A 144,179-nucleotide genomic window follows, 5' to 3' on the forward strand; every position below is an offset into this window, starting at 1 on the left:
CATATAGACTGGGCAAACCAAATTGGCAAAAGTAGTTTGGAGGATGAGTTCAAAGAATGCACTTGAGACAGTTTTCTAGAACAATATCTCGAGGAACCAACCAGGGAACAGGTTATTTTGGATCTAGTATTGTGTAATGAAACAGAGTTAATTAGTAATCTTATGGTAAAGGATCCTCTGGGAAAGAGTGACCATAATATAATAGAATTTCATTTTGAGTTTGAGAGAGATGTAGTTAAGTCCAAAACTAGGGTCTTAAATTTAAACAAAGCCAATTAGGTAGGTATGAGGGGTGAGTTGCCTAAGGTAGGTTGGGAAATTAAATTAAAAGATATGACAGTAGATAGGCACTGGTGAACATTTAAAGAAATAATTCATAATTCTGAATGAATATATATTCCCTTGAGGAACAAAAACTCCACAGGAAAAGTAATCCAACCGTGGCTAACTGGAGAAGTTAAGGATAGTATTAGATTAGAAGGAGATGCTTACAATGTTGCCAAAAGGAGTAATAAGTCTGTGGATTGGGAGGGTTTTAGAAATCAGCAAAGGATGACCAAGAAATTGATAAAAAGGAAGAAAATTGAATATGAGAGTAAACTAGCAAGAAATATAAAAACAGATTGCAAGAGCTTCTACAGGTATGTAAAAAGGAAGGGATTAGAGAAAGTAAACGTGGGTCCCTTAAAGGCAGAGACAGGAGAAATTACAATGGGGAATAAGGAAATGGCAGAGACGTTAAACAAATATTTTGTATCTGTCTTCACAGTAGAAGACACAAAAAACTGTGGGGAACAAAGAGTCCAATGAGAGTGAGGAACTGAATGTAATTAAGATTAGTAAAGTAAAAGTACTGGAGAAATTAATACCTATGTACATACGAACATACGAATTAAGAGCAGGAGTAGGCCATTTGATAAGATCATGACTGATCTGATTGTGACCTCAACCCTACTTTCCCATCTACCTACTATAACCTTTGACTCCCTTGTTAATCAGGAATCTATCTAACTCAGCCTTAAAAATATTCAATGTCCCTGCCTCCACCACTCTCTGGGGAAGGGAGTTCCACAGACTCACGACCCTCTGAGAGAAAAAAATTCTCCTCATATCCGTCTTAAATGGGAGACCCCTCATTTTTAAACTGTGGCACCTAGTTCTAGTCTCTCCCACAAGGGGAAACATCCCCTCAGGATCTTATATGTTTCAATAAGATCACTTCTTATTCTTCTATACTCCAGTGTATACAGGCCCAACTTGTCCAACCTTTCCTCAGAAGATAACCCCCTCATCCCAGGAATCAGTCGAGTGAACCTTCTCTGAACCGCCTCCAAAGCAATTATGTCCTTTCTTAAATAAGGAGACCAAAACTGCACACAATATTCTAGATGTGGTCTCACCAATGCCCTGTACAACTGAAGCAAAACATCTTTACTTTTATATTCCATTCCCCTTACAATAAATGACTACATTCCATTTGCCTTCCTAATCGCTTGCTGTACCTGCATACTAACTTTTTGTGATTCATGTACTAGGACACCCAGAGATCCCTCCGTACCTCAGAGTTCTGCAATCTCTCGCCATTTAAACAATATATTGCTTTTCTGTTCCTCCTGCCAAAGTGGACAAGTTCACAATTTCCCACATTATACTCCATCTACCAAATTTTTGCCCACTCACTTAACGTTTCTATATCCCTTTGCAGACTCCATGGGCGCTAAATCGGGCCGTGTAGCGCCCGTTGTTTCGGCGCGACACGGCCTCTTCGACATCCAAGATGGCGTCTTGGATGCGCGCGCACGTTTCCAGCGTGACGTGCGCCAGACGCCATTTTGATATAGGAGTTAGTGCAGGCGCAGATAACGAACGCTGGAATCATGTAAAGTAGGGAGAAAATGGCTTCAATCAGTGTACAACGCTGATTTAAAGTGATAGACACCATTTTTGGACTTAACGCTCAACTCAAAGCATAGTCTTAACCCCGACCATCTAAACGTGTCTTAGAGTGCCTGGAGGACCCCACCCCCACCCCGCACCAGTGCCATTTGAAGGGACCATGCAGGATTTACAGGTTAGTGGCTGGATTATTGCTTCTGGCTGCCGAAACATTTGTAACTGTTTTTGGAGGTCTGCTACACTTGAATACTAGGACATTGGGACATAGCCTAACATTTAGAGCCAGGACGTGCAGGAGTGAAGTTAGGAAATGCTTCTACACGCAAAGGGTGGGAGATGTTTGGAACGGTCTTCTGCAAACGGCAGTTGATGCTAGCTCAATTGAGAATTCTAAATCTGAGATTGATAGATTTCTGTGAAGCAAGGGTATTAGGGGATATGGGGCTAAGGCGGGTATATGGAGATAGGTCACAGGTCCACCCTGATCTGATCGAATGGTGGAACAGGCTCGAGGGGCAAAATGCCACCGCCATTCGCTGCCTCCTGATATGTGCCAGCTTCTCCTGCAAGAAAGCTGGATGTGTGTCTGGGTGATGTGCCTATCATGGTTGAATATCTGCCTGCACTGCCCGAGGGGGTGGTGGAGACAGATTCAATCATGGCCTTCAAAAGGGAACTGGATAAGTACTTGAAAGGAAAAAAATTGCAGGGCTATGGGGAAAGGGAGGGGGAGTGGGACTAGCTGGATTGCTCTTGCATAGAGCCGGCGCTATGGGGCTCCATGGGTTAAATGGCCACCTTCCGTGCTGTAACCTTTTCTTTCTATAAACCGTCAGTTAGAAAGGCATGGTGTTATCAGGGACAGTCAGCATGGATTTGTTAAGGGAAGGTCATGTCTGACTAACTTGATTGAATTTTTTGAGCTGGTAACAAGGAGAATGGATGAGGGTAGTGCATTTGATGTAGTCTACATGGATTTTAGCAAGGCTTTTGACAAGGTCCCACATGGCAGACTGGTCAAAAAAGTACAAGCCCATGGGATCCAAGGGAAAGTGGCAAGTTGGATCCAAAATTGGCTCAGTGGTAGGAGGCAAAGGGTATTTTTGTGACTGGAAGGATGTTTCCATTGGGGTTCTGCTGGGCTCAGTACTAGGTCCCTTGCTTTTTGTGGTATATATTAATGATTTGGACTTAAATGTAGGGGGTATGATTAAGAAGTCATTTAAAAGTACCTGGGGATGTGCATCTGAAGTGCCGTAACCTATATGGCTATGGACCAAGTGCTGGAAAGTGGGATTAGGCTGGGTGGCTCGTTTTCGGCCGGCGCGGACACGATGGGCCGAATGGCCTCCTTCTGTGCCGTAAATTTTCTGATTCTATGATTTTTGTAGTGCCTTTCATGACCTCCGGACTTTCCAAAGCACTTTACAGCCAATAAAGTACTTTTGAAAAGTAGTCATTGTTGTAATGTAGGAAGCGCCTCATACATCCTCAGGACATCAAAAAGTATTTTACAGCCAATGAATTATTTAGGAATGTACGGGACTGGGAAAGGCCATTGCAGTCTATCTCACCAGTCCCAGTATCCAAGAAATATCACATCCTATGATATCTGTCATACTCCTAACAAATTTTTCTCCAGGTCTCCTGAACTCTCCTGAACTTGCTGATAGAGACAGCAGGAGCTGATTGTCTTAGTAACCCATTCTATACATTCACCACCTTCTGCTAAACTATCCTTTCCCAGCACCCCTCTAAGTTTGAGACTATGCCCTCTTCTAAAATCTTTGTCTCTTTTATCTTTGTCTTTTAATTCAATATTTCTTACCCTCTATTTATTTTGCTTTCTGTACCTGATTTGACATTGAAGTTACTATTCCTGGTTCTGACTCTGTGTAGCTTATTCAATCCGATTGGTTAAGGGGATAGACAGTTGCTTGCCCCGTTCATACAGGTCCCAGATGCCCGGGAGAGGGCAATGCGTTGCATTGAGAGCCCCACGAGAGGAACTGTGCAAAAGCCCATAGGCAAGTGTCAGTCTACCGAATACCGTTCCTTCGTCGCTCAAAGCAGGCCCACGCCCACCCCCTCCCCCACCTGCAGGCCACTCGGCGTCGGGGCTAGCCAGAATTGGTCAGTCCCCATCCAGCAAGCTCTATCAGGATGTCTAATTGGCTTCCGCAGCAACCCAGCTCAATGCAAATCCAGCCGAAGACCCGATTTCGCTCAGGTCTCAGGCCAGCATCTTTGGGAACATGTTGGGATTGCGTCTCCCTTTTCACGCCGGCATGAGGTTAACTGACATGAGTTGAATTTCTTTCCCAGAGAAGTCCAGCTAGGGAAGGGGAGATTCAGAGATGGACCATGTAAAGGTAAGGGAGAGGTAGAAAAGTGAAGGAAAATTAATAAAATTCTCTAGATCATGGAGGTGCTAACTCGAGGGCAGCAGCTTGCTCTCAGGCAACAGCAACAACAAAAAAAATCAACATGCACCCTGGACAACTCTCATCTATCGCTTAGTGGTCAGTCATGAAGCAGCTTTGGCAGAGAATTAGAAGCACGTCCTCGCCGCTTTTTAACTTTTGTATTTGCTTTTGTTTACAAAAAAATACCGCATGCCTCGAGAATTATCCTGTTTCTCCAGCAGCAATACGAGTCCGTCAAATGCTGCTGGTCACTGAAAGTTTCATTCCTAAATGCTGCCCACTTGTTTTTCAGCACAAACTCCACAAGTAAAAGTTTCGAGATGTATTGGAAACTGTTGGATCGAGTGTTCATCCAGGACATTAGCACCCCACTAAAAAGAAAAAAAATCACTGTAAAAAAAAAAATCTGTAAAATATGCATGTTTCGAACGTTGTGAAGGAATCGCCTCCCTCACGGTAATAAGACACCGGCGGCTGAGGCGCCAATATTTTAATTACACGACCGATCTGCGGCTCACGTGCTTCCAGCTTCTTGTCTCTATCTGATGACGTGTGGAGAAGCGACACATTTGAACGCCATGACACTTTACAACGGTAGAAAGACTCCAGGCGCTGTGTGGAAATGAGGGACACTCCGTTATCAAACTGCGAGAGGCAGTTCATCCTACAGGCCATCGCCGAGAGACAGGTGCGGATCGAGCGCGAGCTCCAGGTGTTCATATTCCGTTCATGGAACCCGGCCCGGGCTGTGCCGCGGTGCCGCGGGCTCCATATGCTCTTTGCGCCAATAATGAAGGCGATGGTGATGCCCGTCGAAACCTACTTTATAGAACTACAGAGGTACCGCCAAATATATTTTTAGAAAACATGAAGTTCGAGCGCAGGGTCGCTAAATGAAAATAATAGAATGACTTGTGTTTGGTCCCCATCGTCGTCATCCTTAGTTGTAAATAGCAAGCTGCCGGTGCGCTGGCGATTAGGTTTTTTGGGTCTCTTGTAACGCTGTACAGTAACTGTTTGTTTTTGTTGCCCCAGTTCGGCAACACCTGCCAGGAGAAAGTTTCTCTCCTACAAGTTTGATTTTAAATAGTTACGAGTGCAGGTGGCAGCATTGTGAACTCCAGGTGAGTTTAAAAAGTTCCATGGGATCCTCTGAGAACTTTTTAAGGTGGGTTTAACAGCATTGAAATTGCACTCCATGTGGTGTCAAATTAAGGAAGTGCGAGAATACCGATCACGAGATAATTAGGGAAAAGGAAAGGCTCATTTCAATTCATCCATCCAGAAATACAGTCCCTCTATTTGAACATCTAATTGTTTCTTCAATGATTCCACGATTTTCTTCATCAGTACTCTAACTGGAAGTCCATTCCATATTTTGATCTTACTAACCATGCCTCCTAAATTTTCATCCAAATCATTAATATAAATAACAAATAACAGCGGACCCAGCACCGATCCCTGAGGCACACCGCTGGTCACGGGCCTCCAGTTTGAAAAACAACCCTCTACAACCACCCTCTGTCTTCTGTCGTCAATCCAATTTTGTATCCAATTGGCTACCTCACCTTGGATCCCGTGAGATTTAACCTTATGTAACAACCTACCATGTGGTACCTTGTCAAAGGCTTTGCTAAAGTCAATGTAGACCACGTCTACTGCACAGCCCTCATCTATCTTCTTGGTTACCCCTTTAAAAAACTCAATCAAATTCGTGAGATGTGATTTTCCACTCACAAAACCATGCTGACTGTTCCTAATCAGTCCCTGCCTCTCCAAATGCCTGTAGATCCTGTCTCTCAGAATACCTTCTAACAACTTACCCACTACAGATGTCAGGCTCACCGGTCTGTAGTTCCCAGGCTTTTCCCTGCCGCCCTTCTTAAACAAAGGCACAACATTTGCTACCCTCCAATCTTCAGGCACCTCACCTGTAGCTGTCGATGATTCAAATATCTCTGCTAGGGGACCCGCAATTTCCTCCCTAACCTCCCATAACGTCCTGGGATACATTTCATCAGGTCCTGGAGATTTATCTACCTTGATGCGCGTTAAGACTTCCAGCACCTCCCTCTCTGTAATATGTACACTCCTCAAGACATCACTATTTATTTCCCCAAGTTCCCTAACATCCATGCCTTTCTCAACCGTAAATACCGATGTGAAATATTCATTTAGGATCTCTCCCATCTCTTGTGGTTCTGCACATGGATGACCTTGTTGATCCTTAAGAAGCCCTACTCTCTCCCTAGTTACTCTTTTGCCCTTTATGTATTTGTAGAAGCTCTTTGGATTCTTCTTTGTCTTATCTGCCAAAGCAATCTCATGTCCCCTTTTTGCCCTCCTGATTTCTCTCTTAACTCTACTCCGGCAATCTCTATACTCTTCAAGGGATCCACTTGATCCCAGCTGCCTATGCATGTCATATGCCTCCTTTTTGACTAGGGCCATAATCTCCCGAGTCATCCAAGGTTCCCTACTTCTACCAGCCTTGCCCTTCACTTTATAAGGAATGTGCTTACCCTGAACCCTGGTTAACACACTCTTGAAAGCCTCCCACTTACCAGACGTCCCTTTGCCTGCCAACAGACTCTCCCAATCAACTTCTGAAAGTTCCTGTCTAATACCATCAAAATTGGCCTTTCCCCAATTTAGAATTTTAACTTTTGGGCCAGACCTATCATTCTCCATAGCTATCTTAAAACTAATGGAATTATGATCACTGGTCCCAAAGTGATCCCTCACTAACACTTCTGTCACCTGCCCTTCCTTATTTCCCAAGAGGAGGTCAAGTTTTGCCCCCTCTCTAGTCGGGCCATCCACATACTGAATGAGAAATTCCTCTTGAATACACTCAACAAATTTCTCTCCATCCAAGCCCCTAATGCTATGGCTGTCCCAGTCAATGTTGGGAAAGTTAAAGTCCCCTACTATTGCCACCCTATTTTTCTTGCAGCTGTCTGTAATCTCCTTACATATTTGCTCCTCAATTTCCCGTTGACTATTTGGGGGTCTGTAGTACAATCCTATCAAAGTGATCTCTCCCTTCTTATTTTTCAGTTCTACCCATATAGACTCAGTGGGCGAACCCTCGGATATATCCCCTCTCACTACTGCCGTGATGTTCTCCCTAATCAAGAACGCAACTCCCCCTCCTCTCTTACCTCCTGCTTTATCTTTCCTATAGCATCTGTACCCTGGAACACTGAGCTGCCAGTCCTGCCCCTCCCTTAGCCATGTTTCAGTAATAGCTATAACATCCCAGTCCCATGTACCCATCCATGCCGAGTTCATCTGCCTTGCCCATCAGACTTCTTGCATTGAAATAAATGCAGTTTAATCTAGACTTCCCTTGGTCTTTGCCCTGCTTTCTCAGACCATCTGTCCGGTCATGTTTTGTACACTCTCCCTTACTGCCTTCTGTTTCTGTCACCACTTTACTTCCCACTGACTTTCTGCATCGGTTCCCATCCCCCTGCCACATTAGTTTAAACCCTCCCCAACAGCACTAGCAAACACTCCCCCTAGGACATTGGTTCCAGTCCTGCCCAGATGCAGACCGTCCAATTTGTACTGGTCCCACCTCCCCCAGAACCGGTTCCAATGGCCCAGGAATTTGAATCCCTCCCTCTTGCACCATCTCTCAAGTCACGTATTCATCCTAGCTATCCTGTCATTCCTACTCTGACTAGCCTGTGGCACTGGTAGCAATCCTGAGATTACTACCTTTTGAGGTCCTACTTTTTAGTTTAACTCCTAACTCCCTAAATTCAGCTTGTAGGACCTCATCCCGTTTTTTACCTATATCGTTGGTACCTATATGCACCACGACAACTGGCTGTTCACCCTCCCCCTCCAGAATGTCCTGCAGCCGCTCCGAGACATCCCTGACCCTTGCACCAGGGAGGCAACATACCATCCTGGAGTCTCGGTTGCGTCCGCAGAAACGCCTGTCTGTTCCCCTTACAATCGAGTCCCCTATCACTATAGCTCTGCCACTCTTTTTCCTGCCCTCCTGTGCATCAGAGCCAGCCACGGTGCCATGAACCTGGCCGCTGTCACCTTCCCCTGGTGAGCCATCTCCCCCAACAGTATCCAAAACGGTATACCTGTTTGAGAGGGGGATGGCCACCGGGGACCCCTGCACTACCTGCCTGCACCTCTTACTCTGCCTGGTGGTCATCCATTCACTTCCTGCCTGTACACCCTTTACCTGCGGTGTGACCAACTTGCTAAACGTGCTATCCACGAGTTTCTCTGCATCGCGGATGCTCCACAGTGAATCCACCTGCAGCTCCAGCTCCGAGATACGATTGGTCAGTAGCTGCAGGTGGACACACTTCCTGCACACATGGTCGGCAGGGACACTGGTCGTGTCTATGACTTCCCACATCTTGCAGGAGGGGCATATCACGGGTGCGAGGTCTGCTGCCATGACTTGCCTTAGCTTAGTTACCCCTTTTAAATTACGTTGAAATTAAAAAATGTTAACTATACTAGGGACCTAGGTTCACTAAAAAAAACACTACCTGCTATAAAACCTGCAGACCTTCCCTTTCTTATTACTTTACTTACAGTAAAATGGTAGAAATACTCACCTGAACCTACTCACCAATCAGCTGCCTCCCCTGTGCCGCGTCACTTTCTGACTGGTGACGTCACCCCGAACTCTGCCGCTGGTCTCAGAGTGAGCCTCACCTTTTATACCTCCGATCCGATCCCGCTCTGGTCTCGGTGATTCTCCGCTCTCGGGCCTCGCCTTTTATACCTCCGATCCCGCTCCGGTCTCTGGTCTCGGTGATTCTCCGCTCTCGGGCCTCGCCTTTTATACCTCCGATCCGATCCCGCTCCGGTCTCGGTGATTCTCCCGCTCTCGGGCCTCGCCTTTTATACCTCCGATCCGATCCCGCTCTGGTCTCGGTGATTCTCCCGCTCTCGGGCCTCGCCTTTTATACCTCCGATCCGATCCCACTCCGGTCTCTGGTCTCGGTGATTCTCTCGCTCTCGGGCCTCGCCTTTTATACCTCCGATCTGATCCCGCTCCGGTCTCTGGTCATCCTAAACTGCTTTATAGCCAGTGGAAGTACTTTTTGAAGTGTAGTCACTGTTGTAATTTAGGGAAATCCAGTAGTCAATCCCCACATCATTCAGCGAGGTCACACAAACAACAATGAAGTAAATGACCAGATAATTTGTTTTAGTGATGTTGGTTGAAGGATAAATGTTGGACTGGACTTGGGGAGAACTCCCCTGCACTTCTTTGAATATTGCCATCTGAAAGACAGCACCTCTGACAGTGCAGCGCTCCCTTAGTACTGTATTGAAGTAGTTCAACATTCAGTTGGCTTTGTTGATTGCTGCTCTGCATTGGTTGGACATGTTCAGTGGCAACTCTACTAAGACCCTTGAGTCTCTTTCAACTTTCTCTTTCAACTTTTTCCTTCAATGCCATTTATGGAGTATGCGTGTCTCCTATTTTTCCTTGTGTGGGTCAGCATTGAGTTTCAGCTATAATTGTTCTATCCACATACATATTCTGTCCAACTCATTCTGTAATTTCTGAGCTCTCTTCCCTCGATTCCGCTGGTTTGGTATCATCTGCAAATTTGACCACTTTGTATTGAGTTCCTGAATCCAGGTCATTGATGTAAATTAGATACAGTAGTGGTCCCAATACTGAGCCATGGGGACAACCCAGTCAGTGTTCCCCCACTCCAGTATGACTCCTCTAATTCATCAGTATCTGTTGTTTTCTACTTTTCAGCCATTTCTCACAAATTTCCAAAATTTACTCTGAATCCCCAAATCATTCAGCTTAACTAGTAGCCTTTCATGTGGAACTTTGTCAGATGATTTTTTGGAAGTCTAGATATATCACACCATAGCGTTTTCCACAGTTCATGTGAGTTATCACTTCCTCAAAAGTCTAGGAGATTTGACAGGCAACGTCTTCCTGTTCTGCAGCTATGTTGACTGTTCTTTAAAGAAAGAAGCAAAGAACGTGCATCTATTTAATGTCCTCAGGATGCCCCAGGCTTCACAGCCCATTACTTAATTTTACAGTGTAGTCACTGCTGTTTTATAAGTAAGTATGGCGTCCAATTTATGCACAGCAATGCACCACAAACAGCAATGAGATGAAAGACTGGCTAATTTGTTTTCTGATGGTGTTGGTTGAGGGATGAATGTTAGCCAGGAAATTGGTAGAACTACCCTGCTCTTCAAATTGTGCTATGAGACCTTTTACGTCCACTTGAACAAGCAGCTATGGGCTCTAGTTTAAATACACATCTGAAAGTCAGTATCTCTGATGATGCAAAACTACGTCAGTACTGAAGTATCAGTCTAGATTTTGTGTTCAAGTTTCTGGAGTGGGGCTTGAACCCACAACCTTTTGATACAGGGGCAAAAGTGCTACCACCTGAGTCAAGCTAATACTTTACTAGGTTATCATTGTATTGGTAAACATGAAATTTACTCCTGTTCAATTCCATTATTTTACATGATCATAGTAACACTGTGTCGTAGTAGGTATAGCACAGGAGGAGGCCATTGTGCCCGTGCCGGCTCTTTGAAAGAGCTATCCAATTAGTCCCATAGCCATGTAAATATTTTCCCTTCAAGTATTTGTCGAATTCCCTTTTGAAAGTCACTATTGAATCTGCTTCCACCGCCCTTTCAGGCAGTGCATTCCAGACCATTACAACTCGCTGCATAAAAAAAGTTTCCTCATGTCACTCTGGCTCTTTTGACGATCACGTTAAATCTGTGTCCTCTGGTTACTGAAGCTTCTGCCTCTGGAAACGGTTTCTCATTTATTCTGTCCAACCCATTGATGATTTTGAACACCTATCAAATCTTCTCTGTTCTAAGGAGAACAACCCCAGCTTCTCCAGTCTCTCCACATGACTGAAGTCCCTCATCCTTGGCACCATTCCAGTAAATCTCTTCTGCACCCCCTCTAAAGCCTTTGATATTGGAGTATGGCCTGATTTATCGCCCCTTTTGAAAATGGGCACCATGTTGGTACTTCCAAGGTATCCAGTGACTCCGTCGTAATGATTGTAAATGACTCTCAAATTTCGTCCCTAGTCACTCTGTCTCTCACGCTGTTTCCCTTTCAGGTCTGGCCAGGCCCCCAAATCACAATTTAGACCACTACTTTCGCGTTGTTGTGAAGCAGAAACTGCTTTACAACAATACTAAAGTTGTATTTATACTGCAAAATGTACAGTTTTGCTGTAAATATACAGTGGATGTCTTTCTCCCTAAAACTCTGAAATGATTAGATCAAACAAATTTAATGTGTAATGCATTGAAAGAATGTGCCAAAGCACTTCACTGCCAATGAAGTCTTTTTGAAGTGTAATCACTTACGATGTAGGAAAATACAGCAGCCAATTTGTACACAGCAAATTGCCACAAACCAAGAGATATGACAAGAATAATCTGTTGTAGTGATGTCGGTTCAGGGATAAATGTTGTGCAAAACTCCCCAGCAGTTCTTCTAAGTAGTACCATGGGATCTTTTACGTCTACCTGAGAGGGCAGATGGAACCTTGATTTAACTTTAATAGAAAGATGGCACCTCTGACAATGCAGCACTTCCTCATTATTGCACTGAAGTGTTAGCTAGATTTTGTACATGAATCTCTGAAAGTGGGGAGGGGTGTCTTAAATGTATGACTTTCTGACTCCGAGGCATGAATGCTGCCATTGAGCAAAGGCTGCATTCTACCAGCTATTCGACTGAGATAAATAGACTAGGAGAATTAGAAGAAGATAGTAGTATTCGCAAGCAGATCATTACGGTATTTTTATATTAAAAGTATAATGTTGGATAGGTACCTCTCAACTTTACCATAATTGCTAATTAAAATAGAAGACTATACTTTTTGTTTCTTTTCTGAAATTATTTTGAAAAGCGAGCAATGGGGTGAGGGGAGGAATTCTATTTTTCTGTTCAAGGAAAATATAAATACTTTGTCAAATCCAAAAGTATCATGAATATGGATGGAATTTTGTTATGGAACTGCCATAAACTAAAGCCAATTTGTTTTAAATGTGACTGATACCCGATATTTTTAATCAAACAGCGTCTTGATGGAAGACAGACATACGATTATAGAAATATCAAGATAACATTTGGAACTGAATATGGCTGTTGTATTGTGGAACTGGGTAAAACAAGGTAAGTAAATCAAATTGCCAGCACAGTTGTAGTTCATCACTTCACACAGTCTGAAAATCTGCTCTCTTGTGGCATTTGTTCTTTAATGCATGAAACCTGACATTTTAGTTGGGGAAGAATGCAGTATGTTTGCACACCAGTGTTGCAGTGGTGTGGCAATAGGTGACCAAGATTTGATTTTCTTTTGTCGCCCATCCTCCCTCACCAGCTCGCTGTGCTACACTGGGGAGGCACCGAGTTACTGAGGCCAATCACCTCCTGGAAAAAGGGGAGGGGAGGGGAAAGGGTACTGTTGCAAGCTTACTATCAGCTAAAAGTATTACCAATGGAGGCCTTGGCCAAGTCAGCCATCTGTCTTATTGTCACAGGACATACGTGGCTGGGGAGACTAGAGGATTTGGGGGGGGGGGTGGTGTTTAGAAAAAATGTCTTGCAGTGCATAAATATGCAAACTGTGCTGTGCTGGACTTGCACACTTCCCCAATTTTGGAAAACGGTACATGGATACTGAAAATGTGACACCCACAATTGCACTAGCTTTTAAAGTACCAAGTGGATGATCCATCTCTGCCTCCTACCGATATCCCCACCATCACAGAGGCCAATTCGATTCACTCCACGTGATATCAAGAATCGATTTGAGTGCACTGGATACAACAAAGGCTATGGGCCCCGACAACATCCCGGCTGTAGTGCTGAAGACTTGTGCTCCAGAACTAGCCGTGCCTCTAGCCAAGCTTTCCCAGTACAGCTACAACACTGGCATCTACCCGACAATGTGGAAAATTGCCCAGGTGAGTCCTCACCACAAAAAGCAGGACAAATCCAATCTGGCCAATTACCGCCCCATCAGTCTACTCTCAATCATCAGCAAAGTGATGAAAGTTGTCATCGACAGTGCTATCAAGCGGCACTTACTCACCAATAACCTGCTCACCGATGCTCAGTTTGGGTTCCGTCAGGACCACTCGGCTCCAGACTTTATTACAACCACGGTCCAAACATGGACAAAAAAGCTGAATTCCAGAGGTGAGGTGAGAGTGACTGCCCTTGACATCAAGGCAGCATTTGACCAAGTGTGGCACCACGGAGCCCTACTAAAATTGAAGTCAATGGGAATCAGGGAAAACTTTCCAGTGGCTGGAGTCATACCGAGCACAAAGGAAGATGGTAGTGGTTGTTGGAGGCCAATCATCTCAGCCCAGGACATTGCTGCAGGAGTTCCTCAGGGCAGTGTCCTAGACCCAACCGTCTTCAGCTGCTTCATCAATGACCTTCCCTCCATCATGAGGTCAGAAATGGGGATGTTCGCTGATGATTGCACAGCGTTCAGTTCCATTCGCAACCCGTCAATGAGGCAAGACCTGGACTACATCTAGGATTAGGCTGATAAATGGCAAGTAACATTTGCGCCAGACAAGTGCCAGGCAATGACCATCTCCAACAAGAGAGAATCCAACCACCTCCCCTTGACATTCAACGGCATTACCATTGCCAAATCCCCCACCATCAACATCCTGGGGGTCACCGTTGACCAGAAACTTAACTGGACCAGCCACATAAATACTGTGGCTACAAGAGCAGGTCAGAGGCTGGGCATTCTGCGGCGAGTGACTCACCTTTCTCCCCAAAGCCTTTCCACCATATCCAAGGCACAAGTTAGGAGTGTGATGGAATACTCTCCACTTGCCTGGATGAGTGCAGCTCCAACAACACTCAAGAAGCTCGATACCATCCAGGACAAAGCAGCCCGCTTGATTGGCACCCCATCCACCACCCTAAACATTCAGTCCCTTCACCACCGGCGCACTGTGGCTGCAGTGTGTACCATCCACAGGATGCACAGCAGCAACTCGCCAAGGCTTCTTTGACAGCACCTCCCAAACCCACGACCTCTACCACCTAGAAGGACAAGGGCAGCCGGCACATGGGAACACCACCACCTGCATGTTCCCCTCCAATGCACGCATTATCCCGATTTGGAAATATATTGCCGTTCCTTCATCGTCTCTGGGTCAAAATCCTGGAACTCCCTACCTAACAGCACAGTGGGAGAACCTTCGCCATACGGACTGCAGCGGTTCAAGGCAGCGGCTCACCACCACCTTCTCAAGGGCAATTAGGGATGGGCAATAAATGCCAGCCTTGCCAGCGCCACCAACATCCCATGAACAAATAATAAAAAAATAAAAAGCTACAGGATTTTGCCATCTCCACCAATTGAAATTCCTGCCTGAAAAATGAATAGTGTAAATTAACTTTTTAAGACTCAAAGCCAAATTGAAGAAAGCTTGTGAAATCCAAATGTTTTAATGGTGCATTTTTACAAGTTTAAGAAGCAATGGTTAGATTTTAATGCACAGTTTAAAAATACATCAGTACCACAGTGCTGTTGGTTTATATTTTGAAAAGTGCTGATGTTTTTTAATTGATTCAGCTGGCAATCATTGCCTTCCAAATATAATGTTACGAGTACTATTTACTCCCACATGCAGCACAGCCTCAATGTAACACCTTTTTCCACTTCTGTCTTTATTTTGTCTTGGGTTAGAAATTTTACTGAAGTCTGGTAAAATCTGACTCTGAATTTGGTGCAGTAACAAGAAATTGATCTTGAAATTTTGTGCACACAGTTAAAGGCACATATCTTCTACAAATTCCCTGAAACTTCATCTGCAGTATATCACCTCCAGCACTCTTGTTTTTCTACACTTAACTTCTCTGTTAAATGTCTGTTACTGAACAAAACATACCATTTTTCTAATTTTGATCCTAAACACGCTCTCATCTAATGGATATGGCTCTATTACAGTGTGCCATTGTCCATCCATTGGTATAATCCACACGTACAGGACACAATTCCTAATATCTTAGAGCAGTTATTGCCAGATGGCGGCCATTCGGCCCATCGAGTCCATGCCGGCTCTTTATAAGAGCAATCCAGTTAATCCCATTCCCTCTTTTTTTTTTTCCCTTCAAGTATTTAACCAATTCCTTTTTGAAAGCACGATTGAATCTGCTTCCACCACCCTTTCAGGCAGCGAATTCCGGATCATAACTACATACTGCATAAAAAAGTTTTTCCTCAGATCGTCTTTGGTTCTTTTGCCATTCACCTTAAATGTGTGTCCCCTGGTTCTCAACCCTTCTGCCAATGGGAACAGTTTCTCTTTATTTACTTTATCTAAACCCATCATGATTTTGAACGCTTCTATCAAATCTCCTCTTAACCCTCTCTGCTCTAAGGAGAACAACCCCAGCTTCTCTAATTTACCCACATAACTGAAGTCCCTCATCCCTGGAACCATTCTAGTAAATCTTTTCTGCACCCCCTCTAAGGCCTTCACATCCTTCATAAAGTGCAGTGCCCAGAATTGGACACAATACTCCCAACTGTGGCCGAACCAGTGTTTTATAAAGGTTCAACATAACTTCCTTGCTTTTGCACTCTATGCCTCTATTTATAAAGCCCAGGATCCCGTATGCTTTTTTAACCGCTTTCTCAACCTGACCTGCCACCTTCAACGATTTGTGCACATATACCCTCAGGTGTCTCTGTTCCTGCGTCCCCTTTAGAATTGTACTATTTAGCTTTTATTGCCTCTCCTAATTCTTCCTGCCAAAATGTATCACTTCGCACTTCTCTGCGTTAAATTGCATCTGCCATGTGTCCACCCATTCCACCAATAAGAACATAAGAAATAGGAGCAGGAGTAGGCCAGTCGGCCCCTCAAGCCTGCTCCGCCATTCAATAAGATCGTGGCTGATCTGATCCTAACCTCAAATCGAAATTCATGTCCAATTTCCTGCCCGCTCCCCGTAACCCCTAATTCCCTTTACTTCTAGGAAACTGTCTATTTCTGTTTTAAATTTATTTAATGATGTAGCTTCCACAGCTTCCTGGGGCAGCAAATTCCACAGACCCACCACCCTCTGAGTGAAGAAGTTTCTCCTCATCTCAGTTTTGAAAGAGCAGCCCCTTATTCTAAGATTATGCCCCCTAGTTCTAGTTTCACCCATCCTTGGGAACATCCTTACCGCATCCCTCCGATCAAGCCCCTTCACAATCTTATATGTTTCAATAAGATCGCCTCTCATTCTTCTGAACTCCAATGAGTAGAGACCCAATCTACTCAACCTCTCCTCATATGTCCACCCCCTCATCCCCGGGATTAACCGAGTGAACCTTCTTTGTACTGCCTCGAGAGCAAGTATGTCTTTTCTTAAGTATGGACACCAAAACTGTATGCAGTATTCCAGGTGCGGTCTCACCAATACCCTATATAACTGCAGCAATACCTCCCTGTTTTTATATTCTATCCCCCTAGCAATAAAAGCCAACATTCCGTTGGCCTTCTTGATCACCTGCTGCACCTGCATACTAACTTTTTGATTTTCTTGCACTAGGACCCCCAGATCCCTTTATACTGCAGTACTTTCCAGTTTCTCAACATTGAGATAATAACTTGCTCTCCGATTTTTCCTGCCAAAGTGCATAACCTCACATTTTCCAATATTGTATTGCATCTGCCAAATCTCCGCCCACTCACCCAGCCTGTCTATATCCCCTTGTAGGTTTTTTATGTCCTCCTTGAAGTCTATTACTGTCCTCCTCACTGTTTACTACACTTCCACGTTTTGTGTCACCTGCGAATTTTGAAATTGTGCCCTGTACACCCATGTCCAAGTCATTAATAAAAAAAGCAGTGGTCCTAGTACCGACTTCTGGGGAACATCACTGTATACCTTTCTCCATTCCTAAAAACAACCGTTCACCACTACTCTCTGTTCCTGTCACTTAGCCAATTCCGTATCCATGCTGCCACTGCCCCTTTTATTCCATGGGCTTCAATTTTGCTGACATGCCTACTATGTGGCACTATATCAAACACCTTTTGAAAGTCCATATACACATCAACCGCATTGCCCTCATCAACCCCCTCAAAAAAAAACTCAATCAAGTTGGTTAAACACGATTTGCCTTTAACAAATCCATGCTGGCTTTCCTTTATTAATCCGCACTTGTCCAAGTGACTATTAATTTTGTCGCGGATTATCGTCTTTTAAAGCTCCCCCACCACCGAGGTTAAACTGACCGGCCTGCAGTAGCCAGGTTTATCCTTATACCCTTTTTTGAACAAGGGTGTAAAGTTTGCAGTCCTCTGTCACCACAGCCATATCTAAGGAGGATTGGAAGATTATGGCCAGCACCTCTGCAATTTCTACCCTTGCTTCCCTCAGCAACCTAGGATGCATCCAACCCGGATTGGGTGACTTATCTACTTTAAGTACAACCAGCCTTTCTAATACCTCCTCTATCAATTTTTAGCCTATCCAGCATCTCAACTACCTCTTTTACTGTGACTTTGGCAGCATCTTCTTCCTTGGGAAAGACCGATGCGAAGTACTCACTTAGTATCAACCATGCCCTCTGCCTGCATGTGTAGATCTCCTATTTTGGGCCCTAATTGGCCCCAACCCTCCTTACTACCCGTTTACTATTTATATGTCTATAGAAGACTTTTGGATTCCCTTTCATGTTAGCTGTTATTCTATTCTCATACTCTCTCTCTGCCCCATTTTTCATTTTTCATTTTTCACTTCTCTGTATCTTCTATTTTCATCCTGGTTCTTACTTGTATTATCAGCCTGACATCTGTCATACGCCCTCTTTTTCTGCTTCAACTTACCCGCTATCTCTTTCGTCTTCCAGGGAACTCTGGCTATGGTTGCCCTACCTTTCCCCCTCGTGGGAATGTACCTAGACTGCACCCAAACCATCTCCTCTTTAAAGGCTGCCCATTACAGTTTGCCTGCCAACCTTTCATTCCAATTTGCCTGGGCCAGATCTGCTCTCAACCCACTGAAATTGGCCCTCCTCCCCACTTCTCTTATAGTCCATATTCCATATTTTTCACCTCACAGTAATGTATTTGGCTTCCAGAAGATGTTTTATAACTCTTTTTGGAAGACTTGAAGACCAGAGATTAAACACAAATAAATTTATTTGAGCATCTTTCCAGTAGGGTTTTTATAGTGCCGAATTGCTTTAAAAGTTAGTTCTGTCCTGTTTACAATGCAAGGTGGTATTAACAATAGACTCCGAGGCAGGAAAAAAAAAATCATTTGCCCACCTGAGTGGCAGTTGTCTCCCCACTCCCCTCAGAGCGGTTTCATCATCAGGAACCTGTAGGGTACTTTCCCCAATAGGAAATGTTTGAGAAGGGAGGGGGTAAATTAACTTTAATATTTTTCTTCCCCCAAAACACCAGAATTAATTTTTGCCTTTCTTCGATTTTAATTTCGACTAGTTGTTGTGTACGGTGAGTCGAAGGATAGAGGCTGTCATTACATGTCTGTGATACCTGGTGAGGTCCTCCATGTTGCTCCTGCTGACTATTATCTCCAGTCTGCAGCTCTTGTGCCACCACTCCCCTTGATGTTCTTGCATTGTGCTGTTGAAGGCAAGCGTTACCGTAAGGCCACTACATGGCATGTTGACTGCTGTTAACATGTAATGCTTTGTAATATGACCCGTGGCGGGGGGGGGGGGGGGGGGTGTCGAGGAGCAAACATTTTTGAAAACAGCTTTAAGAATTGATGGAAGTTCTGATTGAAAGTACTCGCATGAAATTATTAAAATATAGGGACTGGAGAGCAGCCTGAATGGGGCCCAGGAATCCCAAAATATAAAATCGCAGCTTGCAAGAACAGACCGCAGCACAACAGAAGCTGAGCAGAGAATGAAAGACCAAAGTGTGAACCTGAAAGGGGTAAAATCCAAAAAAAAATGAAAACTTTACAAAATGGTAAGTGCTTGCTTGGAGGATGCAACAGCTTGTCAAAATTATTAAGTGCTCCACTGCAGGATCACTCACCTCTGTCTCCTTCCTGCTCAAGGTGTCAGCAGCAGTGGCTCAAAGTGCCAGCTCTTCCTGAGCACTTGCATCAAGTTACATCGAAACTACAGCAGAAACCGGCCATTCAGCCCAACTGGTCTATGCCCGCGATTATGCTGCATATGAGCCTCCTCCCTCCCTACTTCATCTAACCCTATCAGCATACCCCCTTCTATTTCTTTTTCCCTCATGTGCTTATCTAGTTTCCCCTTAAATGCATCTATGCTATTTGCCTCAACTACTCCTTGTGATAGTGTGTTCCCCATTCTTACCACTCTTTGGATAAAGAGGTTTCTCCTTAATTGCCTATTGGATTTATTAGTTGCTATTTTGTATTTATGACCTCTTGTTTTGGACTCCCCCCACAAGTGGAAATATTTTCTCTTGGTCTACTTTATCAAATCCTTTCATTATCTGAAAGTCCTCAATCAGGTCACCCATCAGTTTTTTTTTCTGGAGAGAAGAGCTCGAGCCTGTTCTGCCTTTCCTGATAAGTATATCCTCTTCTGGTATCATCATTGTGAATCTTTTTTGCACCCTCTCCAATGCATCTGTATCCTTTCTATAATATGGAGACCAGAGCTAAGCATAGTACTCCAAGTGTGGTCTAACCAAAGTTCTATACAAGTTTAACATAACTTCTCTGCTTTTCAATTCTGTCCCTCTAGAAATGAACCCCAGTGCTTGATTTGCCTTTTATGTTCTTAATAACCTGCGCCACTACTTTTGGTGATTTTTGTATCAGTATCCCTAGATCCCTTAGCACCTCTATCCCATTTAGACTTATCCAAGTAGTATGTGACCTCCTTATTCTTCCTACCAAAATGCACTACCCCACACTAATCTATATTGAAATTCATTTGCCAATTACACAGCCATTCTGCAAGTTTGTTAATGTCCTCTTGCATTGACACATTCTTCCTTTTGTATTGGCTACACCCCCCAATTTGGTGTCGTCTGCAAATTTTGAAATTGTACTTCCGATTTCCATGTTGTAAACTTCTATGATTCCCGAATCCAAATCGTTTATGTAAATTGTGAACAACAGTGGTCCCAGCAACAATCCATGTGGAACACCACTTCCCACTTTTTGCCAGTCTGAGTGCATACCCTTAACCCCTACTCTGTTTTCTGTTTTGTAGCCAACTTGCCAGGGGTCCCCTGACTTCACATGCTCTGACCTTAGTTATGAGTCTACAACGCGGTACCTTTATCGAAGGCCTTTTGAAAATCCAAATATATTACATCTACTGCATTACCCTTGTCTACTCTTTCTGTTACTTCAATACGGTTGGTCAAGCATGACTTTCCCTTCTGAAATCTGTGCTGACTATTATATTTTCGATCTCTGGATGTTTTTCTATTGCATCTTTTGAGTAAAGATTCCATTATCTTTCCTACCACCGATGTTAAGATAACTGGTCTATAAGTCCCTGGACTCGTTCTATCTCCCTTTTTAAATATAGAAATAACATTAGCTGCCTGCCAGTCCTCTGGCACTATTCCCTTTTCTAATGAATTTTTGTATGTAATAGTGCCTCTGCCATCTCCTCCCTAACTTCTTTTAATATTTGCGGATACAATCCATCCGGACCAGGGATTTTATCCTCTTTAGGTTCAATTATCTCTCCCCTTTCTATCAAATGTTTTTATACCTTTTTTGATCTCTTCTTCTAATGTAATTCCCAACCTTGATAGTCTCTCTGATAAATACTGAAGCAAATTAACTATTCACCCATTATTTCTGCCATTTCACTGTCGTTACCTGTGAGTTTATCTTGTGCCTCCCTTAGTGGCCCTATCCCTATTCTGATTTTTCTTTTATTTGTGTGTCTGTAGAATACGTTACTCTTTCTTTTTATAGTCCTTGATAATTTAATCTCGTAGCTCCTCTTTTCTTAATTGTCTTTTTGACTTCTTTCCTAACCTCTTCATATTCCCTTTCATCGCGCTCTCTTTTACTGTAAATGTACTTGTGTCTTTTTCTTTAGTTTCAATTTTCCCTTATCTCTTTATTCATCCATGGTGTTTCGTTATTGGCTAGTTTGTTCTTACTTTTTAGAGGAATATATTTCTCATGAAGTCTTGATCACAGTTTTAAATATTTCCCATTGCTGTTCTCTCTGCCTGTCAAAGTTTTTTTCCAATTTTCCTTCCCTAGTTCCATTCTCATCCCCTCAAAATTAGCTTTTTTCTAATCTATTACTTTGGTCTTTGTCTTACTTATGTCTTTCTCAGTCATTGTTTTAAACCTTATTATATTATGATTGCTATTGCCTAGATGTTCCCCTATGCTTATTTCTCTATCTGCTCTGGTTCATTACCCATTACTCGATCCAGCAGTGATTCTTCTCTTGTTGGGCTTCTCACATACTGCGTAAGAAAGGAGCCCTGTACACGCTGTAAAAACTCCATTCCCGTTTCCTCTTTTCCCCACCTCTTCTTGCCAGATTATTTGGGGGTGGTTGAAGTCTTCCATGATTATTATTTGATGCGTTTTACTCATTTCATAGATTTGCCTACATATTTCATCCTCCACTTCCCTTCCACTATTGGGTAGTCCGTATTAACGTGATCGATCCCTTCTCTCTTGTCTCAATCCATATAGATTCTGTTTCTATCTTAGTTACTAATGTCTCCTTTTTCTATTGCCATTATGTTGTCTCTAATTAGTAAAGTTACCCCACCCCCCTTTCCTTCCCTATCCTTTCTAAATACGTTACATCCTACAATATTTAACTGACAGCCCTGTCCCATATATAGCCAAGTTTCTGTTATCCCTATCACATCTGTCTCCTCACTATTAATTATTGCCCCCAGTTCCCCCGTTTTGTTTTGGATGCTGTGCACATTGGTGTACAGGCAATTTTGATTTGTTTTTACTGATTGTTCCCCTCCCTTTTCTTTTTAACAGTCATTTTGTACTTGTGTTCGATAACTGTAATTGTTCACTGACCATTTGTTACCTTAGATTGATTGGTCTAACCTTTACTCTCTTCCTAATTTTTCTTCAGACATATGTTATCTTTGCCAGATCACTCCCCTCATCTTACTTGTTTGAAGTCCTAGTGACAGCCCTATTTACCTTTCTGCTAGGTCACTGGTCCCGTTCCGGTTCAGGTGGAGCCTGTCCCAACGGTACAGATCCTTCTTATCCCAGTACTGGTGCCAGTGTCCCATGAATTGGAACCCCTCCTTCCCACACCAGTCTTTCAGCCACGCATTCTCCTTCCTGATCTCCCTATCCCTATGCCAATTAGCACATGGCTTGGGTAGTAATCCCGAGATAATCCAATAATCCCTGAGGCAAATGGTATGTTGGTCTTTATTGCAAGGGGGTTGGAGTACAAACATAAGGAAGTCTTGCTGCAATTGTACAGGGCTTTGATGAGACCACACCTGGATTACTGTGTACAGTTATGGTCTCCTTACCTAAGGAAGGATATACTTGCCTTAGAAGCGGTGCAACGAAGGTGCACTAGATTGATTCATGGGATGATGATGTCTTCTGAGGAGAGATTGAGTAGAATGGGCCTATACTCTCTGGAGTTTTTTGTATGTGAGGTGAACTCATTGAAACATATAAGATTCTGAGAGGCCTTGGCAGGGTAGATGCTGAGAGGATATTTCCCCTGGCTGGAGAGTCTAGAACTAGGGGGCATCGTCTCAGGGTAAGGGGTCGGCCATTTAGGACTGAGATGAGAAGTTTTATCACTGAGGGTTGTGAATCTTTGGAATTCTTTACCCCAGAGGGCTATGGATACTCAATCGTTGAGTGTATTCAAGATTGAGATTGATAGATTTTTGAACGCTAAGGGAATCCAAGAATATGGAGTTGAGGCAGAAGATCAACCATGATCTTATTGAATGGTGGAGCAGGCTCATGGGGCCGTATGGCCTACTCCTGCTCTTATTTCTTGTGTGAGGTCCTGCTTTTTAATTTAGTTCCTAGCTTCTGAAATTCTCTTAGCAGAACCTCCTCTTTTCTTCCCTATGTCATTGGCCCCAACACGGACCATGGCAACTGGATCTTCCCCCTTCCTTTCCAAGTTCCTCTCCAGTCGCTTCAAGATATTCTTTATCCTTGCACCAGGTAGGCAACACGCCCTTCTTCGTCGTCGCTGGGTCAAAATCCTGGAACTCTCTACCTAACAGCACTGTGGGAGAACCTTCACCACACGGACTGCAGTGGTTCAGCCCACATCCCATAAACGAATTTAAAAAAAACCTCCTGGTCGCAACTGCAGAGGATGCTATCTATTCCCCTAATTATCGAATCCCCTATGACTACAGCACTTGTATGCGGTTCTTTGCTGGGATGCCAAGTGCCACCAGGTCTGCTTCAGCCGTACGATTTCCACACAGAAAGCTAATGTCTTGTGGCAGTCGATGAAAAATAAAGTGAAAATCCTTGGTGCTGCACAGATGAGGAGGGAAACCGCTCCCAAGAATGAAACTGTAGTGCCTGTCCAAAGCGGGCCGGTGGTTGAGAGGCAGCATTGGATTTAGGGAAGTGGAGGTGAAGAGGCAGACTGGGGCCGCAGATGGAGCAACTGACCAGAATGGTGGTGTTGCTGCCATCAACTTGTGGGAAAAGAAATGTTTTTTGAAGCAGGAAGGGCAGTGAAAAAGAGGCATGGCAGCAAAGAGCGGGCTAATGGTGAAATAAAACTTATCATTGGACAAAGGTGGGACAGGAGTGCTACAAAAAAACATTATTTTTGCCAGGACACCAGGAAAACTCCCTGCTCCTCTCTGAATGTTGCCGAGATCTTTTACGTCCACCTGAGCAGGTAGACATGGCCTTGGTTTAACGTTTAATTTAAAAGACGGCATATCTGACAATACAGTACTGTACTTCAGTATGATTGATATTGCTTATTATTATTATTTTCTGGAGTCAAAGTAAAAGATGCCTAATTTGTCTTCAAATGTCATTTCAGGGTCCTTGCACAAGTGTCATGTGAACTTGCTACTCCGAAACTTAGTCGACCTACAGAAGGCATCATCTTCTTCAACTTGGAGCTCTCTCCAATGGCTTCTCCTGCGTTTGAACCTGGCAGGTTAGTCTGGCATGTAAACAACTGTGGAAGATTACAATTGTAAATAACTTTCCAGCAACCATTGAGTTTTTCCTTTTTGACACCAGAAGTGCTTTTTATATTTTTGAATACGGGAGAGGCTTTTGACACCTGATACACTAAAATTATTTTCTTTGTTCTTTTCTTCTCATTTTAACACATAATGTGATCCATTGTGTTACTGAAAATATTTGAATTGATGTATTAGCTGAAAGTGGGCATTCAGTTTTTATAAGCACACTCTCTTGTCCCAATCTTGGTGGTAATTGTCTTGGAGGTTGAAATATTTAGGTACGCAGCCACATGGCAGTTTCAAAACTGGTTATTTCAAGAGCTGAATGCTCCAATGTTTTATACAGTCTTGCTTAAGTTTATGGTATGTTAATTTGAATAGTGTGGCTCTCATTTACATGTTCCAGTTAAGGGTAACACAAAATGTGTACTTACTTTGTTTTTGAAAATGTCGACATCTTGCTGAGGCATGGTTTCATGGACACTTGCTGCTCTCTGGCACCTAGCCCAGGTTGCTATAATCATTTATGAGCCTTGACTGTGTGAGTCAGAGAGCTAAAGTCTACTGCTGTTAATTCAGATTATCTGATTCACTTTTTAGCACTAAATTCCTACTTTGCTGTGTTATTTATATTGTTTAATTTAAATTATTGGATAATTCAATTTTTTTTTTGTGCAAGAAACAACTTTACTCCATTTAACTATCGGGATCATCGTAGCCGAACAGGATCCTGCCTTGATCCAACGTCTTCACATCCCCCTTCAAAATCATTCCTAATTCAGAGAGATTTTCTTGTTGTAAATGTGGTTGTGAATCTTCATCAGACAAGGCTTTTTCCTGCATAACTGTCAGAAACTATAATCTTTATAGGAAGTGAATTAGTGATTATAATAATGGATGTAACTTTCTGCTGGGAAGACTGATTTATTGTGACAGCCGTTTCCCTATAGTAGGCTTGCATTTGAGCAAATCCTTGAAATGATCTCAGATCTAACTGTAGAAATGCAATGAAAGATCCAACGCCCTTTCGTTAAGTGAGTTTTGTTTTGCTTTGGGTAACACAATTAATAATCCAGTGCATTGATCTTGAGAGTTGATCAATGAACGTCTCCATATATTGAGAGTGGTAAAGGGAAATGTGGGCCCATTAAAGACAGATGTTGGCAAGAGTATAGTGCAAAATAAGGAAATTATAGACTTGTTATGAGTACTTTATATCTGCTTTCACAATGGACGAAGAGGACAAAATACCGGTACAAGGGAACCTTAAAAATAAGTCAAGGGGCGGAACTATAATGGAGTTTGATAGACAGGACCTGATGGGTTCCACCCCAGGATATTAAAAGAAATGGATAAGGAAATTGCAGATGCAATGTCATAATTTTCCAAAGCTCTCTAGGTTCAGGAATTGTGCCTTTTGGATTGGAAAATTGCAAATGTCACTCCAAACAGTAATGGAGATGTAGGGGAGGGCATTAAACAGGAAATTAGAGATGCATGCAAGAAGGGTACAACTATAATCATGGGTGATTTTAATCCACATATAGATTGGTCAAACCAAATTAGCAATAATACTGTGGGGGAGGAATTCCTGGAGTGTGTTTGTGATGGTTTTCTAGACCAATATGTTGAGGAACCAATCAGAGAACAGATGATCCTAGATGGGTATTATGCAATGAGAAAGGATTAATTAACAATCTTGTTGTGCGGGGTTCCTTAGGGAAGAGCGACCATAACATGATAGAATTCCTCATTTAAGATGGAGAGTGAAGTAGTTGAATCTAAATAAAGGAAATTACGAAAGTATGAGGTGCGAATTGGCTGATAGATTGGGGAACTTTACTAAAAGGGATGACGGTGGATAGGCAATGGCTAATATTTAAAGAACGTGTGCAGGAATTGCAACAATTATTCATTCCTGATTTGGATGAGAATTTAGGAGGCATGGTTAGTAAGTTTGCAGATGACACCAAGATTGGTGGCATTGTGGACAGTGAAGAACGTTATCTAGGATTGCAACGGGATCTTGATAAATTGGGCCAGTGGGCCGATGAATGGCAGATGGAGTTTAATTTAGATAAATGTGAGGTGATGCATTTTGGTAGATCGAATCGGGCCAGGACCTACTCCGTTAATGGTAGGGCGTTGGGGAGAGTTATAGAACAAAGAGATCAAGGAGTACAGGTTCATAGCTCCTTGAAAGTGGAGTCACAGGTGGATAGGGTGGTGAAGAAGGCATTCAGCATGCTTGGTTTCATTGGTCAGAACATTGAATACAGGAGTTGGGATGACTTGTTGAAGTTGTACAAGACATTAGTAAGGCCACACTTGGAATACTGTGTACAGTTCTGGTCACCCTATTATAGAAAGGATATTATTAAACTAGAAAGAGTGCAGAAAAGATTTACTAGGATGCTACCGTGACTTGATGGTTTGACTTATAGGGAGAGGTTGGATAGGCTGAGACTTTTTTCCCTGGAGAGTAGGAGGTTTCGGGGTGATCTTATAGAAGTCTATATAATAATAAGGTAGATAGTCAAAATCTTTTCCCAAAGGTAGGGGAGTCTATAACGAGGGGGCATAGATTTAAGGTGAGAGGGGAGAGATACAAAAGGGTCCAGAGGGGCAATTTTTTCACTCAAAGGGTGGTGAGTGTCTGGAACGAGCTGCCAGAGGCAGTAGTAGAGGCGAGTACAATTTTGTCTTTTATAAAGCATTTGGACAGTTACATGGGTAAGATGGGTATAGAGGCATATGGGCCAAGTGCAGGCAATTGGGACTAGCTTAGTGGTATAAACTGGGCGACATGGACATGTTGGGCCGAAGGGCCTGTTTCCATGTTGTAAACTTCTATGATTCTATCTGGCGCAAAAATAAAACAGGAAAGGTGGCTCAACCGTGGCTTACAAAAGAAATTAGGGATAGTATTCGATCCAAAGAGGAGACATATAAAATTGCCAGAAAAAGCGACAAGCCTGAGGATTGGGAGCAGTTCAGAATTCAGCAAAGGAGGACAAAGAGATTGATTAAGAGGGGAAAAGTAGAGTATGAGAGTAAACTAGCAGGAAACATAAAAACTGACTGTGAAAGCTTCTATAAATATGTCAAGAGAAAAAGATTAGTGAAGACAAATGTAGGTCCCTTACAGTCAGAAATGGGGGAAATTCTAATGGGGAACAAAGAAATGGCAGAACAATTAAACACATACTTTGGTTCTGTCGTCACAAAGGACACAAATAACCTGCCAGAAATGTTAGGGAACCAAGGTTCTAGTGAGAGGGAGGAACTGAAGGAAACCAGTATAAGTAAAATTTAAAAAAAATAGTACTAGGGAAATTAATGGGGCTAAAGGCTGACAAATCCCCAGGGCCTGATAATCTACATCCCAGAGTACTAAAGGAAATGGCCCTGGGATGTAGATTATCAGGCCCTAGGGGATGCATTGGTGGTCATCTTCCAAAATTCTATATACTCTGGAACAGTTCCTCCGGATTGGAGGGTGGCAAATGTAACCCCACTATTTTTAAAAAAGGAGGGAAAGGAAAAAACAGGGAATTACAGACCAGTTAGCCTAACATCAGTAGTGGGCAAAATGCTAGAGTCTATTATAAAAGATGTGATAACAGAACACTTGGAAGGCATTAACGGGATTGGACAAAGTCAGCATGGGTTTATGCTTGGGAAATCATGCTTAACAAATCTACTGGAGTTTTTTGAGGATGTAACTAGTAGAATAGATAGGGGAGATCCAGTGGATGTGGTGCATTTGGATTTTCAGAAGGCTTTTGATGTAGTCCCACACAAGAGGTTAGTGTGCAAAATTAAAGCACATGGGATTGGGGGGAATATACTGGCATGAATTGAGAATTGGTAGGAATAAACGGGTCTTTTTCCAGGTGGCAGACGGTGACTAGTGGGGTACCGCAGGGATCAGTGCTTGGGCCCCAGCTATTCACAATATATATCAATGATTTGGATGAGGGAACGGAATGTAACATTTCCAAGTTTGCAGACGCCACAAAGCTGGGGTGGAATGTGAGCTGTGAGGAGGATGCAAAGAGGCTGCAATGTGATTTAGACAAGTTGGGTGAGTGGGCAAGAACATGGCAGATGCAGTATAACATGGATAAATGTGATGTTATCCACTTTGTTGTAAAAACAGAAAGGCAGATTATTATCTGAATGGTGATAGATTGGGAAAAGGGGAGGTGCAACGGGACCTGGGCATCCTTGTACACCAGTTGCTGGAAGCGAGCATTCAGGTGCAGCAAGCAGTTAGGAAGGTGATTGGTATGTTGGCCTTCATTGCAAGAGGATTTGAGTATAGGAGCAGGGCCTTGGTGAGACCACATCTGGAGTATTGTGTGCAGTTTTGGTCTCCTTATCTGAGGAAGGATGTCCTTGCCATGGAGGGAGTGCAACGAAAGTTTACCAGACTGATTCCTGGGATGGCAGGACTGACGTATGAGGAGAGATTGGGTCGATTAGGCCTAGAGTTTAGAAGAATGAGAGGTGATCTCATCGAAACATATATAAAATTCTAAAAGGACTCGACAGACTAGATGCAGGGGGTTGTTCCTGATGCCTGGGGAGTCCATAATCAGGGGTCACAGTCTCAGGATACGGGGTATGCCATTTAGAACCGAGATGACGAGAAATTTCTTCGCTGAGGGTGGTGAACCTGTGGAATTCTCTACCACAGAAGGCAGTGGAGGCCAAGTCATTAGATGTATTCAAGAAGGAGATAGATCTATTTCTTAATGCTAAAGGGATCAAGGCATATGGGGAAAAAGCAGGAACAGGGTACTGAGTTAGACTATCAGCCATGATCATTTTGAATGGCGGAGCAGACCCGAATGGCCTACTCTTACTCCTATTTTCGATGCTTCTATTATTGAAGAAAGAAAAGAGGCAGAAACTAAGTAACTACAGACCCATCAGTTTAACAGTTAACTTACCATCCATCTTTTTTCTTGTCCCACAAATGTAAGCATGTGCACGCAGCTTTTGTGAGGAAAACACTTCATTCCTTCTGGTGCCGATCTGAGATATCTCTGTAAAGATGTAGTGTGTTGGAAAGTGACAAGCAGTGTGCCACCCCTCAAATTTTCTCATCTCTCCTAAAGATGGCTATTGATACTGGAGTGCAGTTCTGTGGCGGTTGACAGCTTCTGGTACCTCACCCAAGTGCCCATGTATAAGCCTTTACAGTATTACAACCAAACCTGCACCAGTCTTCACCTGGCATCCAGCAGAGGTCATTAGTTAATGATGAGAAGCAAGTCTGGTTTAAAGGGAGAATTGGCAAAAAAATATTTGAAATTGTTTTATTTTTTGCAAGTGCTTCACTCATTTAAATTGGCACAAGAGAACGTGGGCCTCGGTTTTAAAAATAAGTTAGACTTAAACTGGTAAGAGAGTTCGAGACATTGTCAAAATTTTTATCAATGTTCATTTATATTTAATAGTTTACTCTGCATGGAAATGCATTGCGATGTGTAAACCCTGATTTTTTTTTAAGCTATGTATATCTAGAATGAATTGCTTGAACTGTTGTAGAAGAATCAGAATTGAAAATATGGAACTTTTTAATCTATGAAGACAGTTTACAGTTAAGGAGAAGATTAATTATGCATATTGTTAATGTCTGATTATTTTTGAAAGTGTACATGCAAAACTAGATAGATGTAAAATCATGGAAAAGCTGCATTGCAAGTAAACAATTGACAAGATTTTAAAGACACCGGGGGTGAATTTGGTCTCCCGTGATCGTGAATTGGCAGCCCGTTTTACACCTCGCACAAATTTCTTTTCCATTGTTGTCCGTTTTGCGCTACTATCGAAGACCAATTTCGCCCCCACTAACCATTTGCTTCTCCAGTTGTATTATTTCTCAGTTGCCCTTGTTAGAATTTGTATCATCTTTATTAAAGCACTGCCTTGCCCCTGCTGTATGAATGTGTAATGACAGCTATCTGTAGTTTTCTTTTTTCGGAAATTTATTTTGCAATAATAGTGTCTAAATTTTCTGATTTCCAGGCAATCCGAGTTATTAGTTAAACTGAACCGGCTGTTGGAGAGGTGTCTGAGGAATTCCAAGTGCATAGACACCGAATCCCTGTGTGTTGTAGCAGGTGCAAAGGTGAGAAGAAATTATCATGACGGATAGGATCAGGAGCTGAGAACTTCTATCTCAAGTATCTCCCTTCTGACTGCTATCTCTGGTGAACCAGACTGCAGTTCACTAGCCAGTGAGTGGGGATTTGTGCCCTAGGCTTGAGTACAGTTAACCACACCAATAAATAGATTTGTTTAAATAAATAATTAATTGTTTATTTAGCATCAGATTTCTCCACATACATAAACCTCACTGAAGGTGGCTTAGTTTGGCAAAAAGGCAGGCATATAACAGAGCAGTTTACGTACACACAGCAATATAGCTTAAAAAAATATATAAACTCACCCACAGTCAATCTATATTGTCTGCCAAGCAGGCAGCTACAGATCATCGGCGTCTAAGGATTCAATCCCGCTAAGGGTTCATGTCCCCATAGGTTTGGTTTATAGTCCCTTCTAATTTGCAGCTAAGTCTTCTCCTCCTGCAATACTACTTCATTATTATATTCGCCCCCTCTTTTGTAAGTAAGCTGTCATTTTTTTCTTCCCCTTCCATAGCACCTGTTTCCTTCTAAGTTTAAACCCCCTTGAGCCTAGAACAGTCTGTTCCCATCCAGAGAAAATGGCCCATTAAGCAGGAAGGGGCCCCATTCTTTTGCAACAATGTTGCAACAGTAGGCAGCACTCTGGAAGAAGGGGAGGGGGGGGGGTCAAGTGACCTGAAGTACCCTAATCAAGATACAAACCTATCTTGTGATCTTGAGTAACATGCCCATGTTTATACACTTAGACCTAGTGTAAGCAGCCATATATGGTATAACTGACTGCTTAAATAACAGCCAAGAAAAAAGCATTTGGAAAGAGGAAACTGGGATTGCACTCATCCACAACATTATGTTCCAGATGTGTACCTAGATCATCCAAACATCAGTAATCAGCTAATAATAAGTAAAAAGCATTAAAATCAATGCTGAACCAAGGAGCCATACAGACTACTCCTGATAATTCATTCATTTTTGTGATTCAAATTTTGAGTTATCCAGTAACTTGAATGAAGCAAAGTAGAAATTTAGTGCTAAAAATTGAATTATTGGATCATTTGACTGCAATGCTCTTTTCCAGAGGCTTCTCTGTACTTCCAAATGGCAAGATGCAACATTCAGATATGGATCTTGACCTTAAGCTGCCACATGGCTTCTTGCAAAGGTTTGCAGCTTATGTTCATTGTACAAGACTGTCAGTATCAGGGAAATAGTAGAATATTTGCACTCAGCAAGATCACTGCGGATTCCAAACCCATTTAAACATGAAGCTATACCTCAAAATAGATCATTTATAGGTTCAAATGAGTCACTATCACTTTTAGCATGTGACGCTCCTGAGGTTTGGTTATGTAGTATAAACTAAAATTGCAACAAACACCAATTGACCATATTAAAATCATTTTTTAAATTCTTCAGATTGAAATCACCATGACTTTTCCTTTAAACTTTTGTATCAGCTCAGTGATGGTAGTCTTGCCTCTGAGTCAAAAGAGTGTGGGTTCAAGCCCCACTCCAGGACTTCAGCTGCCACTTTAGACAAGTACCAAGGAAGTGCTGCTTTGTTCCAAAGTCCTTTCTGCCTGTTCAGATGGATGTTGAAGATCTCATGGCATTATTTGAAAAACAGAAAGTTCTCTTAATGGCCTGGCCAGTATACCTCCCTGAACCAACAGCAGCAAAAACAGATTAACTGGTCGTTCATTCATTTACTGTTTGTAGGACCTTGTCGCCACATTTGCCTACATATCCACAGTGACTACACTTCAAAAGTAACTCATTGGGTGTTAAACGCTTTGGGATATGATAGACACTATATAAATGCAAGTTTGTTCTTTTTTTAATTAGCAGAATCCTTCTGTTTTTCTCTTTGGGCCGTGGCTAAGAGGATGGGCAGAGAACATGACCCAAGTGTTACTGCAATCCAGCTGCCGGAAGGTGTGAGAGCGGCTTGGGGTGACTTTCCATTTGATTCACTCCCTCCTGCCCTGGGGAAGCAGGGGGTCTCCATGCCGAGGTAGCTAGAATCAACAACATGGTGCTCTCACCCCTCCCAACATATTGCTCCATCTACATTTTTTATCTTGTAGCAGCCTGTTGTATATCAGTGACCTCTCAGCTGTACTGTCTATGGAGTGCCGTGATCCTTACCACCGCAACATCAATAACGAAGCAACTTTCCAGTTTCTTGTCACCATAGCTGCATTTATCCAAAACAATATCCACACCAGTTGAGAAACCAAACAAGATTCCAGGGTTTGTGTACTAATGATCCTGCTGAAATATTATGAAACTCAATGTTTAATATTTCTGCTAAAACAAAAAATTAAATCACATTTCATATATATTAAGGTAATAAACTGAATGTTACAGGTGTACCTGTTTAATAAGTTGACTATAATTGACTTTCAGCAGTCATCCTGCATTTGAAAAAATACAATGCAGCCTTAGAATTAGGGTCCTGGTGCTTAAATAGTGCAGAACAATTGCACTTTTTTGCGAACAAGCAAGTTTACTCACTTTTATATTCACATCTGTGGAGGTTTAAATATGATTTAATTGACATTAGGGTTCATACTGTTCCAATGTTATATTGTAGGTATGAAACAGCTGAACAGTTTTGAGTATTTTGAGACCGTGTTGCTGATCAGTATAGCAGGAGCAGTCTTGCATGACATATTTGAGGAGGCAGCAATAACTCGAGTCCACCCCCTACTCACCCACATCATTGGACAGGAGCAATGCACTCAAAGTGGTGAGAGAAGGGGCAGGAATATGAAGTGCACCTGCAAGCCTTTCCTTACAGGGGTGGAGGGAAAGAGTTTAAACTTTTGAAAAAATTTCTTACCTTTTTAAGTTTTCAGCCTAGCCCGGGACACTTGCAGACTCTCTTGTTGGCAGGTGTTCTGGAGCAAGCCAGGTACCATGCTTTTCTCGGTGGCCCTGTGCTGGAGAGCCCAGCCAGTGATCCTGCTGGAAAACCTACCTGTCAAAAACAATCTCTTCCACGTTATTAGTATTGGTCCAATGGCTCGGGAAAATCCCAGGAGAATGTAAAAGTGGTAAGAGACCTACTAAAATGGGTCTCCTCCCCTTTTTCCTTCTCCCCTTTGTACCCAGGGAAATTGGCATTTCCTGGGAGTAAGGATCAGGAAAATCTAGTCTTGAGTCTTCAGGTATCAGGAGGTCCTTTTTTTAAAAAAAAAAATTAAATAAATTAACCTGCTGACATTCACATTACGAAGTTGTCCCAAGTTTGCGCTTAATCAAGTTATTTCTTCAGTCTCGCTAAACATTCTTTCTTCATTTATGTAAGTTAGTTAGATTAATTTTCTTTTTTGATTCTCTCATCTAGGTGTGGCAGATTCGTGTAGACTTGCACTTGTTAAACCATGATGGCAACATTATTGATGCTGCGAGCATAGCAGCCATTGTGGCATTGTCTCACTTCAAAAGACCTGATGTCTCCATCCAAGGAGAAGAAGTCACTGTGGTGAGTATTCAGAAAATTGTCTTTATATTTTTAAAATTGGAACAATAATTTTTAAAAGGTACAATGTAGGCAGAGTTGTGTCTGTGAACTACTTACTAATCAAATATTTAAATATAATTAATCTAATACCTTTCTGTTAACTATTATAACATTCCATACCTGTGATTATAACAGACATTGTTTGCAGTTTCCCTCACTAATAGAAAGAACTTTTCTATGTTAATTCTATCTAACAGAACCCTTGCTACAAGGAGGGCTACTATATAAATAAACATTAAGTCATATCGAAAATTTACAAATCTCTTGTTGAATATCAGTAAAAACTGGCATTGTGTGGAACAAAGGGTAGCTATTTGAGGTTAGAACCATGTGGGCGTTAGAAATGGCTGAGATGTGCATTTGCTGAATGTACCTCTCTTGACCCCTCCACTGCCTCTGATTTGTCTGACACCCAGTATTGGAGGAGCAGAAATTTCCTCCAACTAAATATTGGGAAGATCGAAGCCATTGTCTTTGGTCTCCGCCTCAAACTCTGTTCCCTGGCCACTGACTCCATCCCTCTCCCAGACTGCTGTCTGAGGCTGAACCAGATTGTTCGTAAACTTGGCATCCTCTTTGACCCTGAGTTGAGCTTCTGACCCTATGTCCTCTCCATCACCAAGATCGCCTACTTCCATCTCCGTAACATCGCCCATCTCCGCCCCGCCTCAGCTCATCTGTGCCTTTGTTACCTGTAGACTCACCTATTCCAGTGCTCTCCTGGCTGGCCTCCCATAAATTTGAGTTCATCCAAGATTCTGCGACCCGTATCCTAATTCGTACCAAGTCCCGCTCACCCATCACCCCTGTGCTCGCTGACCTACGTTGGTTCTCAGTTCAGCAACGCCTCGATTTTAAAATTCTCAGTTGTTTTCAAATCCCTCCATGGCCTCTCCCCCCTCTATCTCTTTAACCTCCTCCAGCCCTATAACCCTCCGAGATCTCTGTGCTCCTCCAATTCTGGCCTCTTGGGCATCACTGATTTTCATCGCTTCACCATTGGTGGTTGTGCCTCCAGCAGCCTAGACCCTAAGCTCTGGAATTGCCTCCCTAAACCTCTGACTCTCTCACTAGCTGTCTTCCTTCAAGACGCTCCTTAAAACCTACCTCTTTGACGAAGCTTTTGGTCACCTGTCCTAATATCAACTTATGTGCTCGGTGTCAAATTGTGTTTTCAAACGCTCCTGCAAAGCACCATGGGACTTTTTACTACTTTAAAGGTGCTATATAAATGCAAGTTGTGTATGAGATAGCTGTTGGAAGTAACACTACAGTGTTGTTTCAGTTTACTTTTTTCTCTACTGGCATACCTCTTTTACTCGTGAGACACTTGGTAATTAATAATTCAGTTGAGCATTTATGGTGTCAATGGCACTGGTAAAAGTAGTGTCTGGACAGTTGATTCCTGCTATTAAAAGTTTAACTTAATATAAACTGAAGTGTTTGTGGTTAAATCAATAAACTAAGATGGGCCAAATGGTCTGCATGTCGACATTTATGTTGTGATCTTTTGAATTGAGTTCAAGTCAAGGGCGGGAGGAGGCAGAGAGCATTTCAAATAGGAGTTGGGCCCTTCTGGGTAGATTGATCCAGACTAATTCAGGTCTTATTGATAGGGAAGAATAGTTTTTTCTGGGAGTAAAAGAGTATAAGGACTTTAGGCTCATCTGAGTATGGCACTGGATTAAATTTGTTGGAGAGGAGAGACAACAGGGTGGCCGTGGTGATTGTATCTTGTACCAGGTTCCAAGTTAGTAGGTGAATCTCTGGAGTCTGAACAGAGAAACAGAGTTTTGTATTTGAGCTGAGATTTTTCTGCAAGAGTCGTCTGCCTACAGCAAGGCAAGTTAAGAACTCCTTTGACTCCAAAGGAGCAGTGGTAGTTGAATGTTTTCCTTTTGTGGTGAAGAAGCGTTTTGGTGGGCAACGAAGGAAGATATGTAATGGTGAGGGAATAATATTCATTTCCTTGATCTGTGCTTCAAATAATATGGGGGGAGGATGGATAGGGGGATATATTGGAACTGACTGCTCAATTGGCCAAGTAGAAGTGCACCCAAAAATTTTTGAATGTGATTTTAAATCTATTCTTGATGTTCAACTGAATAGACCTTGTGTGTAGACATGGTTAATGTTAAAGTGCAGATGGACCTTGAAGTAAGATAATACTAGGGCAGGCAACTCCCTACTCCTTTCCCTTTTCTTTGCAGCATATAATATGCCCCTCGTAACTGCCTTGAAGATAGAATCATAGAAAGTTTACAGCACAGAAGGAGGCATTCGGCCCATCGAGTCTGTGCAAGAGCAATCCAGCTAGTCCCACTCCCCTGCCCCATCCCCGTAGCCCTGCAAATTTTTTCCTTTCAAGAACTTATCCAGTTCCCTTTTGAAAGCCATGATTGAATCTGCATCCACCACCTCCTCTGGTAGTGCATGTCACCTATGGTTCTTTGCCAATCACCTTAAATCTATGTCTTCTGGTTCTTGACCCTTCTGCCAATGGGAACAGTTTCTCTCTATGTACTCTGTCTAGACCCTTCATGAATACCTCTATCAAATCTCCTCTGAACCTTCTGTGCTCCAAGGAGAACAACCTCAGCTTTTCCAGTCTATCCACGTAACTAAAGTCTCTCATCCCTGGAATCATTCTAGTAAACCTCTTTTGCACCCTCTCTAAGGCCTTCGCGTCTTTCCTAAAGTGCGGTGCCCAGAACTGGACACAATATTCCAGTTGTGGCCGAGCGAGTGTTTTATAAAGATTCATCGTGACTTCCTTGCTTTTGTACTCTAGGCCTCTATTTATAAAGCCCAGGATCCCGTATGCTTTTTTAAGCGCTTTCTCAATCGGCCCTGCCACCTTCAAAGATTTGTGTGCGTATACCCCCAGATCTCTCTGTTCCTGTGCCCCTTTTTAGAATTGTACCCTTTAGCTTATATTGTCTCTCCTCATTCTTCCAACCGAAATGTATCACTTTGCATCTTTCTGTGTTAAATTTCCTCTGCCACGTGTGTGCCCATGCCACCAGCCTGTCTGTATCCTCTTGAAGTCTATCACTATCCTTCTCACTGTTTACTACCCTTCCAAGTTTTGTGTCATCTGCAAATATTGAAATTGTGCCCTGTACACCCAAATCCAAGTCATTAATATATATCAAGAAAAGCAGTGGTCCTAGTACCAACCCCTGGGGATCACCACTATACACCTCCTTCCAGTCTGAAAAACACTACTCTCTGTTTCCTGTTACTTAGCTAATTCTGTGTCCATGCTGCTACTGCTCCTTTTATTCCATGAGCTTCAATTTTGATGACAAGCCTATTATGCGGCACTTTATCAGACGCCTTTTGAAAGTCCATATACACCACGTCAACTGCATTGCCCTCATCAAAAAACTCAATCAAGTTAGTTAAACACGATTTGCCTTTAACATATCCATCCCTAATCAATCCACACTTGCCCAAGTGACTGCTAATTCTGTCCTGGATTATCATTTCTAAAAGTTTCCCCACCACCAAGGTTAAACTGACTGGCCTGTAGCTGTTGGGTTTATCCTTACAACCTTGTTCAAAAAAGGGTGTAACATTTGCAATTTTCCAGTCCTTTGGCACCACCCCCCCGTATCTAAGAATGTTTGGAAGATTATGGCCAGTACTTCCACAATTTCCGCCCTTACTTTCCTCAGCAACCTAGGATGCATTCCATCTGGACTGGGTGACTTATCTACTTTAAGTACAGGTAGCCTTTCTAGTACCTCCTCTTTATCAATTTTTAGCCCATCCAGTATCTCAACTACATCTTCCTTTACTGAGACTCTGGCAGCATCTTCCTTGGTAAGGACAGATGCAAAGTACTCATTTAGTACCTTGGCTATGCCCTCTGCCTCCTTTTTGGTCTCTAATTGGCCCCACCCCTCCTCTTACTATCCTTTTACTGTTTACATGCCTATAGAAGATTTTTGGATACCCTTTTATGTTGGCTGCCAGTCTATTCTCATATTCTTTCTTTACCCCTCTTATTTCCTTTTTCACTTCCCCTCTGAACTTTCTATATTCTGCCTGGTTCTCACTTGTGTTATCAACCTGACATTTGTCATACGCCCCTTTTTTCTGCTTCATCTTACTCTCTATCTCTTTTTGTCATCCAGGGCTTTAGTTGCCCTACCTTTCTCCCTCATGGGAATGTACCTGGAATGTAGCCGACCCATCTCCTTAAAGGCCGCCCATTGTTCAATTACAGTTTTGCCTGCCAATCTTAGATTCCAATTTACCCGGGCCAGATCTGTTCCCATCCCACTGAAATTGGCCCTCCTCCAATTGAGTATTTCTACTTTAGAGTAGTCCATAGCTTATTACTATCCCAGTCTATATTAGGATAGTTGAAGTCCCCTGTTATCACTACTCTATGGCTTTTGCACCTCTCTGTAATTTCCCTGCAAATTTGCTCCTCTGTATCCTTCCCACTAGTTGGTGGCCTATAGAATACACCCAGCAGTGTAATGGCACCTCTATTGTTTCTTAACTCTAACCAAATAGATTCTATCCTTGACCCCTCCAGGATATCCTGTCTCTCCAGCACTGCATTATTCTCCTTAATCAATACTGCCAGCCCCCGCACCCCCCACCTTTCCCATTCATTCCTGAACATCTTGTATCCAGGAATATTTAGTACCCAATCCATCCGTTTTTTGAGCCAGGTCTCCATTATGGCCGCAACATCATATTACCATATGGCTAATTGCACCTGCAGCTCTCCAATCTTATTTAAGATGCTTCGTGCATTTACACACATGCACTGTAAACCAATCTTAGACTTTCTTGTACTCTCTCTTAATCTGATCCCACCTAATACCGTATTATTTCTTATTCTAGTGCTATCTTTCTCTCCCAATCCATTGTGCACCTTATTTGTCCTTTCCAATGCTACATCCTGGTGCCCATAGAATCATAGAAAGTTACGGAACAGAAGATGATCATTCGGCCCATGTCCGTGCCGGCTGTGGAAGAGCTATCCAGCTTAATCCCACTTTCCAACACTTCATCTGTAGCTCTGTAGGTTACGGCACTTCAGTGCACATCCAAGTACTTTTTAAATGAGTTAAGGGTTTCTGCCTCTATCACTCTTTTTTCAGGCAGTGAGTTCCAGGCCCCAACCATCCTCTGGATGAAAAAAAATCTCCTTAGCTCCCCTCTAATCTTTCTACCAATTACTTTAACTCTATGCCCCCTGGTCACTGACCCCTTTGCTAAGGAAACTAGGTCCTCCCCAGCCACTCTATCTAGTCCCGTTGTAATTTTATATACCTCAATTAAATCTTCCCTCAGCCTCCTTTGTTCCAAAGAAAACAACTCCAGCCTATCCAATTTTTTCTCATAGCTAAAATTCTCCAGCCCTGGCAACATCTTCATAAATTTCCTCTGTACCTTCTCTAGTGCAATCACATCTTTCCTGTAATGTGATGACCAGTACTCAAGCTGTGGCCCAACCAATGTTTTATACAGTTCGAGCATAACCTCCCTGCTCTTATATTCTATGTCTCGGCTAATAAAGGAAAGTATCCCGTATTTAACCACCTTATCTACCTGTCCTGCTACCTTCAGGGATCTGTGGACGTGCACTCCAAGGTCCCTCACTTCCCCAACACCTCTCAGTATCCTCCCATTTATTGTGTATTCCCTTGCCTTGTTTGCCCTCCCCAAATGCATTACCTCACACTTCTCTGGATTGAATTCCGTTTGCCACTTTTCTGCCCACCTGACCAGTCCATTGATATCTTCCTGCAGTCTACAGCTTTCCTCCTCACTGTCAATCACATGGCCAATTTTTGTATCATCTGCAAACTTCTTGATCAAGCCCCCCCCCACCATTCAAGTCCAAATCAATAACATATCCCACAAAAAGCAAGGGACCTAGTACTGAGCCTTGCACGACCCCACTGGAAACAGCCTTCCAGTTGCAAAAACACCCATCACCCATTACCCTTTGCATCCTGCGACTGAGCCAATTTTGGATTCAACTGGCCACTTTCCTTTGGATCCCATGGGCTTTTACTTTTTTGACCAGTCTGCCATGTGGGACCTTGTCATAAGCCTTGCTAAAATCCATCTACACTATATCAAACGTGTTACCCTCATCGACCCTCCTTGTTGCCTGCTCAAAAAATTCAATCAAGTTAGTCAGACACGACCTTCCCTTAACAAATCCGTGCTGACTGTCCTTGATTAACTCGTGCCTTTCTAAATGACGATTTATGCTGTCCCTCAGAATCGATTCCAATAATTTGCCCACCACCGAGGTTAGACTGACTGGCCTATAATTACTCCCCCTGCCAAACTAGTTTTAAACCCCCCACCCACCCACAGCACGAGCGAACGTCCCCGGGAGGACGTTTGTCCCAATTCCGTTGAGGTGCAATACGTCCACCTCTACAGGTCCCATCTCCCCCAGAACTGGTCCTAAACCAAAACCAAAGCATGGGACTTCATAGAATCTGTTTTCCTGGAAAGTATTGAATCTCTAAATTTAGTTATCTTAATGAATCCCTTATAAAGCAGTAATGTTCAGTCTACCTTTTTATGCTGAGAGCAATCACCTGAGGTTATGATGATTGAAGCACAGTCTGATAATACCTGATCAGTTGTAGATTCCACAAAAGCCTGAAACAGGCCCAAGGACAAGGCGGGAGGTAAAAGGCGGGAGGTTTAGAGGGGATTTGAGAAAGAACTTTTTCACCCAGAGGGTGGTTGGAGTCTGGAACTCACTGCCTGAAAGGGTTGTGGAGGCAGGAACCTTCACAACATTCAAGAAGCATTTGGATGAGCACTTGAAATGCCATAGCATACAAGGCTACGGACCAAATGCTGGAATATGGGATTAGAGTAGACAGGGCTGATGGCCGGCGCGGACACGATGGGCCGAAGGGCCTCTATCCGTGCTGTATAACTCTATGACTCTATGACATCCAGAAACACTATTCTGGTGTGCAATAGTCCATGTTTTACATTGGCAGTCTTATGTCTTTCTCTTAATGGAAAGGGGGAATGTAGAATTTGGGTGAGGTTTGAACATTAAACAGCATTTTGTCAATATAGTTTGCTTTAAATAGAATAAATTTAGAAATTTGTACTGAACAATTAATTTGCAGCCCTGTTCACTCATTGCTTCAAAAATAGGTGTAAAGATAAACCCAGCAACTGTAGGCCAGTCGGTTTAACCTCGGTGGTGGGGAAACTTTTGGAAACGATAATCCGGGACAGAATTAAGTCACTTTGGATGAGTGTGGATTGATTGGGCAAAGCCAGCACAGATTTGTTAAAGGCAAATCGTGTTTAACCAACTTGAAAGAGTTTCTTGATGAGGTAACAGAAAGGGTAGATGAGGGCAATGCAGTTGATGTGGTGTATATGGATTTTCAAAAAGCGTTTGATAAAGTGCCACATGGTAGGCTTGCTATTAACATTGCGGCCCATGGAATAAAGGGGCAACAGCAACGTGGATGCTGAATGACAGGAAACAGAGAGTGGTGGTGAATGGTTGTTTTTCGGACTGGAGGGTGGTATGCAGTGGTGTTTCCCAGGGGTCGGTGCTGGGACCACTGCTTTTCTTGATATATATTAATGACTTGGACATGGGAGTACAGGGCACAATTTCAAAATTTGCAGATGACACAAAACTTGGAAGGGTAGTAAGCAGTGAGGAGGATAGTGATAGACTTGACGAGGTGGTGGCTTGGGCGGACAAGTGGCAGATGAAGTTTAACGCAGAACAATGCGAGGTGATGCATTTCAGTAGGAAAAATGAGGAGAGGCAATATAAACTAGAGGGCACAATTCTGAAAGGGGTAGAGGAACAGAGGGATCTGGGGGTATATGTGCACAAATCGTTGAAGGTGGCAGGGCAGGTTGAGAAAGTAGTTTAAAAAGCATATGGGGTCCTGGGCTTTATAAATAGAATTGTAAACAATTTTACAACACCAAGTTATAGTCCAATGATTTTATTTGAAATTTACAAATAAAATCTATTTATAAATAGAGGCATAGATACAAAAGTAAGGAAGTCATGCTGAACCTTTATAAAACACTGGTTCGAACACAACTGGAGTATTGTGTCCAGTTCTGGGTACCGCACTTTAGGAAGGATGTGAAGGCCTTAGAGTGGGTGCAGAGGAGATTTACTAAAATGATTCCAGGGATGAGGGACTTAAATAGACTGGAGAAGCTGGGATTGTTCTCCTTGGAACAGAGAAGGTTGAGAGGAGATTTGATAGAGGTATTTAAAATCATGAGTCTAGACAGAGAGAAACTGTTCCCATTGGTGGAAGGGTCAAGAACCAGAGGGCATAGATTTAAGGTGATTGGCAAAAGAACCAAAGGTGACATGAGGGAAAACGTTTTTACGCAGCGAGTGATTGGGATCTGGAATGCACTGCCCGAGGGGGTGGTGGAGGCAGATTCAATCATGGTCTTCAAAAGGGAACTGGATAAGTACTTGAAAGGAAAAAATGTGCAGGGCTACGTGGAAAGGGCAGGGATTGGGATTAGCTAGCTGGATTGCTCTTGCAGAGAGCCGGCCCGAACTCAATGGGCTGAATGGCCTCCTCTGTGCTGTAACGATTCTATGATCGCTTCCATCGTTGCTGATCTACATTGGCTCCAGGTGCCCCAAAACCTCATTTAAATTCTCACCATTGTGTTTAAATCCCTTCCTTCATGGACTCGCCCCTCCCTATCTCTGTAACTTCCTGCAGCCTTATAATGTCCTTTTTCCTCTTTTCCCCACCCCCCCCCCCCCCCAAAAAAAAAACCTCTTCTATGGCATTTGGAAATCTCTCCTCCCTTTGCCCCTCCAATGACAGCCATGCCTCCAGCTGCCTAGTGATGGCATGGCTGCCCATGGTGGGCCTAGTCCCACGCTCTGGAATTCCCTTCCATTTCTCCAATATCTCCTCCTTTAAGGCACTAATTAAAACCCAACTCTTTCACCAAGCTTTTAGTCACCTCCTAATATTGTTGCCTCCTAATATCTCCTTTGGCTTAGGAACCATTTTTTTTTGATTACGCCTCTGTAAAGCAACTTGAGCTTTTTTTCCTATGTGAAAGGTGCTATATAAATACTAGTTGTCTATATTTCTGCTTGAATGGGGTTGGCAAAGCCATCTCTGCACGCTACTTTTTTGCCTCAATGAAACCTGAATTATCCACCATAACATAGGAATGTATAGGACTGGAAAAGATCATTGTATTGCATCTTGCCAGTTCTCAATGATTGCTGGGAATGCTCCTGATAGATAATGGAAATTGGCAGATAATGGAGATTCCCCAAATTTTGGCCTTGCAGACGTTGTATGGCCGTTCCATAGACATAGGAATGAAGAATCGTAATTACAATTAACACATTGAATCTTTTTGGATTGTGAGGCAGATTTGCGTCAGACTGGTGGTGATTGTTCTTAGTGAACTGTGCAGCAAGGTAACATCTCCTTCACTCGTTGCTTAGAAATTCTGATGGATAATTGAAGTGTAAATAATGGAGTTTTCACTGTTTATTGATTTTTTTTTTAAAATCAACAGCAACTCTTTTAAACAGGGTAGTTTTCTAGATTAGCTGTTTATCCTTTGATATAGTGCTTTTCTGTTCCTTATTTGCTACTTTACATCTAAGAACCACTACATTTTTCCCTTGTAAACTTTAATGTCCTTGTTTTAACACACAATGCAAAGCTTTGAAACTTAAAAGGAAATTATTTCTCCCTCAGTCCTTTCTTGCTATCCTTCATTGACTTCGTTGAACATGCACCTCCCCAGGCTAAGAGGATTCAATGGAGACCCATTGTCAAGCCCCCACTGATGCATGTCTGTACTGCCCAGAGGACCAACTCGCCATGGCTGTTTCGACAGCACCTCCTAAACCCGCGACCTCTACCTCCTAGAAGGACAAGGGCAGCAGGCACATGGGAACAACACCACCTGCACATTCCCCTCCAAGTCTCACACCATCCCGACTTGGAAATATATAGCCATTCCTTCATCGTTGCTGGGTCAAAATCCTGGAACTCCCTACCTAACAGCACCGTGGGAGAACCTTCATCACACAGACTGCAGCGGTTCAAGAAGGCGGCTCACCACCACCTTCTCCAGGGCAATTAGGGATGGGCAATGACTGCTGGCCTTGCCAGTGACACCCACATCCCATGAACAAATTTTTTTAAAACACATTAACACAGCCACATGTCCATCACTCTGTGACAGCCTAGTTAATTACATTGTAAATTAATCAATTTTAAATTTAAACTGACAGAAAATTGGCACAGTCTTCATGGAAATTGGGAAGATAACAGTATCTGTTTAGCTTCTCTGGGTTTTGTTTTTCTTGTATCTGATAGATTTTCACTATGTACAGTGGTAGCTGTATGTTTGATCAAACACCAGTAGTGATTTAAGCAATTTAAGGATTGTGTATCTTCTTCAAATTCTCTGTTGTCAAATTTACTCTCATGATTTGTACTGAAGTAAGCAAGTCACTCAGCAGGCATCCATTTTAAGAATTTGTCCTGCTGTTTGTCCTAATAGGATGTTGGTACTAATGTGCTACAAGTTTTCTCTTTCTTTTGAACAAGCTTATTGGGAGGCCCTTCAATTTGAGTGAGCCTGGTTTCTCAGCATTGAATCCATATTGGGAGCTGTAGTTTTGTTTGTTGTGTAAATAAACTGTTGGAGGGCTGCTGCATGCATAGCATAGAAGTTACTTGTAACCCAGAGGTGTACCTTCAATGTAATTACTATAATAGGTGATTTGTATGTAATCAGCAGGACATACTTGTGAATCTTTCTCCATATGTCATTTTCTTTCCTGACTGGTCATTGCCCAGATGTACTTCCAATGGCCCCATCAGCATTAATCTTAAGACATTTTAAATTTTTCATCTGAGTTGCACAGTGTTGATGTTTAAATATTTATATGCCAATAACCTGGCAGATCTACACTCAACCATAAAACATTCAGAAAGACAAATCAAACCCATATAGAAATCCAATTTACCTTCCTAATGCAGTGAACATGACACTATCTCTCATTTATAATAGTTAATAGCCTTGCTATATTAGGCATAACTGCTCAGTGTCACTAGTTTACAGTATATTTTAAAGTTATAAATAGCAGTTGTTATTTCTTAAGTTTATTAAATATATGAAATAGCATTTCAGGTGGAGAAATGGAATACATGTTTTATGAATGAGCTTGCTCTCAACGCCTGCAAGAGGCTCCTTTTATCTATATTTTCTTCTGGACTAACTGTGAGCATACTAGATAAAGAGAAACCAAAAGTGACTGCACAGTGGAGATGTGAATGAGACAACGATGATCTTGAACACTGACACTAGAAATATAACTGTTATGATAAACCTATAATATCTCGAACACTGACTCCTGAAGAAAATTACCATGGAGCTTGTTATCGACGACAACAACAACTTGCACTTATAAAGCGCCTTTTAATGTAATAAAACATCCCAAGGTGCTTTACAGGAGCGTTATCAAACAAAATGTTTGAATTGAGAAGAATGTTTTACATGGCTTTCTATGTCAATAACAGCCATAAACTATATTTATTATATTGGAGATCTGAGTATATCTTGGTGTTATAGTGAGAAGCTGTTGTAATGACTCATTGTTTTGCATTTGACAATTAAATCTTTTGAATAATTGTTAGCACCAAAGAATATGCCTCTTAACAGTGTTTCTCTGTTACTAGTATACTCCAGAGGAGCGTGATCCAATCCCATTGAGCATCCATCACATGCCCATTGCTGTCAGCTTTGCCTTCTTTCAGCAGGGGTGGGTATGAAAATTAGATATTTCTTTCTTGTGCTTCTTGATCCCATATAGGGACGAATTTTAATATTTTTCTCTTTCTAGATAAAAGAATATCATTTTGGAGTGTAGAAAAACTGTAAAATCTGGTGTGCAAGTAAAATCTTTATTATAACCTCAATAAGGGACCAACATATAACCGAATGCAACTCGGAATGGGATTTCTGCTTACTTAGCAGGACATGAATTAAGTATCGTTTTGTTTTTTTCAACTATTTTAGAAATTGTGGCAGCGGCAGCAGAACAAACTATATGTAAAAGTTTCAACCTCCTCAATGGTGTTAACGTTTTCACATTTCTTAACTTTGTAAATCTAAACCATAATCAAGCTGAAATCTTTGGCTTGACTTCTTTACCACAATCAGCTAAATATAAAGATTGCCTTGTATAGTGTTTGATTTACCCTGAACGGTGAGCTTGTGAATGCACAATTTTATTACTTGTTAAATGAGGTAATCATAACCTGAGGGACAGTGCTGAGAAGGAGAACAGATAATTTGGTGCAGATTTTTCGTTTTAGTGCTTGGACGTAAAGTATCTCCTGGGAGGAATGCATAGAGGAAAATCGAGCAGGGAGGATCAGATGCTCACAACACCGCCTGTTCAGTTTTCCTCCCATTGGTTTAAATGGACAGAAAATCGGGTGGGCTCCATTACAGGCATGATCCCTTCCACCTGATTTTCCTTTTTCGCACTCTGCCCAGGCTATACCTTAGGTCCAAATAGTAAAGAGGAAAATCTGCCCCTTTTTTTGAAACATCCATTCAAGAAAGATCTGAGATATTCTGTGGGCTTGAAAGTGAAGCACAAATAGCACATTTCCCCTGTATGTGTTGCTAAAAGTAGATATAAAATTTAGGACCGAGTGCAGGAGAAACTTTTATACAGAGGGTTGTGAGGCTGTGGAATATACTTCCGAAGTTATTGATTGAAGCAGAGATTGTGTCAGCATTTAAGAATCAATTAAGTGGTTGAAGGAAAGGTGAAGAAAGGGATATGGGAACAAGGTGAGCACATAGGATTAGGCCTGTTTTCCTGTTGTAATTTCTAAGTAATATTTTTCTTTTATAGAACCTACCTGTTGGTGGATCCAATCGAACATGAGGAACGGGTCATGGATGGACTTTTGGTGATTGCCATGAACAAGCACCGTGAACTGTGTACCATTCAGTCCAGTGGTGGAATTATGCTTCTAAAAGATCAGGTCAGTAGTCAGCACACTTGATTCTGGAAGGGTCTTATCAGATTGGAAAATAACGAATGTAACTCCTCTATTCAAGAAAGGAGGGAGACCGAAAGCAGGAAACTACAGGCCAGTTAGCTTAACATCTGTCATAGGGAAAATGCTGGCATCTATTATTAAGGAGGTTATAGCAGGGCACTTAGAAAATCTCAGTGCAACTAGGCAGTGTCAACACAGCTTTGTGAAAGGGAAATCGTGTTTGACTAATTTATTAGAGTTCTTTTGAGGAAGTAACAAGCAACGTGGATAAAGGGGATCCTGTGGATGTGGTGTACACACCAAAGGCTACTGCACAAAATAAGAGCTCATGGTGTAGGGGGTAACATATTAGCATGGATAAAGGAAACAGAGTGGGTCATTTTCAGGTTGGCAAGATGTAATGAGTGGAGTGCCACAGGAATCAGTGCTTGGTTCTCAACTATTTACAATCGATATCAATGACTTGGACGAAGGGACCGAATTTAGCAACCATACATTTGCTAATGGCACAAAGGTAGGTAGGAAAGTAAGTTGTGAAGAGTAGTCTGCAAAGGGATATAGATAGATTAAGTGAGTGGGCAAAAATTTGGCAGATGGAGTATAATGTGAGAAAATGTGAACTTGTCCACTTTGGCAGGAGGAATAGAAAAGCAGTATATTATTTAAATAGAGAGAGATTACAGAACTCCGAGGTACAGAGGGATCTGGGTGTCCTAGTACATGAATCACAAAAAGTTAATATGCAGTTACAGCAAGTGATTAGGAAGGCAAATGGAATGTTGTCATTTATTGCAAGGGGAATGGAGTATATAAGTAGAGATGTTTTGCTACAGTTGTGCAGGGCATTGGTGAGACCACATTTAGAATACTGTGTGCAGTTTTAGTTTCCTTATTTAAGAAAGGACATAATTGCTTTAGAGGCGGCTCAGAGAAGGTTCACTCAACTGATTCCTGGAGTGAGAGGGTTATCTTATGAGGAAAGTTTGGACAAGTTGGGCCTGTATACACTGGAGTTTAGAAGAATGAGAGGTAATCTTATTGAAATATTGAAGATCCTGAGGGGACTTGAAGGGGTAGATGCTGAGAGGATGTTTCCCCTTGTGGGAGAGAGTAGAACTAGGGGCCACAGTTTAAAAATAAGGGGTCTCCCATTTAAGACTGAGCTGAGGAGAATTTTTTTCTGAGGGTCGTGAGTCTGTGGAACTCCCTTTCATCTGGTGGAGGCAGGTTCATTGAATACTTTTAAGGCTGAGTTAGATAGATTCCTGATTAACAAGGGAGTCAAAGGTTATAGTCGGGAGACGGGAAAGTAGGGTTGAGGTCACAATCATATCAGCCATGATCTCATCAAATGGCAGAGCAGGCTCGAGGGGCCGAATGGCCTACTCCTGCTCTTAATTCGTATGTTGTACTGTGCACTTCTGTTTTCATAAAAGTCTAAGACTATAAAAAGAAATGCCAGAAATTTGAAATAAAAATAAAATGCCGGCAAAGTACAGCAGGTCAGTCAGCACCCGAAAGGGAAAAGATCAGGATAACATTATAGATGTAACTTTTTATCTAAAGATGAGTTCTGTTAAAGGTCCCCACCTCTTTCAAATGCTGATGGAAGTGCTGTGCATTTCTAGAACCTTGTTTTTTATTTTTCAACTATTGAGGGGATGCTGTATTGTAGGAGGTGCTGTCTTTTGGATGAAACATTAAACCAAGGCTCCATTTGCCTGTTAAGGTGGATGTAAAAGATCCTAAGGCATTATTCAAAGAAGAGTGGGGAGTTCTTCTGGTGTCCTGGGCAACACTCCTTCCTCAACCGACATCACCAGAAATAGATTGTTTACTCATCTGTTTGTGGAATGTTGCTGTGCACAAATTGGCTGCCATGTCTGCATAACTATGCTTCAAAACTAATCCAGTTGTTGTAAATACTTTGGGACATCCTGAGGATATCGAAAGTGCTATATAAATGCATGCTCTTCCTTTCTTTTAAAAAAAAATTGAAGTTGATTTAACTGTTGGATAGTTGCAAATAAATGTACTATCTACTCTGCCTTAAGTGTTTGATTAATCCACTTTAAGAGATCTGGTGAAATCTTGCTACGGGCCTTCACAAGGGCAGGCCAGGCACCCTCTTGAAGCCTGTTTGAGAAGCCAGGGTGAAGTAATTCCAACAGATTGGTGTAACAAGCCCCATTCTTTTCCATTTAGTTAAGTGTACATGATGTGATCATTTGATTTTCTATCAATTTTAGTTAAGAACAATCCATGTTTCCTTGATGTAGATCACCATTTTGGTCCTGAAACTTAAAGTTCCAAGTCCTATCATTATATAAGTATGGAAAGATTAATCAGAAGAGTCTATAGATCCTAGAAATTGTTGTGTTTTGGACAGTATTAGATCGAATTTTAACTTGTTCAGCCTGATGGGAACGAAGTGAAAGGGGCCCTAAAATCACAGAATTGCATTTACCATCTAGATGAAATCTTGCTCCGGGCCTTCACAAGGGCAGCCCAGGCACCCTCTTGAAGCCTGTTGGAATTTCATTAAAGTAGTTAAATTGGGGTCGTATGATGTCAGTTGGACCCCAACGCCATTTTCACTTGCAAAAGCTGAAGTAATACGTAGAGCTGGATCTGCACAGTCCTACAGGGCAGTACAGACATGAATTGACAAAAGCATCATTTAAAGGAGCACTCTCCTGCAAACACTCAGTTCATTGGTATCTGTGTGCAATTCACCTGTCTGGATGACTTCTTAAGTTTCTCCATTGGAATTTGATGATTTTTCACTTTCCTTCTGCATCTAAACCTTCAAGAAGCCCAGAGCTCAAAATGGGAGTCATCCTGGCCACTCTACTGTGGCTTTTTTTAAAATTTGTTCATGGGATGTGGGCGTCGCTGGCAAGGTCAGCATTTATTGCCCATCCCTAATTGCCCTTGAGAAGGTGGTGGTGACCCGCCTTCTTGAACCACTGCAGTCCGTGTGGTGAAGGTTCTCCTACAGTGCTGTTCGGTAGGGAGTTCTAGGATTTTGACCCAGAGACAATGAAGGAGCGGTGATATATTTCCAAGTCGGGATGGTGTGTGACTTGGAGGGGAACGTGCAGGTGGTGTTGCTCCCATGTGCCTGCTGCCCTTGTCCTTCTAGGTGGTAGAGGCCATGGGCTTGGAAGGTGCTGTCTAAGAAGTCTTAGCGAGTTGCTGCAGTGCATCCTGTAGATGGTACACACTGCAGCCACGGCATGCCGGTGGTGAAGGGAGTGAATGTTTAGGGTGGTGGATGGAAGAGGACCAACTGGAGCAGCAGCAGTAGGTCGGAGAACCTGGAGGAGTTGCAGTTCAGGCTCTGAGGAGATCACACACAAGGAAGGCTGACTGCAGGTGTCCTTACCCTGCCCATACGGTCCATAGGCCCAGAGTCAGTTATCTCCACTTTTCCAAGGAGCAGGAGGGTTATGCTTCTCCAGAGTGGCTAACAAAGACCTCTGCAACCTCTTACAATAAGACCTGCAACCCACTCTCCCAGCAGCCCACAAATTGCCTGTGACTACACCCTTTAATTTTTTTGCTTCGGCCTTTCCAGACTGCAGCAGGTGACATCAGTCACATCAGTCAATCTGCAATCCATGCCTGAATCAAGAAGTGGAGATGCCGGTGATGGACTGGGGTTGACGATTATAAACAATTTTACAACACCAAGTTATAGTCCAACGATTTTATTTGAAATTTACAAGCTTTCGGAGGCTTCCTCCTTCCTCCAGTAAATGTCAGGAACTCCTCGAAGCCTACGCATTTATAAATCACAGAACAATACATGGTGATTACAGATAGTCTTTGCAACTGCCCGTTGCCAAGGCAATCACAGTGTTCAGACAGAGAGGTGTTACCTACAGAGCCTCTGAATATACAGTCAACAAAAAAAACAAACAGAAAAAAAGAGAGAGAGGCAGAAACATCCGGAAGGCAGAGAAAGCCAGCAAATGACCCGTTATATTAAAAACAGATAGCTTTTGTTCACTGGTGGGCTTACGTGTAGCGTGACATGAACCCAAGATCCCGGTTGAGGCCGTCCTCATGGGTGCGGAACTTGGCTATCAATTTCTGCTCGACGATTTTGCGTTGTCGTGTGTCTCGAAGGCCGCCTTGGAGTACGCTTACCCGAAGGTCGGTGGCTGAATGTCCCTGACTGCTGAAGTGTTCCCCGACTGGGAGGGAACCCTCCTGTCTGGCGATTGTTGCGCGGTGTCCGTTCATCCGTTGTCGCAGTGTCTGCATGGTCTCGCCAATGTACCATGCTCTGGGGCATCCTTTCCTGCAACGTATGAGGTAGACAACGTTGGCCGAGTCACAGGAGTATGAACCATGCACCTGGTGGGTGGTGTCCTCTCGTGTGATGGTGGTATCTGTGTCGATGATCTGGCATGTCTTGCAGAGGTTACCGTGGCAGGGTTGCGTGGTGTCGTGGACGCTGTTCTCCTGAAAGCTGGGTAATTTGCTGCGAACGATAGTCTGTTTGAGGTTGGGTGGCTGTTTAAAGGCGAGTAGTGGAGGTGTGGGGATGGCCATAGCGAGGTGTTCGTCGTCATTGATGACATGTTGATGGCTGCGGAGAACATGGCGTAGTTTCTCCGCTCCGGGGAAGTACTGGACGACGAAGGGTACTTTGTTGGTTGCGTCCCGTGTTAGTCTTCTGAGGAGGTCTATGCGATTTTTCGCTGTGGCCCGTCGGAACCATGGTGAGCTTGATGGTGGGACTGGATATGCAACTAGAGCCGTAGGGTCACTAGAGTCATCATAGAGCACAGCATTGAACCGCTGAAGTACTGCTTTCACTGTTTGAACAGATCTGAGGGATTGCTGCAGTACAGCCTGCAGCCAGAACTATTCACCAGCAGTTGATTGCTCAACGCTTCAGCTGATCTACTCCCCTCCGCCTTAATGGTTTTCAGTAACACCTACCAGTCCTTCCACCCTGCAATAAAGAACCTCCAACGTCTGACCAACTTATACTTGACACTTGACATTGCAAGATCAGTAGCTACAACGAAAGCACACTGCAGATGAAGTTACAAAGTCAAAAGCTGTGATTTTTTTTTTACTGGCTGATACAACAGCCTATAGTGCTTTTCTCAAGTGATTTCTTGCCTATTCTACCACTCCTATGAGGTACTACCCCAAAGGCTTCAGCATGGGTGATGGAAGGCTGCCGATACTCAGAAATTGGCCCTTGAGATACTCATCGTCAGCGACCTCTAGGAACTTGGGCCTGAGAAGGCTTGATTGCAGACAGCAGCATCTCTGCTGCCGGGGCAATCTGGCCCAGCTGGCTTTCTGGTACCATGGTTGAGGGGGGGTGCAACAGAAGAGATGTGCTGTCATCCTGAGTGTGGGCAACATTGGCCGTGGGGCTGCAGCTCATTAGTCCCACTGATCTGCGGGAGAGCTGACTGCAGGATGTTAGTAATGCAATTCAAGCCCCTATCCATGTGTTCCCCCAGCCTTTCAAAGGCAATGGAGGTAATGGATCCCAGAGCCTGAATGGCACTCGGTTGAGCTTCAGTCAAAGCTGCAAGAGTTGGTGATACAGACTCCTGGTGTGAGGGCCTGACTGCAACATCCATAGAAGTGACCACATGCTCCATGGTATGCTGCAGAGGACTGATGTATGGCATTCTGTCGCAAGACAAGATGGAAGTGAACTCCACCATACTCCGACACGGTATGGCAGCTAGCTAGGCTTTCCAGTACCTCGAACAATTACTGATTGCAGTAAGCATTTTTCTTTTAAAGGCTGGGCCCTTAAATTCGGCATCTCTGTCCTGCTCAGCAGAGCTAGGACCCGAGCTGTCTTCTGGGCAGTCCTTTCCACTATCCCCTGCTCCTGTCCATTTGTGTTGTATGATTCACCAGGTACAGCCCCCTCTTAACTCACTATTTATCCCACCCAGGGTGTTGATTTCCATGCTGGTGCTTAGGAGGGATGGAACAAGTATTGGTGCTTCTTCAGCAGGATTGTCTCCCTCCGAGTCTTATTCTGCAGGGTCCAAGTCATCAGATATACCTAGAAAAAGGGAGAGGGACAAGTCAATATAGCATGAAAAGGCTAGGAGGTAGAAGATAATTGGTAGCACTGTAGCACCACATTGCTACGCTGCCTGAACGTGTGATTGCTTGAGGAAAGAGAAAACAAGTAATAGGCAGGCACCCTCCAGCCTCGCTGCCTCTGCTAATCTACCTGCTCCAATTATGCCCATCGCTTCCTCCTGCATCTGGGTGGGGGCCTGGATGGAGGCTGGCCCTCCTTGGTTCTGCTCCTCTCTGGTTATTGTTAGCCAGCTTCTCCTGCAGAAAGAGGGAGTGAGTTAATGCGTGGTGATAGCAAAGGATTGTGCAGGTGTGTGGGGCAGCTTCATATAGTGTGCATGCTATGAGGGAGAAGCAGGATACAGAGATGTCATATGCAAGAAAGTGGCCCCAATGTGAAAGCAGCAGAAGAGTGAAATGCTTAGCAGTTGCTGCCAGGTTAAAAACAGACTGCTGTTGACGCTGGTTGTGAGGGCACCAACAGGTGAGTGTGTGTTTTAGAATGAGGAGAGTTGGTACAGTACCCCCTTGTGATTGATGGAGAAGCATGTGGTGTGGGGGAGAGAAGTGTTTGTAATGGGGAGGGGTGAGGAGGAAGGGTAGTGCTGTGGTCAAGTCTAATGCAGAGAAATAGAGATAGGAAGACATCATTCTCATCCTTGATGTCCTGGTCAGGTCGTTGAACCCATATCCTGAGAGTGATGCTGCAGGCATTGCCACCTCCCTCCATGCATACTGCAGCGTCTGCTTGGGCACCTTCCTGCCTCCTATTTCTATAAATCAACTATCTGTAATGACAGTAGGAACAATAGCTTAATATATTGTTCATATTGTCATTACAGATGGTTGTTTTTTTTTTTAAGGACTACTTCCAAGGACTTTTGGCAAATGGTATGGTATGGTGGTCATGCAGATTAGGAAGATATCCGGTTCACCATCGCCTGTACTGGGTTAATTGATTTCAGCAGGACAATGGTGGGACTCTGTAAATCAGCCTCGGCCCCTCTGAGCTAGGTGAAGAGAGAAACTAGCCACAGTCCTACTCCGGATCACTATCCAGCGTCCCTGCTGGAAAGTGGATGCATGGGAACCCAAATAGAGGATAGGATCAAGCTCAGCTTTGATGCTCCTGCAGTTGAATAGACTGGCTGTCACATGAAGAATGACTAATGGGGTGAGGTACTAGGGGACTGCTGGTACCTGTGGATTGCACCCCAACATAATTCAATATCTCCAGGAAAGAAGAGGAAGAAACTGGGAAAAAGGAAAAACAATAATCTTCTTTTCATTTTAGGTCCTCCGTTGTACTAAAATAGCTGGTGTGAAGGTGGCGGAGATCACAGAACTAATGCAGAAAGCTCTTGAAAATGATAAAAAAGTCAGGCAAGTTTATTTTAAATAATTTTAATATTTTTTGTACAAAGTGCTGTGTTTTGAAAGTAAATTAATTTATAAATTGGAGCTCCTCTGATGGCTCAGCATGGTGTGTGAACCGGCAGATTCAGTGTCTGATCTGTGCTGAGTTATCAGTCTCAGGAAGTGGAGATGGTAGAGTTGGCCTCAGTCTCCCTAGGCTGGGAAGGGGCAAACTTGGCTGTGGTTCCTGATCATCCAGTGTCTCCTGCTGGCCAGTGCATCAGTTTGGATTTCGAGACTTAAACGTAAATAATGACCACTTGGAGGGGGGGGGAAAAGAGCATTGTATCTTGGTATCATACCCCAGCATGAGTCATCAACTTTGGGGATGTAAAAGCCTTCTGTATCTAAATATGTATTGATCTGCTTGCTTAGATTAATCAGAGCAATAAAACAAAAGATTAAGTTTTGAAAAGCAGCCCAACACTAATGATACTCTTGCCTGAACATATAAACTTGCACTTTGAAGGTGAGTGGTATTTTTAAAATTGTAAGCACATGATTTGTCAGGTATACATGTTTTTAAATTATATATGCGCTGAAATGCACTGTCAAAGCTATTACATTTATCACAGATTTGATGGATGAATTAATTTAATACGGACATTTTTACGGAATAATGTATGCTTTAGAGTTATTTGTCGTCATTCGTGTCAGATTTACGAACCAATTTCTAAATGTCTTTTTAAAGAGAAATCACAAACTCTCAAAATATATGGAAGTAAATGTTTACTGTGTTGGCCATTTTTAAGACTTTGTATGATATTTCAAATTCAATTAAGAAGGATGGATTTAAAGCTAATGTTAGGAAAGGCTCATTCTTTCCTCCATGTACAATTAGGATATTGCCATCATCCCAAGGTGGTGTGGGGAAGGAAAGAACTACTGATTTTTAAAGCACGTTATTTTTAATATTGGCGCACTGCAGCTTGTGGTGGTCCGACTGACCTTGGGCTAGATATTCTGAATGTCGCAAATCCTTTCAGTCAGTACTCACGTGACTGTCATAACCGTTTGAAGCTTATGACCAACTCATTTATTGGAGAGCAGAACTGAAGTTTTTTTTTAGCAGCGAGAAACATCAGGGTGCAGTTTGACACAACACTTAACTCCTAGGTGCACATAACAACAAGTTGATAATGGATAGGAGCATTCTCAATAACATCTGCAAAAATCCACTAATCAACCAAAATGTTGATTTGATGTAGTCAGGAAGGTGGTATTTTTTGTGTAGGAAGAAACCTTTGCACTTCATGCACTAGTTATAAATCATCCTTCCTACAGCTCCAGCATTGCCTGACGCCTTGGGGGCCGAAATTCATTCTGGCCCTGGGCATGTGCCCAGGATTCCACCCTGTTCAGCAGAAGCCAGGAAAATTAGATGGGGGGCTGTGGATGGATCTTCAAGGGGGGACAGAGCAGGGCAGAGGACCGGCCCTTTTCCCCCCGATTCCCTCGAGCGCATTTTGTTACTATGTCATCAGCAATAAAATCAGACAGGTTCAGCACCATTCAAGGGGTCAAACCTATGTGCAAGCAGGTCCAGGACAAAGGCACAGCTGTATCTATCCTAAGTGGCATCATTAATTTTCACATTAGTGCTATACATGTGGCCTCTACAGCTGCAAATTCTTGCACTTTGGCCCATGCAAGAGGGCACAACCTACAATTTTTTTTTAAATCTTGGTCTTTGGGGGCCCAGGCTGTTTGACTGGCTCCAGTGCCCCAGTAGCTTGAGGAGTGGGAGCTTCCTGCATAGAAGGTCCCCGTCCCAGGGCGGATAGAGATCCCGCCTCTTGTAAGGTAACCAGGAGTGCAGAAGAGCATGTCAGGAGCAGCACCAGGCATACCTAAAAATGAGGTGCCAACCTGGTGAAGCTACAACTCAGGACGACATGCATGCTAAACAGCGGAAGCAACATGCTATAGACAGAGCTAAGCCATTCCACAACCAACGGATCAGATCAAAGCTCTGCAGTCCTGCCACATCCAGTTGTGAATGGTGGTGGACAATTAAACAACTAACGGGAGGAGGCGGCGGCTCTGCAAACATCCCCATCCTCAATGATGGCGGAGTCCAGCACGTGAGTGCAAAAGACAAGACTGAAGCATTTGCAACCATCTCCAGCCAGAAGTGCCGAGTGGACGATCCATCGCTGCCTTCTCCCAATATCCCCACCATCACAGAAGCCAGTCTTCAGCCAATTCGATTCACTCCACGTGATATCAAGAAACAGCTGAGTGCACTGGATACAGCAAAGGCTATGGGCCCCGACAACATCCCGGCTGTAGTGCTGAAGACTTGTGCTCCAGAACTAGCTGCGCCTCCAGCCAAGCTGTTGCAGTACAGCTACAACACTGGCATAAACCCAACAATGTGGAAAATTGCCCAGGTATGTCCTGTCCACAAAAAGCAGGACAAATCCAATCCAGCCAATTACCGCCTCATCAGTCTACTCAATCATCAGCAAAGTGATGGAAGGTGTTGTCGACAGTGCTATCAAGTGGCACTTACTCACCAATAACCTGCTCACCGATGCTCAGTTTGGGTTCCGCCAGGACCACTCGGCTCCAGACCTCATTACAGCCTTGGTCCAAACATGGGCAAAAGAGCTGAATTCCAGAGGTGAGGTGAGAGTGACTGCCCTTGACATCAAGGCAGCATTTGACTGAGTGTGGCACCAAGGAGCCCGAGTAAAATTGAAGTCAATGGGAATCTGGGAAAACTCTCCAGTGGCTGGAGTCATACCTAGCATAAAGGAAGATGGCAGTGGTTGTTGGAGGCTAATCATCTCAGTCCCAGGACATTGCTGCAGGAGTTCCTCAGGGCAGTGTCCTGGGCCCAACCATCTTCAGCTGCTTCATCAATGACCTTCCCTCCATCATAAAGTCAGAAATGGGGATGTTCGCTGCTGATTGCACAGTGTTCCGTTCCATTCGCAACCCCTCAGATAATGAAGCAGTCCGAGCCCGCATGCAGCAAGACCTGGACAACATCCAAGCTTGGGCTCATAAGTGGCAAGTAACATTCGTGCCAGGCAGTGACCATCTCCAACAAGAGAGGGTCTAACCACCTCCCCTTGACCTTCAACGGCATTACCATTGCCGAAACCCCCACCATTAACATCCTGGGGGTCACCATTGACCAGAAACTTAACTGGACCAGCCATATAAATACTGTGGCTACGAGAGCAGGTCAGAGGCTGGGTATTCTGCAGCGAGTGACTCACCTCCTGACTCCCCAAAGCCTTTCCACCATCTACAAGGCCCAAGTCAGGAGTGTGATGGAATACTCTCCGCTTGCCTGGATGAGTGCAGCTCCAACAACACTCAAGAAGCTCGACACCATCCAGGACAAAGCAGCCCGCTTGATTGGCACCCCATCCACCACCCTAAACATTCACTCCCTTCACCACCGGCGCACTGTGGCTGCAGTGTGCACCATCCACAGGATGCACTGCAACAACTCGCCAAGGCTTCTTCGACAGCACCTCCCAAACCCGCAACCTCTACCACCTAGAAGGACAAGAGCAGCAGGCACATGGGAACATCACCACCTGCACGTTCCCCTCCAAGTCACACACCATCCTGACTTGGAAATATATCGCCGTTCCTTCATTGTCGCTGGGTCAAAATCCTGGAACTCCCTTCCTAACAGCACTGTGGGAGAACCTTCACCACACTGACTGTAGCGGTTCATGAAGGCGGCTCACCACCACCTTCTCAAGGGCAATTAGGGATGGGCAATAAATGCCGGCCTCGCCAGCGATGCCCACATCCCATGAACAAATTAAAAAAGGATTCACCTGGAAATGATATAAATCAGGCGCAATGGGTTCTCAGCCATTTTCTGTGAATAACAGCAGGAGACTGGTGGAATCACAAAGGAAGTTCATGCCTGTAGTGTCCTAATATGTTCTCCTTTCCTCTTTCCTCCCAGTAGACAGCAACATCAGAGTGAAGACCATAGTTCAATTAAATAATTTGACATTTTAATAACAATTGCAAACCCAACTGCTAACATTTTATGTGAAAGCTTACTAAATTATCTATAAATTTTGCATTGGACAGGAAGAAAGGTGGAAAGTTTGGTTTTGCAGAATCCATACCAAACAAGCGGATCACTACCTTTAAGCTCGATGAAGCTCCAGTGGATACAGACGGTGTTGAAGAACAAGCTGAAGAAATTGTATCAAAGGCTGAGCCACCCCCACCACTGTATCCTTTGCTCACTGGCTTTAATTTAGCAACTGGACCAATGATTAATCTGCCTAATAAAGCATTTTATACCTGCTTTGAAACTAACTTTATATTTATATTTTAAAATTTAATGGTTTAAATTAATCATTTGCTGCTGTCTTGTTAGAACTTTTAATCAATTTCTTGTTTAAACTTCCACTGGTTTCCTGGTATTGGGATATGTGCACTAAACACGATGAAATATTGCATGCAATGTGCTGGAGCAACAAATCAAAAAGTTGCTTATAATAGTAGTCCACTATGTTTATTTGAGTGCGAGGAATAAGTAAGCAATTTGTTATTGAAAGAAAGAACTAGAATGAGGTGAAGTAAGGTGGGAGGAGGTTCGTGTGGAGCATAAACACCACCATCGACCTGTTGGGCCGAATGGCCTGTTTCTGTGCTGTAAAATTGTACATAATTCTATATAACTTGCATTTATATAATGCCTTTCAGGACCCCAAGTGTTTCATAGCCAATAAATTACTTTTAAAGTGTAGTCACTGTTGTAGGGAAATGCAGCAGCCAATGTTTGCATAGCAAGGTCCAACAATGGGAGAAATGACCATATAATCTGTTAATCATAGAATCATAGAAGTTACAACATGGAAACAGGCCCTTCGGCCCAACATGTCCATGTCGCCCAGTTTATACCACTAAGCTAGTCCCAATTGCCTGCACTTGGCCCATATCCCTCGATACCCATCTTCCCCATGTAACATTAATGATGTTGGTTGAGGGATAAATGTCGACCAGGACACCATTGCTCTTCAAATAGTGCCATGGGATCTTTTATGTCCACCTAAAAGGCAGGCAGGGCTTTGTTTAACATCTCATCCGATAGACGGCACCTCTATCACTCCCTCAGTACTGCACTGAAGTGTCAGTCCTAGATTACCATTAATTTGCCATGCATTTTATTTTTATGCAAATTGCATTTAAAACTCAAATGACCAGTCCACTGTCAGAAATAAAATAAATATTCTGTGTATATACTGGTGCGGTAATCAGTAACCATGTTGCTGCTGATTTGGCAGTGATCTGATGAAGCTTAGACAGGTAGTTCATATCCTGTGTGTAAAATCATAGAATGTCACAGCAAAGAAACAGGTCATTTGACCCAGCAAATCTGTGCCAATATTTTTCCCCACATAAGTCACCTAGTCCAATCCTATTCTCTTGTTCGCTGCCAATATCCTTAAATATTCCTTTTTTTTTCAAGCAAGTAATTCCATTTTAAAAGAATTTTTGAACTCCATTTAAAGAAATTTTTTCTCAACTTCAGTGGGAGAAGGATTTAAACTAATGATACCAGGGGAAGAGGTGAACAGAACAGGCATAGAAAGAAAATAGACTGCTGAAGATAGAAAAGATACAGGAGCTAGACATTACGGTACACAGTGGGGACTGGTGGATGACTGTTCAAATGCAGTAGGAAAGTGTACTTGCTACACATGAAACGATGACAAAGTAATTAAACATCAGTCTAGGGAATGGGATGCCTCAGATTTATATATATATATTTTTAAAAAAAGATGGAATCTGAAGAATAAAATAGGAGATGTTTCCTGGAGAGGGAGGCTATGATCTTATAGATAGCGTGGAAACCTGGTTCACCAATGACACAGGTTGAGTAAGCATGCAGTGATACAGATCACTTCACAAAGAAATCAGCAGCTAGAAGGTTCTGATTCCATTTTACAATCCTGGGTGGGGAGTGAGACACTTTTTTAAAAAAAAAATTTGAAAACATTTTTTAAATGACCTTACCTTGGAGTTTTTGGACTGTTCCAGGACCCCTGCGGACTCTAGTCGGTGCACAGCATTATGTTCAAGCGCCCACCAAGTGGACCATTGGGGAATTGAGGTCAAAGGCCAGGAAAGATTCTCCCATCTCATTACCATGCTTCAGACTGGCCCATGCCTACTACAAGCACAAAACAAGCTCCACCTCTTCAGATTATGCCAGAGCAGCATTAAAGAAGCAAAGACCCAGATTGCCCTTTTTGCTGACCTTTGCCCCCGGATGTGCATTCTTCAGGAGGCAATGGTCAGGAAAATCCACCTTATCAAATTCTTTTATGGCTTCATCCACCCTATCTCTGTAACCTGTCCAACAACTGCCCTTTTGTACATTCCCCTCCCTCTATTTGTCCTACCATTGGTAGCAGAGCCTTCAGATGGCTCAGTCCTACTCTCTGGAACTCCCTGCTTAAATTGTTCTGCCTCTCTACTTCTTTCTCCGTCTTTTCGACCATGCCTTCAGTCACCTCATACATGGCTCTGCATCCATTCCTATTATTTTTCTTCTCTATGTAAACTGCCGTGAGAATTTTTCTACATTAAAAGACACAATATAAATGATTGTTGTTTCTTGTAATAGTACTAATAAAAGTAAAAATAGAAAAGCCAAATTATTAGGGGGCGCAGAGAAGCTGATTGTAATAGAGATGGACCTGTCTGCTTCGGGTGCAGATAAGATGGAAACCCTGTGAACAGGGATGAGAGACATGAAGGGGAAGAAAACTAACTGGCATCTGCAGTAAACAGTCAGGTCAGAAGGAGGGACTGGATCAAGACCTTAGGATGTACATGAACAGATATTGGGTGGCTTCAATTCACTACGGATAGAATGGGAATTCTATAAAGGGTTATAGTATGAGTAAAATTGTGACCCTGGATTGTTACATGGAACAGTTGGTAAAAGAACTCCTGTGATCTGGGGCACTATTTGACCTGGTAAGTAACAACCAAGAGATGGTAGCGCAGGTGAGAATCCTAACACCTTGGTGATGGTGACTGCAATAGTGCTGGAGTTTACTGTTCGATTTATGATGGCAAGATATAAAGACATTAAGATAGAAAGGGGAAGATAATTGATAAGCTAATAAAACTTAGAGAGGGTAAGACTCCTGTTCTGGATGAATTACATCTGTGCATATTAAAAGATAGGGAAGAGATAGCAGAGGCACTATTAAATATAAATAAAAATTCATTAGAAAAGAGGACTGACGGGTAGCTACTGTGACTCCTGTATTTAAAAAAGGAGATATTCTAGGGAATTATAGACCAATTAGCTTAATGTCAGTGGTAGGAAAGGTATTGGATTCTTTACTGCAAGATGCAATAGAAAAACATCTAGAAACCAAAAATATAATAAAGAATAGTCAGCACGGATTTCAAAAGGGAAGGTCATGCTTGACCAACCTTGTTACTACTTTGAAGAAATAAGAGGGGGTAGACAAGGGTCATGTAGTAGATGTAATATATTTGGATTTTTAAAAGGCCTTCGATAAGATATTGCATAGTACTTCATGACTACGGTCAGAGCATGTGGAGTCGGGACAAGGAGCAGAATGGATAGCAAGCTGGCTACAAAACAGAAAGCAGAGTAGGCGTTAAAGGTAGTTACTCAAACTGGCAAAAGGTGGGAAGTGGTGTTCGGTGTTGGGACCACTGTTGCTCACCGTTTACATGAACGATTTGGATTCGGGAATCGGAAATGTAATTTCAAAATTTGTGGTCGACACCAAATTGGGTGTAGTTAATACCGAGGAGGACTGCAACAAAATACAGGAAGACATTAATGAACTTGCAGAATGGGCGTGTGATTAGCAAATGAATTTCACAGACCAGAACTAGGGGCCATAAATATAAGATAGTCACTAATAAATCTAATAGGGTATTCAGGAGAAACTTCTTTACGTGGAGAGTGGTTAGAACGTGGAACTCACTACCACAAGGAGTAGTTGAGGTGCCTAACATAGATGCATTTAAGGGGAAGCTGGATAAACACATGAGGGAGTAAGGAATAGAAGGATATGCTGATACGGTTAGATGAAGTAGGGAGGAAGGAGGCTCGTGTGGAGCATAAACACTTGCATGGACCTGTTGGGCCTAATGGCCTGTTTCTATGTTCTAAGTTCTATGTAACTACAATGGAAACACTCAGCTTTAGAAGGCAAAAATTGAGGGGCGAGTTAAGGAGATTGAGCGGGACAGTACTATTAGACAGGAAAATATCATGTTTAGAAATACTAGATACAGAATATATAATAGATACATACCACTAGGGAAGAAGGGTATCATGGGGAAAGGACTGATGTGGGCAACAATAGAAGTAATGTAGGCATTAAAGGCAAAAAAGTCTTGTTCCTGAAGTATAAAACTACGACTATCGTGATGTACCAAGACTAATTTAAGTGGCAAATTTTACACTACAATGACTGTGTAATTTAACTTTAGTGTACTAAAACTTTAATAGGAAAGTTCCTATCAATGGTAGCAATTAAATATTTTTGACAAAAGTCCAGCACTTTTTTTTACAAAAAAAAGGCTTGACTAATATTTTTCTTAACTGGAAACAGTGTTTCAAAAACAATTGTGCGTGCTCCTGGAACAGGTCAAATTGGGGAAGGGATTCAAAATGAATGGATGATCGATGATCCGGAGGAAGAGGAGGAGGAAGAAGATGAGGAGGATATTGTTCCTGAACCAGGTGCCCAGAGTTTGGGCAATGACAATGAAAGAGCAAGCAAACCTACAGATGGTAAATTTGCTGCATATGTGTTTAGTGTTCAGTTTAGAATTTGAGACTTGCTGAATATTTATTGTTTCATTTGTACTTTTGTATAGTTGAGGTTATCCAACTGTCAGACAGTGAAGAGGAAGAAGTGATGATACTGGAACCAGAAGGAATGCAAAAGAAAGGAAGGTGGGTTGGATCGAAACTCGTTCAGAATATCCTTGATGCTTTTATTTCAACTTTAAAGTAGACAAGTCCAGTTAGTTTAGTAATGGTTTTTGGCAGTGTGATCAAAGGAAAGGATTCAGTATTCATTTCAGTATTGTATGACAACTGTGTTCTTTGGAGATATTTTTTAAAAATAAATCATTTTTATGCATTTTGTTTCAATGAGCTGGTTCGGTGACAAACGAGAATAGAAAATACTCATTGTTAATAATGTAGTCACAATATGTCATTCCCTGCTAATGAGCTTCCCCCCACCCCGAGGATAGTTTATTAGAACGAGTAAAGCATTTAAACAAAATAATAACGGCAAACACTTTATAAGTACTAGTTGTTGTAAAAAGTTACAAATACACCTTTTTAAAAGAAAAATGTACACCTAAAATGTGTCATCCAGTCAGCAAACCAGAGATTAACTTTAACCCTTAAAGCTTGATCGGTGGCACTTCACTGATGGTTCAGTGGGTTTACAGTAAGTAGCTAAGCGTTACAGATCAGGAAGATCCCAGCTTCATTCTGTGGTCTGTGCTGAGTTAGCTGATCTTAGCTGAGAGCACGGTAATGATGCTACAACTGGCCTCAATACTCCTGGGTTTACGGAGGGAAAACTTGGCCACTTATCAAGCATTCCCCCTTGAAAGTATGTATGTGTGGATATCAATCAAGGACAAAATTGGGCTCTGCTTTGATGCCCCATGTAGTGGAATAGCATGCTTGCACTCACCGTCAAGACTGACAAGCGAATAATGACCACTTGGGTGAGGTATTGGAAGAGGACTAGCACCCATGGAACTGTATCCCAGCAAGGATTTGACATTTTCAGAAGAGAGAAAATAGCTCAATTTTCTTTTTAAAAAGCTAATGTTTGACATACCACCACTTTCTTTCACTAATCTGAAAGTTGCACTTTTTTTCTTTGTAATTTTCTTCCTTTCTCTCCTGAAGATGTTGACATTCCAGCTATGGTCTGGCAGCCCTTTGGTGTATTATTATTGCTTGCTATGTTAGGAGGAAAACTGGAACTTGGTAACAATTCAAAGATATCAAAAAAGGATAGAACAGGATACTTTCTAAATGGTAAAAAGTTTAAAAACAGTGGATGTCCAAAGGGACTTAGGGGTTCAGGTACATAGATCATTGAAGTGTCATGAACAGGTGCAGAAAATAATCAATAAGGCTAATGGAATGCTGGCCTTTATATCTAGAGGACTAGAGTACAAGGGGGCAGAAGTTATGCTGCAGCTATACAAAACCCTGGTTAGGCCGCATCCTGGAGTACTGTGAGCAGTTCTGGGCACTGCACCTTCGGAAGGACATATTGGCCTTGGAGGGAGTGCAGCGTAGGTTTACTAGAATGATACCCGGACTTCAAGGGTTAAGTTACGAGGAGAGATTACACAAATTGGGGTTGTGTTCTCTCGAGTTTCGAAGGTTAAGGGGTGATCTGATCGAAGTTTATAAGATATTAAGGGGAACAGATAGGCTGGATAGAGAGAAACTATTTCCGCTGGTTGGGGATTCTAGGAGTAGGGGGCACAGTCTAAAAATTAGAGCCAGACCTTTCAGGAGTGAGATTAGAAAACATTTCTGCACACAAAGGGTGGTAGAAGTTTGGAACTCTCTTCCGCAAACGGCAATTGATACTAGCTCAATTGCTAAATTTAAATCTGAGATGGATAGCTTTTTGGCAACCAAAGGTATTAAGGGATATGGGCCAAAGGCGGGTATATGGAGTTAGATCACAGATCAGCCATGATCTTATCAAATGGCGGAGCAGGCTCAAGGGGCTGAATGGTCTACTCCTGTTCCTATGTTCCTATACCTTTACGTTGCTACGAATTTACTTTTCAGACTTGCATCTGTAGGGCTTCAGTTGTGTTTGGTGATGACACATAATGATAACTGGTAATTTAAGAATAAGAATGCATACGTATACTGATGTCAGTCTGTGACCTTCAGTCAGGAACCTTAAAAAAAAAAAGTGTTTTTTCAATGTCCTGCCCTGTTGCACATTAGATTTACAGCTTCTCTTCATGGCACCATTATAAACTGCACCATATTACACATCTACTCTTTTAATCACACTACATCAAGGGCTTAACTGATGTAAGACTAATGAGACACGTGTTATCAGAATCACATTCTATTCCTGGATTTTCTTTCACAGAAAAGTTTACCAGTTTGTTGTAGTTTTAATGTGCCCAGCAACCTTTATGTAAATAAAGGGCCTTTCTTTGATAGGTAAATACTTGCTTTCATTAAGATGTCAAATAAAATAGATGAAGCCTCTCCTCTCATTCCTGCCCCCCCTCCCCCTTATTCACTTCTATTCATCTGATCAATACACCCCTCCAACATGACAGTGTTTTGAAAATGAGGTAACAATAATTGTATTCTTGCTTATTAAAATAAGTGGTAAATAGCCTGTTGTGTGAGGACAGAATTACTGTTACAGTACTGCCAGGTAACTCACTTGTTCTTGTTGAAGTTTTTACGTATTGCTAATTTTAGTGCTTGTATTTGAACCCTGATGAACTCGTACATGTATTGCAAAGAAATTTTGTGCATGGAGGGGCAAGGATGGACTGGATAGTGCAATCAGTTAGCACACACTGCTCTCTCTTGGCATCTGAGTTTAAATCCATCCCAGACTGATGGGATGAAAGTCTGCACTGTCGGCTGGCAGTGATGGGTCCAATGTGAAATAACTTTTAAACCGTTTTGATCCAAAACCAGGCCCGTGACACAGAGTTGCCCATATCTTGGCACTAATTGGAAATTTCACTGAGCTCGTGAGAATGATTGTGTAGGAAATGGAAAATGCCACACTGGTTAAGAAACACTGTTGGAGCAGAGAACAAAAAGCTTTAGTCTATGCCTGATGGACTGTTCCTGACTTAGGAGTGCTCAGTGATTTCATTGAATGCAAAAAGTGGAAGTGTTCTATTCCCCGTACTGACATCCCTTAGCACAATGAACATATAAATTTATACCGCTTTCCCCCCCTCCCCCCCCCCCCCCAAGAAAAAAAAACAAGCTATGCTTGGATCAGCATTTATGCAGTATGGTTATATTTTTAATAGTCAGATGTCCAAAAGCATTATGATTTAAATGGGTTTTAACTGAATCCTGTGTATAAATGGTCATTTTTGTGAGGAGCTGTTGTGTGAAAGACCATTGGAGCATTGGGAAACATGTTCTGTTTACATTAATCTTATCCCGATCAGGCACAACACAAGGATATATCAGTAAAAGGCATATGATTTGTGTATTATATGCTTCAATCAGGAATAAGTTTATTCAATCAATTAAGGAATAACTATCTTAAAAAAAGTAAAGAATCTTACAACACCAGGTTATAGTCCAACAATTTTATTTGAAAATCACAAGCTTTCGGAGGCTTTCTCCTTCGTCAGGTGAATGTGGGAATCCTTGAACGTTTCGCATTTATATTCAGAGAACAATACCTGGTGATTACAGATCATCTTTCCAACTGCCCGTTGTCAAGGCAATCAAAGTGTTCAGACAGAGAGGTGTTACCTACAGGACCACCGAATATACAAACGGCCAGAACACAAGACAGAGAGGGAGGGAGAGGGAGAAACATCTCTTCCTTTCGGATGTTTCTCCCTCTCTCTCTCTGTTCGATGCAGTGTGTACTTGACTGTCTTATTCTAAATAAAGTACTCAGTTGTTACTAGTTGGTTCATGTTTCCTTTCAAGTCTTTATCCAGTTCCCTTTTTGAAGGCCATGATTGAACCTGCCTCCACCACCTCATCTGGTAGTGCAATCCAGATCCTAACCACTCGCTGTGTTTTTAAAAAAAAGATTTTCCTCATATCACCTTTGGTAATATTAAGATAGAATATTAAGAATTGAATATGGATTGAAATAATGGATAAGAAGGGATTGATCATGTTAATAGGGGTATACTACAGACCACCTAATAGTGAATGGAGAAATATGTAGGCAAATCTATGAAATGAGTAAAACACATAGAATAATCATGGGAGATTTCAACTACCCCCAAATAAACTATGATGTGGAGATGCCGGTGATGGACTGGGGTTGACAATTGTAAACAATTTTACACCACCAAGTTATAGTCCAACAAATTTATTTTAAATTAAATTCCACAAGCTTTCGGAGGCTTCCTCCTTCGTCGGGCGGATGGTGGAAATGATATTTTCGAATCCTTCGCATTTGAAAAACATAGAACAATGCCTGGTGATTACTGCCCGTTGCCAAGGCAATCACAGTGAGCAGACAGAAAGGTGTCCTCTAAAAGGCCACTGAATATACAACCCCCCAAAAAATAAATAAATAAGGAATTCAGTAGAAACTCAGTGGTGTGAATGTGGAATTCGCTACCACATGGAGTGGTTGAGGCGAATAGCATAGATGCATGTAAGGGGAAGCTAGATAAGTACATGAGGGAGAAAGGAATGGAAAGATCTGTTTGATAGGGTGAGATGAAGTAAGGTGGCAGGAAACTCGTGTGGAGCATAAACACTGGCATGGACCTGTTGGACAGAAAGGCCTGTTCCTGTGCTGTAAAATTCTATGTACTTTAAATGTGTTTTGGTCTAACAGAAAATTTATAATCAACTACTGTTTCTGAAGTTGATAATCCACTGTTTATTTTTCATCCCTTAGAAAAATTAATTGTGAAGAACAACAGCAGATATCAACCGGCAAAATAGTACCCCAAAATAAAAAGAAAAAACAGAAGAAAAAAGGATCCAAGCTGTGATATCTTAGTTTTCAAATATTTGATATAGACTCTATTAAAGCTTTATACAAGAGTACATTACTTGTATTGTGTTGCATATGCTATCCTAGGAGGAGGCATATAAAGTAAATTGCAACATTATACACAGTAATTGCAGGTGTCAAGAAGTAGGTTTGGATAATTCTTGATTTGATGTCCATCTATAATTTTGTTAAAGCAATTGTAATTTGAACATATAAAATTTTGTTTAGATAAATCAGTTTATTATTTTTAGGGTTTTTGCTAACCATTTATTGATACCTGGTTGACTGTAATTGGAGTAACCTAGGCAACTGCTCAGGGATTTTGTTAATTTCTAATTCATTACACTTGTTACTGTTTTAGCAGCCCTGCATTTGCTGCTATTTAATAGTTCAGAGCTCAAGTTTTTTTGCCACTTTTGTAGATGCTACCTGCCAGAGCAGTGAAACAATGAGTTTTATCTTTTTATTCTTCACCTTTTTAAAATGTTGTTTTTTTATTCTCCCTTCAAACAATTCTGTTAATTTGCTTAAACTTTGGTCTATGTTACCTGTTCTTGATGTCTTTTGAATAAAATCTTTTCTGTTGAGGATTTTGAAAATGGATGAATAGTTCTGGAGGAGATGAATACCTTTCTTGCAGGTTGAAAACTTACATGACATTTCAGAATCTGACCATCATGGATTTTAGTGCAGTAACCCATCGGTGGACCAAAAGATGTTGTAGATTCAGTGTTACTTTCTGTTTGTGTTCTGACTTCTCATTTTTTGTATGCAGAATGATGAACAACTATTTCCATTTTTGTAGTGCCTTTAACACAAAAAAACTGTCTAAATGAATGAAGATTGCATCAATCACATGAAAATTGAACTTTAAATTGAAACCAACCCTTAAAAATCCTCTCATAACTCCTTTATCTAAGGTGCAGTAAAATCCTGAAGGTCCTGTTGCCAGCCTTCACCCTGAACACTCAGCCATCTGATCTCATCAATGAGACAACTTAATAGCAAATTAACTTACTTGAATTTAGGCTTGGCAATAAAAAGCCAGAGGTGATGATGAATGACATTGCCCTGAAGTGGATTGTTGAAGATCTGCTTGTTCTGCACCCCACCCCCACCCCCATTTGGATCAGGGGCTTGTAAAGGCAAATTTCATAATATGACTTAGATATATGACTAGGTGCTAATGTAATTAGATAACGGGAAAAACTGAATGCGGTAAGAAATAGCAGGTGGGGTTTAACAACAACCTGCATATATATAGCACCTTTAACATAGTAAAACAGTCCCAAGGTGCTTCACGGGAGTGTATTCAGACAAAAATTGACATTGATCGAAGGAGGAGACGTTGGGACAGTGACAAGAGGTAGGTTTTAAGGAGCGTCATAAAGGAGGAGGGGCGGAGAGGTTTAGGGAAGGAATTCCAAAGCTTGGGACCCCGACAGCTGATGGCACAGCAGTCAGTGGTGGGGTAAAGGAAGTTGGTGATGCATAAGAGGCCAGAATTGGAGGAATGCAGAGTTCCCGGAGGGTTGTAGGCTGTAGGGGGTTATAGAGATAAAGAGGGATGAGGCTGTGGAAGGATTTGAAAACGGATGAAAATTTTAAATTGGCTCTCTGTCCGGCAACACCTCCAATGTAGGACAACGAGCACAGAGGTGATTGGTGTATGGGACTTGGAGCAAGTTAGGAAACGGCAACAGAATTTTGGATGAGCTCAAGTTTATGGAGGGTAGAAGATGGGAGGTGGGGCAGGAGAGCTTTGGCATAGTCGAGTCTGGAGGTAACAAATAGGTGAGTATAAGAATCCCCTTCGGAGGCCAAGAAAACGGCGTAGCCAAGATCGCTCAGCAGTGAGCCTTTGGGAATCTCTACAATCTAGGAAAGTCTAACACGAACCAACTAGTAACAACTGAGTACTTTATTTAGAATAAGACAGTCAAGTACACACTGCATCGAACAGCAATTAATGCTGAACAACAAAGGCAAAGCTCACTCGGGTGGTATTCAGGGCAGAGTTGTATTCTGGTGCACCTTAGTTGCGCTATTTCTCTACAAGCGGCATGAGCTTTGGGCTTATCTTTATAGTAGGAATCATGCCTGATAATTGACGGACATTAACCCCTTCAGGTTACTTTCCCCATCTCTAGGTAGAGTGGGCCAATGGAGGGCTGCCAACAGTGGGCCCTGGGCTGGTGGTGATCAGATGCCCAAGGGTTACCTCCCTCCTAGTTGGAGACCTTTAACTTTCTTTGTTCAACTTTCTTGCAGACCCTGCAGTATTCGTAGAACTACAAAACACAGAGGCCCATGTCTGGGAACAGGCATGGCAGTGAGTTACTGTGTTAGTCAAGGTCGCTCTTGGCAGCTGTGTGCCCAATGTTGCTGTCTTTTTTCAGACTGAAGAGCCACTGTTACGTTAAGCATAATGTTTCTTTGTAAGTATCTTATGAATGCATTGTAGAGATATCTGAAAGCATATGCAACTACATTAATGATTATATAGTTCAAGCTACTGAAAGCTATTGTGATCAAATTTAAATCACACATCGTTTGTTTAACCAAACTACCCACACAATTGTCTTAACAGTACACACACACAAAGTTAACTGTGATTAAACATAAGTAAATGGAAAGTATAAACGTATACCCAGTAACAGAGGGTCTCATTTCCTTTCAGTCCACCCTTTAGCAGCATAAAACTATAAGTTTAAGCTCCTGTAGAAACATACTATTTGGCTGTTGGGGCAGCACGCATGCCTCTTTAGTTTTCCCCTAGCCATTAGTTATGTCATCCCTATGCTGACTCTTAGACAGCACCTTCGTTTCCACCAGCACTGTCCTTTTGCTAAATGCCCAGACGCTACGTGGGATGGATCAATTTACTATGCCCAGGTAAAACCATGTTCTTCTAATTTCACTGCCACTGAGTGGCACTATTGTGGGTACTGATTACCCTAGCCACTTGCATAGCTTGAGTGTGAGAATATATGGTGGCCTGGAGCCTCCAGTACAGCTGGCGGCTCTGAGAGGACCAGAATGCCCTGGACAATTAGGAAAACGTAGGACACGAGTTGGGCCCAAACTGACTGACCAACGTTGTACACCACATCCCACCACTGGTGATCAGCCAGGGTGACAATCCTACGCACTCTCATCCCACATACACCCCGCGTGGGAGACTTCTACTGCCTCCCAAAGATACACAAAGCCAACACACCCGGACGTCCTATCGTATCAGGCAACGGAACCCTGTGTGAGAACCTCTCTGGATACGTTGAGGGCATCCTGAAACCCATCGTACAGGGAGCCCCCAGCTTCTGTCACGACACTACAGACTTCCAACAAAAACTCAGCACCCACGGAACAGTTGAACCAGGAACACTTCTCGCCACGATGGACGTCTCGGCACTCTACACCAGTATCCCCCACGATGACGGCATCGCTGCGACAGCCTCAGTACTCAACACCAACAGCCAATCTCCAGACGCCATCCTACAACTCATCCGCTTCATCCTGGATCACAATGTCTTCATCTTCAACAACCAGTTCTTTCCCCAAACACATGGAACAGCCATGGGGACCAAATTCGCTCCCCAATACGCCAACATTTTCATACACAAGTTCGAGCACGACTTCTTCACTGCACAGGACTTCCAACCAATGCTATACACCAGATACATCGACGACATTTTCTTCCTATGGACCCACGGCGAAGAATCACTGAAGAGACTACACGATAACATCAACAAGTTCCATCCCACCATCAAACTCACCATGGACTACTCCTCAGAATCGGTTTCATTCTTGGACACACGAATCTCCATCAAAGACTGGCACCTCAGCACCTCGCTCTACCGCAAGCCCACGGACAACCTCACGATGCTCCACTTTTCCAGCTTCCACCCTAACCACGTCAAAGAGGCCATCCCCTATGGACAGGCCCTGCAAATACACAGGATCTGCTCAGACGAGGAGGAATGCGATGGACACCTACAGACGTTGAAAGACGCCCTCGTAAGAACGGGATATGACGCTCGACCTCGTCGATCAACAGTTCCGACGGGCCACAGCAAAAAATCGCATAGACCTCCTCAGAAGACAAACACAGGACGCAGCCAACAGAGTACCCTTCGTCATCCAGTACTTCCCCGGAGCGGAGAAACTACGCCATGTTCTTCGCAGCCTTCAACATGTCATCGATGACGACGAACACCTCGCTAAGGCCATCCCCACACCTCCATTACTCGCCTTCAAACAGCCACCTAACCTCAAACAGACCATCGTTCGCAGCAAATTACCCAGCTTTCAGGAGAACAGTGTCCACAACACCATACAACCCTGCCACGGCAACCTCTGCAAGACATGCCAGATCATCAACACAGATACCACCATCACGCGAGAGGGCACCACCCACCAGGTACATGGTTCATACTCCTGTGACTCGGCCAACGTTGTCTACCTCATACGTTGCAGGAAAGGATGCCCCGGAGCATGGTACATCGGCGAGACCATGCAGACGCTGCGACAACGGATGAACGGACACCGCACAACAATCGCCAGACAGGAGGGTTCCCTCCCAGTCGGGGAACACTTCAGCAGTCAAGGACACTCAGCCTCCGATCTTCGGGTAAGTGTTCTCCAAGGCGGCCTTCGAGACGCACAACAACGCAAAATTGCCGAGCAGAAATTGATAGCCAAGTTCCGCACCCATGAGGACGGCCTCAACCGGGATCTTGGGTTCATGTCACGCTACATGTAACCTTACCAGCGAAAAAAAGGTTATCTGTTTTTAATACAATGGGTCATTCTCTTTCTCTCTCTCTCTCTCGTTGTGATCTGTGTATTCAGTATGGATGTAATGTCCCCCTGTCTGAACACCATCCACTCCTTTGATTGCTGTGATTACCTCTCTGCCGAGGTGTGATAACGGGCAGTTGGAAAGATTATCTGTAATCACCAGGCATTGTTCTCTGACTATATATGCTGTGCCTTTATGGAACCCTGCACTCACCTGCCGAAGGAGGAAAGCTCCGAAAGCTTGTGATTTCAAATAAAACTGTTGGACTATAACCTGGTGTTGTAAGACTCCTTACATTTTTCTCGATGTTGTCATTGTCCTGGGGCATCTGCACCAGACAAACTTGGGAAGTGACTGTTCTGCCTAGGATGGATTGCAGACTGAAGGAAAGTGGAGGAATAGGATGATCGAAGTGGACAATGGACTCTAAAACCTCATCCTGTAGGGGCTCCTACCTAAGTTCCATAACATTGTGATGGTGGACAAGGAGGAGGGTTCTCCTCCTAATCCGCACCAGGGAAGTTGTATTAAGGCAGAACGTTTGAGTGTCGGTGGGACAGGAGAGTTCTCCTGAGACAATCTGTTTGGCACTGCTGGTGATGCAGTAATTGATCTGGTTTGCTCCCCACCCCACTTGGTGACAGTAACTGTATGTCTGGTAGAGATTTCGTCCAGGGTAAAACTGCATGCTGGGACAGAGTGCTGAGTAATGTCAAAATGGCAGATCCATTCTACCTGGTGCTGTATGCAGCACCCAAGGTTTGGGCTCAGCCAGGTGGATTCCCATCTGATAAGCTATTGGGAAAAGTCACAGAATACTTTAAAGGTATTCCTCCCCCCTCTTCCCCCCCCCCCCTTTCCAGGCTTCCCACGGACTCAGTAAAGGCGGTTAGGACCCTTTCCCAGACTTTTCGGGAGTGGAAGGGCTAAAACAACAGGTAGTTTGCCCTGTGAACGGTCAGAAGAGATGCGTGAAGCTGGGAAAGCTAAACCAAACCTGTGGACACGCTGGAGGACCGCAATATTTAAATTGGTTCCCAGCTACGACTGGAGATGTTGGTTTCTCACAAAGGCAGGGACCCAATTGTCAGCTACATCAGTGATGCCCTTTTGTACTAACGATAGAATAAAGGATCCATACATACTACATGTGACGGCCCGGGGTGGATTTTGGTTCCAGACGTCGGCATTAAGTTGGGCAATCATTTCGTTGATTTTCTCGGATGTTTTACACATGGTTAGGACCATTTCATTGATACAAGAATGAGGTTGCCTTGCTGATTATTCATACGGGGCATAAAACCCTTTAGCTGTCTCCACATAACCTCATCATACTCCCAAGTAGAGATGATGTCAAGGCAGTTCATCCCACACCTGCCGATACCCAGCCACTCGCTAAGGTTGGGGTCGGCCTGCGGTTTGGCTGAAGGGAGACTCAGGAGTTTTGGAAGTGGGATGGCGAGCGTCAAATTCAGAGACCAATTCTGCCAGCATGTTGTGAGAAAGGTGCCGTGACAGAGACCTTTGGGCACGCGGAATACCAACAAATCAAAAACAACTGAAACACTCATCATTATACATTATATGACCGGAGTCAGTAATTGCGAGACCGTTGTGATTGTCATTTGGCGATTGGGCAGGGCAGCCAGCCAAAGAGTCATTCGGGTGGTGCATTGCCCGCTCCACAATCGCTACGGCCAGAGATTCCCCCATATCCTCCCAAACGTTCGGTGATCGGGGCATACACCAATAGTCATGAGCAGGCCGGGGCCATACTTGGGGCAAATTTAAAGTCTGCGAGACAATTCGAGTTTAGGGTGTTTGGATGCAATGCATACAATCTCACTCGAATATGGGATACAAATTCGACTGGTGCACCCTCTATCGACACCTTTAACACTGCACTCCCAACTCCACAGGCCGCCAGAGATTACTCCAAATTTCGTGTCCTTTCTCATGCACTGGTACTCCATTTGAAGGCCGTGGCCTTTTTCGACATGCGCACCCCAAATCTGTCCATATCTCTTTAACAGTTCTAGGCATCCTGAGGTGAAGGCAACGGTGAAATGGCTGGTCTTTAGTAAGACAAAGTTGGCATCTACTGGGTCGAATGTGAAACCCTGTTTTCCATCCTTTGGGGTGGGAATGTACTAGTCGACTTCCGCATCATCCCCTTCTTTGACAGGTGCAAGTCGGGCTTCTAGCAATGGCAGCAGCATCATCATCAACAAGATGCCCTGAGGCAGACCAAATGAACAGTATCAGTGCATATCAGGTTATGCTGGCGTTGCCAGCAACGCCCACATCCCATGAACGAATAAAAAAAATCATATCAGTGACAGGTTTCAGTTGATTAATGTGATACCGTTTGTTAACGGTAGAGTGCCCACACTTGGCCGGAAATCATACCTGATATAGGGACGGGCTGGCCCGGTCCACATCGGAAACGGACTGAGCCACCTTGCTTCAAAGGTGTGGGCTCTTTTACAGTAGTTCAGAACCATTACGCGATCCCCAACGTTGAACTCGGCAGGGCGGACCTTCTTATCAAAGTGTTGTTTAATCTGTGCCTTGGCCCTCCCTATATTGGTGGCAACGAAATGATTAGTTGTGTTAACTTGTTCCACTAGACAGTCCAATCATTCCTGGCAAAAGGTGTGAGCCGTCGGGCACAAGCAGGTGTCTGGGGGTCCGCATCAACTGGCTGGTCATAGCTTGGTATGGCTAGATGCTAGTGGTTGAATGAGGGTTAGAGTGGATGGCCATAAGGCACACGAGAAGCAGCTGAGCCCACGGAGTAGGATTCTCAGTGCAAAACCTCCGAAGGATCGTTTTGAGGGTCCTATTCCCCCGCTCTACCACCCCGGACGACTGAGGGCGTTGGGAAATGTGGAGCCTGTGTTCAATTTTCACGAGCTGCTGTCGTTCAGTGAAGACATTTCCTGTGAAGTGAGGGCCCTGAATCGGCAGTCCCCACTCTGGGAAGAGGAGCTTGGCTGCGGTCAGGGCAATATTGTTTCTGCAGGCGAACGCTTCCATCCACTTTAGTCAACCGATCAACCACAATGAGGCAGTGCAGGCAGCCTGAAGGAGTTCGCAGGAAAGGCATGATGAAATCGATCTGGAGATCTTTCTATGAGCCACTGGGTGGCGGGGCACTCTGGGGAAAAGCTTGATTTGAATGTAACGCGGAGTTATGCTGCAGGGGAGGCAGACAGCGCGCAATCCGACTGATGATTTACACCCGGGCCACCAGACAACCCTCGTGATCTTGGCAAAGAAAGTGTCGGCGGAAAAATGCCTGCCAACCAGATGGGAATGGAAAAGCTTGAACAGCTCCTCACATAAAACGGGGTGGGGGGGGGGGGGTGGAGAGCACAGACAACAGGAACAACAGGTTGACAAAAGAGAGAGTCAGAGCCCTTAATGTGAACGGTGGTCCACTGGGCCCACGAAGTGGGCTGGGGTATTGGCTGACCCTCAAGGTGCCAGGCGATTGCCAACTTATAGGGCGGCCACGAAGTCTGCAGGGAGGTTAGATCAACGGCACCAGCCGGGGACTTAACCAACGAAACTAGGACCGGGGAGTCCCACACAGGCTGCACTTGGCGGCTCCTCTCGTGGCAATATCAGCCTGGGAGTTTCCGACTGAGTGGGGAGCTGTCCCCTTTGTATGGGCTTTGACCTTACCCATATAATAAGGTGAGGATCAGGCACCAAGATCCTGCCATAACCTAGGAAACAAGGACGTGTGAATCAGAGGCTTACCATCCGACGTCCGAAAATCAGCTTTATGGTACGTTAGGGAGAGGGTGCATGGTGTTGATGGCCGAGGCACCATCGGACCAAATATGCACTGGCTGATCAGTGGTCATGCGCACAGCAGTAACAATCTCAGCGAACTGTGCGGAATGTGGCGTACACATATAGAAATTTACAGCACAAAAGGAGGCCATTCAGCCCATCGTGTCTATGCCGGCCAAAAAAGAGCTATCCAGCCTAATGGTTCTTTCTAGCTCTTGGTCCATAGCCTTGTAGATTACTGCACTTCCAGTGCATATCCAAGTACTATTTAAATGAGTTGAGGGTTTCTGCCTCTGGTTATTGACCCCAATGCTAAGGGAAATAGGTCATAGAGTCATAGAGTTATACAGCACGAATAGAGGCCCTTCGGCCCATCGTGTCCGCGCCGGCCATCAGCCCTGTCTACTCTAATCCCATATTCCAGCATTTGGTCCGTAGCCTTGTATGCTATGGCATATCAAGTGCTCATCCAAATGCTTCTTGAATGTTGTGAGGGTTCCTGCCTCCACAACCCTTTCAGGCAGTGAGTTCCAGACTCCAACCACCCTCTGGGTGAAAAAGTTCTTTCTCAAATCCCCTCTAAACCTCCCGCCTTCCTATCCACTCTACCTAGGCCCTCATAATTTTATATACCTCAATTAAATCTCCCCTCATCCTCCTTTGTTCCAAAGAAAACAACCCCAGCCTATCCAATCTTTCACCATTGCTAAAATTCTCCAGTCTTGGCAACATCCTCATAAATCTCCTCTGTACCCTCTCTAGTGCAATCACATCTTTCCTGTAATGTGGTGACCAGAAACTATGCAGTACTCAAGCTGTGGTCTAACTAATGTTTTATACAATTCTAGCATAACCTCCCTGCTCTTATATTCAGTGCTTTGGCTAATTTATTTATTTTTTATTCGTTCACGGGATGTGGGCGTCGCTGGCAAGGCCGGCATTTATTGCCCATCCCTAATTGCCCTTGAGAAGGTGGTGGTGAGCCGCCTTCTTGAACCGCTGCAGTCCGTGTGGTGACGGTTCTCCCACAGTGCTGTTAGGAAGGGAGTTCCAGGATTTTGACCCAGCGACAATGAAGGAACGGCGATATATTTCCAAGTCGGGATGGTGTGTGACTTGGAGGGGAACGTGCAGGTGGTGTTGTTCCCATGCGCCTGCTGCCCTTGTCCTTCTAGGTGGTAGAGGTTGCGGGTTTGGGAGGTGCTGTCGAAGAAGCCTTGGCGAGTTGCTGCAGTGCATCCTGTGGATGGTGCACACTGCAGCCACAGTGCGCCGGTGGTGAAGGGAGTGAATGATTAGGGTGGTGGATGGGGTGCCAATCAAGCGGGCTGCTTTATCTTGGATGGTGTCGAGCTTCTTGAGTGTTGTTGGAGCTGCACTCATCCAGGCAAGTGGAGAGTATTCCATCACACTCCTGACTTGTGCCTTGTAGATGGTGGAAAGGCTTTGGGGAGTCAGGAGGTGAGTCACTCGCCGCAGAATACCCAGCCTCTGACCTGCTCTCGTAGCCACAGTATTTATATGGCTGGTCCAGTTAAGTTTCTGGTCAATGGTGACCCCCAGGATGTTGATGGTGGGGGATTCGGTGATGGTAATGCCGTTGAATGTCAAGGGGAGGTGGTTAGACTCTCTCTTGTTGGAGATGGTCATTGCCTGGCACTTATCTGGCGCGAATGTTACTTGCCACTTATCAGCCCAAGCCTGGATGTTGTCCAGGTCTTGCTGCATGCGGGCTCGGACTGCTTCATTATCTGAGGGGTTGCGAATGGAACTGAACACTGTGCAGTCATCAGCGAACATCCCCATTTCTGACCTTATGATGGAGGGAAGGTCATTGATGAAGCAGCTGAAGATGGTTGGGCCTAGGACACTGCCCTGAGGAACTCCTGCAGCAATGCCCTGGGGCTGAGATGCTTGGCCTCCAACAACCACTACCATCTTCCTTTATGCTAGGTATGACTCCAGCCACTGGAGAGTTTTCCCCCTGATTCCCATTGACTTCAATTTTACGAGGGCTCCTTGGTGCCACACTCGGTCAAATGCTGCCTTGATGTCAAGGGCAGTCACTCTCACCTCACCTCTGGAATTCAGCTCTTTTGTCCATGTTTGGACCAAGGCTGTAATAAGGTCTGGAGCCGAGTGGTCCTGGCGGAACCCAAACTGAGCATCGGTGAGCAGGTTATTGGTGAGTAAGTGCCGCTTGATAGCACTGTCGACGACACCTTCCATCACTTTGCTGATGATTGAGAGTAGACTGATGGGGCAGTAATTGGCCGGATTGGATTTGTCCTGCTTTTTGTGGACAGGACATACCTGGGCAATTTTCCACATTGTCGGGTGGATGCCAGTGTTGTAGCTGTACTGGAACAGCTTGGCTAGAGGTGCAGCTAGTTCTGGAGCACAAGTCTTCAGCACTACAGCTGGGATGTTGTCGGGGCCCATAGCCTTTGCTGTATCCAGTGCACTCAGCCGTTTCTTGATATCACGTGGAGTGAATCGAATTGGCCGAAGACTGGCTTCCGTGATGGTGGGGATATCGGGAGGAGGCTGAGATGGATTATCCACTCGGCACTTCTGGCTGAAGATGGTTACAAACGCTTCAGCCTTGTCTTTTGCACTCACGTGCTGGACTCCGCCATCATTGAGAATGGGGATGTTTGCAGAGCCTCCTCCTCCCGTTAGTTGTTTAATTGTCCACCACCATTCACGACTGGATGTGGCAGGACTGCAGAGCTTTGATCTGATCCGTTGGTTGTGGAATCGCTTAGCTCTGTCTATAGCATGTTGCTTCCGCTGTTTAGCATGCATGTAGTCCTGAGTTGTAGCTTCACCAGGTTGGCACCTCATTTTTAGGTACGCCTGGTGCTGCTCCTGGCATGCTCTTCTACACTCCTCATTGAACCAGGGTTGATCCCCTGGCTTGTTGGTAATGGTAGAGTGAGGAATATGCCGGGCCATGAGGTTACAGGAAAGTATCCCGTATGCCTTCTTAACCACCTTATCTAGCTGTCTTGCTACCTTCAGAAATCTGTGGACATGCACCCCAAGGCCCCTCTGTTCCTCTACACCTCTCAGTATCCTCCCATTTATTGTGTATTACCTTGCCTTGTTTGCCCTCTCCAAATGCATTACCTCACACTTCTCTGGATTGAATTCCATTTGCCACTTTTTTGCCCAGCTGACCAGTCCATTGATAGCTTCCTGCAATCTATAGCTTTCCTCCTCGCTATCAACCACAAGGCCAATTTTTGTATCATCTGCAACTGTCTTAATCATACCCCCTACATTTAAGCCTAAGCCATTGATATATACCACAAAAAGCAAGGGACCCAGTACTGCACCCTGAAGAATCCCACTGGAAACAGCCTTCCAATCACCAAAAACACCCATCAACATTTGCTTCCTGCCACTGAACCAATTTTGGATCCAACTAACCACTTTCCCTCGGATCCCATGGGCTTTTACTTTCCTGACCAGTCTGCCATGTGGGACCTTGTCAAAACCCTTGCTAAAATCCATATAGACTACATCAAATGCACTACCCTCATCAAACCTCCTTGTTACCTCCTCAAAAAATTCAATCAAGTTAGTAAGACACGACCTTCCCATACCAAATCCATGCTGACTGTCCTTGATTAACATGTGCCTTTCTAAATGACGATTAATACTGTCACTCAGAATTGTTTCCAATAATTTGTCCACCACGGAGGTTAGGCTGACTGGCCTGTAATTACTCGGTCTATCCCTTTCTCCCTTTTTAAACAACGTTATCAGTCTTCCAGTCCTCTGGCACCATGCCAGTAACCAGAGAGGATTGGAAAATGATGGTCAGAGCCTCCACGATTTCCTCCCTTGCTATACTGGATCGCTTGAGAGGGAAGAACAACTGAGAACCCAGCATCGTGGTAGGAAGCTCCATCAATATAAACGTCGGTAGCATCAGGAATCGATGCTCGGAGCACTGGATGAGCATCAAAATCTACTAAAGGGAATGGACATGAGCATAGAGCAGAAACTGAGGCAACAGTAGTGCGCTGAGGGCTGATGTCGATACGCCGTTCCATGAACATGACTGTCCAGCGGCTTAGACGTACAGATGAAATGAGAGAGTCATCCGGCCACAGTAGCAATTTGAGTGGGGTATGTGGAGTGTGAAGAACAAGGGATTGTAATCTTATATGTAAAGTATTTGACCGCCCAGAATGTCGCCAGCAAATGTTGTGAACAACGTTCGTAGTTCTTCTCGGGACCGGTCAGAAGACGAGACGCGTAAGCGATTGGAAACAGCCTACCTTCAAATCTTGATAGAGCGCTGCAGCGAGGACCCAACTCCGAAAGGGAACAGCTGGGATGGTCAGGGGTGATGAGATGAACGACCTGTATGACTGTCACTTTAAGCTTTTCAAAACCTGAGCAGAGGTCATCAGTGTCTCGCTTTAATAACTCATACAGAGGTTTAGCCAGTTCAGCACAACGCGGAATAAAAGATCGTTGGTATCCGACGAGACCGAGAAATGAGCACAAGGCGGTAACCGACACCGGCAGAGGCAAGCGTTGGATTACCTGAACCTTATGCCGATCAGGGAAACGTCCGCTTCCTGATACAGAAACCCCGAGGAATGTGACTTCATCCTGTAAAATCCAGCCTCTCGTGGATTGATCTTCAGCCCTGCTTCTGTCAGTAGACACCAGAGCTCGTCGAGAAGTTGCAAGTGCTCCTCCCTTGATGACGTGGAAAGTATCAAGTAGTGGACAAACTGTATCAAACAATCAGAGCTGGAAACGTTTTTAACAGCTTGAGCCGTACGTTTGTTGAAAATTGTCGGAGAAATATGAAAGCCTTGTGGGAGGCATGTCCATGTATAACTTTCATCATTGAAGGCAAAACCGAACTTATCCTGACCTTCCTCTCAGAGAGGCACATTCCAGACCCCGTTCGCAATGTCGAGTGTGGAGAAGGCAGCCATGATGTGGAGATGCCGTTGATGGACTGGGGTTAACAATTGTAAACAATTTTACAACACCAAGTTATAGTCCAACGATTTTATTTTTAATCCCACAAGCTTTCGGGGGCTTTCCCCTTCCACACCGCCTGAGGAAGGGGGGGAAAGCCCCCGAAAGCTTGTGGGATTAAAAATAAAATCGTTGGACTATAACTTGGTGTTGTAAAATTGTTTACGAGTGTGGAGAAGCAAGTGGCCTTTGGAGGAATCTGGGAGAGCAAAGTGGGAACCTCTCGCACGACAGGCGCGGAGGCAGGGGTAACTGAATTAAGTTTCTGATAGTCGATTGTCAATCGCCAGCTGTCATGGGCTTTTTAATGGGCCAAATCGTAGAATTTGTTAACGTGCCAGGCCTAACAACACCCTGCTGTACAAGATTGGAGGGTAGCCTCAATGTAGGGGTGACTTTCATGAGGAAGGGAGTATTGTTTCATGAATGGTGAGGAGGGTCGTTGACCGACTCCTCTCCCGACAGTCTACTGGTATCATGTTTGTGAGTAGCGAATGTACTGGACCACCACTGAATGAGTGACTGGATAGCTGGATCGGGGTGGGCAGGAAGGGCATCGGAGACCAGCAGAATCTCACGCAGAGGGCTGAGGCTGAAGCATAAGCACTGGTTAGGGTAGTCGATTAGGATACCATTATTATAAAAGAACCATGCTCCTCGAGCAAAGACATCGGATGGAGAAACTGAGTGTCGACCCCCACTAGGGAGACGCAAACAGTATCAATCACAGGAGCATACTGACTAGATCCAGCGAAACCCTGAAGTTCGATGTGCTCGTCTGAAGCTGAAGCGATGCTATTAGGATTTGGATTATGAATGATGGTGACGGTTGATCCCGTGTTAACCAGAAAGTTCTGCTGTTGGCCCCCCTCAATAGGGCGACCCTCATCAGCCGGCCGGAAATCAACAACCAGCGTGTCGGAGGGGGCCGAAAAATGTCATTGTGTAGACAATGGAGGAGCGACTGTCTTGGGACCTTTGGTCACAAGGCTGGTGATCAGCAAGGAAAGAATTTTGTCCACTTCTCACTCAGGTCTAGTGTTTTGGGGCCATTTGTCAAATCACCCATTTGGAAGTCAGGTTGTCGAGCAGCCTCGTGAAAAATGTCCAAGTCGGTGACAATTGTAACACCCAATAGCGTGGGGATCACAGCGGCACAAATAGACGAGGCAGGGTCGGGCAATATTACAGAGGTGGAAGTAGGTGGTCGTTTTGATGGACAGCATATGGAGTTGAATGCTCGGGGTCAAATAGGATGCCAAGATTGCAAACTGTCTGTTTCAGCCTGAAAAAGTGGCCAGGGAGGGGATGGTGTCTAGGGAATGGAGTTTGTGGCTGGAACCAAAGACAATGGCTTTTGTCTTCCCAAAGTTTAATTGGAGGAGATTTCAGTTCATCCAGTACTGGATGTTGAACAAGCATGATAACAGAGATAGTTGGGGGGGGGGGGGGTTGGTGGTGTCGTCGAGAGAAATGGTGATGAGGTAGACCTGGGTGGTGTCAGCGGACATGTGGAACCTGATGTACTTTCGGATGATGTCACCAAGGGGCAGTATGTAGATACGAAACAGGAGGGGGCCATGGATAGAGCCTTGGGGGGGGGGGGGGGGGGGATTCCAGAGATGGGAAGAGAAGCCATTGCAGGAGCTTCTTTAGCTACTACTGGACAGTTAAGAATGGAACCAGGTGAGGGCCATCCGGCTTAGCTGGACAAGGAAGGAGAGGATTTTGAGGAGGATGGTATGGGCAACCGTGTCAAAGGCTGCAGCCAGGTCGAGAAGGATAAGGAGGGATAGTGCACCATGGTGACATAGGATGTGATTTGTGACTTTGATCAGGGCCATTTCAGTACTATGGCAGGGGCAGAAACCAGATTGGGGAGGTTCAAACGTGGAATTGCAGGAAAGATAGGCACGGATTTGGGAGGCGACAACCCATTCAAGGACTTGAGAGAAATGGGAGGGTTGGAGATGGGGTGTTAGTTTGCAAAGGGCAGAAGGGTCAAGGGTGTTTCTTTTTGAGATAGGCAGAGGGTGATGGTAGATTTGAAGAGGATGAGGACGACAACGGTACCAGAGGAAACAGTTTAAAATATCAGCTAGCATGGAGGCCACTGGGTGGTCAGTGGTTAAGTGGGAAGAGAGTCAAGACAACAGGAGGTGGGTCTCGTGGACATGAGCTCAGGGTGGGCATAAGGGGAGATGAGAGAAACTAGAGAACTCTGGTCTAGAGCAGGGGTAAACCTTGGAGGAAGTTTGGCTTGATGGCTATGGGAAGGGAGGGATGCAGTAGACGGAGCTGAATGGATGGTCTCAATCTTAATGACAAAGTCGGCCATGAGCGCCTCATAGTTGTTGGAGGCGAGGATGGAGGGGGTAGGGGAGAGGGCTTTAAGGAGATGGTTTGTAGTGGAGAATAGAAGCCAGAGGTTATCTTTGCATTCCAGGCTGATCTTGGAATAGTGAGCAGTTTTGGTAGAGGAGAGTAGGACGTGAGTGCTTGATGTTGTCCAGCCACATCTGGTGGCGATCAGCTAAACCAGTTGTCCACCGCATTAATATGGATATATGTAATGAATGCTAGTAGATGAAGCGCGTTCACGTGAATTGGTGTCCACTGGCAAAGTAATTAAAAAATGGTGCAATTTCTAGTTATTAGGAACAGGAGAATCCTTACAACTTCTCAAGCCTGCTCCACCATTCAATTAGATCACGGCTGATCTGCACCTCAACACCATTTATCTGCCTTTGCTCCATATCCCTTGATACCTTTACCTAACAAACCTATCTCAGTCTTGAAAGCTCCAGTTGTCCTAGTGTACACAGCCTTTTAGGAGACAGAGTTCCAGACTTCTGCAAACCTTTGTGTGGGGAAAAAAAAGCTTCCTGATTTTGCTCCTGAATTGCATGGCTCTAATTTTGAGATTCCCCCACCAAAGGAAATAGTTTCTCTGTATCTAGTCAATCAAAATCTATTAAAATTTTAAACACCTTGATCAGATCACCAGTCAATCTTCTATAATGAAAAGGTAATATCTAAAAAAAAAATTCTCATCTCACCTCTGGCTCTTTTACAAATTACGTTAAATCTGTGTCCTCTGGTTATCGACCTTCTGCCAGTGGAAACAATTTCTCCTTATTTACTCTATCAAAACCCTTCATGATTTTGAAGGCTTCTATTAAATCTCCTCTTAACCTTCTCTGCTCTAATGTAAGGAATCTTACAACACCAGGTTATAGTCCAACAAATTTATTTTAAAATCACAAGCTTTCGGAGATTATCCCCTTCGTCAGATGAATGAGTGAAAAGGTTCTCAAATCGCATATCTTATACTATGTTGGGACAGCATCACACCAATCAAAAGGTGTCGTTGTTATTCAAACAGGCCAGTCACAGAGAACAGCACGTCCCAGTACACTGGATATACATTGTGTCGATTACACAGGCAGGCAGAAAGAAACTCAAAATGGCAGGGAGAGAGAGAGAGAGAGAATTTTTAAAAACATAATTTTTTTCCCTTTTTTTGCTGGTGGGGTTACGTGTAGCGTGACATGAACCCAAGATCCCGGTTGAGGCCGTCCTCATGGGTGCGGAACTTGGCTATCAACTTCTGCTCGACGATTTTGCATTGTCGTGTGTCTCGAAGGCCGCCTTGGAGAACGCTTACCCGAAGATTGGTGGCTGAATGTCCTTGACTGCTAAAGTGTTCCCCAACTGGGAGGGTTAGTCGAGCAGAAGTTGATAGCCAAGTTCCGCACCCATGAGGACGGCCTCAACCGGGATCTTGGGTTCATGTCACGCTACACGTAACCCCACCAGCAAAAAAAGGGGAAAAAATTATATGTTTTTTAAAATTCTCTCTCTCTCTGCCATTTTGAGTTTCTTTCTGCCTGCCTGTGTAATCGACACAATGTATATCCAGTGTACTGGGACGTGCTGATCGCTCTGTTCCTGCAACCGCTTTAAAATTGTACCATTTAGTTTATAGTGTCTCTCCTCATTCTTCCTACCAAAATGGATCTCTTCACACTTCTCTGCATTAAATTTCATGTGTCTGCCCATTTCACCAGTCTGTTTATGTCCTCCTGAAGTCTGCTACTATCCTCCACATTGTTTACTACTTTTGAGTCTTGTGTCATCTGCAAACTTTGAAATTATACCCTGTATACCTAAGTCTAGGTCATCAGAAAATAAGAGTCTAAATGGGGTAGAGGAGCAAAGGGATCTGCGGTCACAGATACACAAATCACAGTAGCGACGCAGGTTAATAAGGCCATGGAAAAAGCAAACAAATCACTGCGGTTCATTTCTAGAGGGATAGAATTGATGGTAGATTTGTTAAACTTGTATAGAACTTTGGTTAGACCACACTAACTGAACATTTCTGGTCTCCATATTATGAAAAGGATATAGAGGCACTGGAGAAGGTGCAAAAAAGATTTACTGGGATGATACCACAACTGAGAGGTTTATACCCATCAGGAAAGACTAAACAGGCTGGGGCCCTTTTCTCTAGAAAAGGGAAGACTGAAGAGTGACCTGATAGAGGTCTTTAAGATTATGGAAGAGTTTGATAGGGGAGACAAAGAAAATGTTTCCACTTGCAGGAGAGACCAGAACTAAGGGCCATAAGTATAAGATAGTCACTAATAAATCAAATAGGGAATTTGGGAGAAACTTCCTTACCCAGAGAGTGGTTAGAATGTGGAACTCGCTACCATAAGGAGTAATTGATGCAACTAGTATAGATACATTTAAGGGGAAGCTAGATAAACATGTTAGGGAGAAAGGACTAGAAGGATATGTTGATGGGGTTAGATGAAGGGTGGGAGGAGACATGTGTAGTGTAAACATGGCATACCCGTTGGGCCAAATGGCCTATCTCTGCAGTACATTCTATGTAATTAACATATCAAAAAGACCAGTGGTCCTAATACCGATCCCTAGGGAACACCACTATATACTTCCCTCCAGTCTGAAAAACAACTTCACGACTACTCTGCTTTCTGTCCCTTAGCCAATTTTGTATCCACGCAGCCACTGACCCTTTAATCCCATGGACTTCAATTTTGCTTACAAGTCTATTATGTGTTACTTTATCTTTTGAAGAGTCATATACCATAACATCAATCGCACAACCCTCATCAACCCTCTGTTAGTTAATCAAAGAACTCAAGTTAGTCAAACACAATTTGCCTTTAACCAGGCTATGCTGGCCGTCACTGATTAATTATCATTTGGAAAAATGGGTTAATGTTATCCCAGATTAATGTCTCTAAAAGTTTCCCCACCATCAACATGACTGTCCTGTAGTTACCTAGTTTATCCCTCTCTTTCTTGAACAGGGGGTAACATTTGCAACCTCAGTACTCTGGCACCACTCCCATATTTAAAGATGATTGGAAGATTGTGGCCCGAGCCTCTGCTATTTCCACCCTTACTTCCCTCAGCAACTTCCCTAGCAAAGTAGAAAAGTCACCCATCTGGACTGGGTGACTTTTCTACTTTGAGCATTGCCAACTTTTTAAATACCTCCTCTATTTTTAATCCTATCCAACTTCTCTACTACCTCCTCCTTTACTGTGACATTGGCAGCATCCTCTTTTGTGAAGATGCAAAATACTCAGTAACTCAGCTATGCCCTGTCACATGAAGATCCCTTTTTGGTCCCTAATTGGCCCCACCCTTCCTTTGACTATCCTTTTACTATTTATATGTTTATAAAAGACTTGTGTACCCTTTTACATTACCCACTAATCTATTCTCAAACTCTTTGCCCCTCATTTCCTTATTCAGTTCTCCTCTATTTTTTGTATTCAGCTTGGTTCTCTACTGCATTATGAACCTAAATCATCATAAGCCTTTTTTCTGTTTCATTTTGATCTCTATATCTTTAGTCATCTAGGGAGCTCTAGCTTTGAATGCCCTTCCTTTCCCCCCACATAACATGTCTAGTCTGTACTTGAGCTATCTCTTTGAAGGCCATTGCTCTATATTGTTCTACCTATCAATCTTTGATTCCAATCCCACTGGTCCAGATCCCTTTTCAACCCACTGAAATTAGCCCTCCCCCAGTTGAGTATTTTTATGTTTGCTTGTTCCTTGCCCTTTTCCATAACTACTCTAAACCTATTGATAGTGATCACTGTTTCCCAAACATGGTTCACTTGCCCCACTTCATTCCCTAGAACTAGATCCAGCACTGTTTCCTTCCTTGTTGGGCTGGAAACGCCGAGAAAGTTCTCTTGTACACTTTTTAAAAATGTATTTATATATTATATACAGACACAATATAGAAGGATTATATATAATAATCCAAAAACATGACATGTACACTGTCAACACCCAGCTCTACTTCACCACAGCCTCTTGACCCCTCCACTGCTTCCGATTTGATATGCTGCTTGTCAGACATACAGTACTGGATGAGCAGAAATTTCCTCCAACTAAATATTGGGAAAACCAAAACTATTGTCTTCAGTCCCTGCCACAAACTCCATTCCCTGGCCAGAGGCTGAACCAGACTGTTCACAACCTTGGCATCCTATTTGACCCTGAGCTGAGCATCTGACTGCATATCCTCTTCATCACCAAGACCACCTACTTCCACCTCTAACATTGCCAGTCTCCACCCCTGCCTCAGCTCACCTGCTGAAACCCTCATCCATGGCTTTATTACCTCTGGACTTGACTATTCCAATGCTCTCTAGTTGGACCTCCCACCTAGCACCCTCCATAAATTTGCTTTAACCAGAACTCCTGCCCATATCCTAACTTGCAGCAAGTCCCATTCACCCATCACCCCAGTGCTTGCTGACTTACATTGGCTCCTGGCCTTGCAAAGCCTCAATTTTAAAATTCTCATCCTCGTTTTCAAATCTCTGCATGGCCTCACCCCTCTATCTCTAACCTCCTCCAGCTCTACAACCCTCCAAGATCTCTGCACTCCCCTATTCTGGCCTCTTGCACATCCCCAATTTTCATTGCTCCACCATTGGCACCCATGCCTTCAGCTGCCTAGGCCCTAAGCTCTGGAATTCCCTCCCTAAAGCTCCCTACCTCTATCCTCCTTTGACACTCCTTAAAACCTAACTTTGACCAAGCTTTTAGTCACCTGTCCTAATATCTCTATGCAGTGTCAAATTTTGTTTGATAACACTTTTGTGAAGTGCCTTGCAACATTTTACTATGTTAAAGGTACTATCTAAATGCAGGTTGTGCAGAAATACCATTTGGCGATAATGCTGAAGAGTGCACTGTCTTTATCGCCAAAGGGTATTTCTGCACTTAATGCATTCCCATAAATCAAATTTCCATACTTTAAAATTATACTCAAACAGCAAATGGCTGGCAATGAGCTCATTAACTTGTATTTCTGATGACTTGCATGCTGTACAAGTTACTTGACAGCCATCAGTTATCTAAGATGTATCTCCAACTGAAGTTGAATAATCAAGTTAAATAGATTCAGACAAATTAAAAAGGTGATTACTATTACAATGGTTAAAAATCATGACATTTCGTTAGATATCCATCCTCACTCCCTTTGCAGAAAAGTACCGCACACTGGTAAATTTATACTGACTTCCAAATGTTTACGTAATTTAATAGAAAAATAGTAAAGTTAGCCCTGATCTATTTCTGCTTGTTCCCATCCTGCTCTGGATGCTGCTTCACTGCCACTGAATGACCTTTGCTCTGCCCCCTTCCATCTGCTTCCATTGCTGCTGACTCCATTCATCCCTCTGCTGGTGGATCAGATGCTGTGTGCTACTAATCACCAAGGTCACGGTTCACCTCCACTGGACCAACTTATGCTGCCTCATGGTCAATTCGCCACACCTCCTTGGATCAACACTTTCCACAGAAATACCTCTAGCATGTGCCCACCAATACAACTGGACTTTCCATGTGCATTTTGGCTACTGCTCTGGACCTGAGCCCTTCTTTTGTTTCTTTTCTCTACCTCTCACCAACCCAAACTGCCCCCATTATATTCTCTTGCGAACATGTCCCCCCGGTGTCTAATCTTGCCAACCTCCTTCAGCCCTCCCACCGCTGACCCCATGGATCAACAATCACCGCCCCACTTGGCATCTCCCTCTAGAATGTCTGTTCACTTGCAACCTTATTGTGGATGATTGCATTGATATCACTGCCTTGATGGAAATTTGTCTCATAGGTGATGACACCCTCCCCCTTTACTGAAGCCTTCCCACCTGGTTATACCTTCCAACATCTGCCCCACTCAAACTGCTCTGGTAGCGGTGTGGCCCTCATCACCGAATCTCACCTTTGTCTGCTCCCTACTCCTACCACCACCTCCTTTGAGCCTCACCTCATTCCAACCCTTTCACCTCCTTGAAAACCCCCTATCCAAGCTCCACACCAAATTTCTCCTCCTCACAGCCTCTGCAGCAAGTGACTTCTCATCCTCAGTGATTTCAACCATCAACGCATCTTCTGAGCTCACTACCCTCCCTTACTGTCTTCCGCCATATAAATTCCCCTACCCATATTCACAGCCACCCACTTAACCTTGCCCTTCTATTCTCAGTCTGCCAGACGAAGCCATTTCTGCCCTTGGGAAAAAAAAAAACTTATCCCCAAAATCACTTAAACTTCCAACTGTCTAGCCTTCAGCTCTCCATTCACCATGAGATATGCCTTTACCTCCATCTTTGATACCCTTATCTCCAGTAAAACCCTTACTAACTCTCCCACCCTGGTTGTTCCACAATTTCGTTCCCTTAAGTTCAAGGGACACAGATTTGAATGTTCAGTGCACAATGCCACATCTGGCTGGACCACAGCAGGCACTCCCCCCTTCTCTCCTCTACCAAAACTGCTGACAACTCCAGGATCATCCTGGAATACAAAGATTATCCCCAGCTTCTTTTCTCCATTATAGCAGTCTCATTAAACCCCATCTTCCCTGCTCTCTAACAATTGCAAGGAGCACACTGACTGTCACTAAAATTGAGACCATCCATTCAGCTGCCTTTGCTGTATCCCTCCCTTCTACTTTTCCACCAGTACAAGCTCTCTTTCTTCCACCACCACCCCCCCCCCCCCAAGGCGATAATAAATTAATCCACCCTGTGGTACTGTCCCACTCAGTTTCAAATCTGCCTTCACAGCCCCCTCAAAAAAAAACCTTAACCCCCTTTTCTTTCCTCCGTAAAACATCCTAGAATGAGTTGTTGCCTCCCAAAGCCATGTCCATCTGTCCAGCAACTCCATGTTTAAACCTCTCCAATTAGGATTCCGCCCCACCACAGCACTGAAAAGTCCCTAACCAAAGTCACAAATTACATCCTATTTGACTGACAATGGTGCACTATCCCTCCTCATCCAGTGCTCCTTGCAATTGTCAGAGAGCAGGGAAGATGGGGTTTGATGAGGTGGCTTGTAATGGAGAAAAGAACATGGTTAACACCATCTTTCAACACCTCTTGTCCAGCTGAGTGGGACTGCCCTCACCTGGTTCCAGTCTTACCTACTCAGTCATAGCCACAGAATCTCCTGCAATGGCTTCTCTCCCCATTCCTGCAGCAATTACCTCTGAAGTCCCCCAAAGATCTATCCTTGGTCCCCTTCTATTTCTCATCTATACACAGATTGTCCCTCAGCAACATCTGAAGACAGGATGTCAGGTTCCACATGTATGCCGATGACACCCAGTTCTACATCACCTCTCAACCCCTCCACTGCCTCAGTGTTGTCCGATATCCAGTCCTGGATGATCTGAAATTTCTTCCGATTAAACATTGGGAAGACTGAAGCCATCATCTTTGGCACCTGCCACAAACTGTTCCCTGGCCAGCTTCCATCTCCCTCCCTGGCTGAAATCAGACCATTTGACCCTGAACTGAGTTTCTGACCCCATTTCCCCTCCATCACAAATACCACCTCTGAAACATCACCAGTCTCCATCCCTGCCTCAGCACATCTCCCACTGAAACCTTCATCCATGCTTTTGTTACCTCCAGACTTGACTTTTCTAATGTTCATCTTGCCAGCCTCCCATCTTCCACCCTCCATAAACTTGAGCTCAGCCAGAACTGCTGCCTGTATCCTAACTTTCATCAACCTGTTCACCTGTGCTCAACGGCCTTATTGCTAACTTCCTTCAGTCCTATATTCCTCCCACTCTGGCTTCTTGTACAGCCCCCATTTCTTTCATCCTATTATTGACTTATGCCGTCAGCTGTATTAGGCCCTAAGCTCTAGAATTCCTTCCCATAGCCTCTCCAGCCCTCCTGTGTCAATTTTTGTCTGATTACACTCCTACGAAGCACCCCTTGGGATGTTCTATGACATTATAGATGCTTAAAAAATGCAAGCTGTTGGAAAGTGCACGATCGTTTCCATATTTTAAAAAGGCAAGAAGGCACAGTGGGCCTCAATTCTATGTTTGATCAGTTTCAACTATGGTAGTGGTTCTATAACTGATCCCTATCACATCATCTCCCCAAGTAAACATGAGATACAAGTTTAGACACCAGTCAGACATCTGAGAGGAGTGCTGGCTAAAAAAAAATTCAATTTTAAAAATTGAAAGTGTTAATACAAACAGGAGAAGTACTTACAAGATAAACTTTCACCAAATCCTTCTGTAATACTTCAAAAATTTTAGTATCTGACACACAAGCCAGACATTGGTTCTAATGCATGTTTATTTGTAAATTTGTTACATGTTCCATAATTTACATGTGGAAGCCATTCAAATAGACATGGTAACAAAGGGCTTAATTTCTTCCCCCCCCCCCCCCCGCCTTAGTACTGCCATGATGTTCAGGCACATAAGATGGTTTACAAGTTTAGTGCAGCTATTAGAGGGTTCACCTAAAAAAGGCATAAGTCAGTGTTCATGTATTGATTGTCCAATTATAAATGAAAACTCCTTTCCCTGCCCCCCCCGCCCCCCCCCACATCCCCCATAAAAACAGGACAATAGGTTTTAAGCTTGGGACGAGGAGAGTAAAGAAAAAAAAGTGAGCACTCAAAGTTACTAAAATGTTCAAGCACATTCACTTATACCAAGCAGAATTCAAAAAAGGACAGTCAAATTTCTGACAAAGGCAGCATTCTACCGAAGAGTCAAATTTAAGATCCTTATGAATCACAAAACATTTGCCTATTCATGTCTGGTAATACTTCAAAAACTTTTCAGTTCCAACTGACTTGAGAAATGGAATAGTCACCAATGGAATCGGACATCATAAGCTAAAGTAGCTAATCCACAACTGGAGTATTCCAATGCTTGGTTTAGCTATATTGAGGATTATGTTTTGACATAATATTGATCATATCCTAACAGGCTTATATTGCAAACAATATAACCCAAATTCAAAAGCTTTCCCCCTCAAATGTGAGACACCAGCATATCATACTAGTGTACTGGGTCAGACTGGCCATATTTAACCCACTTGGCATTTTTAATTAACATCTCAGTTGAAGAAACATCGGCTGAAAGAAGCCAGTCAGGATTATTAAAAATCATACATTGGCATTCTTTCAAGATACCTAATATTCTACTTGCGGTAAAAAAATTGTATGCACATAGTTTCCCAAGTGAATTAACAAAACTTATCCTATTGGTTAATTTGGGCTTGGTTATTTTAGCTCTAAATATAAAAGTTGTATACAATGGGATTGCACATATGTTCATAATTCATAAAAATGTACAAGTATAAAACAGGCTTCAACGGTTGTGTGTAATACCCCATAGAAGTCAAATTACTAATGGTGGATTGCCGTTATCCAGTGCTAGAAGTTGTAGTGGCGAGTTGGTTGAAAGTCCACATTTTCTCCTCAAAAATACTGAGCTGTACAAAAATAGTCCCCAGATTCTACAAAAGTATGCAATATATACACACACTAAGCAAGGAGGATAGCATCACTATTAAAGCAGCAGGTCCAAGGAGAGTGGTAGGTCAATGAGTGACACAGAGTGATACCTGCAAGAGAAAATTTACATTATAAAAATGGGACAAGACAATTTTTTTTTCTTGCAATGAGTGCTGAAACATATGAAGCTCAGCCCAGGGAGACCAAAAGCATGTTGACATCCAGTATCTCACATTGAGGGAGAACAGTGCCAGCCCTGTTAGTGCAATGGGCAGAAGTTTATCCTGTTCAATGGTCCGGGCATAGATTTCATGTTGGAAATAAACATGTGCAAGTGAGATTTATTATAGTAAAAGCAGAACATTCCAAATCAGATCAGTTAGCAACTGAAGAGAAATACAAGCTAAAGTCTCAGGCAGATTCAAGTTCTGTTTAAGGGTCCCAGCTGAAGCTGTGCATTTCATCTAAGCTGCCTCGAAAATAGCAGAAATGCAGTACAACACCAGAATTAGATTTGCTGAGTGACAAAAGGTGAACAGATTCAGCAAGGGAGCCTGGATTAAGGCATCAGAAATTTTCATATGCAGTATATTGCATTCCTCTAAAGTATCAACATTATTCATATCAAGCACATTAGCAATATTCCAGTGCACAATTCTTAAACCTTCAGCTACAAGTATAGAACTTGCTTTCCACTTCATACTCATTTATAGACTGCTTCATCTTCCTTTCATGGTGGCCTTAAGAATTCAAAGGAGACAGATGTTTGGAGTCTTTCCTTGTGAACTAGCAAACACCATGAAACATTATGGTTGGTACACAAGATAAGAGCTCATGGGGTTGAGAGTAGTATATTAGCATGGATAGAGGATTGGTTAATGGAAGAGATTAGGGATAAATGGGTCATTTTCAGGTTGGCAGGCTGCAACTAGTGGAGTACCACAGGGATCAGTGCTTGGGCCTCAGCTATTACAATCTATATTAATGACTTAGATGAAGGGACCAAGTGTAATGTATCTAAGTCTGCTGATTATATAAAGTGAGGTGGGACAGTAAGCTGTGAAGAGGACAGTCAGCAAAGCAATATAGACAGGTTAAGTGAATGGACAAGGTGGTGGCAGATGGAGTATAATGTGGGGAAATGTGAGGTTATTCACTTTGGTAGGAAGAATAGAAACAGTTTCTCACCATTTGAAAAATATTCTATTAAATGTTGGTGTAGAGAGACTTGGCTGACCTCATACTAGAAGCACAAGAAGTTAGCACGCAGGTACAGCAAGCAATTAGAAAGGCAAATGGCATGTTGGCCTTTATTGCAAAGGGGTCAGAATACAAGAGTAAGGAAGTCTTACAATTGTACATGGCTTTGGTGAGACCTCACCTGGAGTACTGTGTACAGTTTTGGTCTCTTTATACTTGCCTTAGAGGGGGTGGAACAAAAGATTCACTAGATTGATTCCTGGGATGAACGGGTTTTCCCGAGGAGAGATTGAGTAGAATGGGCCTATACTCTCTGGAATTTAGAAGAATGAGGGGTGATCTCATTGAAACATAAGATTCTGAGAGGGCTTGACAGGGCAGATACTGAAAGGTTGTTTCCCCTGGCTGTAGAGTCTAGAACTAGGGAGCAGTCTCAGGATAAGGGGTCAGCCATTTAAGGCTGAGATGAAGAGGAATTTCTTCACTCAGGAGGATTGTGAATCTTTGGAATTCTCAGTCGATGAATATATTCATAGCTGAGAGGGGGGTTTTTGGACTCAGGGAAATCAAGGGATATGAGGATCGGGTAGGAAAGTGGAGTTAAGGTCAAAGATCAGCCGTGACCTGATTGAATAGCAGATCAGGCTCATGAGGCAGTATGGCCTACTCCTATTTCTTATGTTCTTATTAAATTTGACTAGTGCTCCACTGCCAGTTTTAGTATAAGAACTACAGCTTCCAGTACTTGTTTGTGGCAACAGGAAGTACAAACCAACAGAGTCCAGCAATTGTTTGCAATGAGATTACAGCAGACCACTCTCCCTAAAAAGGAAACATTTCATCAAGAAATGTTCAGGCATTAAAATTTCCCCAGCTGGTAGTCAGGTCAGTAAGATGCTGACCCATGTTATTCCCTGCAACAGTATTCAAAACAGGCAGCCCTATAAAATGGCTGATGTTACAGAGAAAGATTGACAAAGTTATGAGATTAAAAACAAAAAAAACTTGCAAATTGAGGGCAGAAATGTCTATACCCATTAGTGTTCAGATTTCAGTTTTGTTTTCCCTGTTAATTTATTATGCAAGAGCCAATTTCAACATTGTGCAAGGTTATCCAGTTTCCTTGCACTGCACCAAAACAAAGTGGCAGATTGATGATTCCTCATCCAGTTCTCGAAATACCATAACAAAATCACTCATGTTGCTAGTTCCTAAGCATCTACTTTTACAATGACTTGCATTGAAATAACCTACATAGAAGGTTTGAGAAGTTATTGGATGGCATTACCACAAACATTGTAAATTCAACAGTTGAATAGTAATAAACTGCAAGATAAAATAGATTATGTAACAATAACCCAACTGAATTATTTGCACATCAATTTCTTCTAAATTATTCAAGAACAGGGTGGGGGAGAAAAAGGGAGGAGAGCATGAAAAAAGCTGGCCTCTGTATCAAACCTCCCAAGCATCCTCAGCATTAGAGAAGTATGGAAAAGTGAATTATTGGCATGATCTCAACTTCCACAAATGGGTACAATCTCTGTTTATGGACTAGACAGAAGTGAAACATGGGCAACTTTGCTAGCCGACCCTAGTTAGGTTATATCCAAGAGTAGCCCCCTTTATGAAGCAATTCACTGTAGTCTCAAATCTCACTGCTTTAAGAATAGACGATATACAAAGAAACTTGAAGCCATATTGTGGAGTTCACCTTTAAGCAAGCTTAAGTAATAGTCAGTTAATTTCTAGAGGGATAGAATTGAAAAGCAGATGTTAACTTGTCTAGACCACACAAACAGTTCTGGTCTCCATATCAAAAAGATAGGAGGTACTGGAGAATGTACAAGATTTACTAGGATGACACCAGAACTGAGCTTATAGCTATCAGGAAAGATTGAACAGGCTGAGGCTCTTTTCTCTAGAAAAGAGACAGAGGGGTGACCTGAGAGGTCTTTAAGATTATGAAAGGGTTTGATTGGGTAGATATAGAAGCTGTTTCCACTTGCAGGAGACCAGGACTAGGGGCCATAAATAAAAGATAGTTACAAATACAATTAGGGAATTCAGGAGAAACTTCTTTACCCAAAGAGTATGCTACCACAATGATTAGTTGAAGCAACTAGCACAGGTGCATTGGAGGGAAAGCTAGATAAAATCACTAGGGAGAAAGGAATAGAAGGATATGTTGATGGGTTAGATAAAGGGCGGGAGGCAGCTCATGTTGGTGTTTATGCTCCACATGGACGTGTTGGGCCAAATGGCCTGCTTCTGTGCTGTACATTCTATAAGGGGAGTCATGAAGTATTACCTCTAGAGAATATTCCCTCCAAGGCATAAGTTACACTTAGTTATCCTACACATGTAGCAAGTGAGAGGCAAACCAAAACAACTTAAATTCCCAAGTGTCGTATTTCTTTCCCGATTAACCAAGTTTCTAGTTAATACCATACTTACTTCGAGCTCTTGTATTTTTCCCGCACTGCTTGCTGTGAATGTTCTGATGCTTTGAGGTAGGTTTGGTACAGGTCTGTCACACAAGGCATTAAGCTTTCCAAGACATATCCAGTCAATTGAGCTAATGATCTAGGCTGCAAAGAAAATGCAATTGAAATTATTGAAATTTTTTTTTTTTTAAAAACCACCACACTGAAAAGCAATTTGCAAACAGCAAGTCAAAATCAAAGTCATGCATCATTGCTCAAAAAACAAGAAACTGGCAATTTAGCTCTACATTTAAAGAGTTGGTTTTACCAATGAATCAAAGACTATGAAGTAAAAGGCATAACAGATGGGCCCAAATATTCCACAGGGGTTCCCTCAGTGCTTGTAAGGGGCAAAACTTTTGTCCGTCCATGAGGCAAGTGATTGGTAGGGTCAGAAAAAGGCTACCTTATCTGGCGTTTATGGTAGTTGCCCCCCCCCCCCACCCCAGTGGGGTCCAGGATTAGCAAGCTGCCTAGACCCTTGAAGAATTTTTTTTAAAAAGATAAAATGTATCTAGATCAGCCCTCTTGCTCAGGTCACCAGTAACATTAGCAGGGTTAGGGTGGGTGTGAATCTGGGCTAGCCCCCCACCCAAGAGCAGACAATTGTGGGGGTTTGTGGACAGGCAGGCACCAGAGATGCATCTGAAATTGCATTTGTACCCCATGTAAACAAGATATGCACCCTACAAACTACTCCAGCAGAGTTAGCACTGGAGAGAGGGTAGCACCAACTGGAATCACAACCCAAGGAATTTCAGGGCCACAGTTGTTGCAGTGGAGGATCTACCCAATTAATTTGGAATTCACTGCAAACTCCATGTTTCAATAAGAGTACAAAAAAAGACAAACCCAGCAAAAGTTCAGTAGTTATACTTAAATTCTATCAATTTTTTTTTAAAAAGCTGGTTTTAAGTGCATGTCAACAGATTGCACTACACGTTTCTAAACTGACTTGATTAAACGGCACTTAAGATACACAAAATATTAGTCATGGAGGAAACCTACAGTAGAAGATAGATGAGGGCTGTGCAGTAGACGTGGTCTACATGGACTTCAGCAAAGCATTTGACAAGGTACCGCATGGTAGGTTGTTACATAAGGTTAAATCTCATGGGATCCAAGGTGAGGTAGCCAATTGGATACAAAATTGGCTTGACGACAGAAGACAGAGGGTGGTTGTCGAGGGTTGTTTTTCAAACTGGATGCCTGTGTCCAGCGGTGTGCCTCAGGGATCGGTGCTGGGTCCGCTGTTATTTGTTATTTATATTAATGATTTGGATGAGAATTTAGGAGGCATGGTTAGTAAGTTTGCAGATGACACCAAGATTGGTGGCATTGTGGACAGTGAAGAAGGTTATCTCGGATTGCAACGGGATCTTGATAAATTGGGCCAGTGGGCCGATGAATGGCAGATGGAGTTTAATTTAGATAAATGTGAGGTGATGCATTTTGGTAGATCGAATCAGGCCAGGACCTACTCCGTTAATGGTAGGGCGTTGGGGAGAGTTATAGAACAAAGAGATCTAGGAGTACAGATTCATAGCTCCTTGAAAGTGGAGTCACAGGTGGATAGGGTGGTGAAGAAGGCATTCAGCATGCTTGGTTTCATTGGTCAGAACATTGAATGCAGGAGTTGGGATGTCTTGTTGAAGTTGTACAGGGCATTGGTGAGGCCACACTTGGAGTACTGTGTACAGTTCTGGTCACCCTATTATAGAAAGGATATTATTAAACTAGAAAGAGTGCAGAAAAGATTTACTAGGATGCTACCGGGACTTGATGGTTTGACTTACAGGGAGAGGTTAGACAGACTGGGACTTTATTCCCTGGAGAGTAGGAGGTTAAGGGGTGATCTTATAGAAGTCTATAAAATAATGAGGGGCATCGATAAGGTCGATAGTCAAAATCTTTTCCCAAAGGTAGGGGAGTCTATAACGAGGGGGCACAGATTTAAGGTGAGAGGGGAGAGATACAAAAGGATCCAGAGGGGCAATTTTTTCACTCAAAGGGTGGTGAGTGTCTGGAACGAGCTGCCAGAGGCAGTAGTAGAGGCGGGTACAATTTTGTCTTTTAAAAAGCATTTGGACAGTTACATGGGGAAGATGGGTATCGAGGGATATGGGCCAAGTGCAGGCAATTGGGACTAGCTTAGTGGTATAAACTGGGCGACATGGACATGTTGGGCCGAAGGGCCTGTTTCCATGTTGTAACTTCTATGATTCTATGATTCTAGATAAAAGATATTACAGTAGATAAAAGATATTACAATGGGCAAAGATAAGTGACAGCCCAGAGAAATAAGACACAGGAAAAGGAAAGAGTAAAGTTGTCCATGCCACAAAGTTGGGCACAGAAAAGTTTGTGGAATTGGAAATAGGTTATGGAAGAGCAAGTCAAAGGCAATTAGGATAGGAAGCTTGGGTAAACCAAGCCACTGCTTGGCAAATCCAAGCAACGGGGTTGTGGTGTTCACACCCCCCCCCCCACCATAGGGTGACATTGGAAGTGCTGCATTTATTGCCCATCCCTCAAGTCCCTGAGAACGAGATGGTGCTCCCACAATGGTGTTAGGTAGGGAATTCCAGGATACTGAATCACTGACAATGAAGGAGCAGCTTTAAATGTCCAAGTCAGGAAGGTTTTTGCTTTAGGGTTGACAATCCTTTTTTGTGGTAGAGAGGTGCTGTTGTGGTAAACTTGGGTTGCTGCAATGTAGAGAACTTTCTGCAGCCAGTGTGCTGGTGGGAAGGTGGTGGCTATGGAGTCTAGTGGCAGGGGCACCAATCCTGTCCTGGATGATTCAAGCTTTGTGTTGTTGCAGCTGCACCCATCCAGGCAAGTACTCCACCACACTCCAGACTTAAGCCTTGTGGATAGAGGCATGGTTTTGAGGAGTCAGGTGAGCCACTTGTTGCATAGCATCCAACCTTCGATCGGTTCTTGTAGCTTCTGGTCAATGATGTTATCCAGGTTCTGCTGTAGGCTGCTTCATTAAATCGGAGAAATTGTAAGTGGAATATGAATATAAGGAATAGGAAGGAGTAGGCCATATGGCCCCTTGTGCCTGCTCTGCCATTCAAGATCATGGCTGATCTTTGACCAAGGGAGCCCTAGTAAAATTGAAGTCAATGGGAATCAGGGGAAAAACTCCCCAGTGGCTGGAGTCATACCTAGCACAAAGGAAGATGGTAGTGGTTGTTGGAGGCCATTCATCTCAGCCCCAGGACATTGCTGCAGGTGTTCAAGGCAGTGTCCGAGGCCCAACCATCTTCAGCTGCTTCATCAATGACCTTCTCTCCATCATAAGGTCAGAAATGGCGATGTTCGCAGATGACTGCACAGTGTTCAGTTCCATTCGCAACCACTCAGATAATGAAGCAGTTTGAGCCCGCATGCAGCAAGACCTGGACAACATCCAGGCTTGGGCTCATAAGTGGCAAGTAATATTTCCACCAGACAAGTGCCAGGCAATGACCATCTCCAACAAGAGAGAGTCTAACCACCTCCCCATGACATTCAACAGCATTACCATCGCCGAATCCCCCAACATCCTTGGGGTCACCATACACCAGAAACTTAACTGGACCAGCCATATAAATACTGTGGCTACAAGAACAGGTCAGAGGCTGGGTATTCTGCAGCGAGTGACTCACCAAAGCCTTTCCACCATCCTCAAGGCTCAAGGCACAAGTCAGGAGTGTGATGAATACTCTCCACTTGCCTGGATGAGTGCAGCTCCAACAACACTCAAGAAGCTTGACACCATCCAGGTCAAAGCAGCCCGCTTGATTGGCACCCCATCCACCACCCTAAACATTCACTCCCTTCACCACCGGCATACTGTGGCTGCAGTATGTACCATCCACAGGATGCACTGCAGCAACTTGCCAAGGCTTCAACAGCACCTCCCAAACCCACAACCTCTACCACCTAGAAGGACAAGAGCAGCAGGTACATGGGAACACCACCTGCATATCCCCCTCCAAGTCACACACCATCCTGACTTGGAAATATATTGCCGTTCCTTCATTGTCACTGGGTCAAAATCCTGGAACTCCCTTCTTAACAGCACTGTGGGAGAACCCTCACCACACGGACTGCAGTGGTTCAAGGCGGCGGCTCACCACCACCTTCTCAAGGTGAATTAGGGATGGGCAATAAATGCCAGCCTTGCCAGTGATGCCCACATCCCATGAATGAATAAAAAACACTCCACTTTCCTGCCTGATCCCCATATCCCTTGATTCTCTTAGAGTCCAACAATCTATAGCTCTCAGCCTTGAATATACTTCACACTATCCACAGCCCTCTGGGGCTGGGGAATTCCAAAGGAAGAATAATCAATTAATAGCACCACCCCTGACTTTATGACAGAGGGCAGGTCATTGATAAAGCAGCTGAAGATAGTTGGGCCTAGGACACTTCTGAAGAACTCCTGTGATGTCGTCCTGGGGCTGTGATGATTGGTTGACAACTATAACCATCTTCCTTTGACTTTAGGATGACCAACTACTGAAGGATTTTCCCTTTGACCCACACTGATTTAAGTTTTACTGGGGCTCCTTGATCCTATATTCCGTTGAATGCTACTGATGTCATGGATAACTTCTCCAGCATTCAGCTCCTGCATCCATTTCTAGATGACAAACTAACTGACCTGAGGTAGCTCTATCTTCTGTGGCAGGGAAAATTTAAGAGAATAATTCAAAGCAGAACAACATGGTCAGAAAGGAAGATGGTGTCTGACAAACTTAGAGGAGGAGGAGGAGGAGGCAGCGACAGATGAAGAATGGGGGAAATGCAGTGTACATGGACTGTCAAAGCTTTTGATAAGGCACTGCACAGAAAACTATTAAAGAGAGAGGGGTATGTTATGGGTGGGTTGGGGGAGCAAATTAGATTAATAACGATTAGAAGGAAACAGCTTAAGAGCTACATTGGTTGGAAGTGGGTAGCTATGTTCCACAGGGTTCTGTCTGGGATAGTTTGTTTACTGTATACAATGTTGGACAAGCCTAAAAAGGGAGTAGAGTCCAAATTTTCAGACACCACTAAAATCAGGTACACAATAAATAATTCTGATGACCAAAGGAAGCTGCATGGTGATTGATGAGATGGTGGAATGGGCAAAGTGGCCAATGGAATTATGTCAGTAAATGTGAGGCAGTACATTTTATTTTGAAAAGTAATAGGGAAAGCTGGGTGATGCGAAAGAATTTGAAGGTTCACAAGACCTTAAAAGCTGCATCTCAAGTGGATACAGCCATTAAAAATGGCTAATTGATTTTATGGTAAGAGGTATAGAATATTAAAAAAGATGTAATGGTGAATCTCTAAAACCATGGTCTTGTGTTGTAAGACCACAGTTGGTGTAGTGTGTATGAATTTGGACTCCACACCGTAGGAAGTGATGCAGATTCGCTATTGATGCTGTCTGATGTGGAAATACAAATACAAAGTCAGACTTGAAAAGTTGGGGTGGTTTTCATTATAAATTAGGAGATGACATGATTTGACAAGCATTTAAAATTATGAAGGAATGGGATAGAGTAGAAACAGATTATGGATACAAGATTAAAACAAGAAATTTAGAAAAAAAATGTAGGGTTGCAGGGCTGTGGAATGCACTACCAGAGTTCATGTGAACATTTAAGAATAGATTAAACAGGTTGATGAAGGAAAAGGGGGTTAAGCAATGATGCTCCTGTGGAAGATAAAAACATCAACAGGTTGGGCCATATGGTCTGTGTGTTGTAATTTCTAAGCAAGCCTGTGATGAAGTCTGGAGCCAAGTGGTTTTGCTGGAACCCAAACGGAGCTTCGTTGGACAGGTTGTCTGAGCAGGTATCACTTGATGGTGTTAACGACTTGCAGATTCAAGTCCCACTCCAGAGACTTGAGAACATAAAAGTAAGCTGATAGTCAGTACTGCACTGAATGAGTGCTGCAACGTCAGAGGCTCTGTCTTTTGAATGAGACTTTAAACCGAGGCACCCATCTGCCCTCAGGTGGGTGTAAGAGATTCCATGGAATCTATTCGAACAGAAGTGTTCTTCTGATGTCCAGGCCATCATTTAATCCCTTAACAAATATCAATAAAACATCTGGTCATTTATCTCATTGCTGTTTGTCAGGGTCTTGACTCTAAATTGGCTGCCACATTTCTGTAGCCCTGTGCAATAGCTACACAACTCATTCTGAAGTATGAGTCTTACTGCTCCTGGTACACCCTTCTAACCACACACTGAACCAAGGTTGGTTTCCTGGCTTAAAGATCAGGGAATGAGGGTATGCACCAGGTCATGGTTACAATGTGTACAAATTCATTACTGCCCCACAGCACCTCACATGCCCAGTTTTGGTTGCTAGATCTGCTTAGTCTGTCCCACTTAGCATAGTGGCAGTGCCACACTACAGTGGAGGATGTCCTCATGGTAGAGATGAGACTTGTGCAGTGGTCACCCCTGCTACTGTGGACAGAAGTATCTGCAACAGATAGATTGGTGAGGATAAGATAAAGTAGGTTGCTTTCTTCACCACCAGATGTAGGCCCAGTCTGGCTGTTATAGCATCTAGGACTTGGCCAGCTTGGTCTGTGGTGGTACTACCAAGCCACTCTGGATATACAAATCCCCCACCCAGAGTATGTTCTGCACCCTTGCTTCCCTCAAGGCTTCCTCTAAGTGATGTTGAACATGGAGGAGCACTGATTCAGTTATTGGGGTGGGGGAAACCTGTAGATTATGATCAGGAGGTTTTCTTGAACATGTTTGACCTAAAGCTGAGACTTCATTGGGTTACAAACAGAAAACATGAGCACAAGAAAATAGGTACTGCAGCAGTAATAATAATTATTAACAAGAATATTACTTCCACAAAGGTGAAATTACCTAAGCTGATGCAGAAATATTGTGGATTGAGCTCAAGGAATAAAAAAATGCACAATTATTGGATAATGTTGATGTCACCTTTTCTCCCTGTTGAAGACAGTAGGGCATTCTGATTATTCAGATATTTGACTGGGAAAACAGAAAAGTACTCCAGGTGGTGCTGCCCCAATTTGTCACAGCCCACCTGAAAGAGGCTGTTGGTATTCTCACTAATAATTGAATATACAAGTATGGTATACAAAAGTCAGAAGCAGGAATGAAAGTATATTTCCCTTGACTGGAAGGAACTAGAGCAGGAAGAGAAGCATTAGGGAATAAGCAGAAAAGTTTTAAAATACACTACAGCAGGCAAGAGGATTGGGCAAGCAAGAGAGAGTGTTTATGTTTTTTAAAAAAAAAGCATGAACAAGCACCAAAAACTTAAAGTATAAAAAAAGTTACCCAACAAGTCCAAAACAGGAAATCCCAAGAGATCTTCTATCGGGTTAACCACAAATGGTAAAGCTCCATACAAAAGGCATTGAGAATTTGAAATAGCCACTCACCCAGCTAGTTCGTGATATTGTATAGTTGGCCAAACAAAAGGCAGATGCAGCTAGGACAGAAGGTAAATATTTCAGAAATGGTTCAGAATCGATCAAGCTGAGTTCTGCCAGGTACTGCCAAGGGGACAAAGAGATTCTGGTTATTCAGTGACCCACTCTTAATAAAATCAGAGATTCAATAGGGATACAAATATGTCCTTCAAATCCTGAGACAGTTTGTAGTTACAAGATTTTTAAAAAAAAAGATTCTGGTGCAACCTAGGTCACAAACAATAGAACCCACATAATACTCACCATAGAAAGGCTCTCAACTTTATTGCTGGCCTTCTCACGCCCAACATATTGATTAAGGAACTGGTTTATTGTTGGTGCTGCCAAGTCAAATGACAAAACTTTAAGAATAAGATGTTCCATCCGTAGAACCTGCTTCTTTGTGTAGGTATCATCAGTTATGTATACAAATTCAGCAACCTCAGGTGGATAGATTTCTTCAAATTTTCTACAGGAAATGAAGTTTGTAAGCATGCTTTTCAAAGTAACAATTGCAGTATAAAACTCAAACTTGGTTAAGATGAATAGGTTTCCCAAATGAGATTAGCAACTAGTCACTTTTGTACAATAGTAATTCTACTTTCTCCAAGAATTTAAATGGCTAGGGACAAATACACCACATTGGTATGTTACTGGACACATCGGCTCAGGAAAGGTCCCAAGTTCAACCCCAAATCTGCGCTGAGCTCAGTCACAGATGTAGTTGGGTACTAACATTAGCATCCATGTTCCCAATAAGTTGCAAAAATAAACAGATCAATTTAGGATTAATCAGCAAGGCAACAACACGATACCTTTTCCAAATCTAGGGGCCCACAAAATTCAAACTGGATAAACAAGCAGAAGTGGTATAGTTGTCTGGGCTTTGACAACAGGATAGTCAAGGTTTGGTTACTGCAAATGGCCCAAAGTTGTGCACCCAACAGATGACATAGCTCAATTGAATTTCTATCGGGAATAGGGCAGGGGAGTGGGACCAGCTGGATCAGTCTTGCATAGAGCTGGCACGTACTCGATGGGCCGAATAGCCTCCTTCCATGCTAAAACCTATGAAAGCATTTGAACATGAAGGTGGGGATTTTTCAGATAATGGATCTCCATATATAAAAATCAAAGTTACGGCACAGAAGGCAGCCATTTGTGATCGTGTCCGTGCTGGCCAAAAAAAAGCTATCCACTTTCCAGCACTTGGTCCGTAGCTCTATAGGTTTCTGCACTTCAAGTACTTTTTTAAAAAAATGAGTTGAGGGTTTGTGTCTCTACCAACCCTTCAGGCAGTTCCAGACCTCCACCATACTCGGGTGAAAACATTTCTCCTCAACTCTCCTCTAACCCTTCTACCAATCACTAACTCTGTCCTCTGGTCATTGATCCCTCAGCTAAGGGAAATAGGTCCTCCCTATCCACTATCTATTGGAGTTATAATTTTATACAACTCAATTAAATCTCCCCTCAGCCTCCCTTGTTCCAAAGAAAACAACCCCAGCCTATCTGATCTTCCCAGCTAAAATTCTCCAGCTCTGGCAACATCCTTGTAAATCTCCTCTGTACCCTCTCTAGTGCAATCACATCTTTCCTATAATGTGATGACCAGAACTGTACACAGTACTCAAGCTGTGGCCTAACCAATGTTTTATACAGATCCTGCTCTTATATTCTATGCCTCAGCTAATAAAGAAAAGTATCCCGCATGCCTTTTTAACCACGCTATCTACTTGTCCTATCTTCAGGGATCTGTGGATATGCACTCCAAGGTCCCTTTGTTCCTCTACACCTCAGTATCCTCCCATTTATTGTGTATTCCCTTGCCTTATTTGCCCTCCCCAAATGCATTACCTCACACTTCTCTGGATTGAATTCCATTTGCCACTTTTCTGCCCACCTGACCAGTCCATTGGTATCTTCCTGCAGTCTACAGCTTTCCTCACTGTCAACCACATGGCCAATTTTTGTATCATCTGCAAACTTCTTGATCATGCCCCCCACATTAACAAATACCACAAAAAGCAAGGACCTAGTACTGAGCCTTGCAGAACCCCACTGGGAAACAGCCTTCCAGTTGCAAAAACACCCATCAACCATTACCCTTTGCTTCCTGCCACTGAACCAATTTTGGATCCAACTCGCCACTTTCCCTTGGATCCCATGGGCTTTTACTTTTTTGACCAGTCTGCCACGTGGGACCCTGTCAAAAGCCTTGCTAAAATCCATCTACACGACAAACGTTACCCTCATCCACCCTCCTCGTTACCTGCTCAAAAAAAATTCAAGTTAGTCAGCCACGGCCTTCCCTTAACAAATCCATGCTGACTGTCCGTTAACCCGATTCCAATAATTTGCCCATCACTGAGGTTAGACTGACCGGCCGATAGTTACTCGGTTTATCTTTCTCCCTTTTTAAGTAACGGTACATTAGCAGTCCTCTAATCCTCCAGCACCACGCCTGTAGCCAGGGAGGATCGGAAAATGTAGAGCCTCTGCTATTCCCTCCCTTGCTTCTCAACAGCCTGGGATACATTTCATCCGGGCCTGGCGATTTATCTACTTTCAAAGATGCTAAACCCCTTAATACTTCCTCTATATTTATCCCATCCAATATTTCACACTCCATGTCTGCATCACCCCCTCTTCTGTGAAGACAGATGCAAATCATCCAAGTACTGTCACTAATACTTCCACGAATATACATTTCAAAGTATAAACTGTAGATTACAAATTAAGAACATCCTGGAATAACTTCTACATTGTAATCGAGGCAGAAATCCAGATGATTGGAACACTAAAGTTAGCAACACAACCATAAAAGCTGGGTGTTACAAATTCAGGTCTACTGTAGATACCTTCTCAATTAAATGGTGGGTTTGGAACTCACTGCCTGAAAGGGTGTTAGAGGCAGAAACCCTCAACTCATTTAAAAAGTACTTCAAGTTCAGTAGAGCCAGTCACTCCCATAAGCAGTCCAAGCACCTTACTTTTATCGAGGAGGCTGGGAAGGAAGAAAAGGGAGGAGGAGAAAGATTCACACTGCCCTATATCTACATGTAGAATAGCATAACCTGGGGCTGTAACAATAGTATTCCCTTGTGATCTGAACCAGATAATGGAAATACCTGTGCAAGCGGCACCACTATCAGTGAGTTGAGTCTTGAAATAAAGCAGCTTAACAATTTGTATCATTACAACCTATACTTGTGTAATACAAAAGTAGTGACTAAGTTATGTTGCCCCTCATCAGTGGATCATCTTCAAATCATAGAAAATTTACAGCACAGAAGGAGGCCATTCGGCTCATCGTGTCCATGCCAGCTGAGAAACAAGCCACCCAGCCTAATCCCACTTTCCCGCATTTGGTCTGTAGCCCTGCAGGTCACTGGTCTTCAGGCGCACATCCAGGTTTTTAAAAAAAAAGTTGAGGGTTTCTGCCTCTACCACCCTCTCAGGCAGTGAGTTCCAAAACCCCAACACCCTCGGTGAAAATTTTTCCTGATTTCCACTCTAATCCTATCACTTTAAATCTATGCCCCCCCTGGTTATTGACCCCTCCGCTAAGGAAAATAGGTCCTTCCTATCTGGGCCCCTCTTGTTGGACTTCAATAAATTGATTTCTAGCTATTCCTTGCCATTTAACTATCATAGCCTTTTCCAGGCCTGCCAGCTTCTCTCCCAGTCTCATCTCCTTCTGTTCAGTAAGACTTTCCAATGCAATGAGTGTTAGTTTGTCTCAGTAACTGATAGACATAACAAATTGTTTCTTATTGGGTCTAAGAAACATCAAAGCTAGCTCATTAATCCAACTAATCATTAGGCCCCACCTTTTTCTTAAAAAGATTTGCATGAATAGATTATGCTTTCAACATTTAAAAATTATATTTTCCCCAGATCCTGTGTGGGAAAGTGATTAAAAGATCCTGAAACATGACAATAGGTAATAACTGATCTTTGCTATTAGTGGTCCTAAACTTAAACAGTTTTATTAAACAAACTTCTGAAGTCAAACAATTATGTTTTCTAGGCTCCCTCATGGCTCAGTGGGCTCACATGGAGAAATAGTAAACAGACCAGGAAGGTTACAGGCCTGGTCCCTGGCCTGTACACAAACAGACTTTAAGTCAGTTGTTTGTAAGCTGCCCTGAATAATGTCTTTGGAATAGAGAGGAGAGGGAAGAAAAGCAAGTTTACACATTGCTACCCATTATCTGTGCTGAAAGTGCATATATATGGGCAGAGGACAGAATCTGATTTGACTTAGCTGTGGTGTGCCCCCCTCCCACCAAACAGGGAAACTGCATGGACAACATTCACTGCCAAGACCTGCACAAGTAACAGCCACCTGAGCATGATACTTGTAAGGCAACTAGTGCCTTTGGAAGTCAAGTGCCTTTGATAGCAATCCAGTAAATCCTGCAGGAAACGGCATTTGTAGACATTAGGTAAAAATAATTAAGCTTGGCTATGATACACGTGCCAAATGGTATGCAGATACGGTCAACACATGCTCACACTTTGGGAGGCAGCAAAGGAATAGGCTGCTGGCAGCTGTGCAGTTATGCCCCTGAATGAATCACCTTCATGCAGAGGGACAAATACTTATTATGGTATCAAATAGTTCCACTGTTAAGTGTTCCCAAATAGTTCAAATCATTGGGCAAAAAGCTATGAAGTTCATACTCACGATGCCAACAGCATGGCAGCTGTTCCTACAAGCTGGAGTTTCCCTCTGAGGACCGACATGGATGACAAGAATCTGTCAATGTAGTTTACAGCTAGATACAACGTTTCATTCTGCAATTTGTATTCTTCGCCAACTTCCACCAGCCAATCAACAAGGATGGCCCTCATACTGTTGGTTATATCAGGCTGTTTTTTCATGTATCCTGCTTTGGGTCTACATTTCAGCTAATTGGTGAAAAAAATGCAGGATATCAGTTTTCCAGAAATCTGACCCTGTCCATGAAGCCCACTGATCCAGGCTTGTTCTTCCCACTCAACATGCCTTAGAGATACAGTAAATTCACTGGATCAATATAAACTAATTGATGTAACTATCAAGGGTCACCAGCTTTTATCAACCAATTGTCAATATAATAATCATTTTACAAAACAATGCAGAAAGTGCAATCCATTCTGCTCAGCATATAATTCTGCAAGATATCAGCTGTTGCTCCTTTTGATACCAGCCAAGAGTATCAGTTATTCAACAAACAGTAACTTGGTGCTGAACAAGCAAGATTCTTAAGAGCAAGGCAACACAGTTTAATCCTTTGCCCAAAAGAAAAAAAATGTTTCACATGTTTTGATTCTATCAACATCTACATTCTATTTCCCTTGATGGCCAAGTGCAGTGGAAAACTGTACAACCAAGGTCCCAGATTTGATCAGTTTTATGAATTACCAGATCTCAACCAAGGGCTGTTGTCAAATCCTTACAATGTGGACTTGGTGTACCTGGGCTAAAAGGAGATAAACCAGGGCTTCAGTTGTTAGCCAATAAAAGTGTAAACATTGGGAAAAACAGGATGACTTGGCTGGAATCCTCCACAGTTGAACAGCTGACCAATACTTTCTAGGCACACAATGGTCATTTGGGTAAGGTACTAAAGGGATGCCAGCATAAGTCACCACTTCAGAAGGAAGGAGAAAAATAAACTTAATGCTTCTACAATGAGATTCAATATATCTTTGGATGCTTTGAACCTACAATTATCTGCAAACACAACAGCTAAGGATAGAGATGCCTGGAATGGACAGTCTGCTCAGAGTTCTTTACCTCCATTTCTCTTAGGTATTTGTGAATATCATCTGCATATTCAGGTAATGCATTAGCATTTACTCGTTTTTCTTCACCATCTGAAGATATCGACATATCCAGCAACATCGGGGAATCTTTTTAAAAAAACGCAGACAAAGCTGATTAAATTCCCACTCTGGCCAATGTTAATTCACTGCACAGTAGTGGAAGTAACATGATCAGTGTCCATCTTGCTTACAAATATCCAACTACTTTCACACTGAAGCAAATATTTTGTACAGACCCCAGAATGAAGTTAGAAGCCGATCAGCCAGGCATTCACTACATATACAACTTAGTAACAGCCTTTATAATGCACCCTTGGCACTGGTGCCAAAAGAATTATGAAGCTGCCAGTGAAATTTAGCAAGAGCACTGCAGGAGGCTAATCACTATCAGCAACGGTAATGCCACGTTAATTTTAAGACAAGTGTTGTACACCATTCTTCGACTGATGTTACTGTTCAGTTGAAATGGGCCAAAATGGACTAATGCTCACAGTAGACTAATCCTGTGTAGTTGTATCCATACTGACATCATTGTAGAGCAAGTTGTGGATAATAGATCAGTGCAACTGTGGGTTGCTGCTTGAATTGCTGCTAGCACAATCTGCATTGCACTACCAGTACAATTGGAAGCTAGGGTCATTGCAGCACAAAGACAAGCTGCCCCATTCTGTGATTTTGCTCCCTCACCCACATGACCACAAATTTTAAAAAATTAAAAATGGCAGAGGTAGAATGTACAAAGTTTGATTCCCCAAACTTTTAACAGGAGCAGAAGCAACCCAAGTGAACAGAAGCAAAACTTGCTCACAGCCATTAAGCAAAGATAGTAGCCAGTTTTCAGGCCACTGCAAATTCAGCACCAAGTTTGGCAATATTTATAACACTAGGCACTATTTAGAACAAAATTCAGAGCAACCATTACTTATTCCTATTTGTTTTCACAAAAGGAAAAAAGCAGCCCAATAACTTAATTGAATTACACACTCCTCACATAATGGAGTGCTTAAGGCTGAAAAGATTCATAAAGCAGAAAATAAAGTGTGGGAAGAAGGAAGAGATTAAAAAAGGGATAAAATGACTGTCTTGGGACAGCACACACAATACCAGAGGAAAATGTAGTGATCAATGGTGCCAGAAGTAGCAGACAGGTCAAAGAAAGATAGCAAGTTGCAGTTCAAAGAATGTCATTGGTGCCTTTGACCAAGGCAGTCTCAATACTGCAGGGTGAAAACCAGATTAGAGGAACTCAAAGTGGCAACATAAGAACATAAGAAATTGGAGCAGGAGTAGGCCAATCGGCCCCTCGAGCCTGCTCCGCCATTCAATAAGATCATGGCTGATCTGATCCCAACCACAAATCTAAAGAACACAAGTAGGAGCAGGACCCGGCCACACAGCCCCTGGGCCCTCTGCGCCACCCACAGGGCATTGACCGATCCGAACTCAGCTTCATGTCCAATTTCCTGCCCGCTCCCCATAACCCCTAATTCCCTTTACTTCTAGAAAACTGTATTTCTGTTTTAAATTTATCTAATGATGTAGCTTCCACAGCTTCCTGGGGCAGCAAATTCCACAGACCCACCACCCTCTGAGTGAAGAAGTTTCTCCTCATCTCAGTTTTGAAAGAGCAGCCCCTTATTCTAAGATTATGCCCCCTAGTTCTAGTTTCACCCATCTTTGCGAACATCCTTACTGCATCCACCCGATCAAGCCCCTTCACAATCTTATATGTTTCAATAAGATCGCCTCTCATTCTTCTGAACTCCAATGAGTAGAGTCCCAATCTACTCAACCTCTCCTCATATGTCCACCCCCTCATCCCCAGGATTAACCGAGTGAACCTTCTTTGTACTGCCTCGAGAGCAAGTATGTCTTTTCTTAAGTATGGAGACCAAAACTGTATGCAGTATTCCAGGTGCGGTCTCACCAATACCCTATATAACTGCAGCAATACCTCCCTGTTTTTATATTCTATCCCCCTAGCAATAAAAGCCAACATTCCGTTGGCTTTCTTGATCACCTGCTGCACCTGCATACCAACTTTTTGATTTTCTTGCACTAGGACCCCCAGATCCCTTTGTACTGCAGTACTTTCCAGTCTCTCACCATTAAGAAAATAACTTGCTCTCTGATTTTTCCTGCCAAAGTGCATAACCTCACATTTTCCAATATTATATTGCATCTGCCAAATCTCCGCCCACTCACCCAGCCTGTCTATATCCCCTTGCAGGTTTTTTATGTCCTCCTCACTCTCTACTTTCCCTCCCATCTTTGTATCATCTGCAAATTTTGATATGTTGCACTCGGTCCCCTCCTCCAAATCGTTAATATAGATTGTAAAGAGTTGGGGACCCAGCACCGACCCCTGTGGAACACCACTGGTTACTGGTTGCCAGTCTGAAAATGAACCATTTATCCCAACTCTCTGCTTCCTGTTCGATAACCAATCCTCCACCCATGCCAGAATACTACCCCCAATCCCGTGATTTTTTTATCTTAAGTAATAATCTTTTATGTGGCACCTTGTCAAATGCCTTCTGGAAGTCTAAATACACTATGTCCACTGGTTCCCCTTTATCCACCCTGTACGTTATATCCTCAAAGAACTCAAGCAAATTTGTCAGACATGACTTCCCCTTCATAAAGCCATGCTGACTTTGTCCTATTAAATTATGCTTATCTAAATGTTCCGTTACTGTCTCCTTAATAATAGACTCCAAAATTTTACCCACCACAGATGTTAAGCTAACTGGCCTATAATTTCCAGCCCTCTGCCTACTACCCTTTTTAAATAACGGTGTTACATTAGCAGTTTTCCAATCTGCCGGGACCTCTCCTGAGTCCAGGGAATTTTGGAAAACTATCACCAAAGCATCCACAATCCCTACTGCCACTTCCCTCAAGACCCTAGGATGTAAGCCATCAGGTCCAGGGGATTTATCCGCTTTGAGTCCCATTATTTTACTGAGTACCATCTCCTGAGTGATTTTAATCGTATTTAGCTCCTCCCCCCGTAGAGTCCCCTGTTTGTCCAGTGTTGGGATATTCTTAGTGTCCTCTACTGTAAAGACTGAAACAAAATATTTGTTCAGCATTTTTGCCATCTCCATGTTTCCCACCATTAATTTCCCAGTCTCATCCTCTAAGGGACCTATGTTTGCCTTAGCCACCCATTTTCTTTTTATATAACTATAGAAACTCTTGCTATCTGTTTTTATATTTTTTGCTAATTTCTTTTCATAATCTAACTTCCCTTTCTTAATCAATCCTTTAGTTACTTTTTGCTGTCTTTTGAAGAATTCCCAATCTTCTATCCTCCCACTAAGTTTGGCTACCTTATATGTCCTTGTTTTTAGTCGGATACTATCCTTGATTTCTTTACTTAGCCACGGATGGCTGTCATTTCTTTTACACCCTTTTTTCCTCAGTGGAATATATTTATTTTGAAAGTTGTAAAATAACTCCCTAAATGAACACCACTGCTCATGTACCGTCTTACCCTTTAATCTATTTTCCCAGTCCACTTTAATCAATTCCGCTCTCATACCATCATAGTCTCCTTTATTCAAGCTCAGTACGCTTGTTTGAGAATCAACCTTCTCACCCTCTAATTGGATATGGAATTCAACCATGTTGTGGTCGCTCGTTCCAAGGGGATCCTTAACTAGGACATTATTAATTAATCCTGACTCATTACACAGGACCAGGTCCAAGGTTGCCTGCCCCCTTGTAGGATCAGTTACATACTGCTCAAGAAATCCATCCCTGATGCACTCAATGAACTCGTCCTCAAGGCTGCTCTGCCCAATTTGATTTGTCCAGTTAATATGATAATTAAAATCCCCCATAATTATGGCTGTTCCCTTATTACATGCCCCGACTACTTCCTGATTAATACTTCTTCCAGCAGAGTTGCAACTATTAGGAGGCCTATATACTAAGCCCACTAATGTTTTTTCCCCCTTATTATTCCTTTTCTCCACCCAAACTGTTTCATTATCTTGATGCTTTGTCCCAATATCATCTATCTGTATTAGTGATTCCTTCCTTTATTAACATAGCCACCCCACCTCCCCTTCCTTCCTGCCTGTCCTTCCTGATTGTTAAATACCCTGGCATATTTAATTCCCAGTCGTTGTCACCCTGCAGCCATGTTTCTGTAATGGCCACAAGATCATACCCATACGTAGTTATTTGTGCCGTTAACTCGTCCATTTTGTTACGAATGCTACGTGCATTCAGATAAAGAACTTTCAAATCTGTTTTGTGACGCTTAGTTCCTGCTTTTTCCTTTTTTAACACTTTACCTATTACTCCATACCTTCTGTCCCTTCCTGTTACGCTTTCCTCTCTCTCCCTGCTCAGGTTCCCAACCCCCTGCCACTTTAGTTTAAACCCTCCCCAACAGCACTAGCAAACACTCCTCCTAGGACAGCGGTCCCGGCCCTGCCCAGGTGCCGACCGTCCGGTTTGTACTGGTCCCACCTCCCCCAGAACAGTTTCCAGTGTCCCAGGAATTTGAATCCCTCCCCCTTGCACCATTCCTCTAGCCACGTATTCATTTGAAATATCCTCCTATTTCTACTCTGACTAGCACGTGGCACTGGCAGCAATCCTGAGATTACTACCTTTGAGGTCCTATTTTTTAATTTACCTCCTAACTCCCTATATTCTGCTTTTAGGACCTCATCCCCTTTTTTACCTATATCGTTGGTGCCTATGTGCACCACGACAGCTGGCTGTTCACCCTCCCCCTCCAAAATGTTCTGTAGCCGCTCCGAGACGTCCTTGATCCTTGCACCAGGGAGGCAACACACCATCCTGGAGTCTCGGTTGCGGCCGCAGAAACGCCTGTCTATTCCCCTTACAATTGAGTCCCCTATCACTATAGCTCTTTCACTCTTTCCTCCCAGCCTGGATTGATGCTAGGGTAACAAAATAAAAGGGATTGAGGGTGGGCTTTAAAAGTAAACTTCAAGGAAAAGTAGTAGACTCAAGCAATTACAGATCCATTAATCTTATAATTAGCAAAATAATGGAAGCAATTACAAAAATTTAAGGATATGCCAAAGCATTTAACAACCTCAGAGATCCTTCCTGACCATTTTTCTCATATCCCAAGTGAACTTGCTGTGGCATGCTTAAGCTTCCAAAAAGATTTGCAAGACTTACACAAGTTTATAGTATGAGTTTGAGGTAAAAACTTAGAAATCAAGAAGTTGGCTTAAGAAAAGGAAGAAACTTGGCTTGTTGAGTGAGTGACATCTAAGGAAGACGAAGTGGAGATGATATAGTAGGTACAGCAAAAGAGAAGGCCATTCTGCCCATCATGCCCGTGCTGGTTCTGAACGAGCTATCCATTAGTTCCATTTCCATGCTCTTTCCCCATAGCTCTAAATTTTTTCCCTTCAAGTATTTATCCAATTCCCTATGAAAGGGACTATTGAATCTGCTTCCACCACCCTTTCAGGCAGTGCAGTCCAGATCATTACAACTTGCTGCATATAAAAATGTTCCCTCATGTCATCTTTGGCTCTTTTGCCAATCACCTTAAATCTGTGTCCTCTGGTTACCAACCCTTGTGCCACTGGAAACAGTTTCTCCTTATTTACTCGGTCAAAACTGTTCATGATTTTGAACACCTCTATCAAATCGCCCCATAACTTTCTCTGTTCTAAGGAGAACAATCCAAGCTTCTCAATTCTCTCCACATAACTGAAGTCTCATCCCTGGCACCAGTCCAGTAATTCTCTTCTGCACCCTCTCTAGGGCCTTGACATCCTTCCTAAAGTATGGTGCCCAGAATTGAACACAATACTCCAACTGAGGCCTAACTAGTGTTACGTAAAGGTTTAGCATAACTTCCTTACTTTTGTACTCTTATGCCTCTATTAATAAAGCTCAGGATCCCATATGCTTAACAGCCTTCTCAACTTATCCTGCCACCTTCAAAGATTTGCGTATGTGCATCCCAGCTCTGTTCCTGCACCCCCTTTAAAATTTTACCATTTAGTTAATATTGCCTCTTCATTCTACCTACCAAATTGCCTCACTTCACACTTCTCTACATTAAATTTCATCTGCCATGTGTCTGCCCATTTCACCAGTCTGCCTACATCCTCCTGAAGTCTGTTAAGCAATGTGGAGGATATTACTATATTTCCATGTTGCGTAGCATCTGCAATCTTTGAAGTTTACCCGCTATACCCAAGTCCAGGTCATTAATATATCAAAAAAGTAGTGGTCCTAATACTGACCCCTGGGGACCACCACTGTACTTCCCTCCAATCTGAAAAATTGTTCACCACTACTCTCTCTCTCTCTCTCTCTCTCTCAGCCCCTAGCCAATGTTGTATCCATGCTGCCACTATCCCTTTAATCCCAAGGGCTTTAATTTTGCTAACAAGTCTATTATGTGGTACTGTATCAAATATCTTTTGAAAGTCCATATATACATCAACCACACTACCCTCATCCACCCTCTCCATTCCTTAGTCAAAGAACTGAAATAGTATTGAAGGAAGTGCCCCAAAGAACACTGCCATGGCTCCTACAGTTTCTAATTTACACAAAACAACCTGGATTCAGACATCTCAATATAAATTCACAGATGAAACTAAACCAAAAAAGCAGTCAATTCTGATGAGGCAGCCAAGGACCTACAAAAATTAAATAAAGTGTAGTGGACATAATGGCAGATGAAATTCAGTACAAGTTGTTTTACATGAAGAAAGCAAAATTGGTGAAAGATCCAAATGGTGTCAAACCAACTAAGTCTAAAGATTTAATGTGTTAGTAGGTAGGTTCAGTACTTAATATATCCGGTCATTGGGGACAAAAAAAATAGAATGCTAAACTATATTGCTAAATCAGTACAGTAAGTCAGGAGAACACTGAGTTCTGGCTCCAGTTTTAGTCATGGGAAACTCGTCCTGGAGATGGTGCAGAGAGCCACAAAGTTAATCCGTCTACATTAGAGGATTAAGTCATGAGGAACTACTTGGGCTCCTCAGACCATACACCAACTGGTCTTGTGACAATCAGCTAGGGGTAGAGAAATATAACCAGATTTCTTATTCCTGATTCCTATCCAAAGGCCTATGCTATGAAGCACATCAGGCCAGACAAGGAGTCAGCTTCAATGTGATGCTGTCAGTGGTTAAATGGCATGCTAGCACTCACTTTCTAGCTTCACATGCAGAAACAGGCAGTGTGCCAGAGGGCTACCAGCACTGTGGACCTACACCCCAGCATGGATCACTGCCTTCTAGGGAAGAAAATGGTGCATAAAGATTTTTTTCCCTCTATAAAAAAGGGAGTAAATCACTCATTAGCAAAGAACAGGCTGAAGATTCCAAAGCAAATGCTTCAGGCTCTAAAGAGTCCAAACAGGCACACCTTCAGTTACCCTTGCTCTGCTGCTTAAGATGCTGTAAACACAATAGTGAGTACCAAGGCAGCATTCAGCAAGAGCCTAGAACAGATAGAGATGGATGGTGATGTCTGATTAAAAATACAAGTTGCAAAGAAAGTCAATAAGCAAAATTCAGATCAACTGCCTCATGCAAAACTTACCAAAGCTAAAATCTGCAGCACACTCAATAGAAGCCAAAGGCTGGCAATTTCCCAGTGATAGTACAGTTGAATTTAGTGTCAGACTTGCAGCAGTTCCTACATTACTGCTTATACGTTGCTGTGGAGCACCATCAGGCTCATCCACGTGAATAGTGAATGAAGGTTTTGTTGGTGCTTTTCCTGCTGGTATTGGACCAGAGTTTTCATCATTGCTGTAGAAAATTCCTGATGTTGAAACCTGTAGGTGCAGTTGAGATGCATGAAAAAAACAGAACAGATTTTTGCTTGAAGAACACTAAACTTTTGTTGGCATTAGGATTAGAGGAGCAATAAACTTTATTTAGGCCCACATTAGTCATTTTAATGATAGATATGTTGTTCAAAGGTTGTATTGAAACAGTATTTTCATATTTTTAAAAAAATGTTTGCAGTAGCTCCAACTGCAGACTGAATCCTGAAAGTGGAGGGGGAAAATAACAGCAGAGTTCACTGCTGTTAAAAAAGTGCATAACTGGAAAGCAAAAGACAACAGATCAGGCTCAGTTGTGATGCCTAGCCTTGCCAAATACCCTCAACATCTCTGTCCAGGCTTACTTGGGTGAAGTGTGGAGGGCTGATACCCATGAAAACATTCTGACAAGTCATCACCTTCATGAGGTGAAATGCAGAATTACAGAAGCATGCAATGAATTATTGAAAAGGGGAAGGGCAGCAGAGTAGAGGCCCCAAATCCTGGCATCTTTGATTTGTCCTGTTCAATTTTTGTAGGCCTGGAGGTTTGAAAATGGCTGTACTTAGCCCTGCTGCCACATTGGTGGATAAACGTTAATACTTCACTCCCAAGGATTCCACAGCCATAGAAGACAAAAGCTTGTATAACCCCACAATAGGCTATAGAAATCCTTGTCTATTGGCAGCCAGGATCAGTCAATTATCCCTGCACTTCTAGCAGCCACCATAAATTCAAATTCCTGAGGTGTCCACCACATGTACAAAAGGCCACTAAGTTAACAGGACGGGAAGAAATACTACCCAAGCAATATTGAAAATACTTTGCTTTTCTAGAATTGTCTGTATGTGTATTCAGCTGTGCTTGGCCATTCTAGTGGCATCACTGACAACAGCTCTATCGTAGCCCACAAATTCATTCCCGTCGGAACCACGGGACCCCAGCAAACCGCGCTACCAGGCAGTAACGATTTCCCAGCGTCCGATGACTCTGGAGGGAGACACCAATTTGAACGCACAGCCCCTACCGTTTGCTATGGAGCTCTTTTGATTTACCCAATAAGTAATATCACTAGAGCAGCCTAGCAGTAAGGTCGTTTAAACTTGTGGGTCTTCGGGTTGATAAAGTTAAGAAGTGGCAAGCTTTATTTTTTTTTTAAGGCTTGCATACAAGAACTGCCTTCGATAAAATGCTGCATCACACAAAAGCAAGGAATGGTAACTACAAATATACAAGATTAAGACTGGCTTTTTTTAAACTCGAGAAGTGAGCAAGAGTCATCAACTTAAAAAAAACTTCAATTTTCTCAAGAGTTAGTAGCCGATCAAAGTAACCACAGGCCGTTGTAAAACGGGAACGGAATCGTGTTGGGCAATTTGAACTTAAAGCTATTTATTGATGTCCAGAGTCTCATTGATACATTTGAAATGGTGAATTAGCCAGAGCCTTCTGTACCTGAAGTAGTGTTAGAGACACCAGCTTGTAGCTGCAGAGGCCACACAGTGACATAAGGAGGTGGCGCTGCCTTACTTACGGGCTTGCGGTGGGGCTGCAAAGCCTGGTTGCTCTGTAACACGCCAAGCACTTTCCTGCCGCCCATGGCGGCGGTTCTGCCGGGATTCCACTCCCGGCCTCCTTGCTCCTGCTCCTCCCAGCTTGCGGCTTTCGCGTCCGATGGCAACACGTTTTCCCAGTTCCTAGAAGCAGCGTCGCGAGAAGCCCGAAACATCTCGAGCCCCGGGATATTTTTTTTAAAAATCAGATTAAAAAATAAAAAGATTTTAAAAAATACACCGTCGCGTAAGGTGCGATCGAGCAGAGCAAACCGGCGGCTCCGGCCCCGACTCGGGCCTCTGTTTTCCCCCACCCCCCCCCGAAGGTCTGTGCGATGACGGCGGCAGCTCTCGCTGAGCCCAGGCTCGCTGAGAAGAGAAGCGGCGGTGGCTGAGCGCAGATTCCCCCGGCTCGAACTCTCCGTCCTTCGCTATCCTCTCGCCAGGTCCCGCTCTATATTTCGTCCTCCCCTTTCTCCTTACTCCACGCTGCGCAGGTTGGTTCCCCCACGGGCTTTTTGGGGCAGTTACTGTTCTACTTTCAGCCCTCGCTCCCTGAACCCTCTCCCCTACGTCACCAGCGGCAACGGTAACCTCTTCAGTTCAAGTATCCCGCGACTATTGAAATCAGCCAATGGCGGCTCCGCGCGCGGCTACGTTGGTTCCCGTTTAAGATTTGAATTTTTTTTGCTTGTCTATTTTTATTATTCGCGCGGTCATGATTGTCAATCAAACGAAGAAGGGGCAAGGAAATAGGCGGCAGCTGCAAGTAGAAAAGGAGCTGCTGGGGTCAAACAGTGAGTCATTGTCTTCGTAGAGGAAGAAGAGCGGAATATATCAACAATAGAAAACTATTAGGATTGACACTTATTACCAGCAAAACTGAGGCAGTTTGCAAACTCATTTAAACATTTTTCACTGTCTAATTTTTTCCCTATTTTCCCTTCCTGTCTTCAAAGTGTTGACTCACAATGTGGTGTAGTTAGAAGGCTGCCCTTTGGTGCCTAACCTCACTCATTGTTTGCCTGCGAGCCTATACTTTGGGTGTTAGCAGTCTGCTCGACCAAGGAGGACATCACAGGCAGACCTAATTGCTCACACCCGATGTTGGCATCCAGCTAGGAATTCCAACTTTCCAGGATTGTCGTGGAGTCTCCAGGAATAAAACATTAATCTGGACACTGCTGCCAGCAATTTGGGAGAAAAATCATACAGGCGTTTAAAAAATTGTGTTTTTTTCATTATCATTGAACACTTTTGTTTATTAGTTATAAAAATATTGGAGATGGGGAAAAAAGGCTGTATGACTGACAATCAAGAATCATTCAGTTAATGAAGAGTCTGTTCATGCATTCTAATTGGCGTGGGAAGGCAGTGTGCCATGAAAATGGACGTGTCATGCTACCAATGGTGGGAGAGGTTGGTGGGAGGTCATGTGATGAAACCTCTAGGAATATATCCAACCAGAGTTGGCAACCCAACCTCCAGCAGGATCACAGGCTAGCAATTAGGAGTAGGAACACTAGCTGTTTTTCCCCTCCCTGGTATACTTAGGGTTGCCAACCCTTGAGTCTCCTAGAATGAGACAGGATCTCCTGGGTGCTACTCCTAGCCACCCCCCCCGCCCTCTCCCCTGTGATGTCACTGGCTGCTGCTGCAGAGAAGCCTCCGTCTCGGTGACGTCACGTGCCCAGCACCTGCCCTTCCCCTGCCGCAGAGAGCTGGGACCATCTGGTGTGCCGGGAACATTCGGTGAGGGAGTCGGGGGTTGCGGGGAGAGAGGGAGATTGGGGATCAAGGGATTGGGGCTCGTGTGGGGGGAGTTGAGGGAGTGGGATGGGCGTGGGGACCAGTATTTTCTGCGGAGTCGGGAGTAGCAGCACCAGCAACATAGTGAGTGAGACTGGTGCTGAGAGAGGAGCAGCCAGTAAAGGTGTGAGTGAAACCTGGAGACTTTAATGTGGGCAAATAGTGAAAGATTGTTTCCACCGGTGGGCAAATGGAGAACTAGGGAACGGAGACCAAGGATTCTCACTGGAAGAACCCAGGGAGAAGGAAGGTTCTTGAACTGAGTGCTATTAGACCGTGAGATCCTTCAGCACAGCTGGCTATTGAGGTAGAGGCTAGAACATCTTTTAAAAGGGAATGATAGAAATATTTGAAAATTAGGAATGTAAAAGGAACTGGGGGGGAATGGGGTTACAGGAGACGGCACAAGCACTGGGGGGCAAATGGCCTCCTCTGCTGTGATTTCTGTCATTTATTGAATACTCTCCTTTATTGTGTCTGAGCCCAAGGAGTGATTTAGAAATGTTGGTGCGAAGGTGAGTTTAGGATATCAGAGCATTACACCTATTACTACCAGTTACATATCAGTGAATTATTGTATTGCAGTTGATTATGAGATTACTGTTAGTTATCGGTGGAACTTCAGTGAGTTACTATTAGTTACTGGCAGAATTAACATTCATTCCACCTCTGGTTTCCCCTCTGCAAATAATACCCCACCTTCAATTTCCCCTCTTCCTGCCCTCTGTTTCCTTTCTTCACCTGCTCATGGGTGGGCTCTTGGTTCTCGGAACTTCTCATATTATGGCTGCTGGAGCGAAACCACAGGTGAAGATATTCAACTACAGGGACCCAATCTTTATAAGGTAAATGCAATAACATTTAGAGACATCACGTGGCCAGATGTCACATGGTCGGACACCATGTGGTCAGAACATCACGTGATTTTTTAAAAAATTCGTTCACAGGATGTGGGCGTCGCTGGCGAGGCCACCATTTATTGCCCATCCCTAATTGCCCTTGAGAAGGTGGTGGTGAGCCTCCTTCTTGAACCGCTGCAGTCCGTGTGGTGACGGTTCTCCCACAGTGCTGTTAGGAAGGGAGTTCCAGGATTTTGACCCAGCGACGGTGAAGGAACGGCGATATATTTCCAAGTCGGGATGGTGTGTGACTTGGAGGGGAATGTGCAGGTGGTGTTGTTCCCATGTGCCTGCTGCTCTTGTCCTTCTAGGTGGTAGAGGTTGCGGGTTTGGGAGGTGCTGTCGAAGAAGCCTTGGCGAGTTGCTGCAGTGCATCCTGTGGATGGTGCACACTGCAGCCACAGTGCGCCGGTGGTGAAGGGAGTGAATGTTTAGGGTGGTGGATGGGGTGCCAATCAAGCGGGCTGCTTTATCTTGGATGGTGTCGAGCTTCTTGAGTGTTGTTGGAGCTGCACTCATCCAAGCAAGTGGAGAGTATTCCATCACACTCCTGACTTGTGCCTTGTAGATGGTGGAAAGGCTTTGGGGAGTCAGAAGGTGAGTCAGTCGCCGCAGAATACCCAGCCTCTGACCTGCTCTCGTAGCCACAGTATTTATATGGCTGGTCCAGTTAAGTTTCTGGTCAATGGTGACCCTCCGGATGTTGATGGTGGGGGATTCGGCGATGGTAATGCCGTTAAATGTCAAGGGGAGGTGGTTAGACTCTCTCTTGTTGGAGATGGTCACTGCCTGGCACTTATCTGGCGCGAATGTTACTTGCCACTTATGAGCCCAAGCCTGGATGTTGTCCAGGTCTTGCTGCATGCGGGCTCGGACTGCTTCATTATTTGAGGGGTTGCGAATGGAACTGAACACTGTGCAGTCATCAGCGAACATCCCCATTTCTGACCTTATGATGGAGCAGCTGAAGATGGTTGGGCCTCGGACACTGCCCTGAGATGATTGGCCTCCAACAACCACTACCATCTTCCTTTGTGCTAGGTATGACTCCAGCCACTGGTGAGTTTTCCCCCTGTTTCCCATTGACTTCAATTTTACTAGGGCTCCTTGGTGCCACATTCGGTCAAATGCTGCCTTGATGTCAAGGGCAGTCACTCTCCCCTCACCTCTGGAATTCAGCTCTTTTGTCCATGAGCAGGTTATTGGTGAGTAAGTGCCGCTTGATAGCACTGTCGACGACACCTTCCATCACTTTGCTGATGATTGAGAGTAGACTGATGGGGCGGTAATTGGCCGGATTGGATTTGTCCTGCTTTTTGTGGACAGGACATACCTGGGCAATTTTCCACATTGTCGGGTTTATGCCAGTGTTGTAGCTGTACTGGAACAGCTTGGCTCGTTCTGGAGCACAAGTCTTCAGCACTACAGCTGGGATGTTGTCGGGGCCAATAGCCTTTGCTGTATCCAGTGCACTCAGCCGTTTCTTGATATCATGTGGAGTGAATCGAATTGGCCAAAGACTGGCTTCCGTGGTGGTGGGTATCTCGGGAGGAGGCTGAGATGGATCATCCACTCGGCACTTCTGGCTGAAGATGGTTGCAAACGCTTCAGCCTTGTCTTTTGCACTCACGTGCTGGACTCCGCCATCATTGAGGATGGGGATGTTTGCAGAGCCTCCTCCTCCCGTTAGTTGTTTAATTGTCCACCACCTTTCACGACCGGATGTGGCAGGACTGCAGAGCTTTGATCTGATCCGTTGGTTGTGGAATGGCTTAGCTCTGTCTGTAGCATGTTGCTTCCGCTGTTTAGCATGCATGTAGTCCTGAGTTGTAGCTTCACCAGGTTGGCATCTCATTTTTAGGTACGCCTGGTGCTGCTCCTGGCATGCTCTTCTGCACTCCTCGTTGAACCAGGGTTGATCCCCTGGCTTGTTGGTAATGGTAGAGTGAGGAATATGCCGGGCCATGAGGTTATAGATTGTGCTGGAATACAATTCTGCTGCTGATGGCCCACAGCGCCTCATGGATGCCCAGTTTTGAGCTGCTAGATCTGGTCTGAATCTATCCCATTTAGCACGGTGGTAGTGCCACACAACACGTTGGATGGTATCCTCAGTGCGAAGACGGGACCTCATCTCCACGAGGACTGTGCGGTGGTCACTCCTACCAATACTGTCATGGACAGATGCATTTGCGACAGGTAGATTGGTGAGGACGAGGTCAAGTAAGTTTTTCCCTCGCGTTGGTTCGCTCACCACCTGCCGCAGGCCCAGTCTAGCAGCTATGTCCTTCAGGACTCGGCCAGCTCGGTCAGTAGTGGTGCTACCGAGCCACTCTTGGTGATGGACATTGAAGTCCCCCACCCAGAGTACATTTTGTGCCCTTGCTACCCTCAGTGCTTCCTCCAAGTGGTGTTCAACATGGAGGAGGACTGATTCATCAGCTGAGGGAGGACGGTAGGTGGTAATCAGCAGGAGGTTTCCTTGCCCATGTTTGACCTGATGCCATGAGATTTCATGGGGTCCAGCGTCAATGTTGATGACTCCCAGGGCCAATCCCTCCTGACTGTATATCACTGTACCGCCACCTCTGGTGGGTCTGTCCTGCCGGTGGGACAGGACATACCCAGGGATGGTGATGGAAGAGTCTGGGACGTTGGCTGAAAGGTATGATTCTGTAAGTATGGCTATGTCAGGCTGTTGCTTGACTGGTCTGTGGGACAGCTCTCCCAATTTTGGCACAAGTCCCCAGATGTTAGTAAGGAGGAGCTTGCAGGGTCGACTGGGCTTGATGTTTTGCCGTTGTCGTGTCCGGTGCCTAGTGGTCCGTCCGGTTTTATTCTTATTATGACTTTTCGTAGCGAGATTTTACAACTGAGTGGCTTGCTCGGCCATTTCAGAGGGCAATTAAGAATCAACCACATTGCTGTGGGTCTGGAGTCACATATAGGCCAGACCGGGTAAGGACGGCAAGTTTCCTTCCCTAAAGGACATTAGTGAACCAGATGGGTTTTTACGACAGTCCGGTAGTTTCATGGCCATCATTACTGATACTAGTATTTTAATTCCAGATTTTTATTTAATTAATTGAATTTAAATTCACCAGCTGCCGTGGCGGGATTTGAACTCATGATTCTGGATTTTAGTCCAGGCCTCGGGATTACTAGTCTAGTAACATAACCACTATGCTACTGTACCCGGTCACACTTCAAGGAATGCCTCCAACCAGTGGCAAGTTTTTAGCTAGCCTTCTCCCCGATCACCACTCTAGTTGAGATCAGGACCTCAGCACAAATGGAGGAATTGAACCTTGGACTTTCCTGGTCTGTATGGCTCAACTACTTATTGGATAATCTAGCTGAGCCTTTGGAAGAACCTATGTTTATTCTTAAGAGTGACATGTACCACTTGAATTTGTAAACCAAAATAATAAATCACATGTAAGTGGTACCATGTGTTACAATACAATTTCATTGTGGTGCATGCTTGCAAACAAATTAGAAAGGTTTGCAAAAATTTTCAAAGAGTCATAGAATCATAGAAAGTTACGGCACAGAAGGAGGCCATTCGGCCCATCATGTCCACGCGGCCGAAAAAGAACTATCCAGCTTAATCCCACTTTCCAGCACTTGGTCCGTAGCCCTGTAGATTACGGCACTTCAAGTGCACGTCCAAGTACTTTTTAAATGAGTTGAGGGTTTCTGCCTTCTGCCTTTCAGGCAGTGAGTTCCAGACCCCCACCAACCTCTGGGTGAAAATATTTCTCCTCAGCTCCCCTCTAATCCAATTACTTTAAATCTATGCCCCCTAGTCACTGACCTCTCTGCTAAGGGAAATAGGTCCTCCCTATCCACTCACTCCAGTCCCATCATCATTTTATATACCTCAATTAAATCTTCCCTCAGCTTCCTTTGTTCCAAAGAAAACAACCCCAGCCTATCCAATCTTTTCTCATAGCTAAAATTCTCCAGCCCTGGCAACATCCTCATAAATCTCCTCTGTACCCTCTAGTGCAATCACATCTTTCCTGTAATGCGGTGACCAGAACTGTACGTTGTACTCAAGCTGTGGCCGAACCAATGTTTTATACAATGCTCTTATATTCGATGCCTCGGCTAATAAAGGAAAGTATCCCGTATGCCTTTTTAACCACCTGTCCTGCTACCTTCATGGATCTGTGGACATGCACTCCAAGGTCCCTCACTTCCTCTACACCTCTCAGTATCCTCCCATTTATTGTGTACTCCCTTGCCTTGTTTGCCCTCCCCAAATGCATTACCATACACTTCTCTGGATTGAATTCTATTTGTCACTTTTCTGCCCACCTGACCAGTCCATTGATGGACTGGGTCCATTCCTGCAGTCTACAGCTTTCCTCCTCACTTTCAACCACGCGGCTAATTTTTGTATCATCTGCAAACATTCAAGTCCAAATCATTAATATATACCACAAAAGCAAGGGACGTCGTACTGAGCCTTGCGGGACCCCACTGGAAATAGCCTTCCAGTCCCAAAAACACCCGTCAACCATTACCCTTTGCTTCCTGCCACTGAGCCAATTTTGGATCCAACTAGCCACTTTCCCTTGGATCCCATGGGCTTTTACTTTTTTGACCAGTCTGCCATGTGGGACCTTGTCAAAAACCTAGACAAGGTCCACGAAGCCAATGCTCCTCGAAGAAAAACAATTAGATTGTCCAAGAACCAGGGAAGTTTAAAAAAATCAAATGTAGTGCTGTAAAGTGCAAGAGGGACTGTCACTGTTTTAAAGAGAGAAAGTGCCCAGAAGAACCACACATCATTTTGATCACAGCAAAACGCATTTTTTTTATTCGTTCATGGGATGAGGGCGTCGCTGACAAGACCATTGCTCATCCCTAATTGCCCTTGAGAAGGTGGTGGTGAGCCGCCACCTTGAACCGCTGAGTCCATGTGGTGAAGGTTCTCCCAAAGTGCTTAGGTAGGGAGTTCCAGGATTTTCACCTAACGACGATGAAGGAATGGCGATATATTTCCAAGTCAGGATGGTGTGTGACTTGGAGGGGAATGTGTAAGTGGTGTTGTTCCCATGTGCCTGCTGCCTTTGTCCTTCTAAGTGGTAGAGGTCGCGGGTTTGGGAGGTGCTGTCAAAGAAGTCTTGGCGGGTTGCTGCACTGTATCATGTGGTTGGTACACACTGCAGCCATGATGTGTCGGTGGTGAAGGGAATGAATATTTAGGGTGGTGGATGGGGTGCCAATCAAGCGGGCTGCTTTGTCCTGGATGGTGTCGTGCTTCTTGAGTGTTGTTGGAGCTGCAGTCACCCAGGTAAGTGGAGAGTATTCCGTCACACTCCTGACTTGTGCCTTGTAGATGGTGGAAAGGCTTTGGGGAGTCAGGAGGTGAGTCACTCGACACAGAATACCAGTCTCTGACCTGCTGTTATAGCCACAGTATTTATGTGGCTGGTCCAGTTAAGTTTCTGGTCAATGGTGACCCTCAGGATGTTGATGGTGGGGTACTCGGCAATGGTAATGCCGTTGAATGTCAAGGGGAGGTGGTTAGAGTCTCTTTTGTTGGAGATGGTCATTGCCTGGCACTTGTCTAGCACGAATGTTACTTGCCACTTATCAGCCCAAACCTGGATGTTGTCCAGGTCTTGCTGCATGCGGACACGGACTGCTTCATTATCTGAGGGGTTGCGAATGGAACTGAACACTGTGCAATCATCAGCAAACATCCTCATTTCTGACCTTATGCTGGAGGGAAGGTCAAATTGTAATTTGAACAAGTCTGTAGTGGCGACAAACGCTGACTGATGTTAATGTCCCGTAGTGTTAAAGTATACAAGAATCTTGTGTAAGTCAGCTGATCCAAACAATTGCAGACGTTTCTCTCACGCACCTAGCCTGAGCTGGTTATTAAGAGGGTTTTAACCCCACGTGAAGGCCAGGACCCTAAAGTAGGTGTAGAGAACACATGACGTCTTGTCCGATCAGCAGAATTATCAAGTATAGAATTGTGATAGAGTTAAGATAGGCCTTGATTGTTGTGTAATTACAGTGTGAAGGATTGTATAAACTATAAACCATGGGCGCCAGCGCAAGCAAAATCCCTCCAAAGGGAACACCTGCTGCTTAAATGAACAAAAACTTTGGAAAAGAAACAACTGACGAGTTGATAGTTTGATCAAAATGGACCAAGACTAGGAAATATCCCTTTCCCGAAGACGGTACATTTAATATGGATAGAATTAAGTGTTTAGAAGAATGTTTAGAGGACAGAGGCCCGAGAAAGAAAGGTGAAAAAGGGGTTAAGTGGGCGGCATTCTCAGATTGGAAGAAAGAGGCTGAATCAAGGCACGAACAAAGTAAGGCGGCCAGTAAAGCTAATACTAAACAAGATATAAAAATTAAACAAATGTTAATAAAGAAACAGCCGCCGTTAGCTGTGCCATTATATCCTGCCATACCCACTGCCCCAGACGAAGATGACAATTATTTCATAGGACAGATGCAAGCCCCACAAAACCCTCTGGCTTATCAGGAGCAGGCACCCTGAGAACGAAGGGGACCCCGTTAACCCTTCAAATCCCCCACCTCCACTTAATCTTGAGTGCGGCGCTACTGGTGGGACAGCTGCCCAGACACCCTCCCAGACTGCGGGCCCAAGTCAGGGTACCCGGGGTGCCAGAAGTCGTGGAGAGGCGAGGAGGGAGATGAAGGGGAATCTAAGCCCACCTCAGCGAAAACACAACTGCCCTTAAGACATTTCCCCAATGTCCATGCTGCAGACGGAGACCCAGTTTCCGTCCACCGTCCATGGACAGCCACCGAATTGAGAGGAATCATTCAGGACTTACCCTCCAAAGACTTAGAAAAATCTATTGACCAATTGAAAACGATAGTCATTTGTCACCAACCAACCATGGTAGATATGGATCAGTTATTACGCGCATGGTTGAAAGATAATAAATATAAAAGACTGTATGAGGGCGATGAAAGTTTTGCCCTTATCCGAAACCATAGGGCAGCTAATGGATTGGACGAGACAGTGGCAGATAATGCATTCTGCCAAAATTTGTATGAAGTAATGCACGTAAAATTCCCAAAGAAAACAAATTGGACTAAGATTACAGAAACCAGTCAAAGGAAAGATGAGGATGTTGAGGATTATATAGAAAGAATGGAGAATATTTTTGACCAGTGTTCTGGTATGGCTAAAGATGCATACCAAATACCACTCGTTAACGCCCTCATTAATGGACTCAGACCAGAATTAAAAGACCCACTGACTTTGATATGCCTAGATTGGAGACACAAAACTGTGCCCCAATTGACGTCCATTCTAAAGAATGTCCAGGATCGTAATAGAGAAAGCAAAGAAAATAAAAGTAAAACTTCAATGTACGCAGAAACAAAAATGACTCCAAATGACCCGCTCACCTTGTATTATATGGGACATAATAGAGGGAGGGGACGCCCACAACGCAGACGCGGATCAGGCCCACCACAAACAGGAGGGTTTGGGCCTCCCGGTGTTGGAAATCCTCAAAAACCTTTTTATGGTCTGTGTTTTAATTGTGGGAAAAGTGGATATTGGCGATCGAATTGTCCTCAGCCCGACAGAAGGTCTGCTGATCAACCCACCACTCGACCCCAAGCCCAATTTTCGACTGGGAATCCATGGGGTAATTCAAATCGTAATGATCCCGGAAATTATCCCGCATGACGCCCTCGAACCCCACTGTGTCAGAAACCTGATTGTCAAATGCCGATAGTCTCAGTGAACGCTGGTCAAGAACCATGCCTCTATCTACACATGGGGGGAAAACAATTGCCCTTCTTTGTTGATACGGGTGCTACTAACTCTTTATTGTCCAAAGAAATGGCAAAAGAAGCCCCCAAAACGGATAAAAGTATACAATGTGTTGGCCTGTCAGGAGTTACACAAACCATGCAATGGTCAGAACCATTAGACATAAAATCAGAAGTATTCCACAGACAACATGCATTCCTACTATCAGAGGACGCACCCGTTAATTTACTCGGACGTGATCTCTTATGCAAAATGTATGTATGGATCATATGTACGGATAGGGGATTAGAAGTGTCTATCCCCGAAGAAACTTATGGAATGTACTCCCTTCGAGAATTTGAGTCACCTGTTATTTATAAATGGTTAATGAACAACAGTGGCTCTCTGGCCACAAAACTTTGAAGATTGGTGGGGTCCCTGCAGTACGTATCTAGGGCGGCATCTGATTACCTAGCATTCCTTAATTTAACCTCTTGGAAATACAATTTACACTGTACAGCCTACTTTGATAAAACTGGACACGATATTTGTGAAAAATGTTTTTATCAAACATTTGAAGGACACGAATTTAATCTCACATGCGATACGATCCTGATAGGTCCGGCTGGCATAGCTGTGTCAATCATACTACCCAGCGAGGTAAAACCCTTATTTAAAGTAGCCGATAGTGCGCCCCACTGCACTCTGGCAGTTGCAGAAGGCCATAGTCAAAATGACCTTGGACCCATGGTCAAGCGCTTAAACCATGGACCAAAATCGCAGGTATCAGGGGAGGTACCGTAATACGGCTGGATGAAGGAGCTGGCTTTGCCATTTTCTTATATCCCTTTATAAACAATCATGCAACCTTTGAACGAAAAGTGTTAGACAGAGACCTGCTCGAAAACCGAAGTGAGTACGTTTGTACTACAGAAGCAGCGAATCTGTTAGAAAGGGTCCCAGAGCAATTCTGGTCCCAACATGCGAATGAAGTGGGAAAAATGCTAACTGCTCAGCCATACAGGGTTACTATGAAACCTGGAGTGCCCTTCCCTAGAGTGTCTCAATACCCCATGTCGGCAGAGGCAGAAGAAGGCATCTCCATGGTGGTCTCGGACTTGTTAAATCAGGGAATCATTATACCAACTAAAAGTCCTTGCAACACTCCTATTTTGCCTGTTCAAAAGAGGCAAACGGGCAAATGGCGGCTCGTTCAAGATTTACGGGAAGTGAATGCTTCTGTTCTCCCTGTTGTGCCCAACCCTGCTGTAATTCTCATCAGTATACCTTGCGGCTCCACCCATTACACAGTGATTGACTTATGTTCAGCGTTTTTTAGTGTCCCAATTCATCACGACTCCCAATTTCTTTTCGCTTTCACGTTTAAGGGAAGACAATATACATGGACACGATTGCCTCAAGGCTACACTGAGAGCCCAACCATATTTTCACAGTGTTTAAAGGCAGACTTGCAGGACATTGTCTTAGAAGCAGGTTCCACTCTGGTCCAGTATGTAGACAATCTGTTAATAGCCTCACCTAATTGTTCTGCCTTTCAGGCTGACTCTATTACCATGTTATGTGCCCTCGCTGAAAAGGGACACCAGGTCTCCAGGTCTAAACTCCAGTTTGTTTCGGAAACTGTAGAGTATTTGGGACACGAATTACGTAAAGACACTCGACGATTATCAAAGAAAAGAGTCACAGCCATTTGTGAGGCTCCCGTCCCACAGACCCAACAACAATTGAAACATTTTCTTGGAATGACAGGATACTGTAGGCAATGGATAATGGGTTATTCTGAAATAACAAGACCTTTACTGGACATGATAGGTGACGACAAGCCAGTCTATCTTATATGGAACGATAAAACATGAGACCACTTCGAGCAGATGAAACAGGCATTAATATCTGCACCTGCGCTTGGACTCCCCAATTATGAACTACCATTCCACCTGTATGTCCATCATAAAGCTGGGTTTGCACAAGCAGTCCTCACCCAATCTCACGGTGATCATGAGAGACCGTTAGCATACTACAGCATCCAGTTGGACCCAGTTGCTAGGGGACTACCTGGGTGCTTTCCAGCATTGGCTGCTGCCTCATATACGGTGCAGAAAGCACAAACCATTACCCTTAATCATTGCACCACCTTGTATGTGCCCCATTCGCTGGAAATCCTGTTAACACGATGTGCTACCCAGCACATCACTACTGCTAGAAGCAGCAGGTACGAAGTTGAACTGCTGTCAAATCCTAATCTTACCATACAACGCTGTACTACCCTGAATCCAGCTACTCTACTGCCTACTGAAGAAGATGGCTCACCACACTGTTGCGAGGCAGTAACTCAGCTAGTAACCAAGCCACGAATTGACCTTTTCGAACAACCTATTTCGAACTGTGAATTAAACCTCTATGTCGATGGGTCAGCATTGCGAGACGAAGAAGGGTCCCCTCGTGCAGGCTACGCGATTGTTGATAACCATTCTGCTATAGAAGCCGATTCACTACCACCCACCTTTTCAGCACAACAGGCAGAACTATTCGCCCTAACACGAGCCTGTATTGTTGCTACTGGAAAAACAGCCACCATTTACACAGACTCATGATATGCATTCAGTGTTGCACATGATTACGGACAGATTTGGAAATTGCGTGGATTCCTGACATCAAATGGAACAACTATTAAAAATGCTGAACAGATCAACCATCTCTTGCTAGCACTAATGGAACCTGTTTTAGTGGCTGTAGTAAAAGGTAAAGCCCATACCGGAGGACGAGACCAAGTCTCCTTGGGCAATGAAAGAGCTGATTGGGCAGCAAAACAAGCTGCACTTTCTGACACAGGACCTCTGGTTTCCCTTATGGTTTCCAGAGAGAAAGATCCAGAATCAGTACCCCCATCATTAAAAGATGTCATTGAACATCAGTCCAGGGCGGAAAAAAACGAGGTGGTGGAATGGGTTAATCATAATTGTACAAAGAACCAGGAAGGTTTATGGGTCCACCACGACGGACGCGTGGTGGCCCCTTGCCAACTCTTACCCTGGCTCGCTAGATGTGTTCATACCTTTACGCATGCTGGTAAGACCGGAATGACCGACTATGTGAATCAAACATGGTTTGCGCCAGGTCTAACCAAGGCTGTCACACAAATTAGCGACCAATGTACCATCTGTCACCGAATGAATCCTGGTAAAACTGAAAAGACAGTACGTTCTGTGCATCCGGATCCTGAAGGACCCTTTACACACTTGCAAATGGATTTTATTGAATTATCCCCATGCATGGGATATAAATATGTGTTAGTAATAGTTGACATGTTTTCTAGATGGATTGAAGCTTTTCCTTGAGAAAGAATGATACTACAGCTGTTGCTAAATGTCTGCTTAGAGAAGTTATACCGCGCTTCGGTATACCCCATAAGTTGTCAAGCAATAACGGGCACATTTTACAGGGATTGTTGTAAAGGAACTGTGTAAAGGACTACAGATTGATCAACACTTTCACTGTAGTTATCACCCACAGTCATCAGGCACAGTTGAGCGATACAACGGCATGTTAAAAAACAAATTGTCTAATCTTTGTGAGGAAATGGGGCTTACGTGGGTAGATGCATTACCTTTAGCCCTCATGGTCATGAGGTCCTCAACCAGCAGGGTGACAGGACTGTCACCACATGAGATTGTGATGGGACGGCCACAACGCCTGCCATTCTCAGCACCCCTATCTGTAAAATAGATGGATATACATACAATGGAGGAGGACATGCTACAGTATTGTGTCACGTTAACTAACTGTATTTCTAATTTTCACCGACAGGTCAAACAAGCACAGCTTGAACCCACAGGAGAGAGGTGTCACAGTATCGAGCCGGGAGATACTGTCTACATAAAGATCTTTAAGCGAAAGAACGGACTCCAGCCCCGGTTTGAAGGACCTTATCAAGTACTCCTCACAACGAACACCGCCGTGAAAGTGAAGGAACGACCGACGTGGATATACGCGTCCCACTGTAAGAAATCCCCATACAAGGATCCCGGCGGCGGCGAACCAGCCGAACCAAAGGAAAAGACTGATTAATCAAACTATCATAAGAGACTGTTGCAGCATGGCATGTCCTAAACTGTTGAATCATTTGGGAATGATTGGCTTAGCATGCCTGATCCTATGGGTGGGAATTAACATAAAACCTGCTACAACCTCCGCTGCAAGTAGAACCAATCGCGTTTCAAGGGAACTGCACACCAATACTTTCTTACACATGTCCTATATGTATGCAAAACGTCAAGGTATCTCTAGTTGCTGGGTGTGTTCCCATATCCCCACCCACTCCAAGGGAGGCATTCCCCTCAGACCAGTCCCCTTAACTTCCCCAGAAATAGCGGAACGGGTAATAAATCAAAATGAAACTGACGGGAACGGAATGCGAGATAACGGCTGGGTGAACGCGGAGACAAATAAGGTAATACCTGTGGGAGAACAATGGAAGGAGTATACAAACACAACAAAATGTGAAACCAAATTTCAGGGGTGGTACCAACCCAATTATAATCGGACCCATAAATCCCCGTTTTTAATCCTCACAAATACATCAAGACCTAATGAAACAATATGTTTGAGTAAGAACTCAACAGGGGGAGATACGGTAGGATGGAGCAATTGCACTCAGTATATAAATATGACAGAAACCAGTGTCGGTAGTACCATCAGATGGAAGCCTTGCACAGGCAGCCAAATTTACATGGACAGAATACATGTAGAAAGTTTTCCTCCAATAACTGCGTATAATGAAACTTACTTTATTTGTGGCCACAAGGCATACCTGTGGTTGCCTCAAAATTGGACAGGATCATGTTACTTGGGATATGTAATACCATATGTCCGACACTCATCATCCCCGCCCCAACGTCCCACTGGGCAATGAGTGAAAAGGGTAATTACTGAGGCCGACCAGTTCTGGGCCATTGCTTTCCCTAGGTGGGGAGCGGGTAAGGCCACCAGAGAAATCATTAATTTGGCCAAAATCTGGGAAGTAGTTGCTAATGATACGGCAGAAGCCTTAAAGGAAATGAGCGCAGAGATGATAGCCATTCGAACAGTCACTTTACAGAACCGTATGGCCCTTGATTTCCTATTGGCAGAGAAAGGGGGAACATGCGCACTAATTGGATCTGAATGTTGTACCTACATACCTGATAGTTCAGAGAAGATTACTAATTTGGCCGATCACATCCAAAAGGAAATTGAGAAACTCAAGCAACCCCCTTCGTTCACTCTTTGGGGCTGGGCAACAGGATGGCTGGGTTCTATTGGGACCTCTCTAGTTCAAGGGTTAGTCATATTCGTTGTTATAGTTCTTATAGCTTATTGCTTGTTCAAATGTTGCTGTGTTATGATGTCTAATTTGGGTACTCATACAACGCCCACAAATTTAATGGTGCAAGTAGGGACGGCAAGAGATGAGGTGCAGGAAGAGTTTGAACGCCTGGCTAGGGTAATGTTCTACTAGGATATTGTCCTTTATGAAGGACAAAAGGGGGAAATGTGGAAGTGCATGAAGGGATACTTGACCATATTAACTCTCTATTAATTCACTTAACTCACGAATGTGGAAGTGCATGAAGGGATACTTGACCACATTAACTCTCTATTAATTCACTTAACTCACGAATATGGAAGTGCATGAAGGGATACTTGACCATATTAACTCTCTATTAACTCACTTAACTCGCATAATAAAGTTTCTTACGAAAACACATGGAAGCACAATTGTGTAATTACTTTGAGTTTGTCACATTGATAGCTGTCCTCCCTTTAGATAGAGAGGTAGCTGACTACAGGAATAAATGACCATATAGCCTTGAGACTAGCTACAGACCTAATGATAATAAAAGACAGAAATGTAGGGAAAAGCACTTTCCCAGCCCTGCGTCCAAGGTATCAAGATGGCTATGGGAACTCAAGGGTGGGTTCCCTATTTTGATTGACCAACTACCTGAGCCAATAAAGAATGTATGTGTACGCCCATATTCTGTAACAGGTGGGCGTTGTTACTGAGTTGTATAAACGTGAGCTGTTTCTTGAACTCGGCGAAGTTGTACCCTCAACCATTGTTTTGAGGTGCTCTTCCACTTGTATACAAGTTGGGGTTCAATGAAGTTTCTCTTTGTACTACTTGTTTGGGTGTTAATGCATTGTATAGTAATAAGTAATATTAAGTTTCTACAAGTGTGACCAGCATCAGTGGAACCATACCCCAGCGAGGAATTGCTGCCTTCAGAAGGGAAAAAAAGTGGTGAGTAAAAAAAACTCAGAATCGACTAAATTAATTGCATGGATTCCTGTTCCTGCCCTCCAGATTACAGCCAGACAATGAATTTGGTATTTTTGCACAATGCCATTCAGTGCATAAACCACATAACTTCTAATGAACGTGCTTGTAATCATCTTTTATTTAAGAAAGTTTAAACAGATTATTGGCAGACTACCCTGGTCATTTTTTCATTCACAGCTGCCTATAAAGGGAACAAGTCTCTGCTTGAGAGAATTGCTGTTCCCAAATTATATGGTTACAATCTTATTTAATGCAGTGATGTATTTCACCAAAGAGACACATTCATTGTCAGCGTAGAGGTATAGTTTTATCATTCAAAAAGTCATAATAAGAATAAAACCAGGCAGACCACCTGACATTGGATCACTAGGCACCGGACATGACAAAAGCAAAGGCAAACCAAGCCCAGTCGACCCTGCAAAGTCCTCCTCACTAACATCTGGGGACTTGTGCCAAAATTGGGAGAGCTGTCCCACAGACTAGTCAAGCAACAGCCTGACATAGCTGTACTCACAGAATCATACCTTTCAGCCAACGACCCAGACTCCTCCATCACCATCCCTGGGTATGTCCTGTCCCACCGGCAGGACAGACCCACTAGAGGTGGTGGCACAGTGGTATACAGTTAGGAGGGAGTGGCCCTGGGAGTCCTCAACATTGGCCCTGGACCCCATGAAGTCGCATGGCTTCAGGTCAAACATGGGCAAGGAATCATGCTGATTACCACCTATGGTGCTCCCTCAGCTGATGAATCAGTACTCCTCCATGTTGAGCACCATTTAGAGGAAGCACTGAGGGTATCAAGGGCACAAAATGTACTCTGGGTATCTGACTTCAATGTCCATCACCAAGAGTGGCTTGGTAGCACCACTACTGACCGAGCTATCCGAGTCCTGAAGGACATAGCTGACAGACTGGGCCTGCGGCAGGTGGTGAGAGAACCAACATGAGGGAGAAAGCTACTTGATCTCGTCTTCACCAATCTACCTGCCGCAGATGCATCTGTCCATGACAGTATTGGTAGGAGTGACCACCAAGCAGTCCTTGTGGAGACAAAGTCCCATCCTCACACTGAGGACGCGTGCTAAATGGGATAGATTCAGAACAAATCTAGCGGCTCAAAACTGGGCATCCATCAGGCGCTGTGGGACTTCAGCAGCATAATTGTATTCCACCACAATCTGTAACCTCATGGCCTGGCATATCCCCCACTCTACCATTACCAACATGCCAGGGGATCAACCCTGGTTCATTGAGGAGTGTAGAAGAGCATGCCAGGAGCAGCACCAGGCATACCTAAAAATGAGGTGCCAACCTGGTGAAGCTACAACTCAGGACTACATGCATGCTAAACAGCGGACGCAGCATGCTTTAGACAGAGCTAAGCGATCCCACAACCAACGGCTCAGATCAAAGCTCTGCAGTTCAGTCACATCCAGTCGTGAATGGTAGTGGACAATTAAACAACTAACGGGAGGAGGAGGCTCTGTGAACATTCCATCCTCAACAATGGCAGAGTCCAGCACGTGAGTGCAAAAGACAAGGCTGAAGTGTTTGCAACCATCTTCAGCCAGAAGTGCCGAATGGATGATCCATCTCGGCCTACTCCCAAGACCCCACCATCACAGAAGCCAGTCTTCGATTCACTCCACATGATATCAAGAAATGGCTAGTGTACTAGATACAGCAAAGGCTATGGGCCCCGACAACATCCCGGCTGTAGTGCTGAAGACTTGTGCTCCAGAACTAACTGTGCCTCTAGCTAAGCTGTTCCAATACAGCTGCAACACTGGCATCTACCCGATAAAATGGAAAATTGCCCAGCTATGTCCTGTCCACCAATGCAGGACAAATCCAATCCGGCCAATTAACACCCCATCAGTCTACTCTCAATCATCAGCAAAGTGATGGAAGGTGTGGTCGACAGTGCTATCAAACGGCACTTACTCACCAATAACCTGCTCACCGATGCTCAGTTTGGGTTCTGCCAGGACCACTCGGCTCCAGAACTCAATGCAGCCTTGGTCCAAACATGAACAAAAGAGCTGAATCCCAGAGGTGAGGTGAGAGTGACTGCCCTCGACATCAAGGCAGCATTTGACTGAGTGTGACATCAAGGAGCCCTAGTAAAATTGAAGTCAATGGGAATCAGGGGGAAAACTCTCCAGTGGCTGGAGTCATACCTAGCACAAAGGAAGATGGTAGTGGTTGTTGGAGGCCAATCATCTCAGTCCCAGGATATCGCTGCAGGAGTTCCTCAGGGCAGTGTCCTAGGCCCAACCATCATCAGCTGCTTCATCAATGACTTCCCTCCATCATAAGGTCAGAAATGGGAGTGTTCACTGATGATTACAGTGTTCAGTTCCATTCGCAACCCTTCAGATAATGACACAGTCCATGCCCGCATGCAGCAAGACCTGGACAATATCCAGGTTTGGGCTGATAAGTGGCAAGTAACATTTGCGCCAGACAAGTGCTAGGCAATGACCATCTCCAACAAGAAAGAGTCTAACCACCTTCCCTTGACATTCAACCGCACGACCATCGCCGAAACCCCCACCATCAACATCCTGGGGGTCACCATTGACCAGAAACTTAACTAGATCAACCACATAAATACTGTAGCTACAAGAGCAGGTCAGCGGCTGGGTATTCTGTGTCGAGTGACTCACCTCCTGACTCCCCAAAGCCTTTCCACCATCTTCAAGGCACAAGTCAGGAGTGTGATAGAATACTCTTCACTTGCCTGGATGAATGCAGCTCCAACAACACTCAAGAAGCTCGACACCATCCAGGACAAAGCAGCCCGCTTGATTGGCACCCCAACCACCAACTTAAACATTCACTCCCTCCACTACCGGTGCACCGTGGCTGCAGTGTGTGCCAACTACAAGATGCACTGCAGCAACTCGCCAAGGCTTCTTCGACAGCACCTCCCAAACCCGTGACCTTTACCACACAGAAAGACAGGGGCAGCAGGCTTATGGGAACACCACCACCTGCACATTCCCCTCCAAGTCACACACTATCCCAACTTGGAAATATATCGCCGTTCCTTCATCGCTGCTGGGTCAAAATCCTGGAACTCCCTACCTAACAGCACTGTGGGAGTATCTTCACCACACGGACTGCAGCAGTTCAAGAAGGCGGCTCACCGCCACCTTCTCAAAGGCAATTAGGGATGGGTAATAAATGTTGGCCTTGCCAGCGATGCCCACGTCGCATGAATGAATAAAAAAAATCATTGTTTTTGAAGCCAGCAAATCTGTAATGAATCTGTTTGGTCTGGTATTCCAGTTTCCATTTCACTTTACCAAGACTTTGAATACACATTGGACTACATTTTATTATACTGCATGTTGTGGCAAAAATGTGTTTGTTCTACATTTTGCTCAACAAACACATAAGACTTTTTTAAAAGATCCATAAGGATGGCGCCTGGGCAACCAGAAAAAACAAATTTACATGTGCTCCCCTTTTTAAGGGGCACAACTAATAAAAGAACTTAAACATAAAACATACTTTTAACAAAACAAAATGAAACTTATGAATCTGAATCATAATATTATCGTTAGTGTCTGTAAGACACTTTATTCCTTGCGGTGCCGGTCATGGAAGGCAACACATATGTGATGTGGATTTGACATAAAGTTTTTCCCCCTGCCCCCATCCTCTGAGGATGGCTGGAGGCATTACCATTTAAATTTATTGTTAAGCTTCAGCTAGCACATCTGTCATGACAATAATGACAGATGCCTCACCTAAAAAGTAAATACTCTGCCTTTGTCATTCTGCACTGGAACTCTCTCACATACCCAGGCCTCCTTCTAGTTCCTTGCCTTTCCCACAGATCAGAGCCCCTTCATTCAGTTTATTGATTTTCTCAGGCCAAAGCATATGATCCACTCACTTTTGGAGATTAGGGGGTAGAAATTGGTATGCATTGCGCAAGTTTTTTGGGTGCAACACTGACACATTTAGGAGGGGGACAGCCCATGTCCAATCTGCACATGCCTTCAGGCCTATATTTCATGCGTCTCTGCCAGCTATGTAAAACAGGCATTAGGCCCCTTGCATATGATAATTAAAGGCTTAATGCCTGGTGAAGGAACTCTTTAAAATTTGTTTGCGATGAGCAGCGCAGGTGCCGGGCCAATGAAAGGTACATTTTATTTAAATTTAAGTTTTTAAAAAATCTTCCTGTGAAGCCAGGAGGTGCAGGAATGTTTCCCCAACTTCATAGTCATTGCGATTGCCCCCGCCCCGCAGCCACTGCCCGTTCCAAACTCCTCCCAGAACTTACCTTCGGGCCACTGCCGATGAGGCCTGTGGCCTGACGTTTGTCATTTGCAATGTGCGAGCTGGCTGTGAAGGCACGACAGGCACTGGTAGCTCGCGTATTACATGTTAATGAGGCCCAAGATCTGATTTTGGGCTGGGCTCGGGCCTTTTAATAGGGGCCCCTGCCAAGTCTGGGCCCGGAAACCGGCCCTGACGAATTTCTAACCTAAGTCGTCTTCCTGTTAAACAGTATCTGTCACAGATTAAGACCCTTCCAAACCACCACGGTGCAGATCATGATCAACAGAAGCCATTACATTGGGTCAAAGCATAATTGATGTGCAGAGACAATACATTGCTAGTTACAGTTGATCAATGGATGAATGGGACACAAGCTCCTTACAAGCTGGTGCAGTGTTGTCATTACATTTTTAAGTAAAGCATAATGGCCGGCATGTAACATTTTCATATCATGTCCACTTTAACTGTGAAAATATTCAGTAGTACAATTACAAATTTCACCCTTGCAAACTTTGATTGTTTATGGAGGAAGCATTTTGAGCCACACAACAATAGGATAAAGTACTGGTGGTTGCAGATCTCTCATAGTGATGAGAGCAGTTTGAGGTATTACGCGAAGCGTATCGCATAACATTAAAACATATGGGTGAGTTGATAAACCTGGGACCCACTGGTTTTAATTATTGGCCTATACTGAGCTAGCTAATCTCAGCCAAGGTGGTGGTTAGGGGTGCTACTGGCTAGGAAGGAAGACATTTAAGCCTGACCACTATCCAGGAAACCCTGCTGGAAAGTATGCATATATGGACATCAGGTCAAACAGTTTGCTAACACTCAAGCCTGCATTTTCCTTTTGTTTCTAAGCAATTAATGAGTGTTAATCAGGCTTAAGTGATCGGAAAATTGGGTGGAAGTCCGTTACACCATTTCTGCCCACTTTTGTGCCCACCTAATTTTCTGCTGTAATTTCTGGCAGATTCAGGAAACACCCAACCATTTTGTGTGGTTCCTTGCAAGCAGCGAGAAGAGGATGCGGAAGACAACCCATTTCCAGCTGTAAGACAGATGCATACCAGTCTCATACAGAGGGCCTGTCCTCAATGTTCAGTGACCAATGCAGTAACAGTCCTGTCTACAACTTTTCTATTGATCTAGAGAACCTGTACTCCTAGATCTCTTTGTTCTATAACTCTCCCCAACGCCCTAATGGTAGGGCGTTGGGGAGAGTTATAGAACAAAGAGATCTAGGAGTACAGGTTCATAGCTCCTTGAAAGTGGAGTCACAGGTGGATAGGGTGGTGAAGAAGGCATTCGGCATGCTTGGTTTCATTGGTCAGAACATTGAATGCAGGAGTTGGGATGTCTTGTTGAAGTTGTACAGGGCATTGGTGAGGCCACACTTGGAATACTGTGTACAGTTCTGGTCACCCTATTATAGAAAGGATATTATTAAACTAGAAAGTGTGCAGAAAAGATTTACGAGGATGCTACCGGGACTTGATGGTTTGACTTATAGGGAGAGGTCAGACAGACTGGGACTTTTTTCCCTGGAGAGTAGGAGGTTAAGGGGTGATCTTATAGAAGTCTATAAAATAATGAGGGGCATAGATAAGGTAGATAGTCAAAATCTTTTCCCAAAGGTAGGGGAGTCTATAACGAGGGGGCATAGATTTAAGGTGAGAGGGGAGAGATACAAAAGGGTCCAGAGGGGCAATTTTTTCACTCAAAGGGTGGTGAGTGTCTGGAACGAGCTGCCAGAGGCAGTAGTAGAGGCGGGTACAATTTTGTCTTTTAAAAAGCATTTGGACAGTTACATGGGTAAGATGGGTATAGAGGGATATGGGCCAAGTGCAGGAAATTGGGACTAGCTTAGTGGTATAAACTGGGCGACATGGACATGTTGGGCCGAAGGGCCTGTTTCCATGTTGTAACTTCTATGATTCTATGATCCCCTCGACAAAGACTCCATCATCTACAAACCCAAAATGCTTTAGTCATGTCCTCCTACCCACGCTGCCATCTGCAGCACACTGTCTGGCATAGCACCCCAATGTGCCTGCACCAATCCTTAATGCTCTGCAAGCATCATTCTTTTAAAAGCTGGGCCTGTGAGATCCTCTTCAGCCAAGGGACTATGTAACTTGACTCTCCAGTGAACAGTGTCTTACTCTTCATGTGTCACCAGAAGCTCCTCCAGCTCATTTGTGCTGTGCGCCACCCTAGTGCACTCTCCTCTGGCTCACTCTCTAACTCCCCCAGGATTGCTGTCTCTACACAGGTGCTTGGGAGGGAGGCAGTGTGACAATGCATGCTCTGAAGTGCTGGCAGGGCCAAATGTCCTGCGTTCTTCTTCAACAACACCCAAAGGAAGAAAAAGGAAAGAGTTGTCAAAGGGTATTCTAATGCCACTCCTACAACTGAGATTAGCTAACCCAGCACAGACTGGACATCGAATCTGAGACATTCCTGGCTCAACTAATCATTAGATAAATTCATGAACTTTGCAACTAATATTTTAGATTGAGAAAAATCCTAGTTAGTTCCTTTAAATAAATGTGTTTAACTGATTTCCAATTACAAAAAATTGTGTTTATACAATGCCTTTAATGTAGAACCTGTCCCACGGTGCTTTACAGAGAGTAAGGGAATGGACACAGAAGAGAAAGATTGGAGTTATTACTGAAAGCTTCATCGAAAACATGGATTTTGTGAGAAGAGGAGGGGCGGAAGAGT

At 43.8% G+C, this 144,179-nt stretch overlaps 2 protein-coding genes and 1 long non-coding RNA gene across 3 annotated transcripts; 1 reads left to right on the forward strand and 2 right to left on the reverse strand.

Moving 5' to 3' along the window:
• The first annotated feature begins 4,871 nt into the window (after positions 1-4,871).
• exosc9 (exosome component 9) lies at positions 4,872-69,122 on the forward strand. Its single transcript, XM_067993105.1, has 12 exons — positions 4,872-5,010; positions 12,419-12,513; positions 24,356-24,475; positions 30,546-30,648; positions 34,020-34,157; positions 45,941-46,023; positions 47,131-47,263; positions 54,657-54,749; positions 58,854-58,996; positions 63,385-63,566; positions 63,653-63,731; positions 68,425-69,122. Exons 1-12 carry the CDS (start codon positions 4,945-4,947, stop codon positions 68,519-68,521), a joined length of 1,332 nt encoding a protein of 443 aa, XP_067849206.1. The 5' UTR covers positions 4,872-4,944; the 3' UTR covers positions 68,522-69,122.
• Positions 51,574-75,844, reverse strand: LOC137327386 (uncharacterized). The gene is made up of 4 exons (XR_010964442.1): positions 75,734-75,844; positions 75,171-75,561; positions 53,514-53,620; positions 51,574-53,339 (listed from the first exon to the last, which is right to left on the reverse strand). It is a non-coding gene; the product is annotated as an uncharacterized lncRNA (long non-coding RNA).
• A 16,958-nt stretch (positions 75,845-92,802) lies between these two features.
• Positions 92,803-120,930, reverse strand: ccna2 (cyclin A2). The gene is made up of 8 exons (XM_067993128.1): positions 120,304-120,930; positions 118,541-118,778; positions 110,937-111,052; positions 109,842-110,065; positions 105,413-105,617; positions 105,119-105,232; positions 97,652-97,785; positions 92,803-94,104 (listed from the first exon to the last, which is right to left on the reverse strand). Exons 1-8 carry the CDS (start codon positions 120,496-120,498, stop codon positions 94,050-94,052), a joined length of 1,281 nt encoding a protein of 426 aa, XP_067849229.1. The 5' UTR covers positions 120,499-120,930; the 3' UTR covers positions 92,803-94,049.
• Between the last annotated feature and the right edge of the window lie 23,249 nt (positions 120,931-144,179).

This window comes from Heptranchias perlo, chromosome 1 (genome assembly GCF_035084215.1).
Source record: "Heptranchias perlo isolate sHepPer1 chromosome 1, sHepPer1.hap1, whole genome shotgun sequence".
NCBI lineage: Eukaryota > Metazoa > Chordata > Chondrichthyes > Hexanchiformes > Hexanchidae > Heptranchias > Heptranchias perlo.

What these genes read in the sequence shown, in the direction of transcription:
- ccna2 (XM_067993128.1), bottom strand. Translation starts at nt 120,498, where the DNA reads ATGTTTCGGGCTTCTCGCGACGCTGCTTCTAGGAACTGGGAAAACGTG. An exon ending in GCTGCCATGCTGTTGGCATC is followed by an intron (nt 105,618 to 109,841) that starts GTGAGTATGAAC and finishes CATTTCCTGTAG; the next exon opens with AAAATTTGAAGAAATCTATC. An exon ending in GAAAAATACAAGAGCTCGAA is followed by an intron (nt 94,105 to 97,651) that starts GTAAGTATGGTA and finishes TTTCTCTTGCAG; the next exon opens with GTATCACTCTGTGTCACTCA.
- exosc9 (XM_067993105.1), top strand. Translation starts at nt 4,945, where the DNA reads ATGAGGGACACTCCGTTATCAAACTGCGAGAGGCAGTTCATCCTACAG. An exon ending in AGGCCATCGCCGAGAGACAG is followed by an intron (nt 5,011 to 12,418) that starts GTGCGGATCGAG and finishes TTAATCAAACAG; the next exon opens with CGTCTTGATGGAAGACAGAC. An exon ending in AAGGAGAAGAAGTCACTGTG is followed by an intron (nt 34,158 to 45,940) that starts GTGAGTATTCAG and finishes CTCTGTTACTAG; the next exon opens with TATACTCCAGAGGAGCGTGA.